This window comes from Pinus tabuliformis, chromosome 5_1 (genome assembly GCF_031772625.1).
Source record: "Pinus tabuliformis cultivar Carrire ecotype Pingquan chromosome 5_1, CPIR1, whole genome shotgun sequence".
NCBI lineage: Eukaryota > Viridiplantae > Streptophyta > Pinopsida > Pinales > Pinaceae > Pinus > Pinus tabuliformis.
Window position 1 is genome coordinate 489,416,584 of NC_142305.1, and position 144,179 is coordinate 489,560,762.

The 144,179-nt window shown below is 34.5% G+C and overlaps 1 protein-coding gene and 1 pseudogene across 1 annotated transcript; one reads left to right on the forward strand and one right to left on the reverse strand.

Moving 5' to 3' along the window:
- Nucleotides 1–13,320: 13,320 nt before the first annotated feature.
- On the reverse strand, nt 13,321–16,275 carry LOC149165623 (NAC domain-containing protein 1-like). Its single transcript, XM_089432332.1, has 3 exons — nt 15,991–16,275; nt 15,599–15,891; nt 13,321–14,716 (listed from the first exon to the last, which is right to left on the reverse strand). The coding sequence occupies exons 1-3, from the start codon at nt 16,169–16,171 to the stop codon at nt 14,180–14,182; spliced, it is 1,011 nt and encodes a 336-aa protein (XP_089288458.1). The 5' UTR covers nt 16,172–16,275; the 3' UTR covers nt 13,321–14,179.
- A 484-nt stretch (nt 16,276–16,759) lies between these two features.
- LOC149165624 (hyperosmolality-gated Ca2+ permeable channel 1.5 pseudogene) lies at nt 16,760–64,764 on the forward strand (annotated as a pseudogene).
- The last annotated feature ends 79,415 nt before the right edge of the window (nt 64,765–144,179 follow it).

Below are 144,179 nucleotides of genomic sequence, written 5' to 3' on the forward strand. Positions count from 1 at the left end.
TTTGTGCCAACGTTTCAGAAAAAAATAACATATTTGGATTCTTTACGAAAAATACCCAAATTCAAAAACAAAATCGGTTGAATCGAAGTTCAGGTGAGGGAGATATCACTGATTTAAAATCAACTCTTTTTCCATAAAATTATGTGACGGCGGGACAGAGGAAGATATGGTGAACCTTGCTCTACTTGGACTCCCAAAGAGTTGGCATAGTTATTACGAATTTGTCAATGGTCGGGAGACGCTGTCAGATTGGTAATGACTGTGGTCAGATTTGACGCAGGAGGAGATCATGAGGAGCACCAAAGATGGGACCTCTTCCAAGGAAGTGGGAGACGATTGTGCCTTAGCGAGTAAGGCAAAGTGGGCCAAGGGAAAGAAGTCCCAAGGCAAGGAGGGTGGAAAGAAGATGGACTTGACAAAAGTCAAGTGTTTTCACTGTCATGAGCACGTGCACTATGTCAAGAAATTCCCACAGAAGAAAGCAAGCGAGAAGGATCCGACAATAGCGGTAGTAGGTGAAGCTCTAGCTTCACAATTCAAACTTGATTTCTCTCTCATTGCATGCATGGCCAGCACTGTCACGGGAGGCGTGTGGTATCTTGACAGCAGTGCCTCATTCCATAGGACGGGGAATAGATATCTCTTTAATGATTTTGAGGAGAAAGGCCTCAGATAGAGCATAGAGTTTTGAGATGACGAGAGGTATAGAGCTATTGGGATTGGTACGGTTACCTTTTAGAGGGAGTCTGGCTCCCCTCTTAGGATAAAAGATGTGATGTATGTTCCAGGACTAAAGAAGAATCTTGTTTAAGTTGCGGTATTGGAAGACCGTGGCTATGATGTGGTTTTAGTAAGGGAAATATTTTCCTTAGACACATCACCACAGGATAGATAAAACAAATTGGTGTGCTAGCCAAGAACTTATATTCTCTTGAGGTTCAAGATGCATGCAAAGCCTTGAGGAGCAAGACAAAGTTTAGAGACTTGGTGGTTGAGAGGGAGAGTAAATTACCTCTCAACATGCAGCCCCAGAAGAAGCCTCTGAAACAGCTTCAGGAAGTTGTGGAGTAGCCACAACTAGAGAAGTTGAGAGGAGACCAAGTGGAGAGATCCACTCAATCAGAGAAGAAGAAGTCCCAGAAGCAGTCCCAGAAAATTGTGGAGTAGCCACAATTGGAGAAGCCGAGAGGAGACCGAGTGGAGGCATCCAATCATGCAAAGACCTCCTGTGAGGGGGAATTTCGAGTCAAGTGGGAAAAAGGGATCACATGCAGCCATATCTCCAAGTGTGAGGTGGGGCAATTTGAAGTGATAGTCCCAAGAGGGCTTAAATTGGGCAAGGTCCATTGAGTGGTTTTATATCATGGATCATACCTTGCTACAGGAGCCCAAAGTACATAGTAGCAGGAGGAATCAATGGGATTGACGCAATTAGAGATCAAAGTGACAAAGGCTAGAGCAGTCAGATATTGAAGAAGTGTAGATGGGGTTGACAACAGTGCAGAAAGGCAGTCAACAAAAGTGCAGAGTTTTTACTCGACAGAGGCAATAACAGTCAGAATTTGATGATAGAGGCATCAGGTTGGATGTTTTTTGTTTCTGGAGTTGTTGGAGCAACAACACTAGAGAAAAGTGTTGCATGCAAAACATTCCAAAGGTTCATGATCAGGATCGAGTTGAATTCCTTTCTTGTTGAGAGAGAGTGTTGAAAATAGTAAAAAGAAATGATAAAAATAGAATCCAGAAATTCCAGTTTAATTTGCCCTTGAATTAAACTGAAAATTAAAATCGAATTTTATTCTCATAACAACTTGTAATAGTTAACTAGAGTGAGTTGACTTAGTTAACTTAGGACTTTCAAGTTGGAAGTCTTTTTGAAGTCATGTATGTGTTCTCCCTATATTATAGGGGTCCAGGATGAGTTATTTATGAGTGGTAATTAGTTAACTCAGTTTACTGAGTGAAGTTAAATTAGTTCCAAACTGTTTGAGGGACTAATAGTGAGTTAACCGTCAATTAATGCATTAGTGCACTCAACTAGTGCTACTCCAGTTAATTGAAGATTCCCTCATCAAAAACTCATGCATGTCGATTCTGAGAATGACCCAGTTGAGACTAGAGTGAAGGGACAATGTACTATTTATTTTATAATTTTCTGAGTTGTACAGATGGTGCATGCAACCAGGAACTGAACCTAGAAGGGATTGCACAATTATGGATGAGGAATTTCCCTTTAAATACGGGCTAATTCTCTCGGGGATTGTGCAAAGAATTAGAAGCTTAGAGACTTGAAAATTTGGCGAAGTATTGGCCAAAGGAAGTCATCAGACGGAGGATAGGAAATACTTGTGCAGGTTAAGCTCAAGTTTGAGTAGAGCATATTGTATTTATCCAAATTCTTTGACCAAGGGCCCAAGGAAATTGGGACTTGGAGAGAAGGTGAATTGGCTAAGTGTTGGCCAAGAGTTTGCTTGTGAATTGGAGATTGATTTTACTGAGTGTTGGGATTGTTCTTGTGTGAACAAGCATTGTATTATCATCTTGGATGCCTAATTAATGCAATAAAGATAGTGGGGTTTTGAGGTGTGGCTTTCTCCGAATATTTATTGTGTTATGTGCCATTGATGTTCTTCCTCTTGTCGATTATTGTTTTGCTTGATCTTTATGGGCTTCTACTGTAAAGAGTAGAAGTAGATTCTTGTCTCTTGTTTTAGTAGCTTACATGAGATGTTGAATCTACATGATTTTCTACATTAGCAGTGCCAATTTCAAATTAACTTGTCTTTTGGTATTAGATTTGGTTTCATTCCTCAAGACCAACTAATATATATTTCTTAATTTTCATATAATTGACTATTCAAAAGATAATACAAATTTCAATTAAATAAAAACATCGTAGTCTAACGAGACTTATTTTTTGCGCTAAAAGTCATGGAAATTCTGGTCATATTTTGAGAAAATCCAGCAAGGATTTTTGAAAATCCAAGTTATAGTTGTTAAACTTCAAAATTTTAGGTTCCCTAGACGTTTTTTATGGTGTTGAATCCATTTCCACCGTCAAAAATATGATTCAAACACTGTCCCTACAAGATTTTTTGAATTTTTTTGCCCGGATTCCGACCACTTTTGATCATCCGGCCAATTCTTCCACCTCTATAAACGACTCCCAAAATAACTATTAAATTAGTATAACATATTTGGCTTCTAAAAAAATAAAGTAAAAAACTTCAAAGAAGTTAAATTCATTTCTAATTGTGAAAAAAGCAAGTATATATTTTTAAAATACTTGGAATCAGCTTAGAAATTACCATTAATTAGTGAAATTGAACTTGCTTTATGAATATAATAATATATGAATAATTACTATTTCAATTTAGGTTTAAATAAATAATTAATTAAATATCATTTAAATTTATATTTAAATATATATATAAATATTTAAAAATTAAATTAATAAATATTTTAATAATTTATAATTAAAAATAATAATTAATTAATATATTAAAATTGTTTTACATAGTGGACTCGTACTTAATGATTATTAAAACAATTAAAACCCATAAGATATATAGTTGTGTTTTTATGAAGTGATGTTTGCATGCTAATAATCATATCATGTGACATCATATTACGAATTATAATACAATTGTGCAAGTTCTTTTAATTTATTTTTTTTCCAGAAAGAAAAGCAAATATATTATATTGAGGCAATATATACATCATATTCTGATGGATTTCATGAAAGAAGATCGCATCAGAGAGTCTATATAAGAAGACAAATAGCTGAGAGGCCTATCAGAGGAAAAACATGAAGCATCACATAGGAAGCATATTAAGAACTGGAATCACCAGTATCGCCAACATTGTCATAATGCATTACAGGTATAGGCACAAAAACAAAAAAGAAGCCCACAGCATCCAAATGAAAGCCCCCAGAAACAGACAGTCAATCGAGGGCACAAAACTGAGATTTAAACGCCATACATATCGACCTATCATCGGATAGAAGGATAGAGTGCTGAGACTGAAAACAGAACATATTTGAAAGAAATATTTGAGTCTTCAAAGATTTTTAAATTCCTCCACTTCTAAAGGCACCATATTGTGATGGGAAGAATTGGGCGCTTGTCAACTTCTTGACTTCCCCACCAGGCAAAAGCTGCATCAACAGAAGAGAAATTAAGGTGCGGAAAAGAAAAATACGAAGCTAGATCATACCAGATTTGATGGGAGGCCATGCAATTGAAGAACATATGATAGTTTGTTTCCTCCTCCATTTTGCATAACACGCATCTGCTGGGACCGTGCCAAGAACGCTTCCTCAAATTTTCCCAACTTAAATTCTTGTTGTAAAAGACTAACCAAGAGAAAATGATCACTTTGAGGGGGCAGCCGAGTTTCCACCAGAACGCTGGAAAAATCTGTCTAGCAGGAATAATCTTTTTGGAAATGAGATCAGAGTATATGTCCTTTACAGTAGCTCGAGAGTGAGAGAGAGATAAAGACCACACCACATGGTCATCAGTCCCAGCCCGATTCAAGCCACCTTGATCAAGTGTGATCTTGAGGTTATCCCAAAGAAGAGACAAGGCCTGTGGGATACCAAGATCAGCTGCATTCTTGAGCGAAGGAGAGAGCCCCCTCCACTCCTTGATAACCCTGTTCCAAGTAAAGATACCAGATCTGTGAAGGTAAAAAAGAAGAGGATCTGGAACCTGTAGATTACCCCTGAAGCCAGCAAAAGAGTCGAAGCCGATGAAGATCTTCCTTCCAGAGAACATCCTCCATTTTAGATTGTTAAGAAAGTATTTCTCAATTCTCCTGAAGCTAAGCCAAATAGCAGAGCCCTGTTTTTTTCCAATGGAGCCAAACCTGAACCAGAACTCCAAGCTTCTTCCTTTTTGATACTTTTGGTGGATAATCTCACTCCAGGGATTTGAGTCAAAGATGCCTCTCCATAAAGATTTGCAAACAAGAGCTTTTCCAAAAATCCTTAAATCCATCAGACCCCATCCTCCAAGTTTTTTTGGCAAAGATAAGTGATTCAATTTTGAAAGATGGAATTTACCTCTTTCAGCTTTCGCCCCCCAAATAAAATTGGCAGAGATCCTGTTCATGGCCAGAATAATACTAGCCGGGAGCAAATAAAGGTGAGCCCAGTAGACTGACATCTGCATCAAGACTGATTGGGCGAGGACGACTCTGCCACCCAGGGATAAAGATCTGTATTCCCACAGCGCGATCTTACTATAAAATCTTTCAATAAGCCATCTCCAATCATCCTTTAAATAAGCCTTAGCTTTAAGGCGAAAGCCCAGGTACTTGATACCTTCAGACAATGGCCTAGAGTCGATTCCAAAGAGCTGGGAGATCCAAGATGTCGTGACCTCATCTGTTTCATTATGATAGAGGACCGATTTGACCTTATTGATGGCAAGCCCAGAGGCCCTTTGAAAGCGGTCAAGAATAGAATTAATGCACATCCAGGATGCTTTAGATAGCATAGCAAATAACAATACGTCATCTACAAACAGATTATGAGAGATGTGTATTTGCTTACAGATCTTGACCGGAATGTAAGATTTTTCCTCCACTGCGCGATTGATGTGCAAACTCAAAGCATTTATGACCAATATGAATAGGAGGGGCGACAGTGGACAACCCTGTTGAAGGCCTCTTTCCGCCCGAAAGAAAGGAGAGGGAAGGCCATTAATCAGAACAGCATAGTTAACATTTTCGATACAAGCCATTATCCATCGAATAGGGCCCGGATTCAGACCCACTTTTGCGAGAAGACATTGCATATATTCCTAGTCCAAAACATCATATGCTTTCTCAAGGTCAATTTTCATGATAGCTGCATTAGTATTATGCACAGACATAGAATGTAATCATTCTTGTGTACTGGCTACGACATCAAGAATATTACGGCCCTTTAAAAAAGCATGTTGATTAGGAGAGAGACAGGATGCCAGAGTCCCTTTAATTCTTTCTGCTATAATCTTTGTAATAATCTTGAAAGTTATGTTGCATAGGGAGATGGGCCTGAAGTCCAAAAAAGATTCAGGCTCTCCCTTCTTAGGAATAAAAGCAATGAGAGTGGATGAGGTATGGTTGTGGATGCTACCCGATAGTCTGGATGCTTCCACCATGTTGAGCAAATCCATTTTGAAGAGGTCGAAGAAATGGATTAGGAAATCTATTGTCCATCCATCAGGACCAGGGGATTTATCCTTCTTAAATGATTTCATAACATCAAGAAGTTCATTTTCAGAAACTGGTCTAAACAGAGCATCATTCTTTTCTTGATCAAACATTTCAGGCACCAAGTCAATGCTCCATCTGATGTCGTTGAAAGCAATATCATTACTCCTGCAATATTGTTTCAAGAAGAAACCATGGCCTGCTTCGTAATATCCTCCTGTGAGACAGCATATCCACCGTTATCGTCCTTTATTTTCCATATGAAATTCTTTGCTCTCCTTGCATTAGCATATTTATGGAAAAACTTCGTGTTTTTATCTCCTTCCTGCATCCATAAAGCTTTGCTTTTGAGCCTCCATCTAGCTTCCTCCTGTCTCAACAAACTGTGCTTCTCCTTCTCCAGATTCCTAATATGACACTTCATCTCAAAAGAGCATGTGGAGTAGTCTGTTGAGGCCAATACCAAATCCAATTCTTGTTGAATCCTCTGAAGGTCCTTTTTATCCTTCTAATGTTTTTGAAATTGCCATTTTTTCACCAAACCCCTTAACTCGGCCAGTTTTTCCCTGAAGGTAGAGAAGATAAATTGTTTATCCATGTCCTTTATCACTTTCCAAGCATTTTGAATGTATTCATTGAACGCAGAATCTTGAAGGAGGCCTCTGTCAAACTTAAAAGAGTATCCTCTTCTGAAAAGATTTGCAGGCCAGGTTAGAAGGATAGGACTGTGATCCGAAATCATAACATTTTCCACAGATAGCCTTGGCATACCCATTTTATCGATGAGGCTAAAATGAACAAGAACCCGATCAAGTCTTTTTGCTATATAAGCCCTGCCCACTCTGCCATTTGACCAGGTTGGTTTCATCACAGCGAGATTAATGTCAACCATATTCCTATTGAGCATCTCAGAATTAATAAGATCTACCAGGGCGTTGTTTATCTTCCCCTGTCCCCATACCTCATTCGATTTCAAAACCGCATTCATATCGCCAGCTATAAGGAGATTGTTAATATCAAGCAAATCTGAAGCAAAGAACCTGTTCCAAAATGAAATGCGGGATTTATATGGCACATAAAGATTGAGAATATTAATGGGAAAGGCGCATCCTCTGATTGAAGCCGAGATTATAATCCCAGCACAACATTTATATGCCTTTGCTTTAACCCGAGTAGGATCCCATAGAGTAGCCATACTGCCAGACAAGCCGTTTGCCTCTGTTGCAACCATGAACCAAGTGGGAAGCATTTTCCTTAAATAAGTAACAGCATCCTCCTTCTTGTGCATTGTTTCCTGAATAAGGATAATTGCAGCCCTGGAATGGAAAAAGAAATTTTTTAGCATTATGAATTTGGGATCAATGCCAAGACCCCGAATATTGAATGATAAAATGGGGATCATTTAGGTGATTCAGCAGCCATACTCGCTCTAAGGGGCTGTGTTTCAGAGACATCTAGGATAGGCACCTCAATCAGAGACAAATTTCTAATACCTTCATTAGATACTATAGTTCTCCCTCTAAAATGTCTGCTCCCACCTCTACTTTTCTTCCGGACCGTAATGTTTCTAGCTGAATCCGGGCTTATAACAGGCACGACACTTGGACTAGGCTTATGAATCGTGAGCGGCTCCAGATCAAGAGATTCCTTATAAAGCATATGATCCAAATCACTATCAAAAAGGTTATCCGGAGATGATGTCAGGGAGTTTAAAGGAGTCGGACCAACAAAAAGATTTTTCCCCTTGTTGACGTGCGGCTCAGCACGTTCCGGATGCGGAGACGAGGATGAAATGGAGATGGGAATAGATCCCACAGAGAAGTCAACCCCTTTCGAAGGCCCAGGATGATGGTCGGAGATGAAATCCTTCTGATGCATGGGAGGCGGAGATGGGACTGGGAAATCCTCTCTAGGCTCTGCAAAAGGGGAACTATGGAGCCTTGTTTTGATACAGGTGAGAGGGCTATTAGCGGATGACAGACGACCAGGGACGGATTGCGGGTGCACAGAAGGATCAGCCGAAAGATCACGATGATCACGATGAGGCACTGGACTTCTTGGACTATGGCGCGGAAAGGACGGAGAGTTGGGAGAGGATTGACTACCATTGAGAAATGAATTTTTGCTAAACCTTCTATATGCATATAATTTAGCACTGGGACAGTTTTTAACTAAATGACCCATTCTCCTGCAGGCAGCACACCTAAAAGGTATACCCCAAAAATCCAGCCTTTGATTAATGGTCTGATTCTTCCAGCTAATCTGAATATGGTCAGGATAGCCACCCCTAAACGGCCTTTGAATAAGAATCCATGCTATTCGTTTGTCCCTTTCACCCAAACACTAGGGATCGACATAGACAAAACGACCAATAGCATTACCAATCATCTCCAGAGTTTCATTAGACCAGAGTTCCAGGGGAAGATTCAGGCATTTAACCCAAATTAGATTATTTACTGGAGTGTTTTTCAAAGGATTAAAGCCAATGTACCATCTATACAGGGCAAGAAAACTCCTCTTGAATACCCATGGCCGGCTCTGGATGGCTTCAGCGTCTGCAGCCTCAAGTTCTTTTAATTTTATGAAATATGTTATTTAGTTTTTATTTTTATAAAATTTATTTAAATTAATATAAATTAAAAAAAATTAAGGGTTTTTGATAAATAGTGATTAGGTAGTTTGTTAAGGCACTTTATGATGTGAAGTTATTAGTTCAATTCCCCGCTTTGATTGTGGTAATATATTGGACATGATGAAAATGTAATTATGCCAAACTTACAAAAAAACAATAATATAAATTAAAAACATATTTATTTTAATTTTTTATTTTAATAAAAAAATAATTATTAATATATTTTATTAAAAATTAGATAACAATAAAATTAAATATATTTTAATAAATAAAAAATCACAATAAAACATTTTTTAACTTTATTTTTATATTTGAATTTTGCGTTGTTACATTGAATTCATTCTCAAATAATTTTTATATTAATGCTATTTTATTATTAATTTAATGTTATTAATAATTTTTATATTTAAGCCAAGATCTTCCCAAGAAATCACATAGAAAACTTAAGGTTTCGAACTTCTATCTAGGTTCATCATCAGAACCAGGATGATGAACCTAAATAGAGGTTCGAACCCGTCAACCCTAAGTTTTCTACGTGATTTCTCCAGAATATCTTGGCTTAAATCATGAATCACAGAAGCATCCAATCACAAAGTTTTTTATATTAAAACTATTTTATTATTAATTTAATATTATTATTTTTTTGGGATAGGTTGAGTTTAGGTTTAATATTAGATAGAAAAATAATTTGCTCATTATAAATTGTTATGGAATTTTGTAAAAAAGAAATTAGGTGGCTCTCAACTCCCTCTAATAAAATTTAAACCAATAACCTTATAAGAACTAAACTCCATATAAAATTGAATATTAAATGGAAAAATAATATATTCAATTTATGAGATGTTCTTACTAAGATTGAAGTAGACTCAATCAAAAAATTCTAAAAACAATTTGTATCCCCGAAGATAACTTTCACCCTTAACCTTGCCATAAATTTGAACCAATTAACTTATCTAAACTAAACCCACACAAAGATCATAATTTGATCTGTAATTTGTCGTGGATATTCCACTTAATAGTTTGTCACAACAGATATGATAATAATATATTAAAACTTTGAAAATTCTACACTATTACAGTTTATTAGACTTTAAGATATGTGGATTTAACTGTAATTAGTGCATGCATGCGAAAGGAAATTATGCAGAAAAGTAGAGAACAAAAAAATAAGCATGCACACACAAGTTACAAGATTTCTATCTGGGAAACCCTTTCAGGAGAAAACCCAGTTGAAAGATGAGGTCGTTTCGCTCTCTTTCTTTGTCTGGAAATATGGTTGCAAGGAAAAATAAGTAATGCCTATGGCCCGTGGGCTGCTGCAATGCACATATCCTCTCTGTGTGCTCTACCTCCTATCTCTCTTGGCTATCTTTGCTCAACTATGGAACAAAATGCTCTCAAAAGAATGAAATCTCTCTTCCTCCTAGTGACCTGGTTATAACATAGTCTGATAGCCTACTAGTGGTTAATTTTGACTACATCAACTCTTAACTAGAGTTACAAAATAGACTCTTCTAGAGTCTTTTACATAACAAACACGTGGCTAGCCCCTTTCCTATAAATAATGGGGCTGGCGTGGCATCCTCCCGAACTATAGGTGTGAAAACAGGAAGGTCGACCTCTGAGTGGCATAACTTTTGCATACAGTCTCTGGTTGACATGCTTCTTATGTCATTGGAAAGGTCTCTGTGTGTAGAATAGCATGAAAAAGTGTTGCGATATATTGGAAAAATTTTACCCCCAAAAAATGTCGTTTGATGCCTCAAAACGCTCCCAGAATATTTCAGGCCCCATTTTGCCAAACCTGGCCCGCCAATAAAAATGGTTCCATGGGCTAATTTCTCCACTTTTTCCACTCCAAATGCATCGAGATGGATGACAAACAATATAATGATCCAATTTAGATTATAATTAATGTTACTTTCGCATCTCATTTGGATGCAGTTTTAATTACAGTGGCGATAAGATGGATGTCAATATAATTATTTAAAAAGCATTATGTGAATTAAATATGGTTTTCTAAGGAGGGCACAATTTTGTTCGGAAAATAATGGAAAATCGAGTAGGATTTTGGGAAAATCTGGTAGAAATTTTTGGAAATCCAGGTTACAGGTGTCAAGACCCAAAAGATTCAAAAGGATCTAAGAAATATTTAGCTCACAAGAAAGATAATATGCAACAACAAAATACTTTTATAACCAAATCAAGCCCTTCACACTTAGCTCAACCACATGCAACACCATCTCATCCCTCAAACATTGGGGTCCACCCCTCGACTGGAAATGAAAGAGACATGCTCATGATCTTGGCTTCGTCAATGAACAGGTACAAGCATTTCCATGAATCAGATCACTTGAATAGTGACAAGAAAGAAACCAACATTGCTGACCCTGTGGAAATCGAATTGTCTCAAGGAAATGTGTCAATTGTCTCCTCTTCATATATTCCTGAAAACTCCTCAGAATAGATTGAAGTTCATAAGAAAAGAGAAAAAAAAAGACCTCAAAAAAACCCATGATCAATGATGAGCTCAGAGACCAGAATTATAATAAATGTATTAACAGTGTCAATTTCAAATTAATTTGTCTTTTAGTATTATATTTGATTTCATTCGTAAAAACCAATTAATAAATATTTTTTAGTTTTCATATAATCAATCATTCAAAAAATAACACAATCATTCAAAATATATATATATATATATATATAAACATCTTTCTATCATTTTATAAATTCAAGAAGATAAACTTATAAGAACATAAGTAAAGAACTCCAAATAGGTTGAATTCATTTTTAATTTGTAAAAAGCAAGTATATATTTTTAAAATACTTCAAATCATTTGATAAGTTAGGAATTGTCATTAATTAGTGAAATTGAACTTAACTTAGGAATATGGTCATTAAATAGGGAAATTGAACTTGACTTATTCCTATAATATTATATGAATAATTGCCATTTCAATTTAGATTTAAATAAATAAATAATAAATATTGTGAATTTATATATAAAAACAGATATAGATATATATTAATTTTAATAAATATTTAATAATTTGTAATTTGACCAAAAAAAATATTAAAAATATTGTACGCGATATAACTCATCGGTATATATATGGACTCGTACTTCATCATACATTATGATTATTAAAACAATTCAAACCTATAAGGTATATATAGTTGTGTTTTTATGAAGTGATGTTTGCATGCTAAGAATTATATCATGTGACATCATATTATGAATTATAATACAATTTTGTAAGTTTTTTATATGAATATATAATATTATTTTTATTTGTTTATGAAATTTATTTCTATTTTTTATTTTATAAAATATAAATAATTTAAATTTAAATATTAAAAATAAAAATATTTTTAATATTTATTTTAATTATTAATATATTTTATTAAAAAATGAGATAACAATAAAATTAAATATATTTTAATAAATAAAAATTTATTTTAATAAATATAAAATTATAATAAAACATTTTTTAACTTAATTTTTATGTTTGAATTTTGCTATGTTACATTGAATTTATTCTCAAATAATTTTTATATTAATAGTATTTTATTATTATTTATTAATATTATTTTATTATTAATTGAATATTATTATTTTTTGGGTTAGGTTGAGTTTAGGTTTAATATGAGATAGAAAGATAATTTGTTTATTTATAGAATATTGTTATGGAATTTTGTTGAATTATAGAAAAATATTTTTTATTTTTTTTAATTGGCTCTCAATTTTCTCTCTGGTAAAATTTGAACTAATAATTTTATAAGAACTAAATTTTATAGGAAATTGAATTTTGAAAAAATAATATATTTTTGGATGCAATTTGGCTAAGTGTTGTGTGAATTAAATATGGTTTTTTAAGGAGGGTATAATTTTGTCGGGAAAATAATGGAAATTTAAGTAGGATTTTGGAAAAATCTGTCAAAAATTTTGGAAATCCAGTTGTCAATCTTCAGGATTTTTGGTGGTCAAAAAGCTTTTGATAGTGTTGATTTTGTTTCCACCATTAAAAAATGATTCAAACACTGCCAGTATTAAATTTCAGGAAATTCCAGCAAAAATTTAGCATGGAAAAATATTTACTCAGTAAACATCATCTTAAAAGTCTTAATTTAATCATTTTAATTATATCATAAATTACCATAAAAAGAAAGAAAAAAGTTTTGTCAAATTTATTTTAATAACCGTTAAATTTTTAGCTTTAAAACTAAATATTACGTGATGAGCGAAAGTGTATATATTGAAAGACGACAGAGTATGTAATACGGTTGACCAGATCACGTTCACGTGAGAATTAAATATTTTAGTAAAAACTTATGCAGAAGGCGAGGATACTTAAGAACAGAGCATCTTGAGTCTGCCGACAGATTGATTCATCCCGGTTTTAGATATTTTGTTGTATGGCATAACTTGACAAATAGCACGTCCATGAGGTTCAAGGGTCAAAACACAGAAGAGCCTTCCATTGCAAGAAAAGTATATTTCAATTGATTCCAAAGTCGTCGCAGTACAATATTGATGGGCATTTCTGTGACTAATCTGCTACACCATTTTCCTGATCGCCTCTCTCACTGGGAAATTATTTTCCCTCCTGAAGCTTGAATTCAATCCCTATGAAAATAAAAAGTGTAGATTGAATGAACCCCTATATATGGGTCAGTTTCCGTTCATTGCCCTGATCCACCTAACGATAACAAGAACCCCTGGTACGATGCAGAAATGGGCAAAAATAAAACCCCAAACTGTTGGAATATATGTTTGAAACTTGCACAGACTTCCTAAATCCATTTGATCTGGTCCAGTGATTGAAAGCACAAATGTTCCATTGAATCTTTATATGTATAGACCATAAGTCTTTGAAATTGATACAAAAATTTGGTGTCCCTGCTTTGTTGGTGCAGGGTTGTACTCCTGCCTCCCGATGCTAATACTCCTTAACTGATGCACTGCACTCTGTAAATTTACTCCCAGACCTTATGAAGCCATAATGTCTGCAGTATGCTTTACAAATGCCAGGACCCAGTGAACAAATTATATGAACATACTGACCTGTTACAGACTTTATGCTAATATGGATAGTTTACCACCATGGTTTACACACTACCTATGACACTGATTAAGCTTGGTGCAACAAAACGGGAAAATGAAAAAGAGACCTATTGAAGAGCTTAAAAAATCCTGGGTACTATTGGGAAGTATGAATGCTTATGTACATGCTTAGTATAATTGGTAGTACTGTTGGCTCCTTGCAAGTAATGAGGACTCATGGTGTGTTTCACAGCTTGATAAGTTGTGACAAGTTTCATCAAGGTCTCTGCAAAGGATTAAAAATCTTCCATGGGATTGAACATGAGCTTCTGTGGGTATTGATAATATGTCTGGTTCGGTTGAAAGGCATTAACAAAGAATGGCATGTTGTTGTAGTTGTTGATGTTGGGCCTCTTTGCAGGGGCAGGTTCATCCTCCATGCATCCCAAGGAAAGGGTTCTCTTTAGAGAATCCAGAACCTTGCTGTCTATGGATGATAATGCTGTGGAGCTTTGTTGTTTAGGTGTGTCGTTGCTGTTGTTGTTCATGTATTCCTCCCTTTTGCTGTTGTTGCGGAAGGATCCCAACTCTGGTAGACCTGCCAGTCCAGTGCAATCTGAATTGTCTGTCAAGAAAGATAAGAGTGGATATTCCACATCCAGTAGTCCAGTGAAGGATGCAACCTTGGGGATGGCAGGCTTCTGATCTTGATCTATGTCAGGTAAAGTGGCCAACACATCCTCCATTTCAGGCTCGTCCCTCTCTTTTGCTGCTGCTAGTCTAGGGTTGGTATTCTTCTTCTTGTAGATTCGGCACAGAACCCAGTCATCCAACTGAATGCACAGACAGACAAGACAAGTGAGTCAGAATAATCTGGATTTGTCATTTGCTGCTGGAAAGAAATTATGAAACTATTACTAAAGGATAAATTATCCTAGCACACTATTCAAATACGTTCATTTAAATCTTTCATTCATAAAACATTATGAAACTATTACATATCAAATATAAAAATGCAATTTAAATGATGTTTTGGCTCCATTAACATGGATCTATGTAAACTTTCATACAACTACGAGATCATCTTGATTCATCTGGAAATAAATTAAAAAATTATGAAAACTAAAGAGGTTGAGTTACTCAAAACAAATTTTAGGAAAATACATAAATATAAAATAATATAGATAAATATATTATTTTATAATCAATTAAACAATAAAAAATTATGATATACCAACTATTCCCCTAATAAATTGAAAGGATTGAAATACAAACTAAATCTAATGTATATCAAATTGAACAACTTGTACAATAATATTGAGTTCACTAATAAAATATTCTCCATGAAGTATACCCCTCTTTCTTTTTCTTCTAAAAACTAGATGGTGTCACCACCCTATCAGATTTCTTTAATATAAAACTTAGAGTTGGTTGTTGACCTGGAAGATGCTCATCTCCTTCACATTAAACTCCAAATATGACCACATCCATGAATGGATTTGTGAGTTTATTATAATGAATATACAATGTAGATATTTACAAAAAGATGTTATAATTGTACAGTCTATGCCAAAAGTCCAAGATACCATTCCATATATCTACCATCAATCTGAGGTAATCCTTAGACTCTTATTCACCAGTTCTAAAAACAACAAAATGTTCATTTCACTCCATCCATAGATCTGGTAGATTAATGTAAGAACTTAGTGGCTTACCCTCATGGATCCTTTCCTATGGCCAGTGGTTGATGTTCCACTGTCAGTAAGCCTGTACTCATGCATAATCCAGCTAGTCTTGATACCCTTAGGGGGCCTTCCTCTGTAAAACACCAGAGCTTTCTTCACCCCAACAGGTATTGTGGTTGATTCAGAGATCACAATTGGCTTGTCTGTTCCAGTGGCCTTCCAGTACCCAGAAGCAGCAGCCCGGTTAGGACGAGCCCCATTAGGATACTTTCGGTCTCTGGGGCTGAAAAAATACCATTCTCGTTCCCCAAACGATGCCTTCCCTGAAACAAATACAAAATCACAGAGCCAATTAGAACACAACAGAAATGCCCACATAGCCAAAATATGATAACAGGACAGCTGAATCTAGATTAAACTACCAGGCAACTCCCAGGGGTCAAACTTGTAGAGATCAATCTCAGCAATTATAGGCACAGGAAGTGGGGAAGAGGAGGCCTTTTTCTTCAAATAGTGAAGGATGAGCTCTTCATCTGTGGGGTGGAATCTGAAGCCAGGGGGTAACTGGGGATTGGAAGCCAAGAAGGTCATTGGTCTCTCCATCACACCAAATTGGGTTAAAACATAAACCAAAAAAATCCGTTTCCTTGTGAGCTAAGGAAAACAATAGGCAAATGGAAGGAAGCTGAGGAGTTTGAAATGTTGTAGAGGGGACTACCCCGCCCTTTTATGCTTGAGGATTGAATAAAAAAATACTGAAAATTGGTATTATTTTTTGCAGCTGGATTGTTGAAATGGGGCACCTGGCATCACCCGGGTGGCCCGGGTGGAGCCACTTCCGTTGCTTTCTTTCCCCAGCTGGAAAGCTGAAACGTATCCTGTTGAGCTGGAATGAAAGCGACCTCCATACAATCGTGACTGGTTCTCACAGAAAATTTCAAACCACCCCCTCTCCCCACCCATTGCTGGCTAAAATCCACATGGGGAATCTCTTAATTACCTCGTAAACGTACCAAAGTGTGAGGGGGGAGGACATCCATGGAGAATCCCGTGTACATGAAACTCTTCTCAAAAAGTCAAATTACAGCAAAATCTGAAAGTGGCAACATATGCAATTATTGGTTGATTTCAGATATGGTTGTGTGTGTAAGTGTTGGAAGGATATCCACTGTGTTAATTTAATATGTGAGAATGCGTGCAAGCGTGCAGAGAAGGCAGGCCAGCGATGGAGATTGGTGGGCATCTCTTGCTGATGAGGACAAGGAATTTCATGAATTTGGTGTGCTGGGTGCGTGTCATGCTCGTGGTGGGTTCATTAAAAATTTTCACTTTGACAATCATAGGCCCTCAGCCAATCGCATCCTTCGATCTCAAAGTTATACATATCCACTGCAACTCACTTTTCACTCGGTCAATATTCAAATATTCTCAACCCTAAGCCTCCCTGCATGTTTATTGCAGAGGTTAATTTCCCCTCAAAAGCAGTGAAAACTGACTTCTTGGGATCTTTTCTTAAATGGCGAAAGACCCATTCTGATAGTACAACAGTACAATATTGATTAACTCTAACCCTATTGAGTAATTCAATCTTATTAAAAAAATGTTATTTTATAATTTGAATAATTTTATTTGTGTAAGGCAATAAAATTTATCATATTTGGATTTAGGATAAGGATCGTCTTTGTGAATGTTAGTTGACTCATCATTGTTATTTTAAAAAATCAAAATACTTGGTGGTCCAATACTTCTAGATCTTATAGTATTAAGTTCTCTACATTTTTTTATATTCTAAAAAACTAACTCTTAACTAATTAGATACATTTTAAATCCTACACCAAAACTAAATAACAATTTTAACCAAGATAATATGGATACGTAAATATCCTATATTAATCATTGTTAAATTTGCCACAAAGAGAAAAACCATGTGCTCATTTATTTATACGTCCCTTTTAACTTTGATCACATGCATAAAACCAAATACTAATCCTAATTAAAATGCACTCTTACATAATTTAGTATATCCATTAAAAAATAATTGTATAAAATATATAATATATATGAAAATAATATATAATATGTTTCTTTGAATAAAAATATTTAAAAAAATCAAAATATTTAAAATAATTAATTAGTGGTTCAATACTTCTAGATCTTAAATTATTATATCATTTATGTTTCTTATATTAAAAGAAAATTAACTCTGAACCAATTAGACACACTTTAAATTTTACATCAAAACCAAATAATATTTCTAACCAAGATAATAGAGACAAATAAATATCTCATATTATTAAATTTCTTAAAAGAATATCATATATTCATTTATTTATACTTAACATTTAAATTTGATCACATGCATAAAACCAAATACTAATCCTAATTAAAATGCAATCTTGCATAATTTAATATATTAATTAAAAAAACTATATAAAAAATAAAATATATGTAAAATAATATATAAATATGGTTCATTTGTGGATAAAAGTATTATAAAAAAAAAAACAAAATATCTAAAGTAAATAATTGATAATGCAATATTTCTAGATCTTAGATTATTATATCATTTACGTGTTTTTATATTTGAAGAAAATTAACTCTAAACCAATAGACACACTTTAAATCTTACATCAAAATGAAATAACAAGTTTAACCAACATAATATAAACAAGTAAATATCTTATCTAGATGTTAGATTTTTATAATATTTATGTTTTCTTATATTAGAAGAAACTAACTCTGTCCAATTAGACACACTTTAAATCTTAAGTTAAAGCTAAATAACAAATAAATATCTATTTTTGTCATATGCATAAAATCAAATATTAATCTTAATTAAGATGTAATTTTACTTAATTTAATATATTAATTAAAAATTAATTTTATAATATATATGAAAATAATATATAAATATGATAAAGAATCATGTGCTAATTTACTTATAGGTAATATCTAATTTTAAGTGCATGCATACAAACATATACTAATTTTAATATTATATAATTTAATATATTTATTAAAAAATAATTATATATAAAAATAATATATAAATATGGTAGCTAAAAATATTTTATTAATAATATAAATTTTAATATAAAGTTTATAAATTATTTTATTTTATTTATATTCTATAAATGTGAGGTTAAAATTCAACCAAATTGATTAAGAGAAATTCTATTAATTTGTATCAAAATTATATATATTTTAATGATATCTTACATCTATTTCAATAAATATTTGATTAGTACAAATTTTAGTATTCATTGTTATGTATTATATTTGGATATAAAAGTCATAAAGCTTACATCAATTGGTTGACAAATTCAAACTATAAGAGCAGTTGAAGTTGGAAACTATTCGGGGAGAATTAAACTATATGAATGAAGAATTTTTGAAAATAAAAAATAAATCTATTTTAAATTTAAATTTGTGAAATATAAAAGGAATTAAATATACTAAAATACTAATTTTTTATAACAATGAAATAAAATTTGATTTCTTTATATGATTGATTTAAAAATAATAATAATAATAATTTAACTTTTATTATAATAATATTTTTGTCTATAAATATTATTAAGTTTTAAATTTAATTATTAATATTATAATTATCATAAATTTATTATTATAAACATATTTAATTATCTAATTAATATGTTATGTTAAATTCATTTTAATTAAACAAAAAAAAATTATCTTAAAAATTATTACACAACAATTCTATTTATTTATTTATTTTTATTTTATTTTTTAAGTTTGGTAGAACTACAGCTTCATCATGTCTAATATATTACTCAGATTAGTGCAGAGAATTGAACCAGTAACTTCACATCAAAGAGTGCCCTAATAAAGCACCTCATCACCATCTATCCAAAACTCCATAAACATTACACAACAAAATATTAAATACCAAACCATTAAATATTAAAATCTATAAATTTAAACTAAATTTTATGCTAAACATTAAATGTTAAAATTTATATGTTTAAACTATTAACTTATATTTATAAATTAATAATAAATCTAATTACCAATATTATAAACTAATAATAAATATAATTACATTTTAATATTACGAAACATTAGACATTTAAATTATATGTTTAAACTATGGGCTAATACAATTTACAAATTAATAACCAATATAACTAAGAATGTAAATTCAATCTTGTTAATATAATCACAATATATTTAATCCATATTATTAGGATTAAAGTCAAATTTACTTTAACAAACATTAAAGTGATTGCAAAAGATGTTGGAAAATTAGTAACAAATATAATTATCTTTTAATAATAATATAAAGAGTGTGAATTCAATTTCTTTAATATAATCATAATATATTATCAAGATTAAGGTCAAAAATAATTTACTAAACATTAAAGTGATAGGGAAAAGATGTTGGAAAAGTCTATATGGTTAATTTTTTTTTTCTATTTTAACTAAATATATATTTTCAAAATCATTTTTCTTAATCATAAATTTAAATTTGAATTTGTTTTTCATAATTATTTATAATGAAATTATATTTTTTTTCCTCATCTTAAATTTAAAATAAAATTTAAATTTAAAATTTTCAAATGAAGTAATATAAAAAATATATATAAGTATTTAGAGATTATAATGATAATAGTTAGAATAAATTTCATATTATATGAATATTAAACTCACACAATTATTAATTTCTTTCCATACAAAATAAATAAATTAAATTAAATTTATCTTTTATAACAAAATTTATTACTAATATTTTCATATGATTTTATTTTTTTGTAAGTTCGACAATATTACATCTTCATCATGTTCAATATATCACTCAAATCAGGTAGAGAATTGAATCCGTGACTTCACATTAAAAGTGTTTTAACACAACACTCAACAAAAGTGCCTTAACACAACACCCGATAGGTGATTTCACATCAAAAGTGCCTTCACAACACCCGATCACTATCTATCCAAAACCCATGGCCAAAATTTTCATATAATTTTAAATAAATAAAAAAAACACATTAAAAAATTAATAAAACTACATTTAAAAAATAAATAAATTCTTCTTTAAAAAATTAATAAAAAAGTAAAGCCAAATTTAACCGAATTTTATTTCCTACCTCATTTTTTCCAAATTTAACCAAATTTTATTTCCTACCTCATTTTTTCCAAATTTAACGAAATTTTATTTCCCATTTCAATTTTTCCAAATTACTTTGAAATTCAGCAAAACTATTGGAGCCAAAATTCAAGGACTTTATAGGTTGTTTTCCATTATTAAAACTGTGGAACCCAAATTTAACCAAATTTTATTTCCCAATCCATTTTTTTCCAAATTACTTTGACATTTGATAAAATCATTGGAACCGAAGTCTTAAGTACTTTATCCCTTTCATACACCTTTACCGAATTTCCTGATAGCTCGATTCTACCAGTAACCTATGGGCTTCCAATGGGTTTAAACCTAACCTAGTGACTCAACCTATATAACTCCTGCTATTTCCAAATTAATTGACAGCCACCGCCACGTTGTCTTGTCAATGTTAATGGGGCGAGAATCAGGGAATGGTGCTGGAGTTGGTGAAAGGTTGACAACCGAACTGCCACCAAATCTATATTCCGCCGTATATTCCATTTTGCTCGTGCGTCTTTGACGATTCTGAAAAGCAGTACTTAACCAAAAGTCTATTCACAGAACTTGCATTTTATGTTCAGTCAATTCTCAGGCCAAATAAGTTCACGTATCATGGGTTCGCGCAAGAATTGGACATCAAAGTCTAATAGCCATGAAAGTTTGAATTTCCAGATTTGAACAAATCAAAAGCTTTAAATTCCTTCACACGAAATTATGTATGTATGCCTCTGTTTACCTTTTCTCCATCTCATCTACCTTTGACTCACATACTTTACAGCTGATGTATTTGAATCGTCACACCATTGTTATATCCATACAAATATGCGCATCTGTGACAATAATATTCTTCCAAGAAATTTTACCTCTGGGGCATGCACTTCAACGAGAAGCCTTCATTGACTCACCAAACATTCCCAGCGCAGTAATTTTACTAGGTCAAATGTCATTGATTCAGACATACCTCCATGGGTTGTTGTAATACCTGGACTGTTACAGAATCAGTAGTTCCTTATCCAGATATATTCTTGAATATATTTTGAGTGGCTATAGATTTAAATGGATTGGACTTATTTGGAGTAAGAATACGGGCAAGACCACTGCAAATCGATTTCAAACACTTGTCTTTTATATTATTTAGAATTAGGTTATTGTTATATAGATATTTAAAGTGGTTAGGCATGTAGATGTTTAAAAAACAAAAAAAACAAAAAGTTTAGAGAACTCTATATACTTTATTTCTTTTGGATCTCAACCTATGATTTTTTTAGGTGGAATCACATGTTCTTCACCATCCGTTCTATTCAAAATCTAAAATAGAAAACAACACAACATTTTTTTTTGTAAATTTATAGTGATTCTATTTATTCTTAGGAGTTATAGATGATTGTGGTTGACTCATCCCCTTTATTTGAAAAGAAAAACATAGATAACTTCAAATGGCATGTCCTTGATTTATAATAAACACAATTTCAATCTTACTAAATATCTTTGAATCTTGTTCATAAGTAATATATTTACCGAGAGAACAGAAACCAAATGTCTATAGCTTCTAATGACATGTCCTTGATTTATAATAAACACAATTTCAATCTTACTAAATATCTTTGAATCTTGTTCATAAGAAATATATTTATCGAGAGAACAGAAACCAAATGTCTATAGCTTCAAATGACATGTCCTTGATTTATAATAAACACAATTTCAATCTTACTAAATATCTTTGAATCTTGTTCATAATAAATATATTTACCCAGAGAAGAGAAACCAAATGTCTTTTATATGGAAAGTCATTTTTTCTTCGTTTGCTATGATTGGCTGATGGAGTTTTGATCTATAATAGCCCCATGTTAAAAGTTCATGTAATAAAAGTTAATAAAGGCAAAATAAGACCATGATTAAGGGACACTTATTTCAAACTGAATGTTGGGCAAAATATCCTAGTGGGCATCACTTGATGTGTTTATGGCTAAAGGGAAATTGGCAAAGCAATGGCAAAAGATTTGGAAATGCAAAAAGACAATAATTGGTATTTATTTTATAAAATAAAAGAAACTAGGAAAAAGGAAGGTGAAAGGTCACAGGTTGCATGTGGGGAGGAAATGAAGGAAAATAATGGGAATTTGAAGAAATTAGAGGCATGAATAATGAAAATACATCAAAGCATCATTTGGTAGCCTTTTGTCAATTCAGTTTTGGAGTTAGTCTCAGAGAGGAGAAGAGCACCAAGAGGAGAAGGAAAGCAAGCAAGAAAATGAAAGACAAGGAAAGCAAAAGAAACTAAGGAAAAGTTAGGAAAAGTTGGATCAAGCAGCTTCAAAAGGAATACTTGTAGGTAACAGATTGCATGTATGGTTTTCTAATTGCTTTTGACATGCAGGCTATGTGCATGTTGGTATTTTGTTATTTTTTGTAATTGGTATGGGTTTTGTCAGGTTTCGACAGTGGATTTTAGCCTAGCCTTGCCATTTCTGGATAGCCATGGTGTGATGGGACTTTTCTCGATTTGAGCTTTAGATTGCTGGAATATTTTGGATCCAGGTGAGACGGTCTCAGAAAATTTCCCAAAGGTTTAGGAATCCCTTGATCGGTAACGACGGGATACACGGTAAAGCTTGATGGTGGAGACGGGAAAATTCCTCAAGGTATTAGAGAATAAATTCAGAGGCATCCAAGCTTTGTTTAGTTTTTTGATCTTGGCATCGGCTTAGGTGAGGTCGCGGTATGGTAAGGGTGGAGGTGGTTTAACCTATGGATTCCCTTGGTTGTTTATGGATTGGTTTATCCCATGAGATCCCACATTCATGCTTGGAATATGGCACGGGGGTGATTCGCTGAAAGAAATATTTGATTCAGCCAATCTATGGTCGGGTGGTACGTGGAAGTCCAAAACCCAATTGGATTTTTCTTATGCTTAATAAGAGCTAAGTTTCTCTTGCCTTGATGAATAAAAGTACTTGTTATTACGTGGCTTTAATGGATGTTCTCTCATTGTTATTTATCTAGTTATATGATGGTTATAAGCATGGTTATATGACAGTTCTCAATCATAGCTTTGTAGAAATTCCTTGTAGATTCAAACTACAAATTGTAATATGCTAAAACATTTGATTTGAATCCACTCTACTCATAAGTGGAAACAATAATTGATCGATGAAATCATGAAGAAGAAAAAAGGAATAATTCAATCGCACATAACACAATAATTTTCTGGGGAAAGCCACAACTAAAAAACCTTGCTATCTGTATATTGCATTAAATTATTAGAAAAATTGAGAAGATTACAATGCTTTACTCAAGCCTCAGAACACTCTGTACTATCATAATCTATATCACTACTTCACAAACAAGCTCCAGCCAATACTTAACAAAATTTGTTATCTTCCAAGCTCCTATTTCCTTGTGCAGTTTTCTAGGAAATTAACCCATATTTAATTGGGAAATTCCTCATTCATAATTGTGCAATCCATCATATGCCTTCCTCTGATTCCATGCACCATCTATACAATTCAGATGATTATACAACTGATAGTACATTGTCCCTGAAGTCTAATCTCAACTGGCCCTTTCTCTGATCTGACATGCATGAGTTAATTATAAGTGAATCTTCACTTTACTGGTTGAGCAGTGCTGGTTACACCCCACTACTGGAACTCCCATTAATTCCTCCATCAGTTGGAACTAGTTTAATTGAATTAAATAATTACAACTCAAAATGACTCAACCTTGGCCCCTAAAATTTAGGAACCACTCTACATGACTCTAGATAGACTCCCAACTCGAATTAACTGAGCCAACTAAGTCAAATTAAATTAGTTAACTATTACAAGTTTCTATGAGAATTAGAAATACAATCTAATTCCTAATTTAATTCAAGGACAAAATTAAATTAGGACTTTTCTTGATGTTATTTTTAACATTTCTTGTTGGTATTTTCAACACTCCCTCTCAACAAGAAAGGAATTCAACTCTATCCAAATCTGTACCTTTGGAATTTTCTGCATGCAACTCTTGTCATTGTTGTTGTTGCTACTGCAATATCTGTAATTAAAAAGCATCCAAACAAAAAAAAAATGAATCAATTATGTATGCAATTGTCTACTGGGAAAAACTATGTTGTTGCTCACTTTGCTATTGAGCCTCCTGCTCTTCTATCAACACTGCTATGCACTCCTCAGTATCTGATTGGCAGTAATCCTCCTGCTACTCAATATTATGGGGCCTTGTAGCAAGGTAATGATCCATGAGACAAACACACCTCAATGGACCCTGCCCAAATTTCTAAAACTCTTGGACTAAGGTTTCATATCGCCCCACCTCACACCTAGAGGTATGGTTGCATGTGATCCTTCTACCGACTTGGCTTGAAATTTCCCCCTACTGGAGGTCTCTTCTTGAATGGATGTCTCCACTTGGTCTCCTCTCTACTTCTTCAATTATGGCCACTCCACAACTTGTTGAGGTTTCTTTTGAGGTTGCATCTGAGGCTGCATGTTGAGAGGTAATTCATGCTCCCTCTCAACCACTAAGTCTCTAACCTTTGCCTTGCTCTTCAAGGCTTTGCATGCATCTTGTACCTCAAATGCATATAGGTTCTTGACTTGCACACCAATCTGTTTCACCTATCCTATGGCGATGTGTCTAAGGAAAACCTTTACTTTGCTAAAAATCACATCATAACCATGGTCTTCCAATACCGCAACGGAAATAAGATTCTTATTTAGTCCTGGAACATACATCACATCCGTGAATCTGAGAGGGGAGCCAAACTCCCTCTCAAAAGTAACAGTACCGATGTCCGTCGCGCTATACCTCCCATCATCTCCAAACTCTATGATCTGCTTAAGGTATTTCTCTTCTAAGTCACTGAAGATATCTCTATTCCCTGTCATATGGAATGAGGCGCCGTTGTTGAGATACCACATGCTTTCCATGCATGAAATGAGAGTGAAATAAATTTCAAATTGTGAAGTTAGAGCTTCACCTATTGTTGCTACTGCAAGCTCCTTCTTGCTTGCTTTATTCTGTGGGAATTTCATGGCATAGTGCCTGAATTCATGATGGTGAAAACACTTGATGTTCGACAAGTTCTTCTTCTTGTTGTCCTCCTCACCTTGCGACTTCTTTCCCTTGGCTTTCTTTTATTTGTTGAATAATGCAAAGTCCTCTTCCACTTCTTTTGATGAGGTCCCATCTCTGGTGTTTTGTCTAATCTCTTCTTGTACCAGGTCGGACCATAATTGCTCCCACTCTGGTAGCTTCTCCCTCCAATTAACTGAGTCCTGGTAGCTGTGCCAGCTCTTGGGAAGTCCTAGAAGTGCTAGGCTCACCAGATCGTCTTCAGTAACTCTAACACTGACACTTCCAAGCTCATCCTAACATTGGGTGAACTTGGTCAAGTACTTCAGTATTATATCACACTTCTCCATCTTGAATTCCTGAGTTTGTCCTTCAATGCCAGCTTCTTGTGGTCATTTTTATTTTGAAACAAGTCCATCAAGGCCTCTCACATTGCAAATGGAGTTTCCTTACCGTGGAGGTTGTAGACAATATGATCTCGAACTCCTTTTAGGATAATCCTTCTCACCTTTGCCACACACTTTCTCCATTTTGCCAGATCTTGAGCATTAGTTGTTGGAGGCTTAGGAATATCATTGTTTATGAATTCCTTAAGCTCGTTGTCTTCCAACACTGCCTCCATCCTGTCCTTCCAAGTAATATAGTTTGAACTTCCCTCAAAGACATATTCTAACCTTAATCTATAGAACAACATCCTGTTGACTTTGAAGTATGATACTGCAAATTTGATTTCTCTTGCAAAAGACAAACTCATATTCTCCTCTTCTATAGTGATTTCAACTCTAATACCATGTAGAAATTATTTGTAGATTCAAACTACAGATTGTAATATGCGAAAACAATTGACTTGAATCTACTCTACTCATTAGCAGAAACAATAATTAATCGATGATATCATGAAGCAGAAAAAAGGAAGAATTCAATCACATATAACACAATAATTTTCCGGGGAAAGGCACAACTAAAAACCCCTACTATATGTATATTGCATTAATTAGAAAATTTGAAAAGATTACAATGATTTTCTCAAGCCCGAGCAAACTCTTTACTATCACAATCTATATCGCTACTTCACAGGCAGCTCCAGCCAATACTTAGCCAAATTTGTTGCCTGCCAAGCTCTTATTTCCTTGTGCAGTTTCCTGGGGAATTATCCCATATTTAATTGGGAAATTCCTCATCCATAATTGTGCAATCCATCATAGGAATTTCTCTTATTGTATGCATCGTCTGTACAATTCAGAATTATTATACAATTGATAGGACATTGTCCTTGAACTCTAATCTCAAATTGCTCTTTCTCTAATTTGACATGCATGAGTTAATTATGAGTGAATCTTTAGTTTACTATTTGATCAGTGTTGGTTACACCCCACTACTACAGGTTACACCCCACTACTAGATCTCCCACTAATTCCTCCATCAGTTAGAACTAGTTTAACTGAATTTAACTTAGTTAAATTGAATTAAATAATTACAACTCAAAAGAACTCAATCTGGGCCCTTAAAAATTAGGAACCACTCTACATGACTCTAGATAGACTCCCAAATCGAATTAACTGAGCCTACTAAGTCAAATTAGCTTAGTTAACTATTACAAGTTGTTATGAGAATTAGAAATACAATGTAATGCCTAATTTAATTCAAGGACAAAATTAAATTAGGATTTTTCTTGGTGCTATTTTTAACATTTCTTATTTCTATTTTCAATGATCTATTCATGTTTTTATTTGTAACTAAATGAATAATGGATGAAATACCTAATTGATGTTATGATAACTAATGTGAGAAGGTAGAGACCCTTCTTCTTAAATCTCAAATAAGTTTTCATTCCCTTATGCTCAGACTTGCATTTGTGACCTATAGGTTGCATATTTACCAAGTGTTTAATGGAATGTCAGTCCTAGTTGGGGAAGGTCAAGTCAAGTCCTGGTTTTAGTTTTTGGTTTACAAGCATTGTCTTCGTGTCTTCTATGAGTTCTGAAATTTACATAGAGTTCTGGGCAGAGGCTAATCCCCAGCCTTGGAAAATAGCCTTAGATCTCGCATTCGTTGGCATAGCACTGGTAGAAAAAGGCTACAGTCAAACTCAAGAAGGATCATAGGAGCGACAGGGGAGTCTTAGTCACTTGCAGGGCTTGGCAAGGGAGAGACCGGGGCTCCAGCTCAGTAAAAAAGTGAGTTTTCTCAATGACAGGGGTCCAAGAAGGGTGGGTCAACCCTTGGGGGTCTTGTGGCATCGGGAAGAGGTCAGTAAGGTCTAGTTGTGTCGACTCCGTTTCCTTAAGGTCATCTAGGAGGTTGAGTCTTATCATAGTAGCCCCTCAGCTCATGTTTACTTGGGAAATCTAGTGAAAGTGGGTAGATATGAGAGGAGGCGTTTTACATGGTGGTATCAAAGCCAGGTTGCACTCTCTTTTGGGTAAAGTTAGGGGTTTTCAAGGTTATAGTTGTCATGCATGGGGTTATGGTATACAGTTGGCATGGCCATGTGTGATGTTGTTATGTTGTCATGTTGATGTGTTGATATGATTATATGGATATGCTTATGATTATACATGCACATGCTAATGTGGACTAATCTTACAAATTAGATAAGCCTCCCCTGAACATCACTAAGGTATGGATTTGATTTTGGCATTTATTTGGTTTATCTGGCATGGTACACTTACAAGAAGAAGAGAATCAAAGATGAAAAGAAAAATGGTAGAATATAGCTCCCGTGACTCTCCCTACAGATCAGTTGGGCAGCAAGGAGAAGAGTATTCTCCTGGTATAGCATATACATTGAGGAGCTTGAGGACAGAGTTTAGAAGTTGCAAAGTAGACAATGGTAGGTTGGTTAAGGCTCATGAAAAACTTGCAAGGGCTTAGGAGAAACAAGTAGAGGTTATGCAACAATCCTTCAGAGCTTGTTAGATTTACAGAGATAAGGACAGTTGAGGATCAGTTAAGAGCAGGAAGAGAAAACTAATGGAGCCTATGGTAGCAAGTCTCGGTCCGAATACAGGTTGAATAGGGGGGACACATTTATGGGTGGTAGATCATTGGATAAACCTGATAGGAGGACTGGTATGTATGGGCATCATTCTAGTTAGGAGACATCATCATAATCATCATTATCATCATCCTTATAGGAGGGGTGAGTACTTACTTGAGGAGTTCAAGAAAGTCAAGCCTCCTACATTTGATGGAGAGATGAATAAGGGAGAAGATGCAGAGGCATGGTTTCTTGGGATGAGGAAATTCTTCAAATTTCATAGCTACTTAGAGAACATGAAAGCCAAGATAATCACCTTCAGTCTTAAATGTAAAGAAGATATTTGGTGGGAAGATGTGAAGAATGTCAAGGGAATTCAGGAAGACAAGTTGATTTGGGAGGAGTTTGAGAAACTCTTCAAGAAGAAGTACTTATTGGAGAAGTACTATGATGACAGAGCTAAGGATTCTTATGAGCTGTAGATGGGTTCTATAATAGATAATGAGTACACTAGCAGGTTCCTGGAGTTTTTAAGGTATGTGCCTTACCTCAAGGATGAAAAGGCTAAGATCCAAAGATTCATCAATGGGTTTCCAAAAACATATAGAGACTGTATTGAGTTTGATGAGCCTAGATCATTGGAGGAAGCCATCCGGAAATTGAAGATTTTTATGAGCAGTGAAAGTGCAAATATGAGCCTAAACATGACTTGAAGGGAAATGAAAAGTTAAAGGGAAGTGACCACCGAAGTGAGGAAGACCTCAAGATGCAGGTGAGAAAGAAAATGTGGTTCCTTATAAGAAGTTCAATACAATTAAGAAGGGGCATGGAGAGCAACAGACTAGAGGTGATGGTAGAGGATCATTGCAGTGTTGGATATGTGGCAAAGATCATCATAAGAAGGATTTTCCATTATACCAGGATGGTAGGCCTCATATATATAGTGCGCGGGAGGTATAGACAATTGGGGATGTTGGTCATAGAATTCCTCAGATTTATGCAGTTGTGGAAAATAAGCAGGCAGATCACCAGGCATCCATTATTGAGATGGAAGGTAAGCTCCGTGGTCGAGTTATTTCTATTTTGATTGATCCTAGACCTAATTATATTTATGTTAATCCTGACCTGGTGAATAAGTGTGGCTTGAGAAAATAATTGCATGCAGAGTCTTGGTTAGTGCACTTGGCTATAGGTACTAAGAAGAGAGTTCATCATTGGGTAAGAGCCTGTGCATTCGAGTTGAGTGGTATGCCTACAACAACACATTTGAATGTACTTCCATTGGGATCATATAGTATGATTTTTGGTATGGATTGGTTGTATCTTCACAGGACCAAAGTAGATTTCTATGACAAGGCTACTGAGAGCTTGGATCATAATGGGGAAAAGAGAATCTTGTAGGGAAAGAAGAAGCCCACATCAGTGAGGATGGTCATAGCTATGCAGGCTAAGCGTAGTTGCAGGAAAGGGTGTGTAATGTTTGCAGTTCATGTTTTCAGTGACAAGGGTAAGGATGTTGAGGATGTAGAAATATTCAAGAGGTGCCCTATATTACAACAATTTTAGGATGTGTTTCTAGCAGAGATTCTAGAGTTGCCTACCCACAGGGAAGTGGATTTTTATATTGAGTTGGTACCAGGAGTAGCACCAACATCAAAAGCACCTTACATGATGAGCACACCGTAGTTGGTGGAGTTGAAGTTGTAGTTGAAGGAAATTCTTGATAAGAGATACATTAGGCCAAGTGTATCGCCTTGGGGTGCACCAGTATTGTTCATGAACAAGAAGGATGGTACCCCCAGGTCATGCATTGATTACAAGAAGCTGAACAAGGTGACGATCAAGAACAAATATTCATTGTCGAGGGTTGACAAATTGTTTGATCAGTGGAAGGGAGCATTAGTGTTCTCAAAGATTAACTTGAGATCAGGATACAATTAGGTACGCATCAAAGCAGAGCATTTTGTTGTGTCCATATCTGGACAAGTTTGTTATTGTATTCATTGATGACATCCTGATATATTCTAAGAATGAGGAAGAGTATGCCAAACATTTAGTAGCAGTTGTGAGATTGCTAAGAGAGCATCAATTGTATTCCAAGCTTAGCAAGTGTGGTTTCTTTCAAACAAAGGTGCATTACTTGGGACACTTTGTCTCCAAGGAAGGCATAACAATAGATCCAGAAAAGATAAGAGCTATCATGGAATGGGTAACTCCTAGCAATGTGGATGAAGATAGATCATTCATGGGTTAACAGGTTACTATAGGATATTCATCAGGAACTTCTCATGTATTTCCTACCGTATTACATCATTGCGGAGGAAAGGTAAGGAGTTTGAATTGACAGAGGAATGTGCAGCCAATTTTAAGCAGTTAAAGCAGTTGTTAACAAATGCTCCAATATTAAAGATTGCAGATCCGGATAAAGAGTTCGTAGTGTGTACAGATGCTTGCAAGAGAGGGCTTGGTGGAGTCCTTATGCAAGAGGGATAAGTGATATGCTATGAGTCCAAGAAACTGAATGAGCATGAGAAGAATTATCTGACTCATGACCTTGAGTTAATAGTTATTATTCATGCCTTGAAGATGTGGAGACATTATCTTCTTGGAATGAGGTTTGTGCTAATGAGAGATCATAACGGGTTGAGATGTATGTTTGACCAGGAAGTAGACTACGATCTCACAATAGATTGCTTTAGGGACAAGATCTATGTGCCAGATGACAACATTGAATAAGTTCTACTATTGGTCAAATCTAAAGAAGGAATTGACAAATTTCATGGCTAGATGTTTGTACTGTCAGCAAGTGAATGCAAAGTGTAAGCATCCAGGTGGGTTTCTTCAGCCTATTCTAATTCCAAAGTGGAAATGGGAGGTCATTTCCATGGATTTCATTACATGCCTTCTGAGGACATCGAGGAAAAATGATTCTATCATGGTTGTGATAGACAGGTTGAGCAATGTAGATCACTTCATTTTGGTAAAGACTAATTATTCATCTAGTGAGGTATCAAAGGTCTTCATCATGAAGATCGTGAGATTGCATGGTGTTCTGAAGAAGATTTTCTCGGACAGGGATTTCACATTCACTTCCAAGTTTTAGAAGGAGTTTTTTGCAAGTTCGGGGATAGAGTTGGCCTTCAGCACAACTTATCATCCATGGACATATGGTCAGATAGAGAGGGTCAGCGTGATACTAGAGGATATGCTGAGGATGTATGGGATGCACCAGCAGAGGAAATGGGAGGAGTACCTTCCATTGGTTGAGTTTTATTATAACAATGGTTATCAAGAGTCACTTAGGATGAGTCTGTTTGAGGCATTGTATGGGCAGAGTTGTAACACTCCCATTAGTTGGAGTGATTCAGGGAACAAGGTACTTATTGGACCAGACATGTTGGCAGACATGGAATAGGAAATGTGAGCTATAAAGAAGAATATAAAGGCAACACAGTATAGGAAAAAGAGTTATACAGACCAGCACAGGGAATTTAAGGAGTTTCAGGCTGGGGAGCATGTGTATTTTTGCATCAAGCCCAAGAGGAGCTCCTTGAGGATTGGATCATGTGCCAAGTTAGCACCACGTATTGCGGGAATTTTGAGATCCTTGAGAGGATTGGACCAGTGGCCTGCAAACTTACATTGTCTCTGAAAGTGAAAGTCCATGATGTTTTTCATGTTTCATTGCTTAAAAGATACATAAAGGATGTTGATAGTGTTATTGATTGGTCTGTATTACAGGTGGAGAAAGAAGGAGAATTCTAGCAGGAACCTCAGTGCATATTGTAGCGGAAACATCTCATGCTCCAGAACAGCGCAATCGAGCAAGTTAAAGTGCATTGGAAGCACTTTGGGCTCGATGAAGCTACATGGGAGATGACTGATCAAATGCGAGCTATGTATCCTTCATTGTTTTCCAGTGGAGGAAAATGAGTATTTGTTATTGTACATATTTATGTATGGTGGCTATTGTAAATACCGCCATGAACTATGTTATAAAGCTCCAATAAGTACCATGGTTGTCATGTTGTCATGTTTTACATGATTCTTTTTCTTTTGAACATGATGTTATTGTAAATACTGCAACTAGCTAGGTTATAAAGCTCCAGAGGCATTATGTTTTTTTCTTTTTAACGGTTTTGTTGGGTATAGGTTTGGTTTAACACCGACTGCGGTGTTCCCTTAAGGGGGAGGAGTCTGTAACAACCACAAGTTAAAATTTAATTTAATAAAGGAAAAATAAGACCATGGTTAAGGGACACTTATTCAAATTGAATGTTGGGAAAAATATCCTAGTGGGCATCACTTGATGTGTTTATGGCTAAAGGGAAATTGGCAAAGGTAATGGAAAAGGCTTTGGAAAAGCAAAGAGGCATTAATTAGCATTTATTTTTATGAAATAAAGGAAGGTGAAAGGTCACAGGTTGCATGTGAGGAGGAAATGAAGGAAAATTATGGAAAATTGAAGAAATTAGAGGCATGAATAATAAAAAGACATAAGAGCATGAGTTGGTAGCCTTTTGTCAGTTCATTTTTGGAGTTAATCTCAGAGAGAAGAAGAACACCAAGAGGAGAAGGAAAGCAAGCAAGCAAAGGAAGGACAAGGAAAGCAAAGGAAAAAAGGGATAAAGCAAGGAAAAGTTGGATCAAGCAACTTCAGCAGGAATAATTGCAGGTAATAGGTTGCATGTATGATTTCCTAGTTGGTTTTGACATGCATGGTATGTGCATGTTGGTATTTGGTTCATTTGTTGTTATTGGCATGGGTTTTGCTGAGTTTCGACAATGGATTTTAGCTTGGCCTTGCCATTTTCAGATAGTCATGGTGTGATGATACTTTTCTCAGTTTGAGCTTTGGATTACCAGAGGATTTTGGATCCGGGTGAGGTGGTCTCAGCAAAATCTCCAAAGGCCTATGGATCCCTTGACCGGTAATGGAAGGATACATGATAAAGCTTGAGGGTGGAGATGAGAAAATTCCTTAAGGTATTGGAGAAGAAAGTCTAAGGCATCCAAGCTCGGTTTGGTTTTGTGATCTTGACACCGGTTTAGGTGAGGTCATGGTATGGTGAGGGTGGAAGTGGTTTAACCTCTAGATTCCCTTGGTTGTTTATGGATTGGTTTATCCCATGAGATCCCACACTCATGCTTGGAATATAGCATGGGGGTGATTAGCTGAAAGAAATATTTTGTTTAGCTAATTTATGGTCGGGTGGTAAGTGGAAGTCCTGAACCCGGTTGGATTTTGCCTATGTTTAATAAGAGCTAAGTTTATATTGCCTTGATAACTAAATGTACTTGTTATTATGTGGCTTTAATGATTGTTCTCTCAGTGTTATTTACTTGGTTATATGTTGGTTATAAGCATGGTTATATGACAGTTCTCATTCATGGCTCTATTCATGTTTTTATTTGTAACTGAATGAATAATGGATGCAATACCTAATTTATGTTATGACAGCTAATGTGAGAAGGTAGAGACCCTTCTTGTTAAACCTCAGATAAGGTTTCAGTCCCTTATTCTTAGACTTGCATTCATGACCTGTAGGTTTCATATTTACCAAGTGTTTGACAAAATGTTAGTCCCAATTGGGGAAGGTCAGGTCAAGTCCTTGTTTCATTTTTTGGTTTACAAGCATTGTCTTCATGTTTGTTATGAGTTCTGAAAGTTACATAGAGTTATGGGCGGAGGCTAAGCCCCAACCCTAGAAAATAGCCTTAAATCTCATAGTTGTTGGCATAACACTAGAAGAAAAAGGCTAAATCACACTCAAGCAGGATCATGGGAGTGACTGGGGAATCTTAGCCGCTTGGAGGGCTTGGCAAGGGAGCGACTGGGGCTCCAATTCAGTAAAAATGTGAGTTTTCTCAAGGACAAAGGTCTAGGAAGGATTGGTCAACCCTTAGGGGCCCTGTGGCATTAGGAAGAAGTCAGTAAGATCTAGTTGTGTCGACTCCATTTCCTTAAGATCATATAGGAGGTTGAGTCTTATCATAGTAGCCCCTTAGCTCATTTTTACCCAGGAAAGCTGGTGAAAATGGGTAGTAATGAGAGGAGGCGTGTTACATGATTTGTGGATTGATTGCCTGGAAAATTTATGTGTACCTCGTGATTTAGGTACTTTCCTTAATGAGAATGGGTGTTTTACCCTCAATAAGGTAATTAATAATATGCACACACCCAATTGGGCTTAGGGCTAAGTTGATGTCCATCAACTTAATATCCAGATGTACATGATGTTTACTGGCAAGAATATTCAATGGCTTTGAATACGTCTCATGACAGAATTATAGACAAGGACAATTCATTATGCTGGGTACACTCCTCGTTTGGAGAATATGCTCCTAAATTTGGTTATTTATTCCTGACAAATGATCGAAGGCCTAAGGATATTGTTCGATGGGGGAGGAAGATTTGGATTCTAAATCGTTCTACAGAAGCTTGTGTTTTTCTATGGTGTTTTTCAGAAACAAAATTCATACCTAGGATAATTTGCAAAAGCGAAGGAAGGGTGGGCTTAGCTGGTGTGTTCTATGCAAAAATGATGAGGAATTGATGAATCATTTGTTCTTGAACTGCCCTTTTACTCGAAATTTATGGGTTGGTTGCAGGAAAATACTTAATGATGGTATGGATTAGTATGGAGCATCCTTCAACGAATCTTGGAAATCTTGGCGGGATTAATCAAATGTTAAGCATGTTAGGAAAATTCTCTCTCTCATCTATTGGGGAGATTGGTTGGCTAGGAACATGGCTATTTTTCAGGATCAGCCCTCTTACCCCGACATGGTGGTTTCTAAGGTTCTTGCAATATACTTCCTAATTCCTTCCTCAAACTCTATTCATAATCTGTTTATTATATCAACTAAATTTATTAATTACTCATGCCCATGGCTTATTTTGATGGAGCCTCTCTTGATAATGGTGTTTTTGGGGGAGGGGTTTCTCTTTATCTATAGGAACGTCATTCTTTCAAGCTACTTATGGGCTTAGGCATGGGTTCAAATAACTATGTAGAATTATTATCATTAAAACTATTACTATGTTTCGTAATTGAAAAAGAAAGTCCCTCTCTTCAAATATTTGGAGATTCTATGAATGTTTTCAACTGATTCAATCAAACTCAAAGATGTCATTGTTACACCTTGCTACCTATCCTTGAGGAGATTTTCCTATTGAAACAATATTTCTATTATATTCTTTGTTGCCACATTTACAAGGAACAGAACACAATTGTTGATACCTTACCTAAAGCTCGTTTTGGAAAATCATTAAACATATAGGAGATAACATACAAAATTTCTATAACTGCCCATTTATAGATGACTTCCACAATGTTCAATAACATAGACACAAATTTTACTCTTATACATACATTTTGATAGATGTTTTTTGATGTTCACAATAACTTGATACTTTGCTATGCTTTTACCTGATATATAAATCCAAGACACTATGCAATACCTAGTTTTTGTAAATCAAAACTTTTTCACAAGCCTATTTTTCTAGTCTTTTATATTTTCAAATATACAAAATGCATAATCATACATCAACAAAATGTAATTTTTCATAAAATAATAAAAAATTATAATTTTTTCAAAAAATAAAAAAAAAAAATACTAAAAAAACTTTAAATCTTAAACCAAACCACTTTAAATTAATTAAAAATAATTTAAAATCTTAATAAAATTTAAAAAATCAATATATTATACATATATTTTAATCTCATATATAAATCAATACCTTAATAATAATAATATAATATAGACAGTTTAACGATATACCTATATAAATCAATACCCTATATAGATAAAATCAATTTTTACAGAAATTAAATTTATATTAATGAAATTTATTTAATTTACTTTATCATTTTTTTTTATTTTATATAAATTATTTTGAAAAAAAAACCAATCCAAAAGTGTTTTATAATTTTTAATCTCAAGATTAATGATAATATATCTTATTTTATCCTCCTTATATAAGTGAGTTATTTCCCATTAAGAAAACGATGAGTTATTTCCCATTAAGAAAACGACTATTACAAACAACATTGAAGAGAAAAGACTCCCCCACCGCGGGCGATTATGCTTTGTGATTCGAATCGTCATCTGCACGAATGACACGGCTCATCACCATGTGTTAGGGCTAGTCTTCTGTAGAAATCCCTCAATTTCAATTCAATTCTGTAACCCTGAAAATGAATTTGGGTACGCATAGTTTAACGAGGCGGAGGAGTTGCCCGGAAAGTTATGGAAATTCTGGTTATATTTATAGAAAATCTGACAAGGATTTTTGTAAATCCAAGTTATAGTTGTTAAACCTCAAAATTTTGGCTGTCCTAGACGTTTTTGATGGTGCTGAATCCATTTCCACCATCAAAAACATGATTCAAACACTGTCTCTACAAGAATTTTTGAAATTTTTTTGCCCAGATTCCGGCCACTTTTCGTTGTCTAGGGAATTCCTCTGCCTCGTTAGACAACTCCATTTGGGTATGATAGGCGCAATTCTCCATGTCACTCATGGTTTCAGTGGTGGTTTTCGAACAATCAGGATTGGCACTAAAAATAGAATGGGCAACTCAAACATAGTGTTTAAGGGTCTATTTGTTTTTAATGAGATTTTTTGGAAGCTTTTTTTGATGGTTTTTTCTAGTCTAATTTTTCTAAAATCTGGCATGAATTTTTTGAAATCACAAGCATGATAGGTAACCCGTGTACAATCGAAGTGCCCTAGAGATTTTTCAGGGTGTTGAATCCATATATACAGTCAAAAACCCAGTTCAAATAATATGAATCAAGATTTCACCTCAAATTTTTCTGCCAAATTCCAGCACTGGAAAGTCCATAAAATTGCACTAAAGACAACTCCTTTAGGGGTTCCATTGTGGCTCTCCAGGAATTCCTCTCTGCTGGTATCTCATTCATGGACCTTGATTAATGTTTAGATCTTAGTCTTGTGCCTAGAAATTTTTGGTGTTAATATATATTCTACATATTAGCAATTAGTTAACGAAGGTCCTCTGATTAGGAAAAACCATAGCAATCTCAAGACTCCAAATTTTTGCTACCAGTCTAGTTTCCCATCCGGTAGACTAGTAACACAAAGCCACGTCCGATGTAATACTTTTTTGATATAATTAACAAGCGAACCTTAACACACACACACACAAAAACAAAAACAAAAACAAAAAAAAATTGAAGAGAAAAGACTTCCTAAAATTGTTGGAATTAAAGATATCAAATCTTAACTACTAAATTGGGTATAAAAAAATGTTACTTTGCAAAACAAAAGTAATATAAAACATAATATTGTATATAAATTTACTTGGTGGAATTGTAGTGCAATAAAAAAAATTAAAGAATATGAAAAAATTAAAATATTATAAAGAGATGATCAATCTTAATTTAGAATATTTACATTATTTTTATATTCTTTCTTGTAAATAATACAATTGGCATCGTCAAACTAAGAACAAACCTTCACTAATTCTATAGTTCCTAAAACATCATGGGTTGAAAGAATTTGTATCTTTGTGACACTAAGAAGGTTAAAGATGAAAGACACTTTCTCTGCACACCCCATATAATTTAAAAATATTTGTTATAATGTGAACCTTCTTAACCTTTTCACTCATCTAAACTTTAATGACCTAGCAATACTTTTTTTTTTACTTTTAAAATATAATTTTTTGTAAACACAATTAATTTTCTTACCTTTCTCAATATTCAATATAAATATCAACCACTATGATTATCATTAATAATATTAATATTAAAATATTATTTTATATAATTAAATAACATTTTATTTTATAATAAGTTTTCATTATTTTCTTTCCTTTTTAATTCATCCTAATCCTCAAAGAAATTAAGTTTAAAAAAAATGTGCATACTTTACTTTCTCAGGATCTTTAGATTTGTTCATGTGATATTTTAGAAGGAAATACATGTTCTTAGCCATTAAAATCATTCAAACTATAAGAAATTTTTTCGTAAATTGGTGATGAGTCCAATTATTATTACAAGTTGTAGGTTAGTGTAATTGACCCATTATCAAATCACATCCTTCAAATGATGTGCTAGTGATTCATAAAAAAAACACAATTTCATTCTTACTAGATATCACTAAGTCTTGAACCTTTAAAATACATGTAAAGATCCCCGACGGCGGCATTGGGTTGTGGAAGCCACCCGTCATGTGACAGATGTTAGTTTTTCATTGTTTAAGGTGGGGGAGGGCAAGACATCAGCTCCTCCACCATGCAAGAGTTAATATCACTTCCCTCACGTGTGTGAACCATTCAACTTCACCTGTGTGCAATCGCTTCGATGTGATGGAGTCACTCCTCCTTTGGTTATATTTCATCCATTGTAAAACTCTCTAGTTTTCTAATGTCTCCCTGCGTAATGCGCTCCCATCCCTGCTTGCATCTTCTCTAGCTCCTAGTCTAGGTTGGTGGTGCACCTTGGGCATGCTTCTAACGACGTTCTCTCACTTGGTCTTGCTAATTAAGAAACTTTCCTTATCAGTTCCTCTCTTGAGGACACATCTTCTTCAGTTCTAGTTGGCTTTAGCTTCAATTTCTTTTTTCTCTCGAGGTTTCTTGCCTTGGCCTCTTAGGAGCGGCTTTTGGAGTTCTTTGTGCCAGAATTTAGGTTCTTGTCTTCTTAGTTCTGGGTCTGCGAGTGGTGTTGTATCTCTCGTGGTGGCAATTTTAATTTCTAAGTGGCGCTACACTCTGAATATTCTCACATCTTGACTCTTCCTTTCTGGGGTCCTTGGTCTCAATTCACCCTCCGGTGCTCTGCTACGGCTCTGGTGTTAGTATCGAATTCGAGCCATTTCCTTTGAGTTTCACTTTGGGTGTCTGATATTTTCTATCTAGTTCTCTCCTCTCGGGTCTTTCACTTCCACTCTGTTCCAACTTGTCTCTATTCGGGTGGCGAATTCTCGGCAGTGGGAATTTTTGTGTTGGTTATCCTCTTCCCTCAAGTCTACGACAGGGCTTGTTTCGTTATGGGTGGAAGGTGGTAGCGTTTTGGGTGGCTCTTTCTTCGGTCTCTACGGCTTCCCTCTAAGCTCCATCATGAAGCCCAGCCCTCGCTCATCGTGCATCCTTTCCCCGACGAAGCCTAAAGGCTCTCCCACCCTCACTAGGTCTCAGGGTGGTGCCGCATCTATTTAAGGCAGGAGTTCTAGGTGGGCCGCGGGTCCTTCGAGAGGCTTTGATCATGGGGGTCATGGAATCTGTGGGGGTCGCAACTCTTTGGTTGCTTCCTTGGTGGGTAGTCGTCATCAAATGGTTTCTCATCTTGGTCATGGCGCAGGCATAGGTGGTCGTAGGGAGGATCATCAACGTGTTACAGCACCTCAAGGTCACAACAACCAAGGATGTTCGGGGACTTCGAGTCGGGCACCTTCCAGGAGGCTAGGCCTCTCCTCGACGATCCTTGAACTGGTGCAATCTGTCTCTTCTCGACTAGACACCCTTGATCAAGCTCGTAAGGAGGATCATGAGGTCGTCATGGCCAAATTAGAGTAGATTCAGTGCTTCCAGTGCCATGTTTGCAAAAGGGTGGTAGTGGTCTCGCGCAGGCAGAATTTGCTGATGGAAAAGGTTGAAAAACTGGAAACTTGGCTTGCTCACTTTGAGCAACATGTCAACTACATGTATCAGCCTCCGCCTCCCCCAGATACTGGGCCAGACAACCCTGCTTCAATTACCTCTCACGACTGACTACGTTCACTAGTGTGTTTCTCGTTCTTTTAGTTTTCTGGAATATTAGGCCTCTCAAGCGTTGGACCTCTCAGCTAGAAATTTTGTTTTTTATATGTTGTATGGTTATCACATTGATCAACAAATCTAGTCGAGGTGAGACCATATACATTTTGACATCATTGTAATGCCTTTTGATTAATAAAAACTCTTCAACTTACAAAAAAAATATATGTAAAAGCAAACTTTAGATTAATTAAAAATAATTTTAACTCTTACTTCATCAAAATAATCATTATCTTGTACATACAATTTAACCTAATATATAATTCAATATCTCATACATACAAAATATATATTGAAAAATATTATAAATTTATTTTAATTTGAAATTAATTAAATAGTTAAACAAATTAAATCTCTTTCAGTATAATTTAAAAAAAAACATATTTATTTTTATTTATTTAATAACTCTATATTTAAATTGAAGCTAAATTAATTAAATTTATTTAGTTCACTTTATGATTATTTTATGTTTTTTATATAAACTATGAAAAGAGAACAAATCCAACAGTGCTTTATAATTTGTAATTTCAAGATCAATGACAATACACTTTATCCTATCATCCTCATATGAGTCATTATAGGTAACATGTAATGTTGGGTATAATAAGAATTAGTTGTCGCATTGAGTGAAGGGCGGCTGTGAAAGGGATAATAAAAGAGACTGTGTTATGAAACCAGCTCACAAAAATATAGAAAAGATAGATCAACGCCTTAGAATTCGGTCTCTTCGAGGGGGCAACCTCCTTTACATTACACAAATGAACAATTCTTCGATGATACAAATGAAAAGACCTCTTTTCTATATATAGGAGTCTAAGAGGTCATAATAATCAGAGCCGACGTAACAATAATAATGTAAGGACAATAATAACAATAGTGGGCTTCTATGGGGCACAATAGTAACAATATGGGGACTACATGGGTATGACAATATAATAAGGGGGTTGTACTAATAACAATAAGGGGTTACACTAGTAATGTAGGGGCCTAACACACCCCTCTCCTTCAAAAAGTGTTGACCTCAACGCTTGAGTAGTTTTTGATGCTTCTGTATAAAATTCTTGTCCTCCCATGTGGAATCTTCAGTGGTTAAGTTCTTCCACTTGATGAGATACTCTGAAATTGATCGATTTCATAGCTATTAGGTTCTTGTTTCTGTGACTGCTCCAGGTTCCAATATGATTTTTCCTTCCTCTTCAAGTTCTGGCAATAGTGTTTGAATTCGGATCTTCTGCAACTTTGGAATGAGTGGCCATACTTCTTCATCCTTCTTCCATTCATCCCTTTCTTCATTTATCCAATCCGATTGGATAATAGAAATAGCACAAAACAATGCTTCCACATCCTGATCCTTTCTTGAGAGTGCATCTACAACAAAATTTTGCTTCCCTTTTCTATAGATGATGTCAAAGTCATAACCCAACATATTTGTGACCCATTTTTTATGTCCTTCTAAAGATAATAGTTGTTCTAAAAAGTATTTAAGACTATCATGATCCATTTTTACCTTGAAGTGTCTTCCCATTCGGTAAGGTCGCCATTTCTTAAGTGCATGTAGTATTGCCAAAATTTCCTTCTCATAAATAGCTTGCTTGAGATGTAGCAGTAAAAATACTAATCACCTACATTGTTGATCTACCTGTTGTTTCATTCGATTTTGCACCAAAGTGGTGTTATCCTTTAAAAGTTGGAGAACTTGTTGTTGATGCTCGATGTGATCTTTCACTGCTTGAACCTTTTTCTTCTTGATATGTCCTTCTACCTTGAGAGTTTAAGGAGTGGTAATTTCTTCCAATGCTTTACAAGATATGGTCAACTTCATTTCTTGATGCTCGATGTGATCTTTCACTTCTTGAACATTTTTTTTCTTGATATGTCCTTCTATCTGGATAGTTTGAGGAGTGGTAATTCCGGCCAATGCATTACAAGATATGGTTGGATTCATTTCTTCTTTCTTGATGTGATCATTCACTTCTTGAACATTTTTCTTCTTGATATGTTCTTCTATCTTGAGAGTTTGAGGAGTGGTAATTCTTGCCAATGATTTAATATGGTCGGATTCATTTCTTCTTTCTCTGGGGTTGGGTCCTGGCATATGTCCTCTTCTTTTGATGTTTATTGATCCTTTTCTTTCTCCTCTTCATACTCTATGTAAAATAATTTCTTCTCAGCACACTTATGACCTTTAGTGCATTTTCTATCACAATTGTAACAAAGCCCTTTTTCTCTTTTTTCTTCCAATTGTTGTGGTGTAACCCTTGTAGGTTGTGGAAGGCTAGGTGAAACAACACTTACATCTTTATAGTTGTGAGTGGTAGAATTCTTTGTTGCCATAATTTTGCTTTCCACTTTGTAACAAAGCCCTTTTTCTCTTTTTTCTTCCAATTGTTGTGGTGTTGCTCTAATGAAGGTGTTGCTCTTTGTATTCTCATAATGTGCTATAATTTCCTCTGTGAAAATTGACCACGTAACAAGTTGTTTACGAGAACAAAGCCCTTTATACCATAAAAATTGATCTTGTTCTAAATATGAAGATGCAATACATACCTTTTGTAATAGTGGTACACCATGTAGATCAAAATATTTCTCCATCTGTAGTATCCAATTTACTGGATCCTTTCCATCAAACTTCCTCATCTCGTTTTTTCTTGATTTTAGGAGCTCGATATTGAAACGACTGTAACTATGTACTTTTGGATCTTTAAGTTCTAAAATTGTGACCTACAGTAGCCCTCTATGTCCTCTTTCCAATGCCACTAGTTTGATCAAATTTAGATTCTCCAAGAAAGAGTTATGCACAATCTCCCAAGATGACCTGATTATATACCTTTTCAGAAGAGCGAACTTGTATGAAGTGCCACGTGTCACTATTTTAACCTTAGGATCTGAAAAATATACATAGGCAACTACAGTCCATCCTCCTTCTGCAACTTCTTACGAAATTTCAATCTGATGCTCAAAACAAAAGTTATGACTATTTTCCCCAGGTCACCTGTTTGGAATGTAATTCGGGAATCTGCAAAAAGGCCAACTTTCTCAGATCATATCTCCGCAAATATAGCATGAAAATATTTGAAATTTTGTCCCGATGTTCAGAACAATTTCATCCGAAATGGGTTTTTGTTTTAGCGTCTGAAACGTTGCAGAGAAAAAGTTATAGAACAAATGCATGATGACCTGTTTGGAGCAGTGAAACCCTAGAATCCAAAGCTCTGATACCAAATGTTATGAAACCAGCTCACAAAAAGATAGAAAAGATAGATCGATGCCTTAGAATTTAGCCTCTTCGAGGGGGCAACCTCCTTTACATTACACAAATGAACAATTCTTCGATGATACAAATGAAAAGACCTCCTTTCTATATATAGGAGTCTAAGAGGTCATAATATAATCAGAGCCGATGTAACAATAATATTGTAAGGGCACAATAATAACAATAGTGGGCTTCTATGGGGTACAATAGTAACAATATGGGGACTACATGGTTACAACAATATAATAAGGGGGTTGTACTAATAACAATAAGGGGTTACACTAGTAGTATAGGGGCCTAACAGACTGTGTGGGTTATGGGACTGGATCTGTATCTACATCTGTAAGCTCTGCAATTGGTGCTACTGAAGCCACTCAGAGAGAGGATTGCTATGGCTACGTATTTAATATACAAAACCAATATAAACAATATAGAAAACAAAAGGCTTCCTAAGATTACTAGAGTCATCATCATACAAGTGAGTCATTTTCCTATAGAGAGGACTCTTATGACTAGGTATTTAATATACAAAAGAAATATAAACAACATAAAAAACAAAATGCCTCCTAGGATGGCTAGAGTTAATTATGTTAAATCTTAACTAATTCATTGGGTATTAAAAAAGTTGTTATTTTGCAAAATAAAAATATTATAGTATTGTATATAAATTTAAGGAGAAATTGTAATGTAATAAAAAAATTGAGATATGAAAAAATAAAAATATTATGAAGAAATGGTCAATCCAAATCTAGAACATCAAAAGTATCTCTCTATTTTGACTTGCAAATAAGAAAATTGGCATCAAATTAAGGGAAACTCTCACGAACTCTATGGTTCCTAATACATCAAAAGTCAAAAGAATTTATGATCTTTGTGACAAAGATTGAAGATGCACACCCACTTAATTATAAAATATTTATTATAATATGAACCTTTTTAATCTTTTCACTCCACAAAACTTTGATGATATGAGAATACTTTAAAACTTAAATAGTTTTCTTACCTTTCTTAATATTTAATAAACCAAATTTAATTTTAATAAATGTCAATCACCATCATTATCCTTAATAATTAATATATTAACATATTTATTTTATATAACTAAATAATAATATATTTTATAATAAAATTTCATTCTCTTCTCTTCTTTTCTTTCTAATTCATCATTCAAACAAATTAAAACTTAAAAATAATAAATACATAAATTTAAATATTTCATTTAGCTATATTAATATATATTATTTCAAGCCCACGAGGTTTTGGATTGACGGTGAATGGGTGCGTTGTTAAGCTACTCCTTGCGATAGGTCACCGGTTCAAATCCCCCATGAGTACTTAGGTTAGTCTTAACTAGAATATATATATATATATATATATATCACCGGTTCAAATCCCCCATGAGTACTTAGGTTAGTCTTAACTAGAATATATATATATATATATATATATATATATTCTAGTTAAGACTAACCTAAGTACCCATATATATATATATATATATATAATTTCAATTCCTTAAATTTTTAATATTATTTTTTTTTTTTCCATTACATTATTTAGTTATTAATAAAAATAATAAATTAAATATTCTAATATTGTTTTTTTTAAGCTTGGTAGATTACATCTTCATTATGTCCAACTTATCACCTTATAGGGGACAACACAAAATTTGCCCCCAAACAAACATTAATAATATTATTGTTATAAATAAACAATATTATAATATTATAGCTATATATATATATATATATATATATATATATATATATATATATATATATATTATTTCAATTCCTTAAATTTTTAATATTATTAATATTTTTTTATTATTAATAAAAATAATAAATCAAATATTCTAATAATAATAATCTTAATTAATGATATTATTGTTTTTTTTAAGCTTGGTAGATTACATCTTCATTATGTCCAACTTCTCACCCCATGGGGGGACAACACAAAATTTGCCCCCAAACAGACATTAATAATATTGTTGTTATAAATAAACAATATTATAATATTATAGCTATATATCTCTCTCTCTCTCTATATATATATATATATATATATTTCAATTCCTTAAATTTTTAATATTATTATTATTTTTTTCCATTACATTATTTAATTATTAATAAAAATAATAAATCAAATATTCTAATAATAATAATCTCAATTAATGATATTATTGTTTTTTTAAGCTTGGTAGATTATATCTTTATTATGTCCAATTTCTCACCCTATGGGAGGACAACACAAAATTTGCCCCAAACAGACATTAATAATATTATTGTTATAAATAAACAATATTATAATATTATAGCCTAAAAAAGTTAAATATTTAAAATTCTATTTGATAATTTTTATTAATAATATTATTGTTATAAATAAATAAATTATAATATTTTAAATAAATTATTTTTAGATAAGATTAGTTTGCACTTCATTCAAATAATTTATTAATATTATGATAAATATAAATAATATAAGTATATTTTAAAATTTTAAAATAATAGTATGTATATTAAAAAAATTAAAATACTTCTCTATTTATATATATATATATATATTTATATATATTTATTAAGTGATCAAAAGGATTAGTTTTTTTAATAATAAAAATTAATTTTTTTTTAGTATATTTTATATACATTACTAATTTTTTAAAAGCATATTTATATAAATTAATAAAACTATCAAACATATGTTAAATTTCTTTGATGACCTCTTTGATGGGAAAGAAAACCAACTCCAAATAAAAATGAGGAAGAGTTAAAATTCTTATCATTTTTTAATGGTTGGAACATTTTACTTTTCTCTTTATAATTGGTTTCTCTTTCTGGTATTATTTAAATAATTATAATCTTGAATTAAAGATACGTAATTTTTATTTTTATTTCTTTAGATATTATTTTACTAATTTTATTTAAATTAATTTAATTAATGTGCAATGTGCTAATTTTTTTTTAATATACTAATCAGGTTTTTCCGTCTAGATAGTTTTACTATCTAAATTATTCTAATTAGAAATTAAAATATAGATAAACACCTTTTCCATTTTAAGATAACATATTAAAATATTTTATTATTTTTTATTTAAATAAATTTGAGTAATTGAAAATGTGTTTAATTTCTTTGGATAATATCCTAAACGAATTTTAAAACCAGGAAGATACTTGAATATTCCATCACTAATAAATAATAAAAAATGTTTTAAAAATCCAAACGCGATCACGCAAACTACCCCATGTTTGTTTCACACACTCTCGCATATATACGCGTGTGTATATATCTATATATATATATATATATATATATATATACACACTCTCGCGCGCATAAAAATAAATAAATAATAAAATCAATGCAATGCAAAGTAACTAGGCCATGTGTAAAGCTCACTAAATTGAAAACGCCATTAAAAAAATTCAATGTCTCCGTTGCACTGAACTCGGAAGAACCAAAAACTAAATTAAGGAAACTGTTCCAAAATACTGGACACAGCTTTACACAAGCTTACATAATAATATCCCTGATATCTTGGTGCACAAATATGAGCTTTGTTGCACTTTTCTGAACTAGACAAAATTCCTCTTATTTAATTAATTAATTAAGATTACAAATCACTATCACATAACAGTGTTTAAATTTGGAAGAGTTTTATTTAGAGCCTAATTTAATTGGCTATCACAATATTATAAAATATTATGGAAATTATTATAGGTAAAGTAATTTAATACAGTTTGAGTGAGCTTAATGATTAAAAGCATGTTTTTCTTCTTAAAAATTTACACGTTCAAAACTAAAGGGTAGAGTATGTATGCCTTCCTAGATTAAAATTGCTATCACACAACAGCATTCAAATTTGGAAGAGCCTTATTTAGAGCGCAATTTTGGTTATCACAATATTATGAAATATTAAGTAAATTATTATAGGTAAAGTAATTTAATACAGTTTGAGTGAACTTAATGGTTAAAAGCATGTGTTTCCTCTTAAAAATTTATACGTTCAAAACTAAAGGGATAGAGTATGTATGCCTTCGTAGATTACAAATTGCTATCACACAGTGGCATTCAAATTTGGAGGATCCTTACTTATAGCGCAGTTTAATTGGTTATCACAATATTATGAAATGTTATGTAAATTATTATAGGTAAAGTAATTTAATACAGTTTGAGCGGGCTTAATGTTTAAGAGCATGTTCCTCCTAAAAATTTACACGTTCAAAACCAAAGGGGTAGAGTATGTATGCCTTCGTAGATTACAAATGGTTATCACACAGCGTTCAAATTTGAAGGATCCTTATAGCGCAATTTAATTGGTTATTACAGTATTATGAAATATTATGTAAATTATTATAGGTAAAGTAATTTAATACAGTTTGAGTGGGCTTAAGGGTTAAGAGCATGTGTTTCCTCCTAAAAATTTACAAATGGTTATCACACAGCAGCGTTCAAATCTGAAGGATCCTTATAACGCAATTTAATTGGTTATCACAGTATTATGAAATATTATGTAAATTATTATAGGTAAAGTAATTTAATACAGTTTGAGTGGGCTTAATGGTTAAGAGTTTGTGTTTGCTCCTAACAATTTACACGTTCAAAACCAAAGGGGTAGAGTATGTATGCCTTCATAGACTACAAATATCTATCACACAGCAGCTTTCAAATTTGGAGCATCCTTATAGGGCAATTTAATTGGTTATCAAAATATTATGAAATATTATGTAAATTATTATAGGTAAAGTAATTTAATACAGTTTGAGTGGGCTTAATGGTTAAGAGTTTGTGTTTGCTCCTAAAAATTTACACGTTCAAAACCAAAAGGTAGAGTATGTATGCCTTCGTAAATTTAGCAGTCAAATCGTTGCTCAGAAATCGATCTTTTGTTCTATAAACAAAAAGATCTCATATACCAATTTGATATTTGGCTTGGCCGTATCCATAAAATTAAATAATAATAATTATTATTATAAAATATTATATAAATTATATAATTTAAAATAAGGGTCAAGCACACCAAAAAAAACCAGAAAACCAAACTAGAGGAGGCTGTCAATTTTGCCTAATAAATTGGCCGTTTTATCCGAACTTGCTACGTGTAACACTCCGAACTCTAAATTGACAACTACACGCATAAAGCTTCCAACCTCAACTACTTCGGTGGCGAGATCTTTAAATTGGCGTCTCCATTCCGTAAAAGTCCATACCCAATCTTGGAGTACCTCTACCTGAGATTTTTCTGAAACGTACTGTGCCACTATTTTCCATTTCGGCCACATATTTTGCCTTTGGAAAATATACAGTCGCTCTCACTGCATGACGTAACAACCAGAGGTCAGACATCACAAACTTTAGAAAAATTTAATTTTTTCAGTTCGTGTGAAGCATTTAATATAGATTTAAAGAACTACCTATTGTAAAAGTCAACATGTTCACACAGCGGATCGAAGATAATAAATGAAAACCAACTTATACGTTTGCTATATATACATTTTATTCCTGGGTATATATACATTTTATTCCATGGCTGGGTCCATTGATTCCGGGCATAAATAAACAACCAATTGGATTCCATTGACAGAGATTTCTAAAATTGCCAGACCGCGACGTGTCACTGTGCAGTCACATTTTCTACCACAAAAATATATATTCATGCGTGATCCCCATTTAAAGGCGATGAAGAAATTTAGTTTTGCGCCACGTGGCTTCCTACAATCCCTAATTCCGTTTCCTGCATCAATCAATCCCAGTCTTTTTGGGCCCTCCGGATAATAATTAGCTGTGGCTTCGGGCCCTCGGCATAATAATTAGCTGTGCCGCGTTCAGTTTCATGATTCTTTCTACTAATAATAATAATGATAATATGCTTTTGATAGTAATAATATACCCTGTGCGTTCAGTTATAGGATGCTTTCTGAATGTTTCAGAAGTGATATCTTGTTTGCTACTAAAGGGAATATGCTTGGCAATGGAAGAAATACCGGTAGGGTCTTTTTCTTTTAATCTATTTAACCTCAATGATTCAAGGAACTAAAGTGTATTTTATTAAGGAAAGGGAAATATTAAGGAAAGGGAAAGAGATGTGTAATGGGGTTGAATCTGGACATTATCCTTTATATTTGGCGGCTCCCACTCTCAATCTCTTTCTATGAAATTTCAATTTATGATTCAATAATTATATTTTATTATATGTGGCGGTTCCCACTCTCAATTTCTTTCTATAAAATTTCAATTTATGATTCAATAAAAATTAAATTTCATATAAATTAGTTAATGAATTGACATCTTATTATTATATAATTTGTTTTTGTTTGCTAGGTTACATGAATCTTGAGATGAATAGCACGTCTAATCTGTGGCTTGAGTACTCAGGGCTTAATAGCGCTTAATCTGGGCCATACCAACCCTTAGCATGGTTGGATTTTGAATAGTGTGAACCTAATAGCACTTAACATGGGCCACACCAACACTTAACATGAATGGATTTTACCCACAGAGTTACAAACCAGTGACCTTTATACCAAAGAATACCTTAACAAAACACTTTGTCACCATCTATTCTATATGGATAAACTAATCTATTATTTATAAAATAATTAAAATAAAAAATATAATATATTATATTATTTAACTAATATAAAAACCAAATCAATATTTTAATTTTAAATTTTAAAAATAAAATTCAATTATATATGAACATAATTATAATAGGGTTGAAAAGTTTGTTCTACTAGTATGTGTAGTGATGTCATTGCAATGATATCAAATTTAGTATATATAACTAATATTTTATTATATATAATAATATATAATCAATATTAATATGAGACATATTATTTGTTTTTTATTTATTTTAATAAAAAAATGAGAGAAATAAATACATAATAAGAATAATATATGGGCACTTCAGGAAAATCAAGTATAAATGAAAGATTTACTATTTGTACTTTAAAAGCAAATTGCAATGGTCTTCACGTTTTTAAATAGGCTAAATCACATTAGAATACCATGGAAAAAACCATGGGTTATCAAAACCTGGAGCATGAAAACTGGCAATTGATAACTTGAGTCTAACCAAGTCAAGTTTACTCATCTTGCCTCTTTAAACAATTTTGTCTAATTATTTTACGTTTTGGACTTTTTGGCCATAATCTGACATAATAATTTCTTGTAATATTGTGATTTTTGTTATTAAACTATATTTTTGAAAGAATAAATGGATCCAGTGCCCTAAAAAAACACATGGGGCACTAGGATTGTGAAAAGTTCATATATTAAACTTGTGATTCAAACAAATTCTTACTGAATTTAAGAAAATATGACTAGAAAATATGCCATAAAACCTCCAAAACGTAGAAACAATTAGACTATGGCCCCTTAAACTTCACTCAGGGAGATTAGCATGGCCCCAACTCCATATAAAAATATTACCATGCACCAGAAACTCAAGGATATTAACATGGTCCCAACTCCATATAAAAAAGTATTATCTAGTAGAATACATGGGTAACCAACCACTGGGTTCACTAGTTTTGTAGGATATTTTTCTTTTGCATGGTTCATGAACCATCTCACATCCTGAGCTTTCACATCCCCCTGGAAATATGAATACACATGCCACCCTCATACCTACTCTAGTGGTCCATTCCACAACTTGATCATTCATGCCCCACTACACTCCACATGTATACATCATTAATAGGTTTTATGACAAACTTCAAGAATACAACCTACCTATGGATAGGATTAACAACTTGGAATAAAAAACCTCTAGGGTGTTCATGCACCATTGTGTCTCTCCATCACATGTTGGCTCCTTCACCAAACCTCAACACCATTGACTCCATCTATATTCTCATCCCTATAACTACCTGACTCCCTCACATGTTATCTCTAGCCCGTGTTGATTCATACCTTAGCCTGGCCTTCCAACACCATTTTCACCAACAAGATCCACGTGATTTCTTACAAACCCATGCTTAAAACCCTAGGAATTCCTTGTAGCCCCCACACAACCCTTGAGGTTTCTCCTCAATATATTTCTCTCAAGCCTCCAACCATTGGAAACCACAACTTTTGACTCCTCTTGTCAATTTCCTTCTCTTGTCCAAACTTGGCACAACCAGACATTGTCCACTAGATTTCCTCTACATGAAATCTTTAGTTGCCTACTAAATGGCCTATTCACTACTACTTTGATATTAACATTTTCACCAATTTCATTGGACTCTATTTCTCTTGCTTTGGCCTTAACAATTTCAACATCACAAAAGCATTTTCTTGCTACTCTAGCCCTACCACTTGCTTTCTAGATCTAACCTCATTAACAACAGATTGGTAGCAACATTGTCATCCTTACAATGATCAAGAAGATTGCTTCTTACTCTGAATTGACCATTGTATTTTGAACTCGTCAAACCACACCAACATCGTGTCACATCTCACTTATGTTTTCATCATTCAAACCCTCAAGCAAAGCTACATAAAAACTTTGGAAACTACATATTCATTAGACACCCTAGGTGTCTTTCAATATAAAGCAAACCTATTTCCACACACATCACGCTCTTGGTTTACTCTTGTGCTTCTTTCGACTCTAGATCTCGCACCTTGAGCTTTCTCTAGTACTATCAATAATCACCTTAACTACTCTACTACAATATTATTTATGTCTAACAACCTCCATTCTAACCAAAATTCCCTTGCCATCTATTTTACTCATAGTTCAAAGTGCAGAATTTTGGTAAACACATTCACACCTCTTTAACAACAATGCCAACAAGTCTTATTTTGTACCTTTCCTTCACTAACCCATGTGAACTTCAAGAGTGAATATCAGACACTCCTCTTTAGTCAACTCTCACGAGATTTAGTGAATAATTTTTCACTACAACTCTAATATAGTGTTAGTAAAAACTAGAATAAATCAATCTTAACTCTATATCTATGAAGGGCTAAGACTGATCAATTCTCTCAAGATTTATATCTATGTTTGAGTGCAAAACTTGAAGAAAAGTTTACATCTCGAGAGATTTGATTCTTCTAGATGTTTGATAGATCTAAAGTTAACATGAATATATGTAGGTTCTTAATAATATTATTTATATGTATATAAATTCCACATCTCTATATATAGAAATATTCTTCCTTTTTTTTATGCACTTAACATTTTTCTTTGATATGTTTTATACCTTTTTAAATTTATTTTTTTAGTATGATATGCATAACATTGGATTATTAGCTTTATTACTTTTTTAATTGAGGTTACAATATGCTTTATTATTATTATTATTTATCTAATGTTTCATCTAACGTGCCGCTACATCTCCTTCACATTGACTCCTAATAATAAATCTACTATTCCCAACCCAAAGGAAAATTATAATGGAGTCTTCACACCTTTAAATAGGCTACATACAATGGTAAATTGAGATTGACTAAGTTTACCCCAACTACCCTAAATCATAATAAAATAAATTATAATAGATCTATCTTACTTTAAATTTTTAAATATTTGAAAAAATATCCATTCAAACCCCAAGTTTATCGAGAGTAAAGGGAGATTAACTTCTTGATATGGTTTTTTTTTTTTAATCTAAACTGTGAATACAAATTTAAATCTTACACCTAAGGAATTGAATCCGACTTCTCACCTAATGATCTAAGTTTTAGATATGTCTATATTAATAATATCTCAAATATAGTATTCATGTTATTCGTATTAATCTACACATTAATTACTACTTAATATACATTAGTACATTAGCTTATGATTTTATATACTCAATTATAATAATACTACCTATATATATATATATATATATATATATATATATATCCTTATTGTGAACTATATTAACAACATAAGAAACTTCAGGATGGCAAGCATGGGAGGCAATCATGAGCCCCAAAGGACTGGAAAAATAACATCACATAATTAACCAAAATCGTATGCCTTGTGGAAAGGATTAAATCTATCCCAACGTATTCCAATCAATAAATTTATTATAATTGAGGACTCGAACAATATCATTAGTCATATAAATTTGATCACAACTCCAACGGACCTGAGACTATAAATCTCAAAAGGATTATAAAGAGCCTATCCTTGCTTTCAACATTCAAATCTTATCATATGCTAAGGGATATAAACATTATGGAACCAAGAGTAGATGTCGAACCTTGTGGGTGAATGGAACCTAGTCATTTCATATGGTTCTGTGAGTGACCCTTGAAACCTTGACATTAACTATTCTTACCTCTGAATCAAAAGGAACATAATGCAATGTAAATGGGAAGGCGACATGAGCATGATGACTAAGGAAAATGATTAGGCGCTCAGTATTTAGCTCAAAAATCAAAGTTCTCAGAATGGCTTGAAACCTAAACAACTACGTCCATCTTGGAAAAACGATCCTAATGCAACTTGTTTCACTGAAAACCGAGTTCGTATGAAGAAGTTATTGAGTTCTATTGGCTTTGCTAAACAGGCGAAATTTGCAAAAAAAATGCCCAGTCACTGCACGATCAACAGTCCGTATTGTTGACATGGCAAGTGACTAGGCAGGGTTAATTTGGTCAACATTCAATCATGTCTTGACAAGTGTCACATTCTTATTGGGTTTCAGGTGGTCATGTGGCATAGTTCTATTGGTTAGTTTTTGGACCAATGTGAGAATGCCATGTGGCAAGCCCGGAGGGCACCATGTGGCACCTCCCAATGGCTTAGGGCTTGGTACAGTTCAACAAAAATATGGTGGAGGCACTAGGGTTCAACCCTGTGACCTCCCCTCCATAGTCCACAACATATACCAACTCCGCTACATTATGACTTAACCTCTATAGCGGACCATACATATTTAAACTGTATTGTAGTTTTTGGTGGCTGTCAGGGGAGGGCCAACCCATTGGCCAACCTTCCCCATGTGAATGCGACTACATTCACCACAAACAATTATGAAAACGCACTGCAAACAACTATTTCAAACAGCTCAAACTACCCACGACGGTTAGTGTTATCCCCTGTGAACGCAACAACGACGGTTAATGTTAAGGTTATGTGACTCAATGACTCCAGGATAGACCATAACCACGACGTTTAAGAAAGTGCCATGTGAACATGCCCATTGTTACTACAAACGGTTGGGTAGGTGGCTACATAAACTATTACCCCAAACAATTATCGCAATGGTCAGTGCATATGTGAACACACATATAGACCACCAGTAGTTTCGAGAAACTGTTAGCTTAATCCGCGCAAATAGCGCTAATCACTCCACTTAAACTCGACATATATTTGATTAATTTGGAGTTTAAAATGGCGGACTTTTAGCGGATTCTGACAATTTTGGTGTCAACTCCTAATTTAGCGGCCCTAACTGGAGTTTTCAAGATTTGGAGCTTTTTAAGGGAAAAACTATCAGAGGCATAACTGGAGCAATTTTCAACCAAATTGAGGTCAGGAAAAGGTGTTCCTAGATAATATCAACCTTATGAACACATTGTGCAGCTATCAGGAGTAGTAGAGCTTTATAAACAACATTTTTTTCCATATTGAGCTAATACAGAGGCCCAAGCCATAGAAGTTGGACCAAGGAGATGTAGCACAGGAGGGGTGAACTCCTTCATCAAAACAATGTGTTAAAGTGTCTCTTTGATGGTTTTCTGTACTTTGAATGTCTGTTGTTCAGTACTTGTTTTTGAAGCTATTTTGTTCATATCTGTCACATTAAACTTGATGAAATTTACCTGTTTCAATCACCAAACAACCTAAGGAAACTTATGCACAAGCAGCAATGAAAAAGCACATGTTTATAATTCTGTAATTGAAATTAGCACAACAAAACTAACATTCAATAATATATCAAGTTGGTATCAGACCAAAGGTTGATTTTCTTGACTGCTTGAGTTTTGTGCAATTAGGGTTTTAATGGTTGCAAAATTGTGATGCTTACAAGGTTAAAGTTGCAGAGAGGAGAAGGGAAATTGTTGGTTGCAACTCCTGAGGTTATGCCCAGAAGAAGGAGAGCCACAAGGCCACAATCTCCACCACCCAAAATTCCAATTCCACCTGCACTTGAAACTCCTCAAGTTTTGCCTTCAACTAAGATTAAAGAGGTACAAGCAGTACCAATTTCTGAGCCTGTATCCACACCCATTATGTCTAAAGAAAGAGAGCCTAAAGGTCCTTCTTCAGAAGAAGAAGAATTCAAGAAATATTTCTACACTTTCATTGAGATGGTTAAAGTCCTCTATGAAGAGAGGAACACTAGAATGGTTGGAGAGAGTTCTAAACCTCCACATGGAGAAGGAAGCTCAGGAGACAAAAAAGATGATAAGAAGGATTCCAAGGGTAATGGAGGGAATCTACCTCCATCTCCACCATATTCATCATCTTCCTCATCATCTTCCTCATCATCTTCATCATCCTCAACATCTCAAGCATCTTCCACTTCCACCACCAAAATTGTCCATACTCATTCTCAAACCCCAAAAGGAAAAACTCACTTACTCAAATTGGACATTAAGTTTGAACTTCCCATGTACAATGGTGAAGTGAATGTAGAAAAGTTAGACAACTGGATTCGACAATTGGAGGTATACTGCATAATTTAGAACCTTCAAGAAGATGACATAAAGATCCAGTTGGCTTCATTGAGGCTAGAAGGAGCAGAATTAGTCTGGTGGGAAGCAAAGACTCAAGAGGAAATGTGAATTCATGGTAAGATATCCATTACTTGGGTTGAAATTTTTTCTGCAATATTGTCTTTTTAGCCTATATGCAAAAAGCCATTATGAGTTGGTATAATTTTAGGCAGCTCAAAGGCCAAACAGTCCAAGACTATACGTAGGAGTTTAGAAAGAGGGCTTTGTTGTTAGGAGTAAATTTGAATTTTCAAGATACATTGTTGAAATATATTGGGGGTTTACATTCCTATTTGAAACATACTATCCTGATGTTCAATCCAAACAATTTGGATGAGGTATGTGTGCAAGCCACACACCTTGAAGTAAGGGGAAAGAACATTTAGGATGAAGGTAGTAAGAAGAAGCCATTCAAGGGTAAGGAGAAAGAGAAGGGAGGAAAATGGAAGGGAAAGAAGAATGCAAGTGTGAAGAAAGAAGGGGATGAAGACCATTGTTGGAAATTACATCCCGAACTAAGGCCCGAGAAACAAAACAATAAGGGAAAACAAAGGACGACCACTACCACACAACATGACCTTGGTTTAGGTTCTGGTGATGAGACCAAGATTTCATCCATGGTCACAAAAGGGAAAGAAGTTTTTGCAAGCATTAGTTCCTCAAACAGTTAAAACAACACTCCAAATATCAAGAATAGAGTTGTTTCATCTACGGGTAATTTCAAATCATACAAAGATTGATGCATTATTTGATAGTGGTTCACAATCAAACTTAATTTCAAAAGACTTGGTAAAAAATATCAACCTTGAAATTGTACCTCATCATAATCCATATCCATTGGGTTGGATAGTTAACAATGAAAACTTACAGGTTACAAGGAAGTGTTCGTTCAAGTTCGCCATTACTGAAAACTTCGTTGATGAAGTTGAGTTAGATGTAGTTCCACTTGACATCTCAGGAATCATTTTGGGTAGTCCTTATTTGTATGATAGGAAAGCAGTATTTTATCACCATGAAAACAAATACATATTGCTCAAGAATGGGGTGGAATACATTGTAAGAGCCCATCACAAAAAGCTTAACATTTCTTTCGTTAATGTAGGGCAGATGAAGAGACTAGTAAATGCACGTTAGAACTTTGTGCTTCTCATGATCAAGAAAAAGAATGATACTTATTATCAATCTTTTGAAGGTTGTGATGACAAATTAAAATCTCATTTGTTTGATGTGGTAAGCAAGCATGGCGAGATGTTTCAGGAACCAAAGGGGAGGGGAATTTAGCATGAGATACAACTGCAGCAAGATGTTCCACTTCCAAACATTGGCATGTATCACATGTTGATTATGGAGAGCATGGAAATCAAGAAGAAAATTCAAGAATTTCTGAACAAAGGTATCAAATGCCCATCTACTTTGCCATGTGGTTCGCCCATTGTTTTGGTGCAAAATAAGGATGGGACTAGGCGCATGTGCATGGATTTCCGTGCATTGAACAAAATCACGGTAAAGAATCGTTATCCAATCCCAAGAATTGATGATTTTCTTGATCAGTTGAGGCACACAAAGTATTTCACTAAGTTAGATTTACGAAGTGGTTATCATCAAGTTAGAATAGCTGAAGAGGACATTTGGAAAACCACATTTAAAACTAAACAAGGATTGTTTCAGTGGCTTCTTATGCCTTTCGGTCTTACAAATGCTCAAGTTACATTCATGAGAGTAATGAATGATGTATTGAGACCATTTCTAGATGACTTTGCCATAATGTACTTAGATGATATACTCATATTCAACAAATCCAGAGATGAGCATGTCATGCACGTAAACAAAGTACTTGATGTCTTGAGAAAAGAACAGTTGTTTTTAAAGATGTCAAAGTGTGAATTTGGCAAGACTTCTTTAGTGTATTGGGGACACATTGTTGGAGGAGGTGAGTTCAAGATAGACCCCTCTAAAGTTGAGGTCATTCTGAATTGGCCCAAGCTTAATATAGTTACGGAGGTAAGAAGCTTTTTAGGGGCAGCACAATAATGGAGAAAGTTTATTGCTAATTTTTCTTCAATTGCAGCTCCATTACATGCATTGACAAGTGCCAAGAAAGTTGTTATCACTCAAGAAAAAATTTCCTTAAGGAAGTCACACATCAAGTAGAGCATACATGCGTTTTCTCAGTTGGATGCCGGAGGCTCTCAGAATGCCCCAGGCGGAGCTCATTGATCACACCGGTCTTGATTCCGTTGTTTACCTCCGGATCTACATTATAGGTCTAAAAATCTTTGTACCTTTGGCATTCTTGCTTGTGCAATCCTTGTTCCAGTAAATGCCACAGGAGGGACTTTAGTAAACTTAAAGAAAAAGCTGGTCTTTAGTGACATTGACAAACTTTCAATATCAAATGTCCAGAGTGGTTCTCAAAGGTTTTGGGCTCATCTATTAATGGCGTATGTGTTTTCAGCATGGACATGTTCTGTGCTTTACGTAGAGTATGACAAAATAGCAAGCATGAGGCTGCATTTCTTGGCTTCACAACGTCGTCGTGCCGATCAATTCAGTGTCCTAGTCAGAAATGTGCCTCCAGATACTGATGAGACAATTAGTGAGCATGTTGATCATTTTTTTCGAGTTAACCATCCTGATCACTACCTCACTCATCAGGTTGTCTACAATGCAAATAAGCTTGCCATGCTTGTTAAGAAGAAGGAGAAACTCAAAAAGTGGCTTGATTACTACCAGATCAAGTATTCAAGACATCCTGAAAAGAGGCCCACAACAAAGGAAGGTTTTCTCGGTCTTTGGGGTGAAAGAGTGGATGCCATTGACCTTTACACAACAGAAATTGACACTTTGGTTACGAAAATAGCAGAAGAACGAGAACGGGTACTGAAAGATCCTGAGGCAATCATGCCTGTTGCATTTGTTTCATTTAATGCACACTGGGGAGCTGTTGTTTGTGCACAAACACAACAAAGCAAGAACCCAACAATTTGGTTAACAGAGTGGGCCCTGAGCCTCGTGATGTATACTAGAGCAATCTAGCCATTCAATTTGTTGCAATCACAATTCGGAAACTACTCATGGTGTTACACTCTTTTTCCTTGTATTTTTCTTCATTATCCCAATTGCAGCAGTCCAGTCATTGGCCAACCTTGATGGAATTGAGAAGGTTGCTCCCTTCCTGAAACCAATAATAGAAGTGAAAATTATCAAGTCATTTCTTCAAGGATTTCTACCAGGGTTGGCTTTGAAGATATTTCTTATTTTACTTCCTACTATCTTGATGATCATGTCAAAAATTGAAGGTTATGCAGCAACATCTATACTTGAAAGGAGAGCTGCTGCAAAGTATTATTACTTTATGTTGGTGAATGTATTTCTTGGAAGTATAATTACTGGAACAACATTTCAACAGCTTCATGCTTTTCTTCATCAATCTCCAACACAGATACCAAAGACTATTGGAGTTTCAATACCAATGAAAGCTACCTTTTTCATCACTTATATCATGGTTGATGGATGGGCTGGCATTGCTGGTGAAATTCTCCAATTGAAGCCATTAATCATTTTTCATCTGAAGAACATGTTTTTGGTGAAGACTGAGAAGGATAGGGAGAATGCCATGGATCCTGGCAGTGTTGTTTTCCCAGAAGCACTTCCTCAACTTCAACTATACTTTCTGTTTGGACTTGTGTATGCAGTGGTCACACCAATACTTCTGCCTTTCATAGTCATTTTTTTTGGATTTGCATACTTTGTGTATCGACATCAGGTTATCAATGTGTATAATCAAGAGTATGAGAGTGTAGCAGCATTTTGGCCTCATGTTCATAGTCGTATAGTTGTTGCATTAGTAATATCACAACTACTACTACTTGGTCTGCTAAGCACTAAAAAAGCAGCTGACTCCACGCCTATACTTTTAGCCCTTCCAGTGTTGACAATTTGGTTTCACAGGTTTTGTAAAAGTCGTTTTGAGCCTGCTTTCCGAAGATATCCACTGGAGGAAGCCATGGCAAAGGATACTTTGGAGCGGGCCACAGAACCAAACCTTAATCTCAAAGGATACCTAACTAATTCGTACTTGCATCCTATCTTTAAGAGTGAAGAGAATGAGGAGAATGAAATGGGAGAATGGAGAGACGATGATAGTTTGGTACTGACAAAGCATCATTCAAAACTGAACACCCCTAGAGCTAGTGAGAAAGGTTATGTTCCAAATTTTGATGGTTTTCCTTGTTGCATTTTTTTCTTGAAGAATCATACGTCTCCACTCAGTTTTGAAAATATTTGGAGCAGATGAAAAGAATATTTAAATATAAGGAAGCCCAAGATAGCAAACTTTTGGTATTAAGCTGTGTTTTGGTGATTACACAACAGTTTCGTAGCGCACTACGAAACTGCTGAAGATGATGCCTAATGCACAACAATTTCGTAGCGTGCTACGAAACTGCTATAGCTACATAATTAAAACTTAGTCAACCAATTTTGAGAGACCGAGGGAAAGTTTTTGAAAAAGGAATTTCTTCAAAGGATCATGTAATAGGTGTCAACATTCAACAAGAGAAAAACAGGTGGAGGAAACATATGATTGAACTTTAAACTTTTTGTTATAAAGTGATCATAGTTACTACAGTTCATGATATGTCAGACAGCTTGGAGGAGGTCTTGTCTTCACACATGGGAAAGGTCGACAACACATGAAATACGTGGCACTCCAATAGATTGTTGACTAATTCAAGAAGATTAACATGATTAATTATTTCCGAATATCTTTGAGGAAACCAAAAGCATAAAAACAGGGGCAGTTTCCTATTTCTCAGCAGCAGTGAAGAGATAAGACAGTAAGGGCCAACAAAGAGCTTTAAACATCCATCAAGGCCAAAGCTGAAGGAAACCACTTGTCAAAGAATGAATCTTGATTGTAATAAATGCTATGTTCAACATGATGTAGAATTAGAATCCTAATTGCTTTAGGTTTCTAGAGCTGACAATTAGTAGTAAGTTGCTTTTAATAGTTAGTTTAATATGTCAATAGGTGTCATGATAAGGAGAATTCGAGTTCCCCTCATGCTTGAGGAGGAATCTCAGTTAGGTAGAAGAGCTCTATATATAGGAGAAAGAGCAATGTAATACAGGTTGGAAAATTTCAAGGAAATTGGAACTATTGTGCTATGTATACGACTCTGTTTTAGTAATAGAAGACTTGGCTTTACTTCTCAGGAATCAGAAGGAGTTTACTGTTCAGAATGTTGTGTATCATCCTCTCTTTAGTATTTGCAGTGGTATAGATGTGCGATTACTTAGAAATCACTATTTGTGCTCTAATTTCCTTCACATATTTATAAACTTTTTTGTCCCGTATGTTTCTGGTGTATTCTGAATGGTTAAATTTTGTATGCCCTAACTTCTATGTAAGGTTGATATCATTTTTATACTGAAACGAATTTGACTCCATAAGCCCAATGGATACTTTCTAGTTGTGTTTCCACCAATCATATTTTTACATTCGTTTCACAAGAGTTAGCCATCTTAATCATAATCAAAAACATTAATCCTTTGAGAGAGCCCTCTCTGGTTGGGGAGGCTAAGCCTCAGCCTAAAGTAGGTTTGAAATAGTTACTTAAGGTCTTCCTGGTCAGCAGCCTTCCAGGGTCTGATTTTGAGATAACAAAAGTCTTCCATTGGGGAGATGTACAGTAGAAAGAATTTGATGCTTTGAAGCAAAAGATCAGTTCAACATCGGTATTGGATCTTCTAGATCTTAGACAACCATTTGAGATTGAAACAGATGTTAGTGATTACACCATGGGAGCAGTTCTTATGCAGCATGGTAATCCCATTTCATTTCATTCTGAAATTTTTAATGGAGCTGTAACTAACTATCCCACTGATGACAAAGAAATCTACGCATTGGTACAAAGTATTAAGAAATGGAAACACTACTTGATGGGAAAAGAGACCATTATCCATACCGACCATCAACCATTGCAATATTTACAGTCACAGTCAAAGTTGCATCACTCACAACATTTCAGATGGATGGGTTTTCTACAACAATTTCATTTGGTTATCAAGTATAAAGAGGGAATCTACAATAAGGTAGCTAATATGCTTTCAAGGCCTATTGAAAATTCATCTGTTATACTCAAGCATAATTATGTTTTGCATGAAAGTTACATTAAACAATATTCATATGATAGTGAATTTCAAGATGTGTATGCAAGCTTGAGTCAAGGAAACCGAATTGAAGAGTTGGATTATCATGTACATAACAATTTGTTGTATCATTTAGGAAAGTTGTGCATTCCACAAGGAGAAAGAAATGGTATCATAAGGGAGGAACACACTTCATTGATTGCCGGACACTTTGGTGCATGCAAGACAGTAGTGAATCTCCAAAGGTATTGTTATTGGCCACACATGTTTGATAATGTTTCTCTTTTCATAAGAGGATGTTCTTTGTGTGCAACAAGTAAGCCTAGCAATAGGAAACTTGGATTGTACACTCCACTTTCGGTACCTTCACGTCCATGGGAGAGTATCTCAATGGATATTGGAGGAGGTCTTCCATTGTTAAGGAAAGGTCATGATTACTTTTATGCAGTTGTACATAGGTTCAGCAAAATATGTATATTAACACCATGTAAAAAGAAAATTACAATTGAACAAGCAGCTCATCTTTTCTTCCAAAACATTTGGGTTTATTTGGTCTTCCTACTTCAATTGTAAGCGATCGAGATTCTCGATTTGTTGGGAATTTTTGGTCAAATTTGTGGGACATGATGGACACAAAGTTGAAGAAGAGTACAACCTTTCATCTGCAAACAGATGGACAAATCGAGGTGGTCAACAGAACAGTCATTCATCTTCTGAGAGCATATTTCAGCAAACATCCCAAGTTGTGGGATGAACAGTTGCATTACATACAACATGAATACAAAGCATTCTTCCACAAACACATCATCATTTGAGGCATGTTATAGGTATTTTCAAAGATTTCCATTGGACTTCATATTTGAGAAAGATGTCGCCATTGATGGTCAAAGTGACATTAGAAAGGCAAGGAAGTTCATAGAGAAAATTTAGTTGATACATCATACAATGCAGGAACAGTTTGAGAAAAGTCAAAGCAGCTATAAGGCAAGGCATGACAAACACCGGGTTGATCAAAAATTTCAAGTTGGTGACGAAGTTTGGTTATATATTAGCAAAGAGAGACTTCAAGGAGAAGGTAAAAAGCTTGAACCAATCTGTTATGGTCCTTTTAAAATTTTGGAAAAGATTGGTAACAATGCATTTAAGCTTGATTTGCCTCCTTATATGCAAATATACTTTGTTGTTCATGTTCAGAATTTGAGATTGTTTGAGCTTCCTTTGATTGATGATCAAGGAGAGCATGTTCAGCTGCCATCAATAGATGATTTCTCGCCATAATATATTGATGAGCTTTAGTAGGATCTCATACTTGACAGAAGAACCAGGACTTCTAAAAGAGGGGATGTCGAATACCTTAGAGTAGGACTCAAGGGACAAAAGACTTCTAAAGCCAAATGGTTGCAGATTGAGAAGGTGAGGGAGTTGTACCCTCACCTACTGAATAATTGATAGTATCTTTTGGGGTCCAAAAGGCTTCTAGTGGGGAGGAATGATCACGTGCTCAGTATTTAGCTCAAAAATAAAAGTTCTCAAAATGGCTTGAAACCTAAATGATTGTGTCCGACTCAGAAAAATGATCCTAATGCAACTCATTTCACTGAAAACCGAGTTCGTATGAGGAAGTTATTGAGTTCTATTCGCTTTGCTAAACAAGCGAAATTTGCATAAAAGAGCAATTCGTATTGCTGACATGGAAAGTGACTAGGAAGGGTCAATTTTGTCAACATTCAATCACGTCTTGACAAGTGTCATAGTCTTATTGGGTTTCAGGTGGTGATGTGGTGCAATTCTATTGGTTAGTTTTTGGACCAATGAGAGAATGCCACATGGAAAGCCTGGACGCTGCCATGTGGCACCTCCCAACAACCCAGGTTTCAACATAGTTCAACAAAAGTATGGTGGAGGCATCGGGGTTTGACCCTGTGGCCTGCCCTCCACAGTCCACAACATATACCAACTCTGCTATGTTATGACTTAACCTCTATAGTAGACCATACATATTTAAAATGTATTGTAGTTTTGGGTGGCGATTAGGGGAGCGCCAATCCACAGGCCAACCCTCCCCGTGTGAATGCAACTACAGTCACCACAAACCGTTATGCAAATAGCTATTTCAAACAGCTTAAACTACCCATGACAGTTAGTGTTGCCCCTTATGAACGCAATGATGATGGTTAATGTTAAGGTTATGTGACCCGGTGGCTCCATCATAGACCATAACCTTAACGTTTAAGCAGGTGCCATGTGAACACGCCCGTTGTTACCGCAAACAGTTAGGCAAGTGGATTGGTAAACCATTACCCCAAATAGTTGCCGCAATGGTTAGTGCATATGTGAACACACGCAAAGACTGCCAACAGTTTCGAGAAACGATTAGCTTAATACGTGCGATTAGCGCTAATCACTCCAGTTAAACTCGACTTATATTTAATTAATCTGGAGTTTAAAATGGTGGACTTTTAGCGGATTTAGACAATTTTGGCACCAACTCTTAATTTAGTGGCCTTAACTAGAGTTTTCCAGATTTGGAGGAGCTTTTCAAGGGAAAAACTGTCAGAGGCATAACTGGAGAAATTTTTGACCAAATTGAGCTCAGGAAAAGGTGTTCCTAGCTAATTTCGACATTCTAAACACATTGGTGCAGGTATCAGGAGTAGTAGAGCTTTGTAAACATCATTTTTTCCATATTGAGCTAATACAAAGGCCTAAGCCATGGAAGTTGGACCAAGGAGATGTAGCCCAGGAGGGGTGAACTCCTTCATCAAAACACTGTGTTAAATTGTCTCTTTGATGGTTTGTTGTACTTTGAATTTTTGTTGTTCAGTACTTGTTTTTGAAGCTATTTTGTTCATGTCTGTCACATTAAACTTGATGAAATTTACCTGTTTCAATCACCAAACAACCTAAGGAAACTTATGCATAGGAAGCAATGAACAAGCACATGTTTATAAATCTGTAATTGAAATTAGCACAACAAAACTAACATTCAATAACAGATCAGAAAAACATAAGAGGCCAAGTTGCATCAGAATCACATTGAATGGAGGGTAATTAAGGGTGGTCTTGTCTTTAAATCATGACATGGCGTCCTTCCTCAATTACGCAAAGAGAATTGGGAAGTACACCCACCACAACAGAGTAGAAAGGGGTTTCAGTTACTCATAGGAAGCAGGAGGAAGAATGCAGTGATGCATTCGATGGCATAAATTTTTAATAATGGAGGAATTTGGGATGAGGAGCCTTGCTTGTGTAAAATTGGTGACATCCCATTTTAGACTACACAATTTGATGAGGAATTTAATATGATATAGAGCAACATGGATAAATGTGGGCGAGTCTTTGTTCATTTTTGCTAGACATTATTTTGCAAAGGTATTTGAGTAGAGGGAAACATTTTCGTGGCTTTTTGAGACAGAGAACAAAAGGTTGTGGGATGGTGGCACAAGAAGGTGGCAAACAAAGGCGAGCAGCAAAGGATACAAAAAAAAAGAATTGTGGGAGCTCTAGGAAATTTTTAAGGTTCTCAACATGCAGATAGATCAACTAGCAACAACACTCTCCACAATAATGGAAATAATTTTAGATCACAGGAATCTCATTCAACAATAGAATGGTGAAATTGACTACCTTAGGAGGACGTTGGAAGAAATACAGAACAAGGAGTCATGACCCACCTCAGAATCAATTCCTTCGATGTCCTCAATTAATTCAGTCAACCACCAGGTCCAAAAGATCGACATGAATCAATCACTAATAATTCTAAACATAAAAGAGGAAGAACTTAATAATAATGGAATCTAATTTTCTTTTAATTTCAAAATTCTATTATAAATATAAAATTTTGCAAATTTGAGATTATCTTTTATAAAATATATACATATAAAACTCCAAAATATTTTGATTACATAAGTTAGAAAAAAAGTCATGCCAATAAAATACCATAAGTAAAAAAAAAATAACTTAAAAAATAAAAAAAATTAAAATCAATTATTATTATTATAAATTTCTTACTCTCAATTACACATACTTCAATACTTACATACTTCTGTAATTATTATTCATTATAAAAAAATTCATCTCAATTATGGTATTATTAATGATATTATATTAAAAATGTGTAAACTTTAATAAATAAAACACTATAATATCAACTATAATAATAAATTAATAAACATATTAAAAAAAAATCTATAATATCAACCCTATTTAATTATATTAATATAATAAGTTATAAATAATTTAATAACGTTAATATACAAAAACTAGTTCTCATAGAAAATCACATATTACAAATAAGCATATGCGCATGTTAATAGTACCACTTGCATTATTCATTTTTCATGTAAATCCTTACATATTAATAACACTAAATATTATAAGATGTTAATAATATTATTTATAGTATGTATTACCCATATGAATTTCATTGTGATATGTAAAATCTATTTCTTTAGCTAATATCTTTTTAAAATATGTTAATTTTAATTGATATTATTTATTTTAATGTCAATATTATTATTTAAACTAATTAATATTTAATATGCTAAAGTGTTTTTTTAGTTTAAATTATATTATTAATACAACACATATATTGATTGGTTCCTCAAACTTCTGTGGCCAACAAGTTTAGAAACTAGATGATATATCTTTTTAGGATATGTTTATTTTAAATGATATTATTTATTTTAATTTCAATATTATTATTTAAACTAATTAATATTTGATATGCTAAAGTATTTTTTTAGTTTAAATTATATTATTAATACAAGACATATATTGATTCCCCAAATTTCTTTGGATTATAAGTTTAGAAACTAGATCATAGGCAGTAATAAAGAATAAAAAATATATTTTACAAAATTTATGACTAATGTTTTTAATACAAAAACTAGGTAATAATGTTATTGATATTATAGTAACAAAAATTAAAAGATATATGAAACTAAGTTACTGGCAAGTTAAAAACAAGGTTGTCATGTGTAGCATATTTATGAAAGAAAGTGAAATAAGGAAAATTTTAGGGGCTAACTTTCGTAGATAGGCTAAGTTTCTATGTTTTTTCCAAAAAAAACATTCACCAATTTCTATTTTTTTTAAATGATTCGCTCACATTTTATAGGATAAAATTGTTTAATCTTAAAATTCACAAAAAAAATATAGAGAGACTATATAAAATAGTTAGATATTTGAACATTTTCACAAAATATCACTAAACATTTTATAGTTTGCATATGAGGAACTAGTAAGGTTGACCAAGATTTCTACACTTCAAAGTAACTTTTCATCCCTAAAATTTTCCCTGCAGTGAAAATAGTTTCGTGGTGAAAGGGACTTAGGATTTCTTGGTGGAGGCAGTGCTTCGCTGTGTAGAATGGCTTCCTCCATGGGTTGCATATGTTAATCCATGATTTGGTAGAGCTAGTGCAGTTCCTCCATATGGAGGAGAAGCTCATCCCCGGTTTCATTTCAATCGAACATAACTTTTCCCAGAAGTTTTTTAATGTGACAATGGAGGTCAATAGTATGTAGGTTTTGATTTTGGCGACCTAGAACAGTGCCAAAAGCAGGGAACCAATTTTAAAATGATGTCATAACCTCTTAATCAAAAACATTACCCCATTCCTCCGCAACCTCCTGCTCGATATCATCAATTTTGCATTGAATAACCAGTGGAGTATGCTCATGATTATTGTCAACAGAGGCTTGAACTCAGGCTTGAACCTCAGTGTTGCTAAGGGCACTGTGGCCTCCAAAATATTTTGATTACATAAGTTAGAAAAAAAGTCATGCCAATAAAATACCATAAGTAAAAAAAAAATAACTTAAAAAATAAAAAAAATTAAAATCAATTATTATTATTATAAATTTCTTACTCTCAATTACACATACTTCAATACTTACATACTTTTGTAATTATTATTCATTATAAAAAAATTCATCTCAATTATGGTATTATTAATGATATTATATTAAAAATGTGTAATCTTTAATAAATAAAACACTATAATATCAACTATAATAATAAATTAATAAACATATTAAAAAAAAATCTATAATATCAACCCTATTATATTATATTAATATAATAAGTTAGAAATAATTTAATAACGTTAATATACAAAAACTAGTTCTCATAGAAAATCACATATTACAAATAAGCATATGCGCATGTTAATAGTACCACTTGCATTCTTCATTTTTCATGTAAATCCTTACATATTAATAACACTAAATATTATAAGATGTTAATAATATTATTTATAATATGTATTATCCATATGAATTTCATTGTGATATGTAAAATCTATTTCTTTAGCTAATACCTTTTTAAAATATGTTAATTTTAATTGATATTATTTATTTTAATGTCAATATTATTATTTAAACTAATTAATATTTAATATGCTAAAGTGTTTTTTTAGTTTAAATTATATTATTAATACAACACATATATTGATTGGTTCCTCAAACTTCTGTGGCCAACAAGTTTAGAAACTAGATGATATATCTTTTTAGGATATGTTTATTTTGAATGATATTATTTATTTTAATTTCAATATTATTATTTAAACTAAGTAATATTTGATATGCTAAAGTATTTTTTTAGTTTAAATTATATTATTAATACAAGACATATATTGATTCCCCAAATTTTTTTGGATTATAAGTTTAGAAACTAGATCATAGGCAGTAATAAAGAATAAAAAATATATTTTACAAAATTTATGACTAATGTTTTTAATACAAAAACTAGGTAATAATGTTATTGATATTATAGTAACAAAAATTAAAAGATATATGAAACTAAGTTACTGGCAAGTTAAAAACAAGGTTGTCATGTGTAGCATATTTATGAAAGAAAGTGAAATAAGGAAAATTTTAGGGGCTAACTTTCGTAGATAGGCTAAGTTTCTATGCTTTTTCCAAAAAAAACATTCACCAATTTCTATTTTTTTAAAATGATTCGCTCACATTTTATAGGATAAAATTGTTTAATCTTAAAATTCACAAAAAAAATATAGAGAGACTATATAAAATAGTTAGATATTTGAACATTTTCACAAAATATCACTAAACATTTTATAGTTTGCATATGAGGAACTAGTAAGGTTGACCAAGGTTTCTACACTTCAAAGTAACTTTTCATCCCTAAAATTTTCCCTGCAGTGAAAATAGTTTCGTGGTGAAAGGGACTTAGGATTTCTTGGTGGAGGCAGTGCTTCGCTGTGTAGAATGGCTTCCTCCATGCGTTGCATATGTTAATCCATGATTTGGTAGAGCTAGTGCAGTTCCTCCATATGGAGGAGAAGCTCATCCCCGGTTTCATTTCAATCGAACATAACTTTTCCGAGAAGTTTTTTAATGTGACAATGGAGGTCAATAGTATGTAGGTTTTGATTTTGGCAACCTAGAACAGTGCCAAAAGCAGGGAACCAATTTTAAAATGATGTCATAACCTCTTAATCAAAAACATTACCCCATTCCTCCGCAACCTCCTGCTCGATATCATCAATTTTGCATTGAATAACCAGTGGAGTATGCTCATGATTATTGTCAACAGAGGCTTGAACTCAGGCTTGAACCTCAGTGTTGCTAAGGGCACTGTGGCCTCCAAAATATTTTGATTACATAAGTTAGAAAAAAAGTCATGCCAATAAAATACCATAAGTAAAAAAAAAATAACTTAAAAAATAAAAAAATTTAAAATCAATTATTATTATTATAAATTTCTTACTCTCAATTACACATACTTCAATACTTACATACTTCTGTAATTATTATTCATTATAAAAAAATTCATCTCAATTATGGTATTATTAATGATATTATATTAAAAATGTGTAATCTTTAATAAATAAAACACTATAATATCAACTATAATAATAAATTAATAAACATATTAAAAAAAATCTATAATATCAACCCTATTATATTATATTAATATAATAAGTTATAAATAATTTAATAACGTTAATATACAAAAACTAGTTCTCATAGAAAATCACATATTACAAATAAGCATATGCGCATGTTAATAGTACCACTTGCATTATTCATTTTTCATGTAAATCCTTACATATTAATAACACTAAATATTATAAGATGTTAATAATATTATTTATAATATGTATTACCCATATGAATTTCATTGTGATATGTAAAATCTATTTCTTTAGCTAATATCTTTTTAAAATATGTTAATTTTAATTGATATTATTTATTTTAATGTCAATATTATTATTTAAACTAATTAATATTTAATATGCTAAAGTGTTTTTTTAGTTTAAATTATATTATTAATACAACACATATATTGATTGGTTCCTCAAAATTCTGTGGCCAACAAGTTTAGAAACTAGATGATATATCTTTCTAGGATATGTTTATTTTAAATGATATTATTTATTTTAATTTCAATATTATTATTTAAACTAATTAATATTTGATATGCTAAAGTATTTTTTTAGTTTAAATTATATTATTAATACAAGACATATATTGATTCCCCAAATTTCTTTGGATTATAAGTTTAGAAACTAGATCATAGGCAGTAATAAAGAATAAAAAATATATTTTACAAAATTTATGACTAATGTTTTTAATACAAAAACTAGGTAATAATGTTATTGATATTATAGTAACAAAAATTAAAAGATATATGAAACTAAGTTACTGGCAAGTTAAAAACAAGGTTGTCATGTGTAGCATATTTATGAAAGAAAGTGAAATAAGAAAAATTTTAGGGGCTAACTTTCGTAGATAGGCTAAGTTTCTATGCTTTTTCCAAAAAAAACATTCACCAATTTCTATTTTTTTAAAATGATTCGCTCACATTTTATAGGATAAAATTGTTTAATCTTAAAATTCACAAAAAAAATATAGAGAGACTATATAAAATAGTTAGATATTTGAACATTTTCACAAAATATCACTAAACATTTTATAGTTTGCATATGAGGAACTAGTAAGGTTGACCAAGGTTTCTACACTTCAAAGTAACTTTTCATCCCTAAAATTTTCCCTGCAGTGAAAATAGTTTCCTGGTGAAAGGGACTTAGGATTTCTTGGTGGAGGCAGTGCTTCGCTGTGTAGAATGGCTTCCTCCATGCGTTGCATATGTTAATCCATGATTTGGTAGAGCTAGTGCAGTTCCTCCATATGGAGGAGAAGCTCATCCCCGGTTTCATTTCAATCGAACATAACTTTTCCCAGAAGTTTTTTAATGTGACAATGGAGGTCAATAGTATGTAGGTTTTGATTTTGGCGACCTAGAACAGTGCCAAAAGCAGGGAACCAATTTTAAAATGATGTCATAACCTCTTAATAAAAAACATTACCCCATTCCTCCGCAACCTCCTGCTCGATATCATCAATTTTGCATTGAATAACCAGTGGAGTATGCTCATGATTATTGTCAACAGAGGCTTGAACTCAGGCTTGAACCTCAGTGTTGCTAAGGGCACTGTGGCCTCCATATCCCCTCCTTGAATGGGCCCATTGACGAGGCATAGAAAAAAACTAGGGGAAACCACAGTGCGAACAAGAGGTGGAGACAAGCTAGTCGGAAGGGAAGTGAAGGGAAATACAACAAGGATCTCCAGAAGCAAGAGCTTGTAGTTGGCCCAATAATGTAGAATGCGCCAGGGGTGGAGGTTAGAGGACTCTAAGGAGTAAAGAGCTATGAGTAATATATCAATACATAATGACATTCATTGAGAAATAAGTTAGAACTAGGAGAGAATTAGCCTATATACCTGAAGTAGCATGCCCTGTAGTTGAGTGGTAGGGGCAACCGTACCAACTTCACTGAAAGCACAACACCATCAAAGTCCCCTTACAACCTGAGGGCTCATAGGGACGAGGAAGATAAACCTGGGGATGAATTAAAGAAAACAGAAGGGACCAAGATAGGAAGGCCTGGTCCTTCCCTCTACCTTGTGCCAATAAGAAGACAAGAAAAAGTTCTTTAAACCTTTCTCTAAGCCTTGGAATCAAGAAATTAAGGGTAGTGGGGGACTCTCTTCTGGTCATATGAATGTTTTCAACCCACAAAGAAAATTCCAACCCCTCAAGCCCCTCCATAGTTAAAAGGATCAATTAATATATGAAGAAGTTTGAAGAGCCCTCGATATTCCACGTGCTCTGCCAACTCAATCGGGAAGCCAACAGGATAGTGAACTGTGGAGTGTTGTTGAGAGTGGGAATAAGTGAAATAAATGGTTGTGGCATGGGGGAATCTCCTATACCATAGAGGAATGTTGGTTTGGGCAGAGCGATGACCATCAATGATGGCATTGTCAGACTCATGATGAGAGGTGTAATGGGTTGCATGTGGAACAAGTGGGCGAAGGATTGTGTGCAATCACCACTTGGTGATCCTTTGGAATCCCAAGGCAGGGTATTGTGTCCCATGATGAGTTACATATTGCAATGTAGATCCTCCATAGATAGGTGGTTATTTCTTAAGTTCGGAAAGTCTACAACTCACATAGGTGCAACTTTAATGGTGAAGATATGGAGCAAGAATTCTTGTTGTCCTTCAACAAATTGGTTAAACAGTTGGTTCAATAGGTCTCTTAGGCAATATGAATACTTAATGGGCATGAATATTGAGAACCCATAGGAATTAATGGTGAGGGTCAAAGGAAATTGTGAAGCCCAAGAGGAAATCTTATATAAGGAAGCCTCGTCTTTTTATGGGGTACCTGCAGGCACAAGTAAATAGTTTAGGATGACTAATAGCGACTTTCTATGCGTTTTGAGAATGACTTTGGAAGGAGGGAAGTTTGTGGATGTTGACTCAGCTCATTGGAAAAGAGTAGTCGAATTTATGTTCAAATTGTTGATGGACAGGCTTGATCTCCTCACGCACAGGGTGGAATTGCTGGAGAAAGATCATGTTGCAAATGCATAACGGATTAATGCCAAGTTTGAGAGTGAGGAGGCATCCTTGGAACAAATTTTTTTCAAAATGGAAACAAACCTGCTTTCCTCCCATTCGGATTTGATAACAACAGTCAGTTTGCTGAGGTAAAGGATATCATTGTCGAGCTTCCTAATTTGGTCATTGATGAATTGCAAGGATATGTGGGAATTGGTGATGGAGGAGTGGGAATGAGTGGAGGGAACAACGACATCAACGAGGACACCTAACCACCTAATCTTAGTTATTGTTTTTCTATGTATTGTATTTATGTTATTATTTTAGGTTTATTTTACCAGGTTTATGGGAGATATTAGTGTAATGTGATAGTCAACAAGGCTCATAGGGGGCAAAATCTATCTCTGGATGTATTGGAATTTGGAAACAACTAAAATGACAGAAGCCAATTTTGTTTTTTTCGATGTAAAACGGTTCTAGTCATGTAATCCATGTTTTGAACACAGAAGTATACGGCTCGTTTAAAATAATAACAATAATAACAATAACAATTTACAATAAAGTTATAATTTAGTTGATTTTTATGATTTTTAAAATTTTAACAATGTGAGATGCATCATGAAATAAGTGTTTTGATGTTTATTATGGATCGATGTGTATCAACATTTACCAACCCATTTTTATATATGGTTATGCTAATATCAAATTTCTTTTTTTTGGAGGAAATATTCAGGCAAATCCACCCAAAGGGATCACATCATGTCGGGTTATTAGCATAGCCTAACCCCGAGGGCATCGAGAAGAATTAACCATGTGACCTTACATTAGTGAGGTGCTTTAGCAATGAGAACTCGACCACTTGAGCTAACCCTCGGGATTGTACTAATATCTAATTCATTTCAACTATTAATATATTTTGTTATTTGATTTTTTTAACTTATATAATTAAATTACAAATTTACACATCTTTGTACAATTACTTTCAATATTGATATAGGTTTATATTACTAAAATTTATGTTAAAATATTTTAGAATTATATATATATATATATATATATATATATATATATATATATATAGAAGGCTTTTTTTTTTTTTTTTTAACTAAATTTAGTGATAAAAATATTCAAGGGATTATTAAATTTCATTACTTAAAATGTGTTAATGAATGTATAAATGGATTTAATGCCAAAGTCAATTGGCATTATCTTCAATGGTTTGGTGGAACAATTATTATCCTCCCCTCTTAGGTTCAAATCTCTATCAATGACATGATGAACTTTGATGTCTTGATCATTATAATTGTGGATATGATGAATTTTGATGTCCAAACGAATTCAATGTCAAAGTCATATGGGGTTATCTCAGGTGGTTAGGTGGAACAATTATTATCCTCTCCTCTTAGGTTCAAATCCCCATCAATGACATGATGAACTTTGATAATTGTGGGATGGTACCAACAACCTTAATCTTTGCCTTTGGATTAATTTTGTATGAATTTCTATAGGAATTTGCCTTTTGGATTAATTTTGCTTTAAATTCTATAGAAATTTATTGAAATCACAAGTTTAACCATAAAATCTCCATAATCCAAATGTTTAAAGTTTTTTCAAGGCAACGAATTTATTTATTCATTCAAAATGATATTTTAAATCCAAAAACCATGATCTGGCCACATATTTATTACCAAATTCCAACCAATAAAAAACCAAAACAAATCAGTTATCAAACCTCAACAACCAACTAATTCACAAACACAACATACTCACTAAACTCACACATATCTCAAAAAGTTTTTATTGACCCAAAACAAGCGCGAGCCAACTTTACATCACTTAAAATGAATTCTATAGAAATTTGTTGAAATCACCAGTTTAACCATAAAATCTCCATAATCCAAATGTTTAAATTTTTTTGAAGACAATAATATTCATTCAAAATAATATTTTAAATCCAAAAACCATAATCTAGCTATATATTTATCACCAAATTCTAACCCATAAAAAAACCAAACCATGAAAAAAAATTAAACTAAACTTGAAATAAAACACCCGTTATCAAACCTCAACAACCCACTAATTCACAAACAAACATACTCACGAAACTCATACATATCTCAAAAAGTTTTTATTGACCCAAAAAAATAAAAATCTCAGCTAACTTTACATCACTCAAAATGAATTTTATTACCCAGCCTTCAATTTTTGGCTACTGTAATACCATCAGCTGGCCTGGAGTCTCTTTTCAGTGGTCCTGCAGCCTTATTTCTCTTTTTCAATGCTTTATTTACTACTCCATTTTATAGGGTTGAAGAACCTAACTTTACGTTTATTGTAAATTCATACATCCAACAAGTATGAAATTCATATAGTCAACAATCAAAATTTTATTAAATTGTACTCCTCTAGCTTTAACTTTTGAAGACCATCACTACCATCAACACATCTCTCTTTCAATGCACTATGTACTATTCCATCTCATAAAGTTTGAAGGCCGCTCTTCATCTCTCCCGTACTCTTAAAACTTCAAAGACCAAAAAGCTCCTTTTATATTTCATTGGATTTAATGCAAGAAAGCAGCTTTTTCTGCTCTAATTTATGTAGTTAGATAGTGATCTAATAATTGAGAAATTCAAACCATGGAAAAAATTTACACGATGACCCAATGAATGAATCACATTTTAATTGAAATGGATAAATATATTTTTCTTTTATGGATAATATATCTTTTCTAACACAATTAAGTTACATAATGATTTAATAAATGATAAATTCTATTTTTGTTATTACAATTATAATTTGAAACAAAATTCTTTTTTAGTTATCATTTCAACTATTCAATGTCATTTTCATGGGTTCAAATTTCACTTCAACTATTCATTTTCATGTGTACAAATTTCACTGATTAACAATCATTGGATGTCACAGAAGAAACTGAATTAGGATGAAATTTTGTTTGTAGTGTGGTGATTTGCTCATCAAATATAACCAAAAAAAATTCTTACTTTTATAGGTTTAAATTTCACTTAAATTATTCATTTTCATGTGTACAAATTTCACTAATTAACAATCATTGAATGCCACAGAAAAAACTGAATTAGAATGAAATTTTGTTTGTCATGTGGTGATTTACTCATCCAATATAACAACAAAAAAATCTTATTCAACAATTTTTTGTTAAAATGATGAAAATAAACACTAAAATTACAAAAACTATCAAATTTGATGAGTGTTTCAGCTTTAAAATTCCCACCATGAACAGCTCAGGTTTTCACCTTGACAATCAATTGAGTGAGACCTTGACAATCAATTGAGCGAGATCCAATAATACTTACATTTTGAGCTGGTCCCTGATTGATCCCTTTGATTGATTGCAAGGCACGTTGAGATCCGGTGATTGGACCCGCCACCAATGATGCTTGGACTATGAAATATTTGAAATATACAGGAAACATTTAATGCCAACAAACAAACAAACAATGGAAGATATGAGTAAAATATCGCAACAAAATTTGAAAATTTTAAACCAGAGGAAAATTGAAATTTTGTGTTTTATGTGTTTGGAATTTGAAATTTCAATGCACATTGGTGATGATGACACTGCTAATGACTCTCTGATGGCTAAGTTATGTTTTTCTGAAATCCATATTATCGCTTCTTTGAAACTTTAATGGACTATGCTTTTTTTTTGTGGTTGGTTTTGTTTTTTGGATGGGCTTTGGTTTTTGTTGTTGTTGTTGCTGGTTTTGCTTTTTTATTGGATTTGGTTGGTTGTGTGGTTAAAGTTTTTTATAAGTATTTTTTATATTTTGTTTTATTATTTTTTTGGAATTTCTGAAGAAACAATTTTTTTACAATATAATGTACGAAATTAATGAATCTATTTTATTATAAATATGAGATAAAGAGGAAATGATGTTTGTTATACTGTAGGTTGATCTAACTATACCTAATTATATTAATATGATATATTTAAAGAGGGATAGGATGCTAACATAACCTCTCCTTTTTTAAAAAGTTTTTTCATTAGAGCTTGTAACTAAGATTGTTTCTTCATGAATTAATCATCTTCCCATGTAGCTTCTTTTGGAGGCACATTCTTCCACTTGATTAGGTACTTATTAGTGGTTTTATTTCATAGAAAAAGAGGGCATCAATCTAATTTTTCCTAGTTCAATAATCAATTTCTTTTCTTCCTCTAAATTTGGAAGTTTACTTTGTACTAGTATAGTTAGTTCCAAAACCTCTTTTAGACAAGAGACATGAAAAATTGTATGAATGTGTGAAGAAGGTGAATCCAAGCCATAAGTGAGTTATCCAATATTGTGAAGGATCTTGTTAGGTCCATAAACTTTTGGAGCTAGTTTCTTATTCCTTTTTGGTTTGATAGTATAGTGCTTAAATGATTGAACATTCAGATATACTCAATCCCTACCTCAAAAAGTCTTTCACTTTGATGTTGATCTAATCATTGTTTCATCCTATTATGGGTCATTTTAAGCTCTTCTTTCAATATTTGCAAACTTTATTTTGTCTTTTCAACGTGTGAATATATTTCCTTGCCGAGAAAGCAACAAATTCCCCATGCTTATTTTTTTCCTTTGTCATGTGTTGTCCCCCTGACCCTCCCCCTTTTTGCCTTGCTTGAGCTTCATATCATGACTTAGAATATTTTCACTTTGACTAAGTCCCAAACTCTCAAGGATTTTATCAAGCTCTCAAAATTGCTCTTCAATCCTTAGATCTAACTTTCATTGGGAAAACTCATTATATAGTAGCTTCGTAACTATGTTAAATTGCATTGTGTTGTAATTTTAGAAAATTCCAACAATGTGATATGCCACAACCAAAATTAGTTTCTATGCAACATAGCACAAAGTGAGAAAAAAATTGTGTGCCTACAATGCAATAGATTTTAAGAAGCAAAAAAAAAAAAAAAGATCACATGAAATTTTCGAAGTTACAATATTTTGCAACTCAACAAAAATTCTCTCGTGTGACTTTTCTCAACTTTGAAATATTTCTCTTGCAATGTTATGCAACTCTTAAAAACTGTATTTCTCAAAATACATTGCAACTTCAAAATTTTCATTTTTGCAATACACCAAAAGGGTAAATATTTTCTCTTGTGACATATCAGATTTTTAGAAACTTTCCACCCTTCTAACAAATCACAAGCCAAAAATATTTTCTATGTGACATATTGCAACATTTAGTATATCTATCATGTGATACATCATAAGCCACATATTTTTAGTGGTGTGATGCTAGCATACTGTTGCATCAAATGGAATTTTTCAATAGCACAACATATCATAGCTTTTAAAGTTTCTCCAAACATAATACATGTCAGGTGACCTTTTGAAAAGGGTAAAATGGTGGAAAAAAGAGTCAACTTTTGTTTATAAAAGGAAACCCAGACTCATTTTATTTTCATCCTGTTACTTACTTTTCCTTCAAACGTACTACCATTGGTCAAGTTTTCCAAGTATCAAAAAATCCCCTTAAGCCTATCGCAACCAAAGGATCGTTGCCTAGCCATTTTCACACTACTACTTATCATCCTTTTAAGGTATTAATTACACTTCATAACATAATTTTATTTATTTTCCTTGCTTTCAAATTCTCATTTTCCATTTAAATTCCTTCTTCTTCTTTTTTGCCCCTGGCTATTTTAAAATAAGAAATAGAAAGAGGAATATTTCCATTGAAAATAGCTTTCAAACTGGTGTATATATGGATTCCAACCCTTGTTATATCAACACACAGAAATAAATTTTCTTTGTAGGGGCACACAAACATTGTTAGACATGCTAGATAATCAATCCATAAAGAGAAGGTTTTTTTAATTTGAATCCTAATAAATAAATAAACCCTCAATCTCGACTCAAGTTGGATTCAACCTAAACACCACACCCTATATTTTAGACATCCTTTTTAACCAAAATAGATGTGTAATTTTAAATCAGTTATATAATGGGCTACAAATATGAAATGAGAAGAAATACTACATATACTACTCTAGTTATTGATGGTTTAGGCCCCAAAAAAACTTTACGTATTTTCTCTATGTACTAGTTGATCCCTTATTCAACTAACCCATATTCATTAACTTTAATTAACAAGGAAAAATAATTGATTAAACTAATGACCCGAAACTCAAATCCAACCAAAAATCAAGATCTCTCTTTCACTTTAACTAGAAAAGCATGGAAGTGGTTCCTTAAGAAAGCTTGAAAACCTTTTGAGCATGAAACCTAGAAGAAATGGGATTTGAATGAGTTAAGAAATATTCCAAATAGCCCTTAATGAAACATCACACTATCCTATTTCTTTCAAGGAATGATATAGGATCTACATTCACCATTATGCCCTCAATTTTTCTCATTATTACAATTGTCTTTGTGCTAAGAAATGAAGTTGTTTGACCTAATAGCTCTATGAAAGACACAAGTTAAATATCTAGATGAAATAATTGAAATGTTCCTAAAGTTCCCAACCTCAAAGATAAGAAACTTCTCTAAATTCATGTCTTCCTTTGATTTCAATAGAAAAAAATTTCCCCAAGGCATGCATGTATTTATGTTTTGGTATATAACTCTACTAATGTGCTCTATTACTAAAATGGATGAGTCCTAAAATCCAAGGATGTCATCAAAGATACCAAGGAAGTGAGTGATTGGCTCAATCCAAATATAAAATAAGCTATAGATCTTGATATGGAAGAGGGTATCATTTGACCTATATTTGGAGACTCTCAATGTAACATAGATTTTGGAACAACCTACAAGTGGGGTGACTTATATCAAATGTTCAAAGAGAAAACATTTTTAAAACTTCCTCTCCTACCTGGTGATACAAATCCATATGTTGGTGTCTACCATATTACAATCTAAAGTCCATAAAGTTATAGCTAGACCTACAATGTTTCTCTGGGATGAGGTCATCTCCTAGTTTATATATAAGGTTAACATTAAAAATACATTAATTAGAGATACTATTCAGAAATCAATTGCTTCATTTCATCTCTCAACTATAGATGTATACTACAAGTTCCCTCGACCTATTGTGACCTTACTAAGCAATGGATGCTACAATTTCCATTAAATTGTAGGGAAATTATAAAAAGTTACTGAGTCAACCCAAAAGCTCTTAGAATGAAAAGAATGGGGACTTATCCCACTGAGCACCTAAGAAAAAATTTCAATATCAATGTTTCTCTAATCACCAAGAAATATAGAGAATAATATGCCGTCCAATTCAAGGAATCATGGGTGCCAATGATTCATGTAACATCATGGTTTCAATCCCCATAAACTATTATGTTATTCTACAAATGTGATTTAGGCTAGTGAGCCAGTATATGTGGGCTAGAGCAAAATTATTAATTGATATAACCAAGGATTGAGCTATATAAATTACACTGAAATTATTAATAAAAACTAAATAATTGTTTGTAATAAAAGAGGGATGGTAACAATGGGAGGCTATGATTCCATAAGAGAGAGGACTAAAGGGGGTCCAAGGGGAATTGTGCATATTCCTAGATCAATTTGTTATTAAATATTTGCCCCTCTGACTTATCAAAATAGTATTAAATACATCTAATATGGTGAGAAAGGTCATCTCACCAATTTATGACAACATGAGCTAAGTAGAATATTTTTTGGGAAATGTGAGAGTCAAAGAAAGCATGAAAGAAAAGAAAATTCAAGTAGGAAAAAGGGCAATTTTTATAGCTTGGAGAGGAAAACATGAGGAGATTTGGATGCTGAGTAAGGGAAACAGCCATACTTGTTATGGAAAACAACCTTGTTGGGCTCATTTTTAGTTGATAATTAGATTGTGCACCTATAAGTGATTTCACTACTTAGGAAATATCTCAAAAACCTTAACAAGGATATTGTGGGAACCCCTATGATATATATGAATTCATGGAGTCCCTAGTTGAAATATATCATGGTTGACCTTACACTATAAACCTAAAGGGATTTAAGATAACCTAAGGGACTACATGGTACAAAATCAAATCCCATTACGATGGGTTCGTCCACTTTGAGGAAAGAGAGACTATGTATTGGATTTTTTTTATGGTAGTTAGAAACTCAGGTATTGGGTTGTTGTGTGTGGATAATTAATAGCAAAGAGAGTCAATCCTCCTTGTGGACCCATAGCCCCAATTTGCAGGAGGCTTTCTATTAAGAGAAATGCAACATCAAGCCTATATTTGGGATGAAAATCCCTGATATGCAGTGAATTAACTCTCCTATAAAATAATAATTACATTCCAAAAGGATTAATTCCTCTTGAAAAACTTTTTGATAATAATGATGTTTCAAAAAATTCATTATCAAGTTCACAACAAGAGGATGTAAAAGATTGTAATATTGGAACCAATGAAGAAATCAGAAATGTGAAAATTTCAGCATCATTACCTCAGGAAACAAAGGACAAATATGTTAATATTCTTCAACATTATAAAGATTTATTTTCTTGGTCATATGAAGAACTTAAAACCTGTGAAACAACTCATATTGAACATAAAATTCATCTCAAGCCAAAAGTTAAACCTTTCAAACAAAAATTGAGAAGAATAAATCCAGTTTTGTTTCAAACTATTGAAAAAGAACTTAAGAAATTATTGGATGCAAAAATTATTGTTTCCCTAAGATACTCTAACTGGATAGCAAACCTAGTTCATGTCAAGAAGAAAATGGTGAAATAAGACTATGTGTAGACTTAAGAAACCTAAGCAAAAGTCTATCTTTAAAGGATAATTATTCGTTGCCCAAAATTGATCAATTTCTCCAAAAAGTTTCAAGCTTAAATAGAATTTCAATGTTGGATGGATTTTCTGGATACAATCAGATCTTGGTAAGTCCAGAAGATAGGGAAAAAGCAACATTTACAACTCCTTGGGGTACATTTATGTATGCTAGAATTCCATTTGGCCTAACCAATGCAGGAGCTACCTTTCAAAGAGAAATGGACATAGATTTTTTTGGTAAGGTTAACAAATTTGTTTTTATTTATCTTGATGATTTAACTGTATTTTCAAGTTCTGATGAGAAACATTTAAAACACTTGAGAAAGGTTTTTGATAGATGCAAGAAATATGGAATTTCACTCAATCCAAAGAAATATTTGTTTGCTATAAAGGAAGGAAAGCTACTTGGACACATTATTTCAAAGGAAGGAGTAGTGATTGATCCAAAAAGAGTCTTGGCCATTGAGGTAATTAGCCTACCTAGAAATAAAAAGGAAATTCAAACTTTTCTAGGAAAGATTAATTTTTTGAGAAGATTTATACCAAATTATGTTGAGATAGTCAAGGATATTACTAATATGCTAAAGAAAGATCATGAAGTCAAATGGACAGTGCAAGAAAGGTATTATTTTACACAGATCAAGAAAGTTATTTCTGAAGCCCCAGTACTAGCCAATCCTTATTATTCAAAGCCTTTTAGGATTTTCTCCTTTGCCTCTGATACTACCTTAGATGTTGTCCTATTGGAAAAGAATGATAATCAAGATGACCAACCTATTGCCCTTTTCAACAAAGTAATGAGAGATGCTGAGATGAAATATGACATCATTGAAAAGCAAGCCTATGCTCTTGTGCAAGCCCTAAAAGTCCTTAGAACTTATGTCCTTCATTCCCCTATTACTGTCTATGTCCGAAATAATGTTGTAAAGCTTGTCTTAACACAACCTGATACAGATGGTAGGAGAGGAAGATGGATTGAAAAAATACTAGAATTTGATTTAGATATCAAATCTACCAAATTGGTGAAAGGTCAAGGTTTAGCCAAACTTTTGGCTGAATCAAATTGTAAAGTTTTGGGAATCAATATTATCATGCAAGTATCAGGAGAGAAGAATACACAAGAACCTTCTCAAAGTTTATCAAAGAAGAACACACAAGAACCTTCTTATGTTTTCATTTTATATAATTTGTTTTTTTGTTTACTAGGTTACATGAATCTTGATATGAATATCACGTCTAATATGTAGCTTAAGTAGTCATTGCTTAATAGCACTTAACCTAGGCCACACCAACCCTTAGCATGGCTGTAATTTAGTAGTCATGACCTAATAGCACTTAATCTAGGCCACACCAACTCTTAGCATGGTTGGATTTTTCTCACAAAGTTACAAACCAATGACCTTTATACCATGAATTGCCTTAACAAAACACCCTATCACCATCTATTTTATACTTATAAATTAATATATTATTATATAAATGAATTAAAATAGAAAATTAAATTAAAATGAAAAATATATTATATTATATTAGTTAGCTAAAATAAAAACCAAATCAATATAATTGAGTTGAAAATTTTATTCTACTAGTGTAGTGTTGTCATACTATATCCATTTTTGGATTAAAAAATGTATCTATATTATTTGAATGATATGAAATTTACTATATATAACCAATATTAATATGAGACATGTCTATAGAGTTGTGTTGAGAAGTTTATTTTAAAAAAAGTAAATGTGTAAGAGAAATCATCATGATAACGAAGAATTAATTATACTATTATAATTATATAAATATAGTGAAATAACAACCTTGTGAATTAAATAATTTTTAATAATAATAAATAAACACACTGTAAATTATATATATATATATATATATATATATATATATATAGATATATATATATATATATATATATATATATATATATATAGATAGATAGATAGATATAGATATTTTATTATAATATTATTTTAATTTTAGATTTATTATATTAAAAAAAATGAAAAAGATAAATATATAATAAGAATAATATATGATTATACCACAGAAAATAAATCTTCATTTAACAGCAAAGCAGATCTCCTAGACAAAACTTCTTCTCCGACTATTTTCAAAAGAACGAACACAATAGATCGCGAAGCTAAGACACCAATGTCCGAAGAACCAGAAGAGATGAAGGAGATGCAAGATAAAGGAAGTTGGAAGACCGTAGAGAAAAAAAAGAAAGCTACAACACCAAACTCGCCAAGAAAGACGAGGAGCCAGACAAGTAAAAATTAAGAAAATTGTAGGTCCGATAGACCAATTTGGTCTCAGTGGACGTTAACCATCATCATCATCATAACATTCTCCTCCTACATGTACCTAAGTAACTGGCCAACCGGGGTAAACATGTGATGAGAGGCTATTATGATTGGATTCAACCTACCATGTGACCTTAAGAAAGTGGAAAAGACGAAAACACAATATACAGACCTTCCACATTAGCTACAAGACTTCTAGGAACCATTCCAACCACTCAAGTAGCTAGCCCTTGGGTCTCATTGAAGTTTTTAACCACTTGACCTTTGTACGTTCTCATGCTATAGGCATGCCAACGTCTAAGACGCTCTAAACATCTCATGAAAAGGCATGTCAGTGTCCAAGGACTATTTTGTTGAGTGTTGTGCCAGTGTCCTTAGGCCTTGAGCCACTTTTTCAAGCCCAAAGCCCAGGTCACTACCCAGAATTGAATGACATCTTCAGATAAGTAAGATAACAGGAAAACAATGATGCAAAAGCAAATACTTTAACAAGCCCTTAACTAGACCCTTACTAGCCATGAATGGAATTTTGTCAAACATATCACAAATATGTAATCTATAGCTGTAAACAATAGATTTAAGCATAGGGATCTCATACTTATCTGAGAATTTTTAAGAACCATTAGTCCCTCATACCATTTGCTACATTATCATTTATTAGGTCATAGATACATTGTCCATTCATTTACAAGTAAAAACATGATCAAAGCCATACATAGCCACTGTCATAAAACAAATACATAACTAGCATAATAGCAACAGAAATACCAATGAAATCACAGGCATATGATCCACATATAAACCAATATAATACAAGGAGAAATAACCTCATACTAATGAAGCAAAATAAAAATCCAGGATGGGTATGGGGCTACCACGTTCCACCTGACCATAGAATGGTTGAGCCAAATCTCTCTTCAGCCATTCACCCTCGTGTCATATTCCAAGCATGAACCAACCAAGAGCATCCTGAGGCTAAACTGGCTCACCCTCATCAATAGAAACTAGGCTTTACCGTAATCCACACTGGATCACTAGGCCAACAAAATGAACATGTAAAAACAGGCATTAACATGATCTCCACCAAATCAGTAGGCCAAACAAGCATGGATGCCACTGAATTTCTCCACCTACACTGTGAGGAATTTTCTTGTCTCCTAGTCTCTCAGGCTTTACCACAATCCACACCAGATCACCAGGCCCTAAACTGAGACCCACTCTCCAGGATTTATCGCATATCCCATCACGGGATTACTAGGCCCAACAGAGAGCAATCCACCTCTAGGCTTTACGTTATATCCCACCATTCACCAGCAAGGATTCCTAGGCCCACCGAGGCAACACAATCTTGGCTTTACCTCAACCCACAGTCTGGCTTAGGGGTTACTAGGTTAGCGGCTTTACCTTGATCGATAGTTTGGTTCAGGGACCACTAGGCCATGTGTTCTATCATTTGGATATCAACCTCACTCATCTTCAAATCCATCCAGCAATCCAGCTTAAGAAAAACATGAGAACCCCATCACACCATGGCTATCCAGAAATGGCAAATCTAAGGCTGAAAACATTGTCATGCCTGGAAAAGCCCATGCCATAACAACAAAAGAACCACATGCAATACCATGCATGCCAAATCTAGTAAGGAAAACATGCATACAAATCGATACCGGAAAATAATCATGTTGTAGCTGCTTGATCCTCCTCTTCCTTGCTTGTTCCTTCCTTCTTCTTGCCTTCTTTTCCTTTCTTGATCCAATGCAAAACCTGTGAAAAATCTTGAGCTAAAATCTTTCCAACTGATCCTCAAAATCCTTTTTATCAATTAGGCCTCTATTTTCTTCATTTTTCCATTATTTTCCTTCATTTTCATCCTCACATGCAACATATGATCTTTCACCTTACTTTTCTCCTAATTTCCTTTATTTTCATAAATAAATGTGCCAAAAATTCCATTTGCCTTTCCAAAGCCTTTGTCATTGCCTTTGCCAATTTCCTTAGCCATAATAACCGAAGTGAACACCCAATAGGATGATTTTCCCACCATTCATCTTGGATACATGTCCCATCACCGTGGTCTTATATATTTTTACATGAATTTTTAACCAGGGCTGTTATAGAACCCTCCCTCTTGGGTGAACACCATCCTTGATGTTCAATGACACCTATAACCAACAAGAATGCTAAAAACAAAACATACTTCCCTTGGAGCTTTATAACACAGCTCGTTGCAATATTTACAATGACCATATGCTAAAACATGAGAAACATACCGTTCACTGGAGCTTTATAACACATCTCATTATGGTATTTACAACCGCATATACTTATACACATTTACTTCAATCAGCAAATAACCATACTATCTATGGAGCTTTATAAACCATCTCGATACAGTATTTACAATAATATACACATTTACAGATTTACTTAACTAGCAAATAAAAGGATATGATGCATGTATCAATCAACAAGGGAATCCAGAGGCTCACACCTCCACCCTGAAAGTAGTACTAGGATTCACTTCCTTCCCAGGAATTTCATAATCTACTGCCAAAGTCAATGTTGCATCTAATGTCCAACGCTACAATCATGTGCCACTTGTCCTCTTAGAGAACAGTTACCAGCTCATTGTTCTAGGGCACACTCCCAATGTGCATATGATTCCATTTAGCAATGCTAATAATGAAAATAAATCCATCCCAGGGCTTCCTTTCTCTGCTACATAGTCCCTAGAGGAATCTAGTCACCCCATTCTGTCCAGTCACTCACCTTCCAAGTTCCTTGGCATCCCCTATCCCGGGTGATCCATCCCTTGGCAAGGCTTCCTCGCATCGAAACGTCAACAACCAAGGCATATACCTACCTCAAAACCATCCTACCAGTCATAGAATTCTCATGGAAATCAATGGACACTATTGGTTACCAGTGTCCCACAATGGCCCTGCTCTTGAATGCTTTACCAACAAACTATTGCATGTTCTAATTTCTTTCACTGCTACTACTAAATCTTGCATTCGGTTTCAACCACCTAATTGGACATTTTCGTGCTTCCTGTACCAAGCACATAACTTCCATTGGATTTAAAATAAATTGAAATGAATTCACATCATACCTCATTGGTAGCTCCTCAATAAGGTACACTTGCAATCATGCTTACTTCCTGTCACAACAAATCAAACTAGAATCTTTGACCAAATCATCATGTATACACATATCACATCAAGTTAGCTCAAAACACAACCATCATAGATAATAAATTACATGTAACCATCATAAAATAGAATCATAGATCACATGTAATCACAATAGACCATAATCATAAATCACGTGTATAATAAAACTGAAATAAAATATCGATACTTATCCTTTAATCAAGCCTTAGCTTCTACCTTTGTCCTTATTCTGTATGCACATCGGATTAGTTTCCACACCCAGAAAACACCCAGTGCCTTCTCCTCAACCATGTGCACATACACATAGTGTGCATCACACACATACAACCATACACAACATACGAAACCATGGAATACATGCACCTACACCATACATACCACACATACATCTACACCTGATGTACAACACAACACAATACACACTCCTACATTCAGTGTACACCACCACACAATAAATTCACTTACACCCAATGTACAACACAATACATATGCATACACATCGTACAACACATTGAATACACATGTCATGATGCAACGACTACACAATGCACATACATAGTACCACATGTACATGACACCACATGTACACAACACCATATGCATGACATGTACACAACACCACCTACACACAACACCATATGTACAACATGTACATGGCACCACATGCCCACAATACCACTTGTACAATCATGCACACATGACCATATGCATGCAACACCGCATATTCATCATGCACACAGTACGATATGTACACAACGCTGCATATCCAACATGTACATAGCACCATCTATACCTGACACAACAATATTCACACAACATTATATGTGCCACCATGTACATAACATTACATAAACAACATGTACACACACTATATATATACAACACCGCATGCGTACAACATCACAGATGCAACATGTACAACATATGCACAACATTAGTACCACACATCCAAAACTACACTATCTTTACCAAGCAACATTGTTTCCAGTGTCTCTCCGCCATCCATGCTTATCTTAGCATGCCACAAAGCACATTGTTTTCATTCCGCTAATGTATCCTTCAGTGTTACCTTTCATAACATAAACATGGAAATAATACAAGCATACAATATCAATTCATATCCAAATGATACTGAACTCATATATTTGTTATGACTACTCTTCCTACTTGATTCCTCATAAACCAGGAACCTCTTCATGTCATTCACATGCGTAAGCAATCATTCCTCCACAAGAATGATTCCTAACGACCCTGTCAGACTAACAACAATTTGACACCACAACCAAAGTGGCATGGCCATGCACAAGATGAAAACAAAACCACAATCAATCACAACAAATCACCAAAATACCAAAATCACAAGACTAACAACAAACACCATGACTCAATCCCCATGGTTCCCATTACTTCCAAGGGAAAGCTCAACCTGAGCCTTCTTCAAGATTCCATGGCAATTTCTTTTCCATACAATCTCTTGCATCATACTACCATCAACACATAATTATCAATTCTTAAATAAACATAACAATACACTGGTTACCTTACCTTGTTGTGCCAAGCACGTTTCTTGCAACTGAACACATCCACATCAACTCTCAAGGGACTCCATTTACCTTGACAGATCCACCTGTAACTAGAGACTAGCTAATATACTTGTCAAGTACATGTTCACGAATCTAGCACATATCCACATGATTTTAGACAAGATTAAGCTTAATAATACTTCTTGTATGCAAAACACTCATTCATTTGGAATCAGGGTTTCCAAACATAGCCATAGGAATTCCTGTCCAATTCCTTTTTTTTACCTTTTTACCTTGCTACAATTGAGTCTTACTATGTATTGTCACATCACCCAATTGTTAGTTATATAAACACATCAACTATTACCTTATCACATTAATACCAAGAATTTTTCCTGTAACTGGTTACACATGTTCCAAATATCAAGACAATCATATCTATCAATTTGAAATCAACCTTTACCAAGACTAACGACCATGTCATAATTCATAGTCAACTCATAGTCATTAGACATAATACTACAAATGTCACATATTACACTCAAGTACATATCAACTGCCTCAACACATATGTGTTAGTAAAATCATGTTAAAATAAGATCATTTCGGCAGGAAACCTTATAGACACATATTCACATCATGCAATTAATCAAACATTCAACAACATATAGATGACCTAATAGACACCAACACTCAAACACCAAATAGGCGACATGATCACACATTCAAGCATAAAGTAGATGAAATAAGCAATCTCATTCCTTAATGTATCTCAGGGGAGGCTATCTTGTCTACACAATCATTCCATATTAGCATGATATAACTTCACGACATATCAACTCAAAAATAAATAAGGTCATGATATCCATAATAGTCACTAGCTAACGTGTTCACATCATAAACTCATAAACATTTTTCATTTATGCATATAAATCACATATGTACGATCAGTCTAGATTAGTGCAACACAATGTCACAAATAAGTCGACTGATACCAAAATTCCATAACCCTAACCATCTGCATAGGTCAACCCAATTTAGCATGATACATATAACATCAAGATTTTAATATAATAACCCTAATCATCAAGCTAACTATCATATAATCACAACAAGTTATATATCATTCTCATCAACAACATGTAACCTAATCATCTAGTTATCTAACATAAAAAAAAAAATAGCAATGCATAAAACCATAGATTACTATCATTCATGACTATCTGACATGTGCATATGACTACACTAATCAACTAGCATCTATCATGTATGTAACCATAACATCAATAGACATGTACTTAAACCTAATGTATATAACCCTAATGCATATAACAATCCATTAACTAACATACTTGCATGCCAAACATACAATACTTGTATGACGATCTACTCTTACCCCCAAATTCCAATGCCGCAACTTCACTTTAATGATCTACATCTCCTGCTCTATCTCAGCCAACACATCGACATCATAACAACCAACATCATCATGATGACCTAATTGCGTACAATGACTTCACAATGCATGTCTGACCTACCATACATGCATTATAACGATGACAATGTATGTATAATAACATATAGACACTGACATGCATAACAAATGCATATACAACCATAAACTTATGACGACACATCAACCTTCACAAGGCGACATCACTACAACCATGATCAACACCATGAAAATGCAACAAACACATGGACTACAAACATAAGCAACACATATGCAACCAACATGAATGCATGACCAACACACCTCCCATCCAGTGCAAGGGGTGAACCATGCTATGATACCACTCTATAACACCCTCCTCCCACATCTACCCAAGTAATTGTCCAACTGGGGTAAACATGTGACGAGAGGCTACTATTATTGGATTCAACCTCCCATGTGACCTTAAGGAAGTGGAATTGATGAAAAAACAACATACATACCTTCCACGTAAGCTACAGGACTCCTAGGAACCATTCCAACCACTAAGGTAGCTAGCCCCTAGGTCCCACTGAATTTTTTGACCACTTGACCTCTGGACGTTCTCATGTTATAGGTCTGCCAGTGTCTAGGAGGCTTTGGACGCTCTCATGACAAAGCATGCCAGCATCTAGGGACTATTTTTCTCAATGTAATGCTAACGTCCCCGAGATTTGAGCTACTTTTTTAGGCCTAGAGCCCATGTCACTACCTAGAACTAAGTGACACCTTCAAATCAGTAAGAAAACAAGGAAACAATGATGCAAAAGTAAATACTTGAACAAACCCTTAACTAGACCCCTACTAGCCTTGCCAGGCATTTCGTCAAACATATCACAAATATGTAATCTACAAGTGTAAACAACAAATTTAAGCATAGGGATCTCATACTTATATGAGAATCGCTAAAAACCATTGTTCCCTCGTATCATTTACTGCATTATCATCTATTAGGTCATAGATACATTGTCCATTCATTTACAAGTAAAAAAACAATAAGAGCCATAAATAGCCATTGTCATAAAACTCATACATAACCAACACAATAGCAACAAAAATACCAATTAAATCACAGCCATATGATCCACATATAAAACATTATAATACTCATAGAAATACAAGGAGAAATAACCTCATATTAATGATGCAAAATCCAAACTCGAGATGGACTACCATTTTCCACCCGACCATAGAATGGCTGAGCTAAATCTCTCTTCAACCATTCACCCTCGTACCATATTCCAAGCATGAATGTGGGACTCAAACCAAAAGAATCGAACAAGGCATCCTAAGGCTAAACCACCTCACCCTCATCAATAGAAACCAGGCTTTATTGTAATCCACACTGGATCACTAGGCCAACACAATGAACATGTAATAATAGGCTTTACCATGATATCCACCAAATCACTAGGCCAAACAAGCGTGGATGCCATTGGATTTCTCCACCTACACCATGAGGAATTTTCTTGTCTCCCAGTCTCTCAGGCTTTACCGCAATCCACACCGGATCACTAGGCCCTAAATCGAGGCCCACTCTCCAGGATTTACCACATATCCCATCCTGGGATTACCAGGCCCAATGGAGAGTAATCCACCTCTAAGATTTACTATATATCCTACCATTCACCGGCAAGGATTCCTAGGCCCACCAAAGCAACACAATCCTGGCTTTACCGCAACCCATAATCTGACTCAGGGGTTACTAGGCCAATGGCTTTACCATGATCCATAGTTTGGCTTAGGGACCACTACGCCATGTGTACTATCATTCAGAGTTCCACCTCGCTCAACTTGGAATCCATCTGGCAATCCAGCTCAACCAAAACATGAGAACCCCATCACACCATGGCTATTCGGAAATGGCAAGGCTAGGCTGAAAACACTGTCACACCTAGCAAAACCCATGCCATAACAACAAAAGAACCACATGCAATACCATGCATGCCAAATCTAGCAAGGAAAAAACACATGCAAATCGATACCTGCAAAGAATCATTGTTGTAGCTACTTGATCCTTCTCTTCCTTGCTTTCTCCTTCCTTCTTCTTGCCTTCTTTGCCTTTCTTGATCTAATGCAAAACCTTAACAAAAGCTTGTCAACTGATCCTCATAAATATTTTTATTAATTAGGCCTCTATTTCTTCATTCTCCATTATTTTCCTTCATTTTCCTCCTCACATGCAACCTATGACTTTTCGCCTTACTTTTCTCCTAATTTCCTTTATTTTCATAAATAAATGTGCCAAAAATTCCATTTTCCTTTCCAAATCCTTTGCCAATTTCCTTAGCCATAATAACTAAAGTGAACACCCATTAGAATTTTTTGCCAACCATTCAACTTGGAATACATGTCCCATCACAGTGGTGTTATATATTTTGACATGGATTTTTAACTAGGGTTGTTACATGGACACTATAATTTAGCCTATAAAGCTTTGAGGGAAAATTAGGTCTAAATAAAAGATTTACTGTTTGTATTCCAAAAGAAAAACCCAATTGAGTTTTCACGTCTTTAAATAGGCTAAATCACATTAGAGTACCATGGAAAAACCATGAGTTATCAAAAGTTGGAGCATGAAAACTGACAATTGGTAACTTGAGTCTAACCAATTCAAGTTTACTCGTACTACCCTAATGGTCTCACCCCATTAAACAATTTTGTATAACTATTCTACGTTTTGAAGTTTTTGGTCATAATCTGAAAAAATAATTTCTTGTAATATTGTGATTTTTGTTATTTAAATTATATTTTTGAAAGAATAAATGGATCCAGTGCCCTAAAGAAGCCTCTGGAGCACTTAGATTATGCAAAGTTCATAGATCAAACTTGTGATTCAAACAAATTCTTCTTGAATTTAAGAAAAATTGACTAGAAAATATGCCATAAAACCTCCAAACATAGAAAAGTTAGACTATGGCCCCTTAAATTTCTATCAGGGAGATTAGCATGGCCCTAACTCGATATAAAAACGTTACCATCCACTAGAAACTCAAGGATATTAACATGGTCCCAACTCCATATAAAAAAGTATTATCCAGTAGAATACATGGGTAACCAACCACTGTATTCACCAATTTTGTAGGATATTTTGCGTATGCATGGTTCATGAACCATCTCACATCTTGAGCTTTCACATCCCCTTAGAAATATGAATACAAATGTCACCCTCATATCTATTCTAGTGGTCCATTCCATAACTTGATCATTCATGCCCCACTACACTCCACATGTATGCATCATTAATAGGTTTTACAACAAACTTGGGGAATACAACCGACCTATGGCTAGGATTTCCAACTTGGAATAAAAAACCTCAATGGTGTTCATGCACCATTGTGGCTCCCCATCACATGTTGGTTCCTTCACCAAACCTTGACACCTTTGACTCCATCTATATTCTCTCATCCATGCAACTACCTAACTCCCTCATGTGATATCTCTATCTTATGTTGATTCATACCTTGGCCTAACCTTCCAACACCATTTTCACAAAAAATATCCATTTGATTCCTTACAAATGCATGCTTAGAACCCTAGGAATTCCTTGCATCCTGCACACAACCCTCGAGGTTTCTCCTCAACATATTTCTCTCAGGCCTCCATAACCTTTGGAAACCATAACCACACATTATCCATTGGATTTTATCTACATGAAATCTTTAGTTGCCTACTAAATGGCCTACTCACTACTACTTTGATCTTAACAGTTTCACCAATTTCATTGGACTTTATTGCTCTTGCTTTGGCCTTAACAATTTCAACCTCACAGAAGCATCTTCTCACTACTCTAACCCTAGCACTTTCTTTCTAGATCTAACCTCATTAATAATAGATTTCCATCAACATTGTGATCCTTACAATGATCAAGAAGATTTCTCCTTACTCTGACTTGACCTTTGTATTTTCAACCCGTCAAACCACATCAACATCGTGTCACATCTCACTTATGTTTTCATCATTCAAACCCTCAAGAATAGCTACATAAAGTCTCTAGAAACAACATATTCACTAGACACCCTAGGTCTCTTTCAATTTAAAGGAATCATGTTTCCACACACATCATGCTTTTGGTTTACTCTTGTTCTTCTTTCCGCTCTAGATCTCTCACCTTGAGCCAATGCTTCAGTATTATCAATAATAACCTTACCTACTCTAATACAATATTATTTACGTCTAACAACCTCCATTCCGACCAAAATTCCCTTGTCATTTATTCCACTCATAGTTCAAAGCGCGGATTTTTGGTGAATGCCTTCACACCTCTTTAACAACAATGCCAACAAGTATGCTTTTGTACATTTCCTTCACTAACCCATGTGAACTTCAAAACTAAATATCAGACACTCCTTTTTAGTCAACTGTAATGAGATTTAGATAGTATTTTTTCACCACAACACTGATATAATGTTAGTAAAAGCCAAAATAAATTGATCTTAACTCTAGATCTATGAAGCGCTGAGACAGATCAAGTCTCTCAAGATGCAAATATATGTTTGAGTGTAAAACTTGAAGAAAAATTTTCATCTTGAGAGATTTGATTCTTCTAGGTGTTTAATAGATCTAAAGTTAAAATGAATATATGTTAGTTCTTAATAATACTATTTATATGTATATAAATTCCACATCTTTATATATAGAAGAAAAAATAATATTATTTATTAAAAACCTAATAATACATGTATATATATATATATATATATATATATATATATATATATATATATATATATATATATATATATGCACTTAACATTTTTCTTTGATATGTTTTATACCCTTCTTAATTTATTTTTTTAGTATGATATGCATATCATTGAATTATTGGCTTTATTACTTTTTTAATTGTGGTTACATTATGCTTTATTATTATTACTTTTTTATATATTGTTTCATCTAACGTGCCACTACATCTCCTCCACATTGGCTCTTAATGATAAATCTACTATTCCCAACCCAAAGGAAAATTACAATGGAGTCTTCACACCTTTAAATAGGCTACATCCCATGGTAAATTGAGTTTAATTAAGTTAAGTTTACCTGAACTAACCTAAATCATAATAAAATAAATCAATATAGATTTATCTTACTTTACATTTTTAAAAGATTTGAAAAAATATCCGTTTATCAATAGTAAAGGGAGATTACTTCTTAATAGATATTTTTTTTTTAATCTAAAATGTGAGTAAAAATTTACATCTTACACCCAAGGAATTGAATCCCACTTCCCACATAATATATCTAAGTTTTAGATATATCTATATTAGTAATATCTCAAATATGGTATTCATATAAATCTACACATTAATTACTACTTATTATAATTTAGTACATTATCTTATGATTTTATATACTCAATTATAATAATAGTACCAAAGAAATTATATATTCCTTATTGCGAACTATATTAACAACATAAGAAATTTCAGGATGACAGGCATGGGAGGCAATCATTAGCCCAAAAGGACTAGAAAAATAGCATCATGCAATACGTACCTTTTGCAACAGTTGCACATCATGTAGTTCAACATATTTCTCCATCTGTATTATCTATGTTATAGGATCCTTGCCATAAAACTTCCTCATATTGATCTTTGGAATATGGTGGGTCCTTTCGTCATTAGGAGGCCTTTCGTGTAGCAGCGTTGTCCCACCTTCCTTCAAACCTTCCATGTCTTTCTTCAAATCTTCCATGTCTTTCTTCAAATCTGCTTCCCTACCATTGATATCATATTCCATGGCACATATAAAACTATTTATCTTAGCTTCGATTGCATTCTTTAAATAATCCATCCAATTTTGCTTTCTAGGTGTTTCTATTTTCTTGATTTAAGTCATTCTTTTTCTTTCTTTAGCAACCCGATCTTGAATCTATTGTATCTTTGAAATTTCAGATCTCCAAGGTCTGAAATCGTGTCCTGTAGTAGCCCTCTGTGTCCTCTTTCCAATTCCACTAGTCTGATCGAAATTGGATTCTCCAAGAAAGAGTTATGCCCAATCTCCAAGATGAACTGACTATATACTTTTTCAGTAGAGTGGAATTGTACGAAGTACCACATGTCACAATTTTAGACTTTGGACCTAAAAATAATACACAGAAAATTACATTCCATCCTATTTTTGTAAATTCTTACGCAATTTCAATCTAATGCTCAGAGAGAAAGTTATGATGCTTTTCCCAAGGTCACCTGTTTGGAATCTAATTTGGGAGCCTGCAAAAAACCTAACTTCCTCAGATCATATCTCCAAAAATATAGCAAGAAAAGATCTAAAATTCGGACCCGAGGTTCAGAATGATTTCGAATAAAATGAGTTTTGTTTTAGCTTCTGAAACTTTGTAGCGAAAAAATTATAGCGAAAATTTTACAATGACCTATTTGGAGCAGCGAAACCCTAGAATTCAAACCTATGATACCAAATGTTATGAAACCATCTCACAAAAATATAGAAAAGATAGATCAACGACTTAGAAATTAGCCTCTTCAAGGGGGCTACCTCCTTTACATTACACAAATGAACAATTCTTGGATGATACAAATGACAATACCTCCTTTCTATATGTAGGAGTCTAAGTGGTCCCAATATAATAAGAGCCTACATAACAATAATATTGTAGGGTCACAACAATAACAATAGTGGGCTTCTATGGGGCACAATAATAACAACATGGGGACTACATGGGCACAACAACACAATAAGGGGGTTGCACTAATAACAATAAGGGGTTACACTAGTAGTATAAGGACCTAACCATTTCTACTTCTTCTTCCTGATGGTTAAAATGGTTCTCATGAATATCCTCTATAATCTCATCATCCATAATTGATCATCTTCTTAAAAACTTTCCAAATCCTCAATAAACTTGTCAAAATGTGTGCAACAATCTTTTACCAACAACAAAGAAGGACGATGTTCTTTATATCTCTCATAAAATACTATATGAAAATATTTAAGAGAATATAAACAATCATTTGGCAAGCTTTCACACCATGATTGTGCATTTCCCTCCAAGGATACTATGAACATCTTCATAAGACAATCTTCGTGAAATTTAACTTTAAGCTTATGGATATGCATACGAAACCTAATTAGATGCAAAGAAACATCATCTCCTTTTTTATTTTTGAGTCTAGGTAAATAAGTTTGCCAACCTACACCAGGCATGTGATTTGGAAAGCCTGGAATATGAATGCGATGAATAGGAGCATACCTTGTATATTTGTGATCCATCTTGAGCTAATAGAATTGCTAGTGAAACCTAGATTTCTGGATCCTACTGCCAATGGAGTATTTGGATTGGGTTGAAACTTGATTGGAGTTACCAGGTGAATGGGTCAACCTTCATATGTATGATTGTTTTACACCATCAGTAATTAGATATGAAACTTGATGATATTTCCTGGGGAAGATAGAACCTTTCGATTCCCTAGTATGGTCGCCAAAATGTTATCACTCTGTAATTTCCCCAGGCTGAGGAGAGAAACCTAGACGTAACCACGAACCACTTGTAAAGTTGGGATCTAGCCCTTCCATCTTTAGAGAGGGATCTCTTTGTATGATTTAGTTTTCTATTTTTAAGATCCTAAGCTAGCTATTAAAATCTGAGGTAGGTTTTTCAAAAGTTTGGTTGAAAGATGCTGGAAAAGTCCATTGGGTATGGAGTCATAAAATTCTAAGCAATCCATTACAAAAATGACAGAGGAACTGTAACAGGGCAGGGTAAGCAAACTCCTGGATCTTATAGAGTGCTTGTGGTGTGAATAATATGAATGATATATGAGTTTAATTTAATATAGAGCATACACAGATGAATTCTATACTTAATATTAGAAAGAAAACACTGATATTGTTAACAAGCTACGGCAAAGTACACTTAAGCAAATTCGGCCCTTAATCTTCTTGCAATAATAAGGAGGGAAAAAACATATGGAAATTGAGAAAAAGAAACAATTTTACATGAAAGAACGCATCACCAATTGCTTGACACGGGAATCCTGGAAGAAACTTTCTATGTATTTCTGTAAATTGATCACTTTGAGTACAATCCACCACTTACATTAATGTAAAGCTCCTGTCTTCATACATAATCCAACATAATCCAACACATTCCAACCCTTTCTAAGTTTTATTACAAAATATTTATAGATTGTCCCCAATAAATTCGGACTTCAAATCAAACTTATTACAAAAATAATATCCACTAAAATCATGTGGATATTTCTAAAACAGAACTAAATAATAGGAATTCCGGACAAATTCGTTTGCTCTATTGAATCTTTAAAGTAAAATTGTTGTTGATTGTATGAAAAAAATAACTGAACAATACACTAAAAGATAAAAACAATCACTCGAAATGTGCAAGAAACCTGGAACTACTAGGAAAATATTTAGCCTTAAAATCTGGAAATTGGCTCATTAATGTTGATCCTCTGCATTTTTGTAGCCTTTGTTGATTGTGTTCTTGAAATCGGGAAGTGATTTTGTGTCCTTATTTCCATCTGGAACCTATGTTGTTCGAATCTTCTTCTTTCCCTTTTATTAGCAGTGGGAGCCATCTATCCTTCAAACTGAACATTCATCCCAAAATACCCCCTTTTCAAACAGTTGTCCAAAATCACAAAATACATGGCTTTATTGTTGTCATTGAGCAAAGGATTTAGACATTGAATGGTGATTTTCAGGTGGTGGGGGGTGGGGGTGGTATGAGTGGTATATGGTAAATGGAGGAGGCCCCCCGAAATCATTATGGAGCTTCCACGTAGTATACATATGTTTTTTTAGAATCAGTTCCCCCACCACTGCATTAAGTCTTGAAGTGTCGAGGGCGGGGCAGGGGTTACGAGTGGTATATGATAAATGGAGGGGGCCTCCCGAAATCATTATGGAGCTACCACGTAGTATACATATGTTTTATTTTTAAACCACTTTTTTCACCCCCCCACCCCCCACCTTCTATTAAGGCTTGAAGTGTCGGGGGGGGGGGATCTGAAAATTATCTTCATAAAATTACAAATAGAACTAGTGCTAGGGCCATTTTAAAATATTACAAATTAACCAAGAAACAAGTGTCGTTTCTTTAAATTAGGCCCCTCAGCCCTTAGCCCCTCCCTTTTTTCTTAGTTTTGTGACTAGGGGTGAGACCAAGGGCTTGTTATGTCTTGTCTTTCATTATATTGGAACTTTCTGTTGTATGCCACTTTATATTGTGCAGGGGTGTAAAAACTTCCGATATGCCTAGCCCCGGGTGCTTAGATGGAATCCACATGACCAAGACCTGTGGACATAGGGCTAAATATTTTAGGGGATAAACACTTTAGCTGGGGACAGGGGTCGATTCTTTGAAATACAACCACAATGTATGGTCCTTTAGAACCATAGAACCATAATCATTAATTGTTTCAAGACTTGGTGAAAGGGGGTCGATTCTAAGTTAATTCGTCGATTCTCTTATCGTCTATATGTCGTGGACCTCCGATTTTCGATTATCGATTGCCCTGGACCTCCGATCATTGATTGCCTCTGACCTGCGATCACCGATTGATGTAACACCAAGCTAACATGTGGCAGAAGGAAAATACCCAAAACTTAAATTTTTTTTCATGTTTTTCCTTTGTTTTCTGGTTTTAAGGAGAAAAACTCCAACTTGCTCTATCTTTTGATCTAGAAGTCGGTTTGGAGAACGAGATATATCGTTGGCAAGTTGCTTATGAGAAATTTCCAATGAAAACAGTTGTAACATGATCTAAACCAGACTTTATATGCAAAAAACCTTCCAAAATTTCAAACTTGTCTTAACCACAGGACTTTAAGAACTAAATGGCTCCTTTGACAAGTAAACCTTTAGGCTATGACACCTTAGTGATACATAGGCTAAATTGACCAGCAAATTCTCGAAATAAATAATAGGAAGTAGACACTTCAACCCTAAATTATATGACCCTAACACTCACAATTATTTTCAACAGAGGCTTGAAGTCGGGCTTGAACCTAGGCATTTCTAAGAGCACTGTGGCCTCCATCTCCCCTCCTTGAATGAGCCCATTAACGAGGCATAGAAAAAACTAGGGGAAACCACCTTGTGGACAAGAGGCAGAGACAAGATAATTGGAAGGGGAGTGAAGGGAAATGCAATAAGGATCTCCAGAAGTAAGATGTTAGGTCCCTATACTACTAGTGTAACCCCTTATTGTTATTAGTACAACCCCCTTAGTATACTGTTGTACCCATGTAGTCCCCATATTATTATTATTGTGCCCCATATAAGCCCACTATTGTTATTATTATGCCCTTACATTATTATTGTTATGTCGGCTTTGATTATATTATGACCCCTTAGACTCCTATATATAGAAAGGAGGTCTTGTCATTTGTATCATCCAAGAATTGTTCATTTGTGTAATTTAAAGGAGGTTGCCCCCTCGAAGAGGCTGAATTCTAAGGCGTTCAAATATCTTTTCTATCTTTTTGTGAGTTGGTTTCATAACATTTGGTATCAGATCTTTGGATTCTAGGGTTTTGCTGCTCCAAATAGGTCATCGTGGAATTTTCACTATAACTTTTTTTCTGCGATGTTTCAAAAGCGAAAAAAAAACCCATTTGAGAGGAAATTGTGTCGAACCTTAGGTCTAAATTTAAGAGCTTTTCGCACTATATTTGCAGATATATGATCTGAGTAAGTTGGTTTTTTTGTAGACTCCTGAATTACATTCCAAACAAGTGACCTTGGGAAAATCGTCATAACTTTTGTTTTGAGCATCGGATTGCAATTTCGTAAGAATTTACAGAAAGAGGACGAACTGTAGTTTCCTGTGTATATTTTTTAGACTCGAAGGTCAAAATAGTGACACGTGGCACTTCATGAAAGTTCGCTCTTCTAAAAAGGTATATAATCAGGTCATCTTGGGAGATTGTGCATAACTCTTCCTTGGAGAATCTAAATTCAATCAAACTAGTGGCATAGGAAAGAGGACGTGGAGGGCTACTTCACGTCACAATTTCAGAACTTAAAGATCCGAAAGTACAGAGTTACAGTGGTTTCAAGATCAAGCTCCTAAAATCAAGAAAAAGCGAGATGAGGAAGTTTGATGGCAAGGATCCGGTAATTTGGATACTAAAAATGGAGAAATATTTTGATCTACATGGTGTACCACTATTACAAAAGGTATGTATTACATCTTCATATTTAGAAGAAGATCAATTTTTATGCACTCTCAAGAAAGGATGAGGATGTGGAAGCATTGTTTTGTGCTATTTCTATTATCCAACCAGATTGGATAAACAAAGCAAGGGATGAATGGAAGAAGGACAAAGAAGTGTGGCCACTGATTCAAAAGTTGGAGAAGATCCCAATTCAAACAATATTGCGAGAACTTGAAGAGGAAGGAAAAATCATATTGGAACCTGGAGCAGTCACAGAAACAAGAACCTGACAGCTACGAAATCGATCAATTTCAGAGCATCTCATCAAGTGGAAGAACTTACCTGCTGAAGATTCCACATGGGAGGACAAGAATTTTATACAGAAGCATCAAGAAGTACTCAAACATTGAGGACAACACTTTTTGAAGGAGAGGGGCATGTTAGGTCCCTACACTACTAGTGTAACCCCTTATTGTTATTAGTACAACCCCCTTAGTATATTGTTGTGCCCATGTAGTCTCCATATTGTTATTATTGTGCCCCATAGAAGCCCACTATTGTTATTATTATGCCCTTACATTATTATTGTTATGTCGGCTCTGATTATATTATGACCCCTTAGACTCCTATATATAGAAAGGAGGTCTTGTCATTTGTATCATCCAAGAATTGTTCATTTGTGTAATGTAAAGGAGGTTACCCCCTCGAAGAGGCTGAATTCTAAGGCGTTCACCTATCTTTTCTATCTTTTTGTGAGTTGGTTTCATAACATAAGATATTGTAGTTAGCCCAATAATGTAGAATGCGCCAGGGGTGGAGGTTAGAGGACTAAGAAGTAAAGGGTTATGAGGAATATAGAAATAAAAAATGACGTCCATTGAGAAATGAGTTAGAACCAAGAGGGAATTAGACTATATACCCGAAGTAGCATGTCATGTAGTTGAGTGGTAGGGTGATTGCACCAACTTCACTGAAAGCATGACACCATCAAACTCCCCTTACAATCTAAGGGCATATAGGGGTGAGGAAGATAAACCTAGGGATGAATGATAGGAAGGCCTAGTCCTTCTATCTACCTTGTGCCAATAAGAAAACAGGAAAAAGCACTTTAAACCTTGCTCTAAGCCTTGGACTCAATAAATTAAGGGTAGTGGGGGACTCCTTGCTGGGTATCTGAATGTTTTCAACCCACAACAAAAATTTTGACCCCTTAAGCCCCTTCATAGTTAAAAGGATCAATTAATATATGAAGATGTTGGAAGATCTCTCGTTATTACACATGCTCTGCCAACTCAACTGGGAAGCCAATGAGATGGTGAACTGTGGAGTGTTGTTGAGAGTGGGAATAAGTGAAATAAATGGTTGTGGCATGGGGGAATCTCATATACCATAGAGGATTGTTGGTTTGGGCATAGCGATGACCATCAATGATGGCATTGTCGGACTCATGATGATAGGTGTAATGGGTCAGATGTGGGACAAGTGAGCGAAGGATCGTGGGAAATCACCACTTGGTGATCCTTTGGAATCCCAAGGTATGGTATCGCATCCCATGATGAGTTACATATTGCAACATAGATCCTTCGTAGACAAGTGTTTATTTATTCAGTTCGGAAAGTCTGCAACTCACATAGGTGCAACTTTAATGGTGAAGAGATGGAGCTAGAATTTTCCTCATGCCTCAACAAATTGGTTGCACAATTGGTTCAATAGGTCTATCGGGAAAGATGAATACATGAAGATCGAGAACCCATATTCATTAATGGTGAGGGTTGAAGTAAATTGTGAAGCCCAAGAGTAAATATTATATAAGGAAGTTTTGTCTTTGTATAGGGTACCCACAAGCACAAGCACATAGTTTAGGATGAGTAATAGTGACTTTCTAAGTGTTTTGAGAATGGCTTTACGAGGAGGGAACTTTGTGGATGTTGACTTGACTCGTTGGAAAAGAGAAGTTGAATTTATGTACAAATTGTTGATGGGCAGGCTTGAACTCCTCACGAATAGGGTGGAATTGCTAGAGAAAGATCATGCTACTAATGTAGAACAGATCAGTGCCAAGTTTGAGAGTGAGGAGGCATCCCTCGAACAAAAGTTTGTCAAAACAGAAACAACCTTGCTTTCTTGCAATTCGGATTTGATCAACAACAGTTAGTTTGTCGAGGTAAATTATATCATTGTGTGGCTTCCTAATTCAATCATCAATTAGTTGCAAGGAGATGTGGGAGTTGGTGATGGATGAGTGGGAATGAGCAGAGGGAACAATGACATCAGCGACGACACCTGACCGCCTACTCTTAGTTAATGTTTTTCTATGTATTGTAGTTACGTTATTATTTTAGGTCTATTTTACCGAGTTTATGGGAGATATCATTGTAATGTGATAGTCAACATGGCTCATGGGGGGGAGGGGGGGGGGATCTATCTCTGGATGTATTGGAATATGGAAACAGCTAAAAAGACAAAAGCCAGTTTTGTTTTTTTATGTAAAATGGTTTTGGCTGTGTAATCTATGTTTTGAATATAAAAGTATGTCTCGTTTAAAATCATACTAATAATAATAATAATAATAATAATAATAATAATAATTTACAATAAAGTTATAATTTAGTTAATTTTTATGATTTTTTTTGTTTTTTTTTAACAATGTGAGATGCATCATGAAATAAGCGTTTTGATGTTTATTATGGATCGATGCCTATCAACATTTACCATCCATTTTATTTATATGGTTGTATTAGTATCTAATTTCTTTTTTTGGAGGAAATATTCAGGCAAATCCACACGAAGGGATCACATATCATCGGGTTATTAGAAGAGCTTAACCCTGAGGGTGTCCAGGAGAATTAACCATGTGACCTCCCATTAGTGAGGTTCTTTAGCAATGGGAACTCGACCAATTGAGCTAACCTTGAAGGTTGTACTAATATACAATTCATTTCAACTATTATTATATTTTTTTATTTGATTTTTTTAACTTATATAATGAAATTACAAATTTACACATCTTTGTACAATTACTTTCAATATTTCTTTAAAATTAATATAGGTTTATATTACTAAAAATAAAAATACTGTTCAAATATTTTTAAATTATATATATGTGGTTATAAAGTAATTTTTTTTTTGAATAATATTCCATACAGGTTGAGTGTATTGAAAGAGAGTGGAATGGCTTGTTAAAGAGTTTTAATAACCCAACGTTCTGACTACAAAGTGAGTCCATCATCAAGGGAAGGCTTCTTATCTTGAGAAGATATCATGTAAAAGAGCTAATGATTTATATCTTTGTGTAAAGCTTAGTCGGCTTAAATATTAATATGACAATTTTAATAATTAATTTAAACTATTTTTTTTTATAGATAAAAGTAGTGAAAAATTGTTACTTAATTTTAATTATCATGAAAAGTATGTTTTAAATAATTAATGATAATTGTAAAAGTAATTAGACTATGCTTAAATTATTTAATATAACTAAAAAAAATTATGTAATTATTATTGTAAATATTAATTATTTCATTTTAAACTAATGATTAAAGTTAGCTATGTAGTTTTATCAAGAGATGGTATAAAGAATAATGTTGTAAGTTCATTGTACATTTAGTATTTATAAGGTGTAGTGGAGTAAATTTTTAATTTGTGTTATTGTTAGTTCAATGTAATTTAATGTTTATAAGGTGTGATAATATAAAATGGTGATTTAATTTAAATGTTGTGCGTATAATATGTTTATTATTTATTAGATTATGTGTTTAGTAATGAATCAACGCTTTATATATATATATATATATATATATATATATATATATATATATATATATATATATATATATATATATATAATCCAATGAATTATTTATGTGGCATATTGATGTTTATAAGGTATAGTGGGAGGTGATTATATGATGAAAGGTTTATTAGTGTAAATAATTAGAAAACATAGAAAAAGTTTATTATTATTAATTGTTATTAATCATAATGTGATCTATGAATATTTGAATTAGAGAGGAAATCTTTTAATAGAAATCTTTTAATGTTAAATACTAAATATTAAAAGATCACATTAAAAGATTTTCTCTCTAATTCAAACATTCATGATAATTAAAAGATCACATTAAAAGATTTCCTCTCTAATTCAAATATTCATAGGTTACATTATTGATTAATAACAATTAATTGTGGATATGATGAATTTTGATGTCTAAATGAATTCAATGTCAAAGTCGTATGGGGTTATCTTGGTTGGTTAGGTGGAACAATTATTATCCTCTCCTCTTTGGTTCAAATCCCCATGAATGACATGATGAATTTTGATAATTGTGGGATGGTACCAACAACCTTAATTTTTCCTCTTTGATTAATTTTGTTTGAATTTCTATAAGAATTTGCCTTTTGGATTGATTTTGCTTTAAATTCTATAGAAATTTGTTGAAATCACAGATTTAACCATAAAATCTCCATAATCCAAATGTTTAAAGTTTTTTCAAGGCAACAAATTTATTTATTTATTCAAAATGATATTTTAAATCCAAAAACCATGATCTGGCCAAATATTTATTGCCAAATTCCAACCAATAAAAAAACCAAAATAAATCAGTTATCAAACCTCAATAACCAACTAATTCACAAACACAACATACCCACGAAACTCACAGATATCTCAAAAAGTTTTTATTAACCCAAACCAAGTGTGAGCCAACTTTACATCACTCAAAATGAATTTTATCCCAGCCTTCAATTTTTGGCTACTGTAATACCATCAGCTGGCCTGCAGTCTCTTTGTAGTGGTCCTGCAACCTCATTTCTCTTTTTCAATGCTTTATTTACTGCTCCATTTTAGAGGATTGAAGAACCAATGAAGAACCTAACTTTATGTTGATGGTAAATTCATACTTACACCGAGTATGAAATATAGTCAACAATCAAAATTTCATTAAATTGTATTCGTACAGGTTCAACTTTGAATATTGTAACGACCATCACTACCAATCAACACATCTCTCTTTCAATGCTCTATTTACTATTCCATTTCATAAAGTTTGAAGGCCGCTCTTCCTCTCTCCTGTACTGTTAAAACTTCAAGGACCAAAAAGCTCATTCGATTTAGTACATGAGAGCAACTTTTTCTCATCTCATATATGTAGTTAGATAGTGATCTAACTTTTTCTGATCTCATATATGTAGTTAGATAGTGATCTTAGTACATGAGAGCAACTTTTTCTCACCTCATATAGGATATATATATATATGGATAATATATCTTTTCTAACAAGTTACATAATGATTTAACAGATGATAATTCTATTTTTGTTATTACATTCTTTCTTTAGCTATCATTTCAACTATTCAATGTCATTTTCATGGGTTCAAATTTCAGTTCAAATATTCATGTTCAGGTGTACAAATTTCACTGATTAACAATTATTGGATGTTCAGGTGTACAATTATTTCACTGATGTACAATTATTGGAGTAGGATGAAATTTTGTTTGTCATATTGTGATTTGCTCATCAAATACAGCGAAAAAAATTAAAACCAACAAAAATGAATATTAAAATTACAAAAACTATCGAATTTAACGAGTGTTTCAGATTTAAAATTCCCATTCTGAATATAATCGCTCAGGTTTTCACCTTGACCATCAATTGAGCGAGATCCAACAATGCTTAGCATTTTGTGCTGGTCCCTAAATTCCCATTCTGAATATAATCGCTCAGGTTTTCACCTTGACCATCAATTGAGCGAGATCCAACAATGCTTACCATTTTGTGCTGGTCCCTGATTGATTCCTTTGACTGATTGCAAGGCACGTTGAGATCCGGTGATCCAAAACGTGATTGGACATTTGATTCGTTCAAGGGACAATCGGAAAGAGTAAATGTTATTGGGCGTGCGATTGGACCCGCCACCAATGATGCTTGGACTATGAAATATGTGAAATATACAGGAAACATTGAATGCCAACAAACAAACAATGGAAGATATGAGTAAAATATCGCAACAAAATTTGAAAATTTTAAACCAAAGGAAAATTGAAATTTTGTGTTTTATGTGTTTGGAATTTGATATTATGAGATGTATAACATAAAAGGTGAGTATCCAATGCACATCGTTGATGATGACGCTGCTAATGACTCTCTGAAATCCATATTATCGCTTCTTTGAAACCTTAATGGACTATGCATTTTTTTTGGTGGTTGGTTCTGTTTTTCGGATGGGCTTTGGTTTTTGTTGTTGTGGCTGGTTTTGCTTTTTTATTAGATTTGGTTGGTTGTGTGGTTAAAGTTTTTTATAAGTATTTTTTATATTTTGTTTTATTATTTTTTTTGGAATTTTCGAAGAATCAAATTTTTTACACTATAACGTACGAAATTAAATGAATCTATTTTATTATAAATATCAGATAAAGAGGAAATGATGTTTGTTACACTATGTTGATCTAACTATAGCTAATTATATTAATATGATATAGTTAAAGAGGGATAGGATGCTAACATAACCTCTTCTCTTTTAAAAAGTTTTTCCATTAGAGCTTGTAACTAAGAGTGTTTCTTTATGAATTAATCATCTTCCCATGTAGTTTCTTTTGGAGGCACATTCTTCCACTTGATTAGGTACTTATTAGTGGTTTTATTTCATAGAAAAAGAGGGCATCAATCTATATTTTTTTCTAGTTCAAGAATCAATTTCTTTTCTTCCTCTAAATTTGGAAGTTTACTTTGCACTAGTATAGTTAGTCCCAAAACCTCTTTTAGACAAGAGACATGAAAAATTGTATGAATGTGTGAAGAAGGTGAATCCAAGCCATAAGTGAGTTATCCAATATTGTGAAGGATCTTGTTAGGTCCATAAACTTTTGGAGCTAGTTTCTGATTCCTTTTTGGTTTGAGAGTATAGTGCTTAAATGATTGAACATTCAGATATACCCAATCCCTACCTGAAAAAGTCTTTCACTTTGATGTTGATATAATCATTGTTTGATCCTATTATGGGTCATTTTAAGCTCTTCTTTCAATATTTGCAAACTTTATTTCGTCTTTTCAATGTGTGAATATATTTCCTTGCCGAGAAAGCAACAAATTCCCCATGCCTATTTTTTTCCTTTGTCATGTGTTGTCCCCCTGATCGTCCCCCTTTTTGCCTTGCTTGAGCTTCATATCATGACTTAGAATATTTTCACTTTAACTAAGTCCCAAACTCTCAAGGATTTTATCAAGCTCTCAAAATCCCTCTTCAATCCTTAGATCTAACTTTCATTGGGAAAACTCATTATATAGTAGCTTCGTAACTATGTTAAATTGCATTGTGTTGCAGTTTTAGAAAATTCCACCAATGTGATATGCCACAACCAAAATTAGTTTCTATGCAACATAGCACAAAGTGAGAAAAAAATTGTGTGCCTACAATGCAATAGATTTTAAGAAGCAAAAAAAAAAAAAATTAAAAGAAAAGATCACATGAAATTTTCGAAGTTACAATATTTTGCAACTCAACAAAAATTCTCTCGTGTGACTTTTCACAACCTTGAAATATTTCTGTCTTGCAATGTTATGCAACTCTTAAAAACTGTATTTCTCAAAATACATTGCAACTTCAAAATTTTCATTTTTGCGATACACCAAAAGGGTAAATATTTTCTTTTGTGACATATCAGATTCTTAGAAACTTTCCACCCTTCTAACAAATCACAAGCCAAAAATATTTTCTATGTGACATATTGCAACATTTAGTATATCTATCACGTGATACATCGTAAGCCACATATTTTTAGTGGTGTGATGCTAGCATACTGTTGCATCAAATGGAATTTTTCAATAGCACAACAAATCATAGCTTTTAAAGTTTCTCCAAACATAATACATGTCAGGAAACCTTTTGAAAAGGGTAAAATGGTGGAAAAAAGAGTCAACTTTTGTTTATAAAAGGAAACCCAGACTCATTTTATTTTCATCCTGTTACTTACTTTTCCTTCAAACGCACTACCATTGACCAAGTTTTCCAAGTATCAAAAAATCCCCTTAAGCCTATCGCAACCAAAGGATCGTTGCCTAGCCATTTTCACACTACTACTTATCATCCTTTTAAGGTATTAATTACACTTCATAACATAATTTTATTTATTTTCCTTGCTTTCAAATTCTTATTTTCCATTTAAATTCCTTCTTCTTCTTTTTTGCCACTGGCTATTTTAAAATAAGAAATAGAAAGAGGAATCTTTCCATTGAAAATAGATTTCAAACTAGTATATATATGGATTCCAACCCTTGTTATATCAACACACAGAAATAAATTTTCTTTGTAGGGGCACACAAACATTGTTAGACATGCTAGATAATCCATCCATAAAGAGAAGGTTTTTTTAATTTGAACCCTAATAAATAAATAAACCCTCAATCTCGACTCAAGTTGGATTCAACCTAAACACCACACCCTATATTTTAGACATCCTTTTTAACCAAAAGAGATGTGTACTTTTGAATCAATTATATAATGGGTTACAACTATGAAATGAGAAGAAATACTACATATACTACTCTAGTTATTGATGGTTTAGGCCCCAAAAAAACTTTACATATTTTCTCTATGTACTAGTTGATCCCTTATTCAACTAACCCATATTCATTAACTTTAATTTAACAAGGAAAAATAATTGATTAAACTAATGACCCGAAACTCAAATCCAACCAAAAATCAAGATCTCTCTTTCACTTTAACTAGAAAAGCATGGAAGTGGTTCCTTAAGCAAGCTTGAAAACCTTTTGAGCATGAAACCTAGAAGAAATGGGATTTGAGTGAGTTAAGAAATATTCCAAATAGCCCTTATTGAAACATCACACTATCCTATTTCTTTCAAGGAATGGTATAGGATCTACATTCACCACTATGCCCTCAATTTTTCTTATTATTACAGTTGTCTTTGTGCTAAGAAATGAAGTTGTTTGACCTAATAGCTCTATGAAAGACACAAGTTAAATATCTAGATGAAATAATTGAAATGTTCCTAAAGTGGCCAACCTCAAAGATAAGAAACTTCTCTAAATTCATGTCTTCCTTACTTTGATTTCAATAGAAAAAAATTTCCCCAAGACATGCATGTATTTATGTTTTGGTATATAACTCTACTAATGTGCTCTATTACTAAAATGGATGAGTCCTAAAATCCAAGGATGTCATCAAAGATACCAAGGAAGCGAGTGATTGGCTCAATCCAAATATAAAATAAGCTATAGATCTTGATATGGAAGAGGGTATCATTTGACCTATATTTGGAGACTCTCAATGTAACATAGATTTTGGAACAACCTACAAGTGGGGTGACTTATATCAAATGTTCAAAGAGAAAACATTTTTAAAACTTCCTCTCCTACTTGGTGATACAAATCCATATGTTGGTGTCTACCGTATTACAATCTAAAGTCCATAAAGTTATAGCTAGACCTACAATGTTTCTCTGGGATGAGGTCATCTCCTAGTTTATAAATAAGGTTGACATTAAAAATACATTAATTAGAGATACTATTAAGAAAGAAATTGCTTCATTTCATCTCTCAACTATAAATGTATACTACAAGTTCCCTCGACCTATTATAGACCTTACTAAGCAATGGATGCTACAATTTCCATTAAACTGTAGGGAACTTATAAAAAGTTGGTGAGTCAACCCAAAAGCTCTTAGAATGAAAAGAATGGGGACTTATCCCACTGAGCACCTAAGAAAAAATTTCAATATCAATGTTTCTCTAGTCACCAAGAAATATAGAGAATAATATGCCATCCAATTCAAGGAATCATGGGTGCCAATGATTCATGTAACATCATGGTTTCAATCCCCATAAACTATTATGTTATTCTGCAAATGTGATTTAGGCTAGTGAGCCAGTATATGTGGGATAGAGAAAAATTATTAATCGATATAACCAAGGATTGAGCTATATAAATTACACTGAAATTATTAATAAAAACTAAATAATTGTTTGTAATAAAAGAGGGATGGTAACAATGGGAGGCTATGATTCCATAAGAGAGAGGACTAAAGGGGGTCCAAGGGGAATTTTGCACATGCCTAGATCAATTTGTTATTAAATATTTGCCCCTATGACTTATCAAAATAGTAGTGAATACATGTAATATGGTGAGAAAGGTCATCTCACCAATTTATGACAACATGAGCTGAGTAGAATATCTTTTGGGAAATGTGAGAGTCAAATAAAGCATGAAAGAAAAGGAAATTCAAGTAGGAAAAAGGGCAATTTTTATAGCTTGGAGAGGAAAACATGAGGACATTTGGGTGTTGAGTAAGGGAAACAACCATACTTGTTATGGAAAACAACCAGGGAAAATTTTAAGAACCCCCCCTAAATTTACATGTATAATAAATGGGCGAATCTCCATGGTATATAGGAAAAATGGAAGGCGATTTTATCAATAATATGATATGTATATATAATTTTTTGGCGAATCTCTCACTAGGCATGGCGAATATTTTACTCAATTATAAAATCTTGTGTTTATTGAATACACAAACGAAATCATTGCATTTCTTTAAAATATCTTTTGAAATCAAAATTACCGAAATTACATATCGATAACCTAGTGGGTGTAGGATAAAATTCACCCGTGCCATTCACAGAAAGCATGAGAAAAAACCTAATACTATATATAAAACCAAGAAAAATTCAAATTCATCACTTCTAGGGACCTCGTAATGCCAATACACAAGTATGTTCCTATTTGCAATTAGAAAAATTACCCAAATTACAATCTATTTACTCCAGCATATGTTGGAAAGTTATAGAAGGATGACTAGTGCAATAAATCCATTCCTTTTAGCCCTGGATTTGTTTCAGTTTAAAACAGAAGTATACAAATATACTTGTCCAATGTCTATGCTTTAACCATTCACCTTAAGACGTTTTTACAATATAATTTCCTAAGTCTATTTATTATCTTCATTATCATAAAAACCAACCTATATCCATCTTAACTCCACATCTACCACTCTTAGGGGGATGAAATCTATTTATCCCTCTGAGCACTTGGTAGACCCAGAATTAAGATGGATCTAAGATGATATAATTTCCCCTTTAAATAGTCTATGCTCACATGAATACCATGGTATTACCATGGGTCAATGCCATGGGTTATCATAAACCTGGAGCTTAAAAATTACTATTAGTAATTTATAAAAATTAATAAAATTAATAGTTGATTTTTATTTTATTTTTTATTTTAACCAAGCCAAAATGTTTAACATACATTAAATTACAACATCCATTTTTACTCTTGATCGGATCAAATATTTTTTCACTCTATGCTAGTTTGCATATCACAATATTTGATACCTCTTGGGGGTTAGTAGATCCAGAGTAAAGATGGATCTATGCTGGTTTAATTCCCCCATTTAAGTAGGCTACATTCTAGGTGAATACCATGGGTAAATACTGTGTGCCATTTTGGTGAATACCATGGGTCAATATCATGTGCCATTTTTATTTTTATTAATACTAATATTAGGGTTAATAATGTTTTTTTGCATGGTATTAATAACAATCTAGTCCATGGTATTTGTCCCATAGTATTTTGCCCATAGGTTTCACCTAAATATAACGCATTTTTTGAGTGTTCATAAATATAAGGTAACTTATGGAGTAAATATAAAAAAGTGTTTTATTTGTTTACCATACCTCTCGTTTATTTATATTTTTATTAATTTACCATACCCCTTTTACAAATATGGTATTTGGCCCATAGGATTCACTTAAATAAAACCTCTTTCTTGAGCCTTCAGAAATAGAACGAGGGTTATGGACTAAATATAAAAAGAGGTTTTATTTATTTACCATGCGTCTAGTTTATTTATATTTTATTTATTTACCATACCTTTTGAGTAAGTATAAAAAGACATTTTATTTATTTACCATACCTCCACTTTACTTATATTTTTATTTGTTTACACCCTTGCATGTATATAAGGTGACTTATGGAGTAAATATAAAAAATATTTTATTTATTTACCATACCTCTCATTTATTTATATTTTTATTAATTTACCATACCTCTTTTATAAATATGGTATTTGGGCCTTTGGCCCATAGGATTCACTTAAATAAAACCTATTCTTGAAAATGGGTGAATTGATTCACTTAAATAAAACCTATTCTTGAAAATGGGCGAATTGATTCACTTAAATAAAACCTATTCTTGAAAATGGGCGAATGGAAGGTTGTAACTCCTAATTTCAAGGGCTAAATTTACCTTTTTTACCCTCTCCCTTAAAATAAGGTGGGCTATTTGAGGTGATTTGTAAAAATGTACTATGATACAAAATATCCGCCCACTAAAAATTTAAAATCCCTTAATTTCGCCAAAGGGCGAACATTCGCCCCTAAAATTTTCTATGAAAACAACCTTGTTGGGCTCACTTTTAGTTGATAATTAGATTGTGCACCTATAAGTGATTTCTCTACTCAGGAAATATCTCAAAAACCTTAACAAGGATATTGTGGGAACCCCTATGACATATATGAATTCATGGAGTCCCTAGTTGAAATATATCATGGTTGACCTTACACTAGAAACCTAAAGGGATTTAAGATAACCTAAGGGACTACATGGTATAAAATCAAATCCCATTACGATGGGTTCGTCCGCTTTGAGGAAAGAGAGACTGTGTATTGGATTTTTTTATGGTAGTTAGAAACTCAAGTATTGGGTTGTTGTGTGTGGATAATTAATAGCAAAGAGATTCAATCCTCCTCGTGGACCCATAGCCCCAATTTCCAGGTGGCTTTCTATTAAGAGAAATGCAACATCAAGCCTATATTTGGGAGGAAAATCCCTGATATGCAGTGAATTAACTCTCCTATAAAATAATAATTACATTCCAAAAGGATTAATTCCTCTTGAAAAACTTTTTGATAATAATGATGTTTCAAAAACTTCATTATCAAGTTCACAACAAGAGGATGTAAAAGATTGTAATATTGGAACCAATGAAGAAATCAGAAATGTGAAAATTTCAGCATCATTACCTCAGGAAACAAAGGACAAATATGTTAATATTCTTCAACATTATAAAGATTTATTTTTTTGGTCATATGAAGAACTTAAAACCTATGACACAACTCATATTGAAAATAAAATTCATCTCAAGCCAAAAGTTAAACCTTTAAAACAAAAATTGAGAAGAATAAATCCAGTTTTGTTTCAAACTATTGAAAAAGAACTTAAGAAATTATTGGATGCAAAAATTATTGTTTCCCTAAGATACTCTAACTGGATAGCAAACCTAGTTCATGTCAAGAAGAAAAATGGTGAAATAAGACTATGTGTAGATTTAAGAAACCTAAGCAAACTATCTTTAAAGGATAATTATTCGTTGCCCAAAATGGATCAATTTCTCCAAAAAGTTTCAGGCTTAAATAGAATTTCAATGTTGGATGGATTTTCTAGATACAATCAGATCTTGGTAAGTCCAGAAGATAGGGAAAAAATAGCATTTACAACTCCTTGGGGTACATTTATGTATGCTAGAATGCCATTTAGCCTAACCAATGCAGGAGCTACCTTTCAAAGAGAAATGGACATAGCTTTTTTTGGTAAGGTTAACAAATTTGTTGTTATTTATCATGATGATTTAACTGTATTTTCAAGTTTTGATGAGAAACATTTAAAAAAATTGAGGAAAGTTTTTGATAAATGCAAGAAATATGGATTTTCACTCAATCCAAAGAAATATTTGTTTGCTATAAAGGAAGGAAAGCTACTTGGTCACATTATTTCAGAGGAAGGAGTAGTGATTGATCCAAAAAGAGTCTTGGCCATTGAAGTAATTAGCCTACCTAGAAATAAAAGGGAAATTCAAACTTTTCTAAGAAAGATTAATTTTTTGAGAAGATTTATACCAAATTAGGTTGAGATAGTCAAGGATATTACTGATATGCTAAAGAAAGATCATGAAGTCAAATGGACAGTGCAGGAAAGTTATTATTTTACACAGATCAAGAAAGTTATTTCTAAAGCCCCAGTACTAACCAGTCCTAATTATTCAAAGCCTTTTAGCATTTTCTCCTTTGCCTCTGATACTACCTTAGATGTTGTCCTATTGCAAAAGAATGATAATTAAGATGACCAAACTATTTCCCTTTTCAACAAAGTAATGAGACATGCTGAGCTGAAATATGACATCATTGAAAAGAAAGCCTATGCTCTTGTGCAAGCCCTAAAAACCTTCAGAAATTATGTCCTTCATTCCCCTATTACTGTCTATGTCCCAAATAATGTTGTAAAGCTTGTCTTAACACAACCTGATACAGATGGTAGGAGAGGACGATGGATTGCAAAAATACTAGAATTTGATTTAGATATCAAATCTACCAAATTGGTGAAAGGTCAAGGTTTAGCCAAACTCTTGGCTGAATCAAATTGTAAAGTTTTGGGAATCAATACTATCATGCAAGTATCAGGAGAGAAGAATACACAAGAACCTTCTCAAAGTTTAGCAAAGAAGAACACACAAGAACCTTCTTATGTTTTCATTTTATATAATTTGTTTTTTTGTTTACTAGGTTACATGAATCTTGATATGAATATCACGTCTAATATGTGGCTTAAGTAGTCATTGCTTAATAGCACTTAACCTAGGCCACACCAACCCTTAGCATGGTTGGAATTTAGTAGTCATGACCTAATAGCACTTAATCTAGGCCACACCAACTCTTAGCATGGTTGGATTTTTCTCACAAAGTTACAAACCAATGACCTTTATACCATGAAGTGCCTTAACAAAACACCCTATCACCATCTATTTTATACTTATAAATTAATATATTATTATATAAATTAATTAAAATAGAAAATTAAATTAAATTAAAATGAAAAATATATTATATTATATTAGTTAGCTAAAATAAAAACCAAATCAATATAATTGAGTTGAAAATTTTATTCTACTAGTGTAGTGTTGTCATACTATAGAAAATTTTATTCTACTAGTGTAGTGCTGTCATACTATATCCATTTTTGGATAAAAAAATGTATCTATATTATTTCAATGATATGAAATTTACTATATATAACCAATATTAATATGAGACATGTTTATAGAGTTGTGTTGAGAAGTTTATTTAAAAAAAAGTAAATGTGTAAGAGATATCATCATGATAATGAAGAATTAATTATATTATTATAATTATATAAATATAGTGAAATAACAACCTTGTGAATTAAATAATTTTTAATAATAATAAATAAACACACTGTAAATTAAAAATTAATTAATTAATTAATTAATTATATATATATATAGAATATTATTTTTAATTTATTTTAATTTTAGATTTATTATATTAACAAAAATGAAAAAAATGAATATATAATAAGAATAATATACGATTATAACATTCTCCTCCTACATGTACCTAAGTAACTAGCCAACCAGGGTAAACATGTGATGAGAGGCTATTATGATTGGATTCAACCTACCATGTGACCTTAACGAAGTGGAATCGACGAAAACACAATATACAGACCTTCCACATTAGCTACAAGACTTCTAGGAACCATTCCAACCACTTAGGTAGCTAGCCCTTGGGTCTCATTGAAGTTTTTAACCACTTGACCTTTGTACGTTCTCATGCTATAGGCATGCCAATGTCTAAGAGGCTCTGAACATCTCATGACAAGGCATGTCAGTGTCTAAGGACTATTTTGTTGAGTGTTGTGCTAGTGTCCTCAGGCTTTGAGCCACTTTTTCAAGCCCAAAGCCCAAGTCACTGCCCAGAATTGAATGACACCTTCAGATAAGTAAGATAACAGGGAAACAATGATGCAAAAGCAAATACTTGAACAAGCCCTTAACTAGACCCTTACTAGCCATGACTGAAATTTTGTCAAACATATCACAAATATGTAATCTATAGCTGTAAACAATAGATTTAAGCATAGGGATCTCATACTTATCTAAGAATTGTTAAGAACCGTTGGTCCCTCATTCCATTTGCTACATTATCATTTATTAGGTCATAGATACATTGTCTATTCATTTACAAGTAAAAACATGATCAAAGCCATACATAGCCATTGTCATAAAAAAATACATAACTAGCATAATAGCAATAGAAATACCAATGAAATCACAGGAATATGATCCACATATAAACCAATATAGTACAACGAGAAATAACCACATATTAATGATGCAAAATACAAACCCAGATGGGGATGGGGCTACCACGTTCCACCCGACCATAGAATGGTTGAGCCAAATGTCTCTTCAGCCATTCACCCTCGTGCCATATTCCAAGCATGAACCAACCAGAGCATACTGAGGCTAAACCAGCTCACCCTCATCAATAGAAACTAGGCTTTACCGTAATCCACACTGGATCACTAAGCCAACACAATGAACATGAAAAAATAGGCTTTAACATGATCTCCACCAAATCACTAGGCCAAACAAGCATGGATGCCACCGAATTTCTCCACCTACACTGCGAGGAATTTTCTTGTCTCCTAGTCTCTCAGGCTTTAACACAATCCACACCAGATCACTCGGCCCTAAACTGAGACCGACTCTCCAGGATTTATCACATATCCCATCACGGGATTACTAGGCCCAATAGAGAGCAATCCACCTCTAGGCTTTAAGGTATATCCCACCATTCACCACCAAGGATTCCTAGGCCCACCGAGGCAACAAAATCCTAGCTTTACCTCAACCCATAGTCTGGCTCAGGGGTTACTAGGTTAGCGTCTTTACCTTGATCGACAGTTCGGTTCAGGGACCACTAGGCCATGTGTTCTATGATTTGGATATCAACCTCACTCATCTTCAAATCCATCCAGTAATCCAGCTTAAGAAAAACATGAGAACCCCATCATACCATGGCTATCCGAAAATGGCAAATCTAAGGCTGAAAACATTGTCATGCTTGTAAAAGCCCATGCCATAACAGTAAAAGAACCACATGCAATACCATGCATGCCAAATCTAGTAAGGAAAACATGCATGCAAATCGATACCCGCAAATAATCATGTTGTTGCTGCTTGATCCTGCTCTTCCTTGCTTGTTCCTTCCTTCTTATTGCTTTCTTTTCCTTTCTTGATCCAATGCAAAACCTGAGAAAAATCTTGAGCTAAAATCTTGCCAACTGATCCTCAAAATCCTTTTTATCAATTAGGCCTCTATTTTCTTCATTTTTCCATTATTTTCCTTCATTTTCCTCCTCACATGCAACATGTTACCTTTCACCTTACTTTTCTCCTAATTTCCTTTATTTTCATAAATAAATGTGCCAAAAATTCCATTTGCCTTTCCAAAGCCTTTGTCATTGCCTTTGCCAATTTCCTTAGCCATAATAACCGAAGTAAACACCCAATAGGATTTTTTTTCCCACCATTCATCTTGGATACATGTCCCATCACCGTGGTCTTATATATTTTTACATGGATTTTTAACCAGGGCTGTTATAGAACCCTCCCTCTTGGGGGAACACCATCCTTGATGTTCAATGACACTTATAACCAACAAGAATGCTGAAAAAAAAACATACTTCCCTTGGAGTTTTATAACACAGCTCGTTGCAGTATTTACAATGACCATATGCTAAAACATGAGAAACATACCGTTCACTGGAGCTTTATAGCACATCTCATTATGGTATTTACAACTGCATATACTTATACACATTTACTTCAATCAGAAAATAACCATACTATCTATGGAGCTTTATAAACCATCTCGATACAATATTTACAATAATATACACATTTACACATTTACTCAACTAGCAAATAAAAGGATATGATGCATGTATCAATCAACAAGGGAATCCAGAGGCTCACACCTCCACCCTCAAAGTAGTACTAGGATTCACTTCCTTCCCACGAATTTCAGAATCTACTGCCAAAGTCAATGTTGCATCTAACGTCTAGCGCTACAATCATGTGCCACTTGTCCTCTTAGTGAACAGTTACCAGCTCATTGTTCTAGGGCACACTCCCAATGTGCATGTGATTCCATCTGGCAATGCTAATAATGAAAATAAATCCATCCGAGGGCTTCTTTTCTCTGCTACATAGTCCCTAGAGGAATATAGTCACCCCATTCTGTGCAGTCACTCACCTTCCAAGTTCCTTGGCATCCCCTATCCCGGGTGATCCATCCCTTGGCAAGGCTTCCTCGCATCGGAACATCAACAACCAAGGCATATACCTGCCTCAAAACCATCCTACCGGTCATAGAATGCTCATGGAAATCAATGGACACTATTGGGTACCAGTGTCCCACAATGGCCCTACTCCTGAATGGTTTACCAACAAACTATTGCATGTTCTAATTTCTTTCATTGCTACTACTAAATCTTGCATTCAGTTTCAACCACCTAATTGGGCATTTTCGTGCTTCATGTACCAAGCACATAACTTCCATTGGATTTAAAATAAATTGAAATGAATTCACATCATACCTCATTGGTAGCTCCTCAATAAGGTACACTTGCAATCATGTTTACTTCTTGTCACAACAAGTCAAACTAGAATCTTTGACCAAATCATCATGTATACACATATCACATCAGGTTAGCTCAAAACACAACCATCATAGATCATAAATTACATGTAACCATCATAAACTAAAATCATAGATCACATGTAATCACAATAGACCAGAATCATAAATCACGTGTATAATAAAACTGAAATAAAATATCGATACTTATCCTTTAATCAAGCCTTAGCTTCTACCTTTGTCCTTATTCTGTACGCACATCGGATTAGTTTCCACACCCAGAGAACACCCAGTGCCTTATCCTCAACCATGTGCACATACACATAGTGTGCATCACACACATACAACCATACAAAACATACGACACCATGGAATACATGCACCTACACCATACATACCACACATACATCTACACCTGATGTACAACACAACACAATACACACCCCTACATTCGGTGTACACCACCACACAATACATTCACTTACACCCAACATACAACACAATACATATACGTACACATCGTACAACACATTGAATACACATGTTATGATGCAACGACTACACAATGCACATACATAGTACCACATGTACACAACACCACATGCATGACATGTACACAACACCACCTACACACAACACCATATGTACAACATTTACATGGCACCACATGCCCACAATACCACTTGTACAATCATGCACACAACACCATATGTAGAACATGCACACAACACCATATGTACATATCACTGCATATACAATATGTACATAACACCCTATGTACACAACACCACATATCCAACATGCACACATGACCATATGCATGCAACACCACATGTTACCGGGAAAAGTGTCTATTTAGAACTGCTCTATCCCACTAAGGTGTGACAGCTGCCTTAGAAACAAACAGAGAAAAAACTACTTTTGTATTTCCTTTATGAATTCTAGATAGAGAGGAATAGAAAGAACCAACCAGTGTCTTGCGCTAATCCTTTGATCCAATCCCTCTCTTCTTTGACAGCTTCCAGCTACTTGCTCCCTTACTTGCCCAACTTCACCAAGTACCTGTAAGATCACAGAAGAAGAAAACTATACAAAGACATGGATATATATTCATAATCAACTTAGGATCAAATTTAAGTTAACCATACAAATGTAACAAACATCAATGATACAAAAACATGGAGGAAAAACTCAAATAGTTTTTATTGATAAACAAGAAGATCCAGGAGGAGTTACAACTGATGGTTCCTGACCCAGCATCAACCTCCCAGCAAAGAAGCCCCTCTTCACCTCCAACAAAGCATAGATCACCCAATACTCTGATGTTTGTCTCAAAACCAACAGCAATTCCTTACAATGTGAAAAATTCCAGCCTCTGGATCTCTGGGATGAGGGATCCATATATAGATGTGTGTAAGGAGGATGAGTCAGCTTGTGATTTGATTAGTGTCTTCTCTCTGTCAATTCTTGCTTCCACTTGGAGACTGAAGGCCTCTTACTCATCCTTTGTCGAATTCAATGAGGCAAGTGTCATAGGAGAAGATTCTGGAAGCTTCCATTGTCTCTCCACCTCGCGGAATGACACTGCCATTTGTCATTTCTCACCCAACGCACCCTCATAGTGCATTTAGGTGCGTTGCAACGCACCTAGCTAGTGTGTTTAGGTGCTATGCAATGCACCTAGCTAATGGAGCAGCTCAAATGATCCTGTTTTGACTTATTCTAAGCAGTTTCTGGTGGAGAACTTCTGGGAGAAGCTGTAATTTGTTGACCTTGTTCCTTTAGGGGTTAGAACAACACTTTTAGGGACTTAGGAGCCCTTGGTTTATGGACATTTCATGCTTGGAGCTATAAGGCACAAAAATGTCTATAACAGTTGCCCCCTAAAGTATGAGGCCATTAACCTTTTGGTGTCGGGTGAAATGCTTTATTATGAGGATCTGAAGTTCTTTCAATGCTGGGAGGAGACCTATAATAAGATACAATACAATACATTATCTTCATACTATTTTTCATGATCTAGCTGAGGCGGGCATTCCCATGCTCAGCTTTATAAATTCGTTTTCATGTACATAGGACAGACAATCGTCTGATTGTAGACTAATGATTCTGATAGAGCCATCATCCTTTTGGTAGGATGATTATCTGTGCTGCAGTGCTTGTACATTTAATGTCTTTATTTCCCTGAATATATATCGCAGCCTAGATGGATGAAACTAGGTCCGGGGTCTTCAATCTCGTCCGATCTTCACTCGAAGTACAAGTCGATCCATGTGAGAAATGTTTTGAAGTCGAACATGGAAAGACATCGCTTGATTACTGATAACAAGCGCGAGAGGAATCACTGTTAACAAGCGCGAGAGGAATCACTGATAATGATAATGATCCTCAAGGTACTGCAGTACAATTCACGTGGTGTGAATAAAGGACTTGGCGTCAAACACCACGCAAAATCTTTCGGTCGAAGGCCATTGATGTAAACCTATCGCCGGAAGTGAGAAACTTGCCATTGAGGCATGCAAGCTTCAAAGTACTGAATGGGGTGTTCCTAGACCAACTTCTTGGATAATGAGCTGATGTCGACAAGAAGTGATCCATCACAGGAGGGCCTTAATGAATCCCACATCAATGACACGGAACGGAGAAAATGATTTTGATGGAGGTGAAAACGATCTGATGATATACGGTTTAGGGTGGCGGTCATGAAAAAATGGAGTATAATGTATGGTAGTGGGTGGGACACAGGTGGCTTCTCTGGATGACTTCTCTTGAACATGTCGGCGACACTGATGTGATGGATTGGTAGCATTAACCCCAAATGTGGATGGTATGGCGTGACCATGGCGATGTGACCGGTGAATGAAACAACCCAACCCGACTCAGACACGGAGTGGAAGTGTCATGTTCAAGAGCGACTTGCTACCAATAAAGATTCTTTGAGTTTTCTTCCCAATTTTTCCCCAGTCATTGCTGACCAGTACCTCTTTATTTTTGTCAAGCTTGAAGAGGATAACATATGCTTGTTCTATAATTTGCCCTTCGGGCAAACCCATCGCTATGTTTTAACGAGCCTAGCGATACTGAAACTCGTTCTTGTCTAAAGACAAGTTTGTCGCTATTAATCTTTTTAACGAGTTTAACGACAAAGATAACTCGGTCCTTTTCATTTTTAGAGAGTCTGAAAAGGTACGTAAAGGTAACTCCAAAATTCCTTTTTCGTCATCTAATCCCTTAAGTCCGAAAAAGTATAAAACAATACAGAAGGGATGAATTTTCGATAGTTTTAACGAGCCGAACAAAACAAGCGCTCGATCTTTTTGTGAAATAATCCCTCAGGTCCAAAAAGATTAAAATCTAGAGGAGGGATAGCACTTCCTGTCCCTTTAACGAGCTGGAAGGCCAAGGACTTGGAAATGTTTTCATATTTTACGAGTCAGTTGAAAAGAGCTTAAAGAAGACTCGTCTTTTGAGGAACGAGTGATAAAACGAGTAGCAGCTGATTCCAGGTAAGGTTTGGAATTTTCCAATCATGGCAGTGTCACAAGGATGGCTAGTGAAATCACTCTTCGCAGCTGTTCCTCAAAATGGGTAAACAATCAAGTGGAGGTGAATGAGCGGCCAACGAAAAAGTGGAGGTGACGGTGCAAACACGACCAAGGCTTTAATGGCTGAAATACTACATTCACGGTGGTTATTTACCGGGGAATAGTTCATTTTTAACGAGCTTAAACGCGGGTGGAAACATTTGCTCGATGCGGGCTTATTTTTTAACAAGCTTGAACCTTGCGGTAACACTGCTCGATTAATCCAGTCGTATGATAAGAATGTCTCATATAAAAACGGCAACTTTTAGAGTTTTTCCCCACATCCTTTCTTTATGCAAGTTAGGAAATGACCAATCCTACGGGTTTAAAGGGTTAGAGGTCCTAAAAATTTAAAAAATAAATAGTCGCTCTTCACTTGCATGCCAAAAGGCTTGCATGCCAAAAGGCTTGCATGCCCCTAGGTATAAAACAGAGTTTCAAGGTCACCCTCTATTCGAGCTGACAAAACATTTGTTTTATCAGGAAGGGTATACCTCTTACAGGTTACCCAAAGATTGTTCTATTCACGGCGTAAATAAAACACTTCTTCGACGATGTCTACCGAGATAAACAAAGGTGAGTGGCGGCGCTCACCAACTCACATAACTTTGACAAGAGAATCTTGTTCTAGAATAACCCCCTCTTCCAATCATGGACGGGGGTACAGACTAGTCATATTCTCCCGCGGAAACCTACCCTATACCCGAAGTTTTCCTGCCAAAGCAGACCAGGGTGCATGCCCCCTGGGTTTCAGTCATATCCCTCCGAATTACTCGCGCTCATCAGGAGGATGGACTGGAGATTGAGACATTTCTTGCGCGAAAAGACCATTTAGGGATGGTATATGACTATTTGCTATGCGTGATCCAGGAAATGAAAGCTGGTCCACGAGCTTGACCACTCTTCCTTCGTGCGGAAAACACATCACTCTAAAGAGTGATGAGACAATTGCTCTCATGCAATAAATATTGTCTTGTCCAAGGAGTAGATTGTAATCTAGGGGTTCTTGAACTACCATTACGTTCATGTGAACGGTTTTCCCTCTCAATGTTATGGGCACATCGGGAAGGATCCCTAAAGGTCGACTCGTCCTTTATCGAATCCTGTCAGATTTCTCATCTCAGGCAAAAGCGATGGTGAACCAAGCGCTTTCCAAGCAGTTGAGGAAAGGATACTCACAGAAGCCCCCTCATCTATGATGGTACCAGCCATAACCATTCTATATATTTGAACGATAATTCGGAATGGTACGCTTGCTGGTAAGCGGGGTCTGCCTAGTTGATTCCAGTCGAAGGAGACAACTAGGTTCTTAGAGGTGGGACCGAATAGACGGCCGGGTACGACTCTGACGAACTTCCTTCCTGCGATAAAGGAACGGGTAAATTGCCCCCATGTTCATTGGAGTCTGTGCTTATGAAAAGAATTTGGATGGTGTCATCCTTGTTCTCTTCAGTGACTGTATCATCTGAAGATAAAACCTCTGAAGGCAAGACCGGGTCAACTGCCGCCTCGACCTTTTGACTTTCGTCTGGTATGGATCCAGATGGTTTATCTTCAATGATAGGTGCTTCAGCCGACCACCTGAGCGGGCCAGCCAGATTTTCAACTAGTGACGGACTTAGCAAGAGTTTTTTACATCCAGGAGGAAGTCGTAACGGTGAAACTGGATGATCATCCAAAACTCTTTTAGCTTCGTCTAAGAAGGGACAATGGTGGACGACATGATCGCCTTCGCACAGTTTACAAGGAAACCTACATTTCCCTTTTTGTCCTAGGGCTTCACTTTCACTAGTTGACGGTGTGCTTTCAACATGATCATGAGAGGTTGACGACACCGGGTTGTGCAAATGAGGAGACCAGTCCCTTAATATCCGAGGGATGCAAGGAAAATCTTTGTGAAAGTGGTCTCCTTTGCAAATGACACATGGCGATTTAGGCCTGGTCGGTGCAGTGTGTGGATTTTCGTTAGACGACACTCGTTTTCCCCCATTCGCCTTTGGCTCCTTCTTCTTCTTCTCTTTCTTCTTCTTTTCCTTCTTCTCCTTAGGAACTTTACTTTTGGCTTTACCAGCCCCATCAAGCGAAGAGGAAGGAGGAGAGGAAGAATTAGAGGAAGTAGAAGGTTGGTGGGAAACTCTGGACTCGTCTAATTGCTGATTCGATTGTTCAGGAATAGTGGTGTTCTGAACGACAGAGGCTGAGAAGAGCCATACAGGCAAACCAATTGTCAGTCCTGGAAGCGAAAATGTGGCCATATGGGGCACACCAACATCTCCCCAAGAGGAGAAGGGACTAGGATTTCCTCCAAGGGGAATTCCTTGATTGGTAGACTCCATTTTCTCAACATAAGATCAACATAGGAAAGGGTAATGAATATTCTGTTTAAAATAAATTTTTATACGCTTTGACACAACCTTTTTTTTTTCAGTTTTTAAGAGTCGAGAAAAAACAAAAGATGACTCTAGTCTCCTTTGATTTTTAATGAGCCTGAAGTGACAAATGCTTAGATGGACCTTTTCCGTTAAGGAGTCTGAAAAGGAACGAAAGGGACTGCTCTGGAGATCCAGGTAGAGGGAGTACCAAACCAATCGTAAAACTGCAGAATACTTTTTATGGTACGGCAGTCAATCTTCCCGAATGCTGTGTTCAGTGCATTGCGATCGATAGGGCGGCAGACACGGCTTCCTATGGATAAAGGATTTAAGCCTATAGGGGTCTCCCAAAATATACTCGACGGTACGTGGGAGCACAAGTTCGTACTGGCAGTTATCGTCTCAAAGTGGAGGAATCACCCAACCATCAATGAGGACAACAGTTACCAGGCTTTACGACACCGGAATACATCTCTAGCCTAGAGCTCTAAATGTTGTGCGTTAAGTTCCAAAGCATTGTTAGATTCATTGAATTTATTTTAAGTTGATCTTGCTTATGAAGTTTGCCTTTTGGGTTCACCACGAGATGTAGATATAATTCCTAAAATGCAATCTAAAGATGATAAACAAACTTTTATCTCTTTTGTGCAATGAAAATCCTAGCTACTAGAGGAAAAGAAAGACACAATCTTTTCACAAAGAGCAAAGAGAACACTATAAATGCACTTTCCTAAATCAAGCCAAACAGACTGTCAATATGCGAATGCACATGCATGTATTTGTTTTTGAATTTCTTAGTGTTGATGCTAAAAAGAAAGCTGATGTACAAATCTGAATTTTTTCAAGCGACAAATATAAACAAGCTCCTTTTCGAAATCAAAAGATAGAGATGATTACGACACCTTGCGATTTTGAAATGAACACTTGTTCTTGACACTAGAAAATCACAAATTCAAACCAAAGTAATAGTAACAGTATGATCGACCATCAACAGCAATCAAACTTTCTCCTATGATCGAAATCGACACTTGCGACAGATCTGAATCAAAGGACGACAGTACGACTATTCTACTTTTGCAATGGAAAACTGTAAACGACTCAACAAACACATAAAAACATCTGCAGTTCTTTTGTACAAAGGAGGCGGAATAACAGCAAGGAAAAGAGGTTTTAAACAGACACATATACTGATCACAGGCAGCAAAATTTAGAGACAAAACTGGAAAGAATGAAGCACAAGAACCTCAGCTGCACAGGGCTAGTCTGATCAGCGTACCTGTAACACAGAGAAACTGCATTGCAGCGTAGGTTGGCCTTTCGGGAAGTGCATTGAAATGCAGGATCTCTTAACAGTACCTGTGCTGGGCCAGAAACGAGAATCTGTCCGGGTTCTGGGTCACAGTTTGCAGTTTAGTCTTTGGTTTTTGGCCGAGTAAAAGCAATAAGTAATGCACAATCAGGGGTAGATCTAAGGAGGGTCTAAGAGCTATCACAAGGGAAATCAGATCGTTTGTGAATCAGCTGTTCAAATCATAAACAAATCCAGTGAATGGATTGAAGCAGCAGATGTCTACTTTGCATTTGTTGTGGCAAATGCAGTTCAAATGCTACTTATAAGTTTATGAAACAAACAACAAAGAAAGACACAAACAAACTAATTAGACATTCTCCCCAGCGGAGTCGCCACTTTGTTACCGGGAAAAGTGTCTATTTAGAACTGCTCTATCCCACTAAGGTGTGACAGCTGCCTTAGAAACAAACAGAGAAAAAACTACTTTTGTATTTCCTTTATGAATTCTAGATAGAGAGGAATAGAAAGAACCAACCTGTGTCTTGCGCTAATCCTTTGATCCAATCCCTCTCTTCTTTGATAGCTTCCAGCTACTTGCTCCCTTACTTGCCCAGCTTCACCAAGTACCTGTAAGATCACAGAAGAAGAAAAATATACAAAGACATGGATCTATATTCATAATCAACTTAGGATCAGATTTAAGTTAACCATACAAATGTAACAAGCATCAATGATACAAAAACATGGAGGAAAAACTCAAATAGTTTTTATTGATAAACAAGAAGATCCAGGAGGAGTTACAACCGATGGTTCCTGACCCAGCATCAACCTCTCAGCAAAGAAACCCCTCTTCACCTCCAACAAAGCATAGATCACCCAATACTCTGATGTTTGTCTCAAAACCAACAGCAATTCCTTACAATGTGAAAAATTCCAGCTCTGGATCTCTAGAATGAGGGATCCATATATAGATGTGTGTAAGGAGGATGAGTCAGCTTGTGATTTTATTAGTGTCTTCTCTCTGTTAGTTCTTGCTTCCACTTGGAGACTGAAGGCCTCTTACTCATCCTTTGTTGAATTCAGTGAGGCAAGTGTCATAGGAGAAGATTCTGGAAGCTTCCATTGTCTCTCCACCTCGCGGAATGACACTGCCATTTGTCATTTCTCGCCCAACGCACCCTTATAGTGCATTTAGGTGCGTTGCAACACACCTAGCTAGTGTGTTTAGGTGCTATGCAACGCACCTAGCTAGTGGAGCAGCTGAAATGATCCTGTTTTGACTTATTCTGAGCAGTTTCTGGTGGAGAACTTCTGGGAGAAGCTGTAATTTGTTGACCTTGTTCCTTTAGGGGTTAGCACAACACTTTTAGGGACTTAGGAGCCCTTGGTTTATGGAAATTTCATGCTTGGAGCTGTAAGGCACAAAAATGTCTATAACACCGCATATTCATCACGCACATAGTACGATATGTACACAACGCTGCGTATCCAACATGTACATAGCACTATCTATACCTGACCCAGCAATATTCACACAACATTATATGTGCCACCATATACATAATATTGCATAAACAACATGTACACACACTATATATATATACAACACCGCATGCACACAACATCAGAGATGCAACATGTACAACATATGCACAACATTAGTACCACACATCCAAAACTACACTATCTCTACCAAGAAACATTGTTTCCAGTGTCTCTCCGCCATCCATACTTATCTTAGCATGCCACAAAGCACATTGTTTTCATTCTGCTAATGTATCGTTCAATGTTACCTTTCATAACATAAACATGGAAATAATACAAGCATACAATATCAATTCATATCCAAATGATACTGAACTCATATATTTGTTATGACTACTCTTCCTACTTGATTCCTCATAAACCAGGAACCTCTTCATGTCATTCACATGCGTAAGCAATCATTCCTCCACAATAATGATTCCTAACGACCCTGTCAAACATCAATATATATATATATATATATATATATAAACAATCTGTTAGACAACGACATATATACATACATACATGTATACATATATATACATCAGCATAATCATGATCACAACATAATTAACAGATATCATAAGGTCAAGGTTAAGATAAATCCCTTTATTTTTGCACACATGCACAATATTGAGAGCAATCGTTCCGAACATAGCCAAGGCAGTTGTTACCTTAAGCCCATTTACTTTACCTCTCTTGTTACATTTCTCATGATTGTCCTGCCGCTGCCCATTTACCTCAATGGACCCAACCAATCCAACTAGCGGTCATACACTTGCCTTCAGTTGCCCTTATACATGCACTCAACTTCAACCAGGCCTTACATCACCTGCTATATTTCATTCATCTCTCCCTAGGCTCCATTAACTTTCCTTTTTCCCAACCAATTCCCAAGATTCAAAACTTTAAAGGAAAGATAAGAAACAAACAAGAAGAAAACCATGGCAAACCAACAAAAATACGACACCACAACCAAAGTGGCATGGCCATGCACAAGATGCAAACAAAACCACAATCAATCACAACAAATCACCAAAATACCAAAATCACAAGACTAACAACAAACTCCATGACTCAATCCCCATGGTTCCCATTGCTTCCAAGGGAAAGCTCAACCTGAGCCTTCTTCAAGATTCCATGGCAATTTCTTTTCCGTGCAATCTCTTGCATCATACTACCATCAACACATAACTATCAATTCTTAAATAAACATAACAATACATTGGTTACCTTACCTTGTTGTTCCAAGCACGTTTCTTGCAATTGAACACATCCACGTCAACTCTCAAGGGACTCCATTTCCCTTGATAGATCCACCTGTAACTAGAGACTAGCTAATATACCTGTCAAGTACATGTTCATGAATCTAGCACATATCCACATAATGTCAGACAAGATTAAGCTTAATAATACTTCTTGTATGCAAAGCACTCATTCATTTGGAATCAGGGTTTCCAAACATAGCCATAGGAATTCTTGTCCAATTCCTTTTTTTTACCTTTTTACCTTGTTACAATTTAGTCTTACTATGTATTGTCACATCACCCAATTTTTAGTTATATAAACACATCAACTGTTACCTTATCACACTAATACCAAGCATGTTTCCTGTAACTGGTTACACATAATCCAAATATCAAGACAATCATATCTATCAATTTGAAATCAACCTTTACCAAGACTAACAACCATGTCATAATTCATAGTCAACTCATAGTCATTAGACATAATACTACAAATGTCACATATTACACTCAAGTACATATCAATTGCCTCAACACATATGTGTTAATACAATCATGTTAAAACAAGATCATTTCAGCAAGAAACCTTATAGACACATACCCACATCATGCAATTAATCAAACATTCAACAACATATAGATGACCTAATAGACACCAACACTCAAACGCCAAATAGACGACATGATCACACATTCAAGCACAAAGTAGATGAAATAAGCAATCTCATTCCTTAATGTATCTCAGGGGAGGCTATCTTGTCTACACAATCAATCCATATTAGGATGATATAACTTCACGACATATCAACTCAAAAATAAATAAGGTCATGATATCCATAATAGTCACTAGCTAGCATGTTCACATCATGAACTCATAACAATTTTTCATTTATGCATATAAATCACATATGTACGATCAGTATATATTAGTACAACACAATGTCACAAATAAGTTGACTCATACCTAAATGTCATAACCCTAACTATCTACATAGGTCATTCCAATTTAGCATGATACATATAACATCAAGATTTTAATATAACAACCCTAATCATCAAGCTAACTATCATATAATCACAACAAGTTATATATCATTCTCATCAACAACATGTAACCTAATCATCAAGTTTTCTAACATAAAAAAAAATAGCAATGCATAAAACCATAGGTTACTATCATTCATGACTATCTGACATGTGCATATGACTACACTAATCAACTAGCATCTATCATGTATTTAACCATAACATCAATAGACATGTACATAAACCTAATGTATATAACCCTAATGCATATAACAATCCATTAACTAACATACATGCATTCCAAACATACAATACTTGTATGACGATCTGCCCTTACCCCCAAATTCCAATGCCGCAACTTCACTTTAATGATCTACATCTCCTGCTCTATCTCATCCAACACATCGGCATCATAACAACCAACATCATCATGATGACCTAATTGTGTACAATGACTTCACAATGCATGTCTGACCTACCATACATGCATAATCATAATGGCGACAATGTATGTATAATAACATATAGACACTGACATGCATAACAAATGCATATACAACCATAAACTTATGACGACACATCAACCTTCACAAGGCAACATCACTACAACCATGATCAACACCATGAAAATGCAACAAACACATGGACTACAAGCATAAGCAACACATATGCAACCAACATGAATGCATGACCAACACACCTCCCATCCAGTGCAAGGGGTGAACCATGCTATGATACCACTCTATAACACCCTCCTCCCACATCTACCCAAGTAATCGTCCAACTGGGGTAAACATGTGACGAGAGGCTACTATTATTGGATTCAACCTCCCATGTGACCTTAAGGAAGTGGAATTTATGAAAACACAACGTACATACCTTCCACGTCAGCTACAGGACTCCTAGGAACCATTCTAACCACTAAGGTAGCTAGCCCCTAGGTCCCACTGAATTTTTTGACCACTTGACCTCTGGACGTTCTCATGTTATAGGTGTGCCAGCGTCTAGGAGACTCTGGACGCTCTCATGACAAAGCATGCCAGCATCTAGGGACTATTTTTCTCAGTGTAATGCTAACATCCCCGAGATTTGAGCTGCTTTTTCAGGCCTAGAGCCCATGTAACTACCCATAATTAAGTGACACCTTCAAATCAGTAAGAAAACAAGGAAACAATGATGGAAAAGTAATACTTGAACAAACCCTTAACTAGACCCCTACTAGCCTTGCCAGGCATTTCGTCAAACATATCACAAATATGTAATCTACAAGTGTAAACAACATATTTAAGCATAAAGATCTCATACTTATATGAGAATCGCTAAAAACAATTGTTCCCTCGTATCATTTACTGCATTATCATCTATTAGGTCATAGATACATTGTCCATTCATTTACAAGTAAAAAAACGATAAGAGCCATACATAGCCATTGTCATAAAACTCATACATAACCAACATAATAGCAACAAAAATACCAATTAAATCACAGCCATATGATCCACATATAAAACATTATAATACTCATAGAAATACAAGGAGAAATAACCTCATATTAATGATGCAAAATCCAAACCCGAGATGGACTACCATGTTCCATCCGACCATAGAATGGCTGAGCTAAATCTCTCTTCAACCATTCACCCTCGTGCCATATTCCAAGCATGAATGTGGGACTCAAACCAAAAGAATCAACCAAGGCATCTTGAGGCTAAACCACCTCACCCTCATCAATAGAAACCAGGCTTTACTGTAATCCACATTGGATCACTAGGGCAACACAATGAACATGTAATAACAGGCTTTACCATGATATCCACCAAATCACTAGGCCAAACAAGCATGGATGCCATCGGATTTCTCCACCTACACCATGAGGAATTTTCCTGTCTCCTAGTCTCTTAGGCTTTACCGCAATCCACGCCGGATCACTAGGCCCTAAATCAAGGCCCACTCTCCAGGATTTACCGCATATCCCATCCTGGGATTACTAGGCCCAATGGAGAGTAATCCACCTCTAGGATTTACTGTATATCCTGCCATTCACCAGCAAGGATTCGTAGGCCCACCAAAGCAACACAATCCTGGCTTTACCGCAACCCATAATCTGACTCAGGGGTTACTAGGCCAATGGCTTTACCGCGATCCATAGTTTGGCTTAGGGACCACTAGGTCATGTGTACTCTCCTTCAGAGTTCCACCTCACTCAACTTCGAATCCATCCGGCAATCCAGCTCAAGCAAAACATGAGAACCCCATCACACCATGGCTATCCGGAAATGGAAAGGCTAGGCTGAAAACAGTGTCACACCTGGCAAAACCCATGCCATAACAACAAAAGAACCACATGCAATACCATGCATGCCAAATCTAGCAAGGAAGAAACACATGCAAATTGATACCTGCAAAGAATCATGTTGTAGCTACTTGATCCTTCTCTTCCTTGCTTTCTCCTTCCTTCTTCTTCCCTTCTTTGCCTTTCTTGATCTAATGCAAAACCTTAGCAAAATCTTGTCAACTGATCCTCATAAGTATTTTTATCAATTAGGCCTCTATTTCTTCATTCTCCATTATTTTCCTTCATTTTCCTCCTCACATGCAACCTGTGACTTTTCGCCTTACTTTTCTCCTAATTTCCTTTATTTTCATAAATAAATGTGCCAAAAATTCCATTTGCCTTTCCAAAGCCTTTGCCAATTTCCTTAGCCATAATAACTAAAGTGAACACCCACTAGAATGTTTTGCCCACCATTCAGCTTGGAATACATGTCCCATCACAGTGGTGTTATATATTTTGACATGGATTTTTAGCTAGGGTTGTTACATGGACACTATATTTTAGCCTATAAAGCTTTGAGGGAAAATTAGGTCTAAATAAAAGATTTACTATTTGCAGTCCAAAAGAAAAACCCAATTGAATCTTCACGTCTTTAAATAGGCTAAATCACATTAGAGTACCATGGAAAAACCATGAGTTATCAAAAGTTGGAGCATGAAAACTGACAATTAGTAACTTGAGTCTAACCAAGTCAAATTTACTCGTACTACCCTAACGGTCTCACCCCATTAAACAATGTTGTATAACTATTCTACGTTTTGAAGTTTTTGGTCATAATCTAAAAAAATAATTTCTTGTAATATTGTGATTTTTGTTATTTAAATTATATTTTTGAAAGAATAAATGGATCCAGTGCCCTAAAAAAGCCTCTGGAGCACTTAGATTGTGCAAAGTTCATAGATCAAACTTGTGATTCAAACAAATTCTTCCTGAATTTAAGAAAAATTGACTAGAAAATATGCCATAAAACCTCCAAAACATAGAACAGTTAGACTATGGCCCCATAACCCCAACTCGATATAAAAATGTTGCCATCCACTAGAAACTCAAGGATATTAACATGGTCCCAAGTCCATATAAAAAAGTATTATCTAGTAGAATACATGGGTAACCAACCACTATATTCACCAATTTTGTAGGATATTTTTCATATGCATGGTTCATGAACCATCTCATGTCCTGAGCTTTCACATCTCCTTAGCAATATGAATACAAATGTCACCCTCATATCTATTCTAGTGGTCCATTCCATAACTTGATCATTCATGCCCCACTACACTCCACATGTATGCATTATTATCTTGAAAATGCAACAAGATGATGGAGCTTAGTGGATGGTCTATGAGTTGCAGGATGCTATTTGTGGATGACTGGTCATGTTGGTAAAAATAGATGGACTTCTATTTTTAGACATATGGGCGGAGTCTATTTTTAGACTGGCAGGCTAAAATAGAACAGTCGAATATTATTAGCTCTTAATAATATTTGGACTATAAATATTATCTTATCCTCTTGGAGCACTTCAGTTCGAGCTACGGATGTGGCACATGCAGCTATCAAAAGGAAATATGCTTTTCTTATGGGTCAGTTGAGCTATTGCATGATGGACTTCAGTTAGAACTCAAGTGATTGAGTTTGGTGGAGTTGATTGAGGAGTTGATGGAGTTGTGTTCAGTTTGACTTGGTTGAAATAGTTGTATTTAGTCTAACTGCAGAATACACTAATGATGAGTGATGTGAATTAATTCACTAATTATTAACTCATAAAGCAACTAAAGAATACATCAATTAACTCAGTGCATGGACAGTTCAGTGGAGACAGGTGTTAGAGGTGAGTGAAAGGGCAAGACAGCTGTCAGTTGTGACTATAGTTGTGCATGAGATTTGCACAATCAATGGATTGAGTATTTCCAATGAGGATTGCGTGGTTTAGCCAAGAAAAATACGATTTTAGATCAGCCATACTCATCTATTCTCATGCAGGATTGTGCAGTGGAGGCAGGCAAGTAGTGGAGGAGATTTGAACCTATGATTGATTCAGATCTGAGCTAGTTTGTGTGTAACAGGTGGAGATAGTACTGAGTACTTGTGAGGAGTATTGTACTATGTATTGTTACATGTTCTCAATCAATATAATATACAGATAGTGTGGGTTTTTCAGCTGTATGCTTTCCTCGGGTTACATACTATGTTTATGTGCACATGCGATTGATGTTTCATTGTTTTTAATTCCGAAAAATTGATGATCAATGTAGAGGAGGTTATGTATTATGCATGCATTCCACAATAGTGTATAATCAGGATAATCTCTGTGAATAAGAGTCATATTATTCAAAATTTCTACATGGTATCGGAGCAGAGTTGATCATCAGATCTATTATTCAGAAAGTGGTTACATTTTATTTCTTCAGGCAGAGTCTATAATCGGGCCAGGTAGTCTCTGGATTCATCCTTCTTTTGGAAGGTGAGATATCTGGTAAAAGCCCATACAGTCAATCTCTGTACGAGAAATACTTTGTTCTCATGAATTTTAGATCAGAAGCGGTTGAGTTTTGAGTTGGTGGAATTTGAATTTGCAGCAGTGTTTTCTTGGTGTCAAAGTTGAAATGTCTTTCAACGGATTGCAATTGGAGTATGCTCTTGAAGGTAGCTCGAACTATATTGCATGGAAAGATAGGATGGAGGCAGTGTTAGATGACAATGGGCTGAAGGATTTCATAGAGGCTGAGGTCCCAAAGCCTACTGATGCTGCTCACGTTGAGGCTTGGCAAAAGAAGACAACAAAGTGTCGAAGGATTCTGTTGGAGGGCGTGAAGGATCACATTGTGTTCAGCCTGCATGGAAAGGCTTCTCCATACTTGATGTGGAAAGCGTTGAGAGATTTATTCCAAAGCAAGAGTGACCAGAGGAAGTTGGTGCTCAAGGATAAACTCAGAAACATTAAGTGTGAGAAAGGAGACAATATGCCCAAGTATCTCACGAAGTTCACTCAATGCAGGGATGAGCTGGGAAGTGCGGGGGTGACTTTCGATGATGAGGACTTGGTGAGCTTGGCTCTCCTTGGTCTTCCGAAGAGTTGGCATTCCTATCAGGACTCTGTCAATGGTCAAGAGAAATTGCCAGGATGGGAGAGACTTTGGTCGGATCTTGTGCAAGAGGAGATCAGGCGGAATACCAGGGATGGATCTTCATCAAAGGCATCTGATGAAGAAAATTGTGCTTTGGTTGCCAAAGAAAAGAAGGGGAAGGAGAAGGGTTCTCTTTCCGAATCTAGTTCTTCCAATGATGGGAAGAAGGTTGACAAATCAAAAGTGCGATGCTTTCGTTGTCATGAGGTGGGCCATTATGCTTCAAATTGTCCACGGAGGAAATCCAAGAAGGGATCTAGGGAAGGATCTGAAGGTGAGGCACTTGCTTCATAGTTTGAGTTGGATTTCACACTCTTCGCATGCATGGTTTCATCCATGGTGGGAAGTGGTTGGTTTCTTGACAGTGGAGCTTCTTTCCACATGACCGGTGACAAGAGTTTGTTAAGTACTTTGGAGGAGAAAGATCTCCAGATACTCATAACAATGGGTAATGATAAGAAGTATAGTTTCTCAGGTGTGGGCATGGTTATTTTTCAGAGGGAGCATGGAGCTCACCTTACCTTGACCGATGTAAAGTATGTACCAGGACTGAAGAGAAACTTGGTGTCGATCGTGATGCTGGAAGACGGAGGCGATGATGTAGTCTTCAGTAAGGGAAAGGTTTTCCTTAGACACATCATCACTAGACAGGTGAAGCAAATTGGTTCACGGGTCAAGAACCTGTATGCTCTTGAGGTTCAAGATGCATGCAAAGCCTTGAGCAGTGAGGTAACTGATGGAGACTTGGTGGTTGAGAGGGAGCATATATTACCTCTCAACATGCAGAGCCAGAAGAAGTCTCAGACGATTGTGGAGGAGCCACGATTGGTGCAGCAGCTTCAAGAGGTTGTGGAGTAGCCACAAAAAGGGAAGATGAGAGGAGATCGAGTAGAGACATCTACTCATGCAGAGACCTCCACTAGGGGGAAGCTTCAAGCTAGGTGGGCTGAGGGATCACATGCAGCCATACCTCCAAGTAGGAGGTGGGACGATATAGAGTGATCATCCCAAGGAGGAGGGGCAAGATCCTTGAGGTACCCAACCTCTTGGATGAGACCTTGCTATGGGAGCCCCGATATGGAGTAGTAGGAAATGACTGATTGGGTAAAGACAGATGCAGATGGAGCGGCAGAGAGAGCAACAGTGTAGGGAATCCCAAGACAGCACATGGCTAGCAGGCTGCAGCAATGTGAGAGGCACAAGTGTTTTGCACAGTGCTAGGTGGCACAGAGAGGTGTGTAATGGTGCGAGATGCATGGAGATGTTGCAGTAGCGTAGATGTCAGAGAGGGAGCACTTGTCAGCAGCAGGTAGAGCTTCAGCATCAGAGTATGTTCCTAGCCCAACAGAGTGGTCAGTTGGGAGTGTTTTTGTTCCAAGTGTTGTTGGAGGAAGTGGACTAGGCAAATGTGTTGCATGCAGAACATTCTAGAGTTGCAGGATAGGGGTTGCAGATAATCCATATCTTGTTGAGAGGGAGTGTTGAAAATGCAACAAGATGATGGAGCTTAGTGGAAAGGAGTCGCCTTCACTAAGTGGGCCCGCAGGCTATTTTTGGCACAAAGTCTATTTTTAGACATATAGATCATGGTCTATGAGTTGTAGGATTCTATTTGTGGATGATTGGTCATGTTGGTAAAAATAGATGGACTTCTATTTTTAGACATATGGGTGGAGCCTATTTTTAGACTGCCAGGCTAAAAATAGAACAGTCGAATAATATTAGCTCTTAATAATATTTGGACTATAAACATTATCTTATCCTCTTGGAGCACTTCAGTTCGAGCTATGTGGAACATGCAGCTGTCAGAAGGAAATATGCTTTTCTTATGGGTCAATTGAGCTATTGCATGATGGACATCAGTTAGAACTCAAGTAATTGAGTTTGGTGGAGTTGATTGAGGAGTTGATGGAGTTGTGTTCAGTTTGACTTGGTTGAACTAGTTGTATTTAGTCTAACTGTAGAATACACTAGTGATGAGTGATGTGAATTAGTTGTTAATTATATCACTAATTATTAACTTATAAAGAAACTAAAGAATACATCAGTTAACTCAGTGCATGGACAGTTCAGTGGAGACAGGTGTTAGAGGTGAGTGAAAGGGAAAGATAGCTGTCGGTTGTGACTATAGTTGTGCATGAGATTTGCACAATCAATGGATTGAGTATTTCCAATGAGGATTGCGTGGTTTAGAAGAGAAAATACGAGTTTGGATCAGCCATACTCATCTATTCTCATGTAGGATGGCGCAGTGGAGGCAGGCAAGCAGTGGAGGAGATTTGAACATGTGATTGATTCAGATCTGAGCTAGTTTGTGTGTAACAGGTGGAGATAGTACTGAGTACTTGTGAGGAGTATTGTACTATGTATTGTTACATGTTCTCAATCAATATAATATACAAATAGTGTGGGGTTTTCAGCTGTATGCTTTCCCCGGGTTACATACTGTGTTTATGTGCACATGCGATTGATGTTTCATTGTTTTTAATTCCGCAAAATTGATGATCAACGTAGAGGAGGTTATGTATTATGCATGCATTCTGAAATAGTGTATAATCAGGATAATCTATGTGAATAAGTGTCATATTATTCAAAATTTCTACACATTAATAGGTTTTACAACAAACTTGGGGAATACAACCGACCTATGGCTAGGATTTCCAACCTGGAATAAAAAACCTCAATGGTGTTCATGCACCATTGTGGTTCCCCATCACATGTTGGCTCCTTCACCAAACCTTGACACCATTGACTCCATTTATATTCTCTCATCCATGCAACTACCTAACTCCCTCATGTGATATCTCTATCTCGTGTTGATTCATACCTTGGCCTAGCCTTCCAACACCATTTTCACAAAAAATATCCATGTGATTCCTTACAAATGCATGCTTAGAACCCCATGAATTCCTTGTAGCCTGCACACAACCCTCGAGGTTTCTCCTCAACATATTTCTCTCAAGCCTACATAACCTTTGGCAACCATAACCACACACTATCCATTGGATTTTCTCTACATGAAATCTTTAGTTGCCTACTAAATGGCCTACTCACTACTACTTTGATCTTAACAGTTTCACCAATTCCATCAAGTCTCTCAAGATGCAAATATATGTTTGAGTGTAAAACTTGAAGAAAATTTTGCATCTTGAGAGATTTGATTCTTCTAGGTGTTTAATAGATCTAAAGTTAAAATGAATATATGTTAGTTCTTAATAATACTATTTATATGTATATAAATTCCACATCATTATATATAGAAAAAAAAATATTATTATTATTAAAACCCTAATAATTAATACATACATACATACATACATACATACATACATACATACATACATACATATATATATATATATATAGATGCACGTAACATTTTTCTTTGATATGTTTTATACCCTTCTTAATTTATTTTTTTAGTATGATATGCATATCATTGAATTATTGGCTTTATTACTTTTTTAATTGTGGTTACATTATGCTTTATTATTATTACTTTTTATCTAATGTTTCATCTAACGTGCCACTACATCTCCTCCACATTGGCTCTTAATAATAAATCTACTATTCCCAACCCAAAGGAAAATTACAATGGAGTCTTCACACCTTTAAATAGGCTACATCCCATGGTAAATTGAGTTTAATTAAGTTAAGTTTACCTAAACTACCCTAAATCATAATAAAATAAATCAATATAGATTTATCTTACTTTAAATTTTTAAAATATTTGAAAAAATATCCATTTATCAATAGTAAAGGGAGATTACTTCTTGATAGATATATTTTTTTTAATCTAAAATGTGAGTCAAAATTTACATCTTACACCCAAGGAATTGAATCCCACTTCCCACATAATAGATCTAAGTTTTAGATATATCTATATTAGTAATATCTCAAATATAGTATTCATATAAATCTACACATTAATTACTACTACTACTTATTATAATTTAGTACATTATCTTATGATTTTATATACTCAATTATAATAATAGTACCAAAGAAATTATATATTCCTTATTGTGAACTATATTAACAACATAAGTAACTTCAGGATGACAGGCATGGGAGGCAATCATTGGCCCAAAAGGACTGGAAAAATAACATCACATAATCAAGAAAAATGGTATGACTTGTGGAAAGGATTAAATCTATCCCAAAGTATTCCAATCAATAAAATTATTATAATTGAGGAGTCAATTAACATCATTCATCAGCTGAATTTGATCACAACTCCAGCGGACGTGAGGTTATAAATCTCAAAAGGATTATGAAGAGCCTATCCTCACTTTCCGAATTTGAAGCTTATCATATGCTAAGGGATATAACCATTATGGAAGATAGACAAGAAATCTAAGAAACCAAGATCTAGAACCTTGTGGGTGAATGGAACCTAGTCATTTCATCTGGTTCCATGAGTGACCTTTGAAACCTTGACATTAACTATTCTTATTGAATTTAATTACTCATAGGAAGCAGGATAAAGAATGTAGTGATGCATCAGATGGCATAAATTTTTAATCATGGAGGAATTTGGGATGAGGAGCCTTGCTCATGTAAAATTGGTGACATCCCCCTTTAGACTACACAATTTGATGAGGAATTTAATATGATATAGAACAATGTGGATAAATGTGGATGTGTCTTTGTTCATTTTCACTAGACAGTATTTTGCAAAGGTCTTTGAGTTGAGGGCAACATTTTCATGGCTTTTTGAGACAGTTTAGGCCTAAAGAAAATTTTAAAATCTTGAATGAGCACCAAAGGTCGTGGGATGGTGGCACAAGAAGGTGGAAAACAAAGGCAAGCAACAAAGGGTACCAAAAAAAAAGAATTGTAGGAGCTCAAGGAAATTTTTAAGACTATCAGCATGCGGATAGATCAACTAGCAACAACACTCTCCACAACATTGGAAATAATTTTAGATCACAAGAATCTCATTCAACAATAGAATAGTGAACTTGACTATCTTAGGAGGACACTGGAAGAAATACAGACCAAGGAATCATGACCCACCTCAGAATCAATTCATTCGACGTCATCAATTAATTCAATCAACCACTAGATCCAAAAGATCGAAATGGAACAATCACTAATAATTTTAGACATATAAAAAGAAAAACTTAGTGATAATGCAATCTAATTTTATTTTAATTTCAAAATTCTATTATGAATATAAATTTTTGCAAATTTGAAATTATCTTCTATAAAATAATACATATAAAACTCTCAATATAAAATAATACATATAAAATTCCAAAATATTTCAATTACTTAAGTTAGAGAAAGAATCAAGCAAATAAAATACCATAAGTAAGAAAGAGTAATTTAAAAAACAAAAAAACATTAAAAAAGAAAATTGATAATTTCAAGTATATTATTAAAAATCAACCATTATTATTCATTACAAAAAAATTCTTGCTCTTAATCACACATACTTCAATATTTACATGTAATTATTATTATTCATTATAAAAAGATCATCTCAATTATTTATTCTTAATCATATTATATTAAAGTTCGGTAATCTTTAATAAATAAAATATTATAATATCAACTATAATGATAAATTAATAAATATGAAAAAAAATCAATGATATCAACAATATTATATTAATATAATAAATTATAAATAATTTAATAAGGTTAATATACAAAACTAGTTCCCATGGAAAATCACATATTACTAATAAGCATATGCGCATGTTAATAGTAGTACTTGCATTATTCATTTTTCATGTAAATCCTTACATATTATTAACTAATAACACTAAATATTATAAGATGTTAATAATATTTTTTATAATAGGTATTATGCATTTGAATTTCATTGTGATATGTAAAATCTATTTGTTTAGTTAATATATTTTTCTTCGATATATTAATTTTAATTCATATTATTTATTTTAATGTAAATATTATTATTTAAATTAATTAATATTTAATATGTTAAAGTATTTTTTAGTTTAAATTATATTATTAATGCAACACATATATTAAATTAATTAATATTTAATATGTTAAAGTGTTTTTTAGTTTAAATTATATTATTAATACAACATATATATTGATTGGTTCCTCGATTTTTTTTAGATACTAGTTCATATGCGGTAACCAAGAATTAAAAATAGGTCTAACAAAATTTTTATGATATGTATAGTATAACTAATGTTTTTACTAAAAAAATCGGTAATAATGTTATTGATATTACAGTAACAAAAATTAAAAGACATATGAATTAAGTTATAGGCAAGTTAAAAACAGGGTTGTCATCTATAATATATTTATAAAAGAAAGTGAAATAAAGAAAAATTTAGGGGCTAATTTTTATAGATGGTCTAAATTTCCATGTTTTTTCCAAAAAAAAAACATTCACCAATTTTCATTTTTTTTGTTTTTTTTTTAAAGTGTGGTTCACAGGCACCGGAGTGGCCGCTACGTCCACATAGAGAAGCGAGGCAGCTCCACCCGAAGGGATCTGCCGGTCGGCCATATTAGGCCTAACCCCGAGGGCGTCGAGGACATTTGACCCTGTGACCTCCCAAACCGGGAGAGTACTTAGCAACGGGAACTCGACCATTTGAGCTATCCCTCGGGGCTCACCAATTTTCATTTTTTTTAAAATGATTGGCCCACATTTTATATGATAAAATTGTTTAACCTTAAAATTCACAAAAAAAAGAGACTATATAAAGTAATTAGATATTTGAACATTTTCACAAAATATCACCAAACATTTTACAGTTTGCATATGAGGGACTAGTAAGGTTCGACAAGGTTTCTACACTTCAAAGTAACTTTTCATCCTTAAAATTTTCCCTGTAGTGAAAGTAGTTTCTTGGTGAAAAGCATTCAGGATTTCCTGGTGGAGGCAGCGCTCTGCTATGTAGAATGGCTTCTTCTATGCGTTGCATATGTTCATCTATGATTTGGTAGAGCTAAGAGTTCCTCCATATGGAGGAGAAGTTCATCCTCGCTTTCATTTCAATTGAACATAACTTTTCCCATAATATTTTTAATGTGGCAATAGAGGTCAATAGTATGGAGGTATAGATTTTGGTGACCTAGAGCAGTGTCAAAAGTAGGGAACCGATTTGAAACTGATGTCATAACTTCTAAATTAAAAACATTATCGCATTCCTCTACAACCTGCTCTCGATATCATCAATTTTTCACTGAATAACCAGTGGAGTATGCTCAATGTTATCACTATGTAATTTCCCTAGGATGAGGAGAGAAACCTAGAGGTATCCACAAACCACTTGTAAAGTTGGGATCTAGCCCTTCCAGCTTCAGAGAGGGCTCTC

Bases quoted from the DNA above. Each gene is read 5' to 3' on its own strand.
- LOC149165623 (XM_089432332.1), bottom strand. From the start codon at position 16,171: ATGGAGAGACCAATGACCTTCTTGGCTTCCAATCCCCAGTTACCCCCT. The intron at 15,892-15,990 runs GTAGTTTAATCT...TATTTGTTTCAG, and splicing joins TGACCCCTGGGAGTTGCCTG to GGAAGGCATCGTTTGGGGAA. The intron at 14,717-15,598 runs GTAAGCCACTAA...CTGTGCATTCAG, and splicing joins ATAGGAAAGGATCCATGAGG to TTGGATGACTGGGTTCTGTG.